Source organism: Nomascus leucogenys, unplaced genomic scaffold, assembly GCF_006542625.1.
Source record: "Nomascus leucogenys isolate Asia unplaced genomic scaffold, Asia_NLE_v1 Super-Scaffold_391, whole genome shotgun sequence".
NCBI classification, from domain to species: domain Eukaryota; kingdom Metazoa; phylum Chordata; class Mammalia; order Primates; family Hylobatidae; genus Nomascus; species Nomascus leucogenys.
Genome location: NW_022097988.1, coordinates 250,063 through 358,524, shown reverse-complemented (window position 1 = coordinate 358,524; position 108,462 = coordinate 250,063). Strand labels below are relative to the sequence as shown.

At 43.8% G+C, this 108,462-nt stretch overlaps 3 protein-coding genes and 1 pseudogene across 5 annotated transcripts; 1 reads left to right on the top strand and 3 right to left on the bottom strand.

The window, feature by feature from the left end:
- The first annotated feature begins 11,500 nt into the window (after positions 1–11,500).
- Positions 11,501–49,098, top strand: TAF15 (TATA-box binding protein associated factor 15). 2 transcript variants are annotated; one of them, XM_030809167.1, is made up of 16 exons: positions 11,501–11,605; positions 19,730–19,769; positions 22,036–22,084; positions 22,173–22,248; positions 22,341–22,446; positions 24,649–24,842; positions 25,992–26,112; positions 35,738–35,772; positions 36,407–36,439; positions 37,966–38,075; positions 40,120–40,249; positions 44,161–44,253; positions 45,867–45,948; positions 46,068–46,153; positions 46,262–46,823; positions 48,762–49,098. In XM_030809167.1, the coding sequence occupies exons 1-16, from the start codon at positions 11,599–11,601 to the stop codon at positions 48,799–48,801; spliced, it is 1,764 nt and encodes a 587-aa protein (XP_030665027.1). In that variant the 5' UTR covers positions 11,501–11,598; the 3' UTR covers positions 48,802–49,098. The 2 variants fall into 2 exon arrangements, with proteins under 2 accessions (XP_030665027.1, XP_003281421.2); XM_003281373.3 differs by having other exon boundaries at positions 22,173–22,257.
- Positions 49,099–56,764: 7,666 nt separating this feature from the next.
- On the bottom strand, positions 56,765–70,980 carry HEATR9 (HEAT repeat containing 9). 2 transcript variants are annotated; one of them, XM_003281372.3, is made up of 15 exons: positions 70,750–70,980; positions 68,508–68,557; positions 67,010–67,191; positions 66,588–66,720; positions 66,327–66,383; positions 66,076–66,132; positions 65,332–65,389; positions 64,825–64,955; positions 60,684–60,866; positions 60,233–60,325; positions 60,000–60,119; positions 58,547–58,620; positions 57,981–58,032; positions 57,476–57,562; positions 56,765–57,218 (listed from the first exon to the last, which is right to left on the bottom strand). In XM_003281372.3, exons 1-15 carry the CDS (start codon positions 70,835–70,837, stop codon positions 56,871–56,873), a joined length of 1,713 nt encoding a protein of 570 aa, XP_003281420.2. In that variant the 5' UTR covers positions 70,838–70,980; the 3' UTR covers positions 56,765–56,870. The 2 variants fall into 2 exon arrangements, with proteins under 2 accessions (XP_003281420.2, XP_030665028.1); XM_030809168.1 differs by having other exon boundaries at positions 66,708–66,720.
- LOC105739129 lies at positions 62,883–63,373 on the bottom strand (annotated as a pseudogene).
- Positions 70,981–74,190: 3,210 nt separating the features above from the next.
- On the bottom strand, positions 74,191–82,892 carry CCL5 (C-C motif chemokine ligand 5). Its single transcript, XM_003281374.4, has 3 exons — positions 82,768–82,892; positions 81,103–81,214; positions 74,191–74,712 (listed from the first exon to the last, which is right to left on the bottom strand). Exons 1-3 carry the CDS (start codon positions 82,841–82,843, stop codon positions 74,625–74,627), a joined length of 276 nt encoding a protein of 91 aa, XP_003281422.1. The 5' UTR covers positions 82,844–82,892; the 3' UTR covers positions 74,191–74,624.
- Between the last annotated feature and the right edge of the window lie 25,570 nt (positions 82,893–108,462).

The following is a 108,462-nucleotide window of genomic DNA, read 5'->3' as shown; positions in this document are numbered from 1 at the left end:
AGTCCTTTGAGTCCTGCCTCAGCCCCCTGCTGGCTGTGTGGTCTTGCACCAGTCACTCACCCTCTCTGAACCCACTTTTCTCATCAGTAAATGGGATAATAAGAATATCGCTATTCTGTGACTGTTGGGGAGATTTAATGAGATAACAACGCCTGTAAATTACTGAACAGGGTGCATGGCATCACGAAGTGTGCACTTAATAAGGGGTAGACTGCAGCTGTGTGATCTTTGGCAAAGGATTTAACTACTTCGAGCGTGAGTTTCCTCATCAATAAAATGACAGCATACGATATTTAGTGCCCAGCGTTGCATGAGGATGAAAAGAGAAAATGAGTGTAAAGTGCCTGATTTTATATACCCCATAAGGATGAAGTGAAACGGTTTACGTGAAAGCCTTTGCTAAACTCATATTGAGCAAAAAGTAAACTGTTTTCATTATCTATCTGTGTAACTGAGAGCTGGTTGCTGTCTCACTTCTACTCAGTTCACTACTTCGTAAAATGCAAATGGAAAATGATACTGAGCTCTGGGGGTCATTGTGGGATTAGATGAGTTAATGTGTGTAAAAATAATCTGGAATCCCTAAAGTGCTGAACAAAAATAATGCTGTGTTCCAACCCTAAGGCTCAGGTCCTCGGTATCACACAACGTTTTTGTACTATTTAGAAAAATACACCACTTGTGTGGAGGAATTGGAAAAAGCCCTTTTAATAGACATTTTATGTGTGTATATATGTACATACGTATTTTTAAGACAGGGTCTTGCTCTGTTGCCCAAGCCGGAGTGCAGTAGCACGATCACAGCTCACTGTAGCCTTGACTTTCAAGGCTCAAGCAATCCTCCCATCTCAGCCTCCTGAGTAGCTGGGATTTCAGGCACGTGTCGCCGTGCCCAGCTAATCTTTTAATGTTTTATAGAAGAAGGGATGGAAAGATTCTGCCTGGAGAAAGAATTGGCAAACCTAGGTCTGACTCCAGCTTGGTCCACAGTGTCCTTATCAACTGATGATCATCAGAGCTCCCTGCCCAAAGCAGGGCTATCTGGCCTGGCCTGTCAAAATCCATCTACGGTAAAATCCATCTATGGTAAAAGCCACCATACATCATGCCATACCTGTAACCACAAACACACACCATACATCATGCCATACCTGTAACCACAAACACACACATACACACACACACACACACACACACTCTCTCTCTCTCTCTTTCTTGCTTTCTCTCTCTCTAAGGTTGCCAGATGAAACAGAGGATACCCAATTAATCCTGAATTTCAGATTAATGATGAATAATTTTTTAGTATAAGTGCCCCAAATATTGCATAGCACCCAGTTACTTTTTAAAATATTCATTAATCTGAAATTCAAGTTTAACTGGAGTCCTATATTTTTATTTGCTAAATCTAGTAATCCTATCTCACTCTCCTTCAGAAGCTCCCTCCCCAAGGTCCACTGCAGAGTTTTGTTTGAATCAGCAGCCATGTTACAGTCTGTTCTTTTTGGGGGGATATGGGTTGAGTACAGGGTCTTGCTGTGTTGCCCATGCTGGCCTCAAACTCCTGGGCTCAAACGATCCTCCAGAGCAGCTGGGACTACAGGCATGCACCGCCACGCCCACATCGCAGAAGGGAGGACCTTCCTACTAGTTGCCTGGCAAGGCTGGAAGCTCTCTAAGAGCAAGGGGCAGGCCAGCTTCATGTCCACTATCTCTGGGGCACCAACCCAGGCAGGGATGCTTCTTATGAATGTGCAGAGGGCATCCTCAGAGAGGGGGCATAGATGGCAAAGAGATCCATCCTCAATTCCAGAAATCTTGCGGCTCCCTGACGGGGATGCATCTGCACATCCTTTTTCTCATTGGTCTGCCCAGAGAAGTGCCTTTTTAAAATTGGTATGCCCAGGATGGATGCCCCTTTTTCATTGGTTGGTTGGAAAGTGAACAGGACCTGTTTCCAGTTAGTCTCCCTCAAAGGAATGCCTGTTTCTTTTTATTTCGTTTCTTTTTATTTCGTTCTTTAGAGACAGGGTCTTGCTCTGACTCTCAGGCTGGAGTACAGTGGCATAATCAGGGCTCATTGCAGCCTTGACCTCTCAGGCTCAAGCCATCCTCCCACCTCAGCCTCCAGAGTAGCTGAGACTACAGGACACACCACCACGCCCGGCCAGGAATGCCTGTTTCTAAAATGTTTATTCTGGCTGGGAATGCCTGCTCTAAAATGTCTATTCTGACTGGGCATGGTGGCTTACACCTGTAATCCCAACATTTCAGGAGGCCGAGATGGGAGGATCACTTGAGCCCAGGAATTCAAGACCAGCCTGGCCAACATAGTGAGACACACTATGTCTGTGTCACATCCCAGAGGTTCTCCATTTCAGCTTCACTGGGAAGAGACGATAAGAGGAGAAGTCATGGTTCTCTGGAGGGCTGAATGTCTGGGAGGAGACAGGCTTGGCCGCTTGGAAAGCGGATCCTGCCTCTCTCTGCATCCCAACCTAGCTCTGGTCCCTGAACCCCTCAAACTAGCACCACTGTGCATTTGAAAGTTGACTTTCTCTATTTTCCTTTTGTGTTCTTGGTTGGATTATTTCATCCCATCCTTTCCTCTCCCTATGCCATCTCTGCTTGTGGTCACCTTGAAATGCCATCCAGACTTGAAACTGCCTGCAAGAATTTATGCAGAACAAAGCTTTCTCCACGCATATGCTTACTCTGGGCTTCAACCCTGCCTTTGTGTAGGATGTCTCTTTCCCGGGAAGATAACATACTTCCATGGTTTGAATTTGGGCAGCAGGAGGTTCCGGTTCTCTTCTTCCTCTGAAGATTACTCATAAATCCAAGAGCACCAAATTCTGTGATCTTCAAAATCCAGGGGCCTGTGAAGCCCCACAAGTGTGACTTGCTGTATGTTTTCATGTCTAGTACACATACTGAGCCAAAATCACTTTGGATGGGGTGGGGAGGGTGGGCAGCAGCTTGCTGTGTGCATGCTGGGAGGATGGGAGGGAGTCCAAGGAGAAAAGGAAGATGAAATCAGGGCAGTTTATTGAGAAGAGACTCAGTTCATAGCAAGGGTATCTGGAGAGTGACTGGAGAATGGCTTTGGATCAGGGATTCTCAAACCATGACCCAAAGATTACCCAGATCCAAAAGAATACTGTGGTGGCAAGTCCCTATGTTAATCCAATACCATTATTTCCTCCTCTGGTAGGAGTGGGTGTAGGGATGGGAATGAGGAGTTGGAACAAATGATAGTGATTAATACTTGTTGAGAAATTTAACATGGGCCACATATGTGCTATGTGCTTTACATAAATCATGTCATTGACTCTTTGCAACTTCCTTATGAGAAAGCTACTATTAGAAGCATCCTAATTTTAAACATGAGGAAACTGAGGCACAGAGAGATTGTATCACTTGTCCAGAGTCACAAATCTTATAATGGTTTCTTGTTTTTTGTTTTGAGACCGAGTCTCGCTCTGTCGCCTAGGCTGGAGTGCAATGGTGTGATCTCGGCTCACTGCAACCTCCGCCTCCCAGGTTCAAACAATTCTCCTGCCTCAGCATCCCAAGAAACTGGGATTACAGGTGCCTGCAACTACGCCTGGCTATTTTTTTTTTTTTTTTGTATTTTTAGTAGAGACGGGTTTTTGCCATGTTGGCCAGGCTGGTCTTAAACTCTGGGCTTCAGGTGCTCCACCTGCCTCAGCCTCCCAAAGTGCTGGGATTATAGGCGTGAGCCACTGCACCCGGCCACAAATCTTATAATGGAAACTGTAATTCAACCTGGATGCTGTAACTCCAGATCTAGGGCCCATAAATACTACACTATCCTACCTCAAGTCAAATTTATAAAATGTGATTCTTAGATCACCTGCATTGTATCACCTGAAAAATTCAGATTCCAGAGCCCTACCCCAGACCTACTGAATTACAAATTAGTAAATACCAGCTTCCAGCAGGAAGATAGGTTTTCCCACGGTCTGTTTCTCTCCTTCCTTTTCTCCCTGTTTTGGCTGAGCAGATTCCTGACCCAGCTTGGATGGTAGTTCTCTTCACACCTCCTCTTCAAAGAGAGCTGTTTCTCCTCCCTCCCTCTCTCTGCACTGGGGCTTGGCTTAGATCCACAGTGCCTCCCAGCACTCCCAGAGTGGACAGGATTCTGTGGAACTCATGCCAGGGCCTGGGCATGTTGCCTGCCCAGGGGAGTGTTTGGCAGTGGCTGCTTCCCAGCCATTCCTCCTGCTCTGACAGAAGACAACAGCAGGACCCCTTGAATCAGGCAGGATGTGTGAACCTGGACAAGGTTCCTCTGGGCCTCAGTTTCTCTCTTTGTAATAAGAGGAACAATCAGCTTTGTCTCTGCCCCTTCCTCCTCCCCAGGAAGTGTGTGGAACACAATGTAGATTTTCTCAGGAAGAATTCTGGGCTCCGGAGACAGGCACTCAAGAGACCAACCTCAAACACATAAGCAGAGGAATAATTCGCAGAATAATGAGGACATGATGTTAGGTTGGGAGAGCTGAAAAGGAGGCCTTCCTGAGTTGTGAGGACTTTTGCTGTGATAATTTAAATTCATTTTTGAGCATAGCCTCTGCATTTTTAGCTGTGATTCAATTCCCGAAGCCCTGACTCTAGCAACCGTCTCTGCCTCTGGAAGGGAAATGTCCTCTCTCTGGCACATGGGGATACGGTCTCAGCAGCCTGGGTCACATTCACAGGCATACCTCAGTGTCTGCTCCCCCTGTATGTGTACATATATGCTCATACGGGGCTAGAAAAAGTAAGAAATTTGGAGCAAGATAAACCTGGGGTTGAATCTCAACTTTTTCACATTCTGTGTGACTTTTGCAAGTCAACTAACCTCTCTTTCTGCCATTATAAAATGGGAGGGAAATAATTCCTGCCTTTTCTGCTATCCCGTGTGCAATGCAGAACAAGCTAGACAATTAGAAAGTGTTAAATCCAGCCGGGCAAGGTGGCTCAAGCCTGTAATCCCAGCACTTTGGGAAGCCAAGGAGGGCAGATTACTTGAGATCAGGAGTTCGAGACCAGCCTGAAAAACATGGTGAAACCCCGTCTGTACTAAAAATACAAAAATCTGGCCAGGTGTGGTGGCTCACACCTATAATCCTAGCACTTTGGGAGGCCAAGGCGGGAGGATCACCTGAGGTCAGGAGTTCGAGACCAGCCTGACCAACATGGAGAAACCCCGTCTCTACTAAAAAAATACAAAATTAGCCAGGCACGGAAGTGCATGCCTATAATCCCAGCTACTTGGGAGGCTGAGAGCAGGAGAATCGCTTGAAGCCGGGAGGCGGAGGTTTCGGTGAGCCACGGTCACGCCATTGCACTCCAACCTGGGCAACAGGAGCAAAACTCCATCTCAAAGAAAGAAAGAAAGTGTTAAATCCTGCAAAATGCTGGATATTGGGTGCACAGACCTGAAAGCACAGTCATGCATTCTGTGCACAGGTTCACACTGGAGCACGCTTACATCCAAATGACATACACAAACCTGCCCCAGGACAGTCACATGAGCACCTCTGCTCCTGGCAATGATCTGTGTCTCAGAGCAGCCCCATCTTCCCTAACTCTCATCATGGTCTAGCAGGGCGTCATCCTCTTCTTGTTTTTTACTCACACCAGGACCCAGCAGACTTGCAAGGAGCATAATAAAAGCCTGGCCAATCTGGCGCTGTGCCCCACTTCCCTTCCACATAAAGGCTGTCTAACCACCAGGCATCTGGCCTGAAAGCCTGGGCCAGGACCTGCTCAGCATCTGCTGCTTTGCTTAAAAGACCTGCTAACAGGAAAGTGTCTGGTTCCTTTCTACCCCAAACAGGAAGCGCCTGCCACTGTTGGGAGGACGGGATAGCCTGGTCATTTACAAGGAGCCTCCCTCTCCTGCACTGGAGCCTCAGAGTAATCATCCTGGCAGGGCCACTCTCTAGGAAGGCCAGGGGAGAAGGGCTTCAGGGACGCCTCCACTGGGGTGGGGGTGGGGTGGTGACAACAGCTACACACTGCCTGCGGCAATTGGCACCAGATGGTTGTCGTTCTTTCAACAAACACTCACTGAACACTTACTCTGTGCCCCATGGGAGACATCGGGAAGTCCTAGATAAGGCCTTTGAGCTTGAGGAGTTTAAAGACGAGACGGAAAGACAAGTCATGCTCTTTTTTCCCCCCATTTATTTATTCATTTATTACATGCCATTGTTTTTTCCTTTTTAAAAATGCTAGTATTGGGCCAGGCGCGGTGGCTCACGCCTGTAATCCCAGCACTTTGGGAGGCCGAGGTGGATGGATCACGAGGTCAGGAGTTCAAGACCAGCTTGGCCAAAATGGTGAAATCCCGTTTCTACTAAAAATACAAAAATTAGCCGAGCATAGTGGCAGGAGCCTGTAATCCCAGCTACTCGGGAGGCTGAGGCTGAACCTGGGCGGCAGAGGTTGCAGTGAGTGGAGGTTGAGCCATTGCACTCCAGTCTGGGTGACAAGAGTGAGACTCTGTCTCAAAAAAAAAAAAAAAATTAGCCAGGTGTGGTGGCACATGCCTGTAATCTCAGCTACTTGGGAGGCTGAGGCAGGAGAATCCCTTGTGCCTGGGAGGCGGAGGCTGCAGTGGGCTGAGATCGCGCCACTGCACTGTCTGGGTGACAGAGTGAGACTCTGTCTAAAAAAAAAAAAAAAAAAGCCTACGGTTTCAGGCATTGTGCTGGGCACTGGACATTCAGAAAGGAATTATGCAACCCAACTAGAGAGCAAACAGGCAAGGCATGCAAGCCTTGAATTATGCAGTACAACTGTGAGTTCCAGAGGATTTCAAAAAAGGCAAAAAATCATCATGGTCTGGTTTTTACTTTGGTCAGAGCAATAACCTTTCCCTGCCCTCTAGAATCTATGCTTTAAACAGCAGGCAGAGTAATCCTGGTAAAGCAGGTCAGATCTTGCTGGGCCTCTCTGCTCAAATGGCGCCCTCTAATGGTTTCCCCTCTCACTCTAAGTGAATCCTTACAATGTTCTTACAAGGTCCTATACCATTGGTAGAAGGGTTGGGGAAGCCAAGCAGGGGATGGAGGCAACTCAGAAATGATCAATAGCAAGATGACTATAAGCTGTAGGTGGGGGGACAAAGGAAGGAGGCAGGTTACTAGGGCCAAGGAGCCAGGGTCACCAATGGAAACTGGAGCTCTGAGACCTCCCTGAGGCAGAGTGGGAGGGGGAAAAATAATCCTCTTCTTTCCTTTCTTCCTCTCTTCTTCCACCTAATTTCCCACCAGGTCTCCCCTTGATCAATTCAGGCTGAAAGATACTGCCAGACGGACTTTCTGAAACTGAAACAAGGCAACCCTGTAGGGGTCTGCTCCCCTGGGAGGACAGGAAGAATGGATCCAGGGCCAACAGGCCCAGTACCAAGACTTCCTTTTTTTTTTGAGGCGGAGTTTTGCTCTTGTTGCCCAGGCTGGAGTGCAATGGTGTCATCTCGGCTCACTGCAACCTCCACCTCACAGTTTCAAGCAATTTTCCTGCCTCAGCCTCCCAAGTAGCTGGGATTACAGGCATGTGCCACCACGCCTGGCTAATTTTGTATTTTTAGTAGAGGCAGGGTTTCACCATGTTGGTCAGGCTAGTCTCGAACTCCCGACCTCAGGTGATCCGCCCACCTCAGCCTCCCAAAGTGCTGGGATTACAGGTGTGAGCCACTGCGCCTGGCCTGGAGACTTTCTCAGATACATTCTGCTAAAGCTGATGTATAAAATGTACCTGCTGTCTTCCCTAAATATGCAGCCTGAGGGCAGGATGGAGCATGTAGAGGGAGCAGGATCTTGCAGCATGAAGAATGCCTGGGTGATTGCCAGGTGCAGTGGCTCAAGCCTGTAATCCCAGCACTTTGAGAGATCCAGATGGGCGGATCACCTGAGGTCGGGAGTTTGAGAGCAGCCTAACCAACATGATGAAACCCTGTCTCTACTAAAAATACAAAAATTAGCTGATTGTGGTGGCCCACACCTGTAATCTCAGCTCCTTGGGGGGTTGAAGCATGAGAATTGCTTGAACGCAGGAGGCAGAGAGGCAAGATCATGCCACTGCACTCCAACCTGGGAACAGAGTGAGACTCCATCTCAAAAAAAAAAAAAAAAAAAATGCCTGGGTGATGGCGAAAGTTTGTTGCAGATAACCATTTGCAGTGGAATCATTTCCAGGCAAAGACCTGGAAGGCAGGAGGGCACAGGAGTCAGTCTGTGGTAGAGAAAGAACCTTGGAAAGAGGCCCCAGAGCAATGCAGACCTGGGAGGAGTTCTTTGTATCAAGTGTGGGAGAACAGCGACACTGCGAAAAGAACACTGAGCATTGTCCAAAGGCCTGGGCATGAGTTCTCATCAGCTGTGTGAACTTGCTCAAGAGTTTCACCTCCCTGAGCTGCAGTGTCCTAATTGAGCAAATGTGGATAGCAGCACTACCTGTTTCACAGGCCCGTTTTAGAAATAATGGATATAGAAAATGTTAGTCCTTTGATTACATTCCTCAGAAGTTCCCCATTGTTTTAAATTTAATGTTCAAACTCCTCTGTAAGGCACACATGGCTCTTTAGAATGTGGCTTCTGCCAACTTTTTTCACTCCATTTATTACAACTCCTCACTCCTGCAACTCCATAGACCAGCCAGACTGAACCACTTGCAATTCCCAGAACTTTGCTCTCTCCCAGTCTTTGCAAATACAGCCCTTTCTGCCTGGAGCATGATGTTCCTGGTATATCCTCACTGCCTAATTCCTGTACTTTCTTCAAGTTCAGTTTAGGGGGCACCTCCCAAAGGAAGCCCTCCTTGATATCCCCCACCCTTCATGTGGGCAAGGTGCCCTTCTTTTGTGTTTTCAGAGCACACTCTGCATCCTCCAATCCCAGCACAACTCCAATCCCAGCAGTTGATTGAAATCACAGGTTTGGCAGGACAAGATGGAGTTAGTGCAGGTCCTGATGCACGGGTGGCAGCAGGTCAGCAGACACGCAGCCTCTGAGACTATTTACAGACTTTTATCAGGGCAAATGATGTGAGGGTTGATACATTAGTAGGGGAAGACAAATACGGAAACAAATACTATGAAGACAACAAGAAGCTTTTTGGAACATGGATGGAGCTGGAGGCTATTCTCATTAGCAAACTAACAGGAACGGAAAACCAAATACTGCACATTCTCACTTACAGGTGGGAGCCAAATGATGAGAATTTATGAACACAAAGAAGGAAACGACAGACACTGGGTTCTACTTGAGTGTGGAGGGTGGGAGGAGGGAGAGGAGCAGAAAAGATAGCTATTGGGTACTGGGCTTAATACGTGGGTAATGAAATAACATGTACAATAAATCCCTGTGACGTGTTTATCTGTGTAACAAACCTTCACATGTACCCCCAAACCTAACACAAACGTTTAAAAAAAAAAAAAAGAAATCACAGGTTCACTCTGTTCCTGTTACGAGACTGTAGTTCCTGGAAGGCAGAGGCTCTCCTTCCTATTTCTGTCTCTCCAAGGCCTTCCAGAGCCCGTCACATAGTAAACCTCCAGAGATGGCAATTGAAGGAGGAGTGAATGAACAAATGGTGGTACAAACTTAAGGAGTCGATGAGTAACACTTTTGGTATTTCCTTCTTTGAAAAAAATTCTCAAAAAAAGAAAATAAATAAAAAAGAACAACCCTCTAGGTCCCTCTAGGGATCTTCTAGAATTACCTCTTCCCCTCCCCTCCATAACCCAATTCTCTTCTGTTGGACATGTCCATCTTCTCTGCTGGGCTGCCTTCCTCAATATATATGCTAAATAGTTTAATGGTTTTTAGTTATGAAATAATTTTCATTCCTTTAGTCTTGCTTGTTTGAACTTATCTAGAGTGTTCTGTGACCCTCTTTATCTAGAGTTGAGGGCACAATCACTGCTGGTATAATGGGGAGAGATGACCTCACATCTTTTTTCTGACCTGAAGGCATTAACTCTGAACTTCCCTTTTCACCTCCATTGCAACCTGCTCCTCCTTTTGTTCCCTATAACAGTCAATGACACTACCACCCGGCCCCCGTGTCTACGCAGGAAACCCAGAATTCACCCCAGACTCTTCTCTCTCCACTACCCTCTCCAACCCAGGTGATCACTAGCTCTTGTCTAGTCTACCGGGGGGTATCTCTGGGATCGCTTCACTTACCTCTGTCTCCAGAGCTACTACCTAAGTCCAGGGCACTATCATCTCTCACCAAAATTACTGCATTGGCCACCTAATTGGTCTCTGCTTTTAAGCGCCTCTCATCCCCGTGCATTTTTCATTTGGCAGCCAGAAAATACAAATCTGATATTACTCCTCTCCTATAAAATCCTCTGGTGAGTGGTTCTCATTTCCTTCAAGACAAAGTGCGAACTCTAATGCATTTGACAAGGCCCTAGCTATTTAGCCCCCTCCTTTTCGGGCATCATCTCCTTCTACTCTCCCCTTGAAGAACTACTTGTTACACAACTAGTCTGCAAAGTACTTTGCTCACGTCTTTACTCAGTCAACTTCTGCACATTACCTAGGGTTTGGCTCAGATACCATGCCCTCCCGGAAAACGTCTTTGCTGGCTCTCTGAGCTTTTCCAGCCCGTTTCCTGCTACAGAGCCCAAGCGGCCTTGGGCCCACCCCGCTGGGCCGTGCAGCATTTTGGTTAAACTCACATGCAATGTCGTCGGGTTACAAGGCTTCAAATTCCACCTTGGCCGTTTACTAGCTGTACGACCTAGGTCAAATGAATTCTGTCTTCTCATCTGCAACATCGGGAAAATATTTCATCAATCTGTTGTGAGAATTAAATGAGGTGATATAAGGTGCCTGACAAGAGTCAGCTATAATTATAGTGCTGAAAATTAAAGCTCGATCCCTCCGCCCCGCCACATTCTCAGGGTCTGATTTGTGTACGATTTCGTTTTAATGCACCCTTTTGTTCCAGCATCCTTGTTTGCTACTCGGCGAGACGGTTACAACAAACCGGGAGGCGATCAGGTACGCGAGCTGATCACGACTCGCAGTCCCCGAACTCGCCGACTCCGAACGCCCCCAGGTGGTCCAAGCACTCTGCAGCAAAAGCACGCCAGCTAGGACGTACCATTCAAAATTGTAGGGAAAGAAAGGCTTTGCATAACCAAATAATCTGTGTTTATAAGGTCCCTCGTCTTTCGTTTCCTAACCGCAAATTCCATCAGACCCAATAAAGTGAGAAATAGGATTGTAAATAAGACGGAGCAAGTAGGTTCCACTTCCTCCCCGACAGTGATCGTGGCATTGGTACTTTCTCTTCTCAATTCCCTCTCAATAATGGTACGGCTAGCGGAGGGGGGAATAGAGGGCCCTGGGAAGGCCTCAGGGCTTGGCGGATAGAACCAGTGCAGAAACACCCCTCCTGACGCGGCTTTGTGGTACCACCCGCTGCCCGCTGATTGGCTGCCAGGGTCCCGCAGTCCGCCTCATCCCGCCGCGCCGCTCTCAGTACAGCTCCGGCCGCCGCGCCGCCTGGCTTTCGTATTCCTTGTTCTCGGCGGGCTGTGGGGCCTCCGCGCCGCGGCCGTTAGTCATGTCGGGTAGGTGACTCCTTCAGCGAGCAGCGGCAGCGACGAGAAGGTCCTGGCGGGGTTGGGCTGTCTTCCCGCCCACCGGAGGGCCCTGAGGAGAAGCCTCCGGCCCTGAGGGAGGCTTGGGGTGGGGGGGCGGCCGCTGCCGCCGCCATGTTGAACTGGAGGCACGCACGCTCCCAACGGCTCTCCGGCTGCAAATTACGGCGGGAGCGCCTCGGGCCTCTTGTCTTATGACCCTGTCCTTGGAACCCGAGGAGACTTGCCGTTCCTGGGGGAGGGTGTGTGTGAGTCGGGGGGCGGAGGCCGTCTACGCCATCGTAGGGGCGGGGGGAGCCGAGATTAGAGCGTCAGCCTGAGAGAAGCGGTGCTTCTGGTTCTCCGCTCCGCCTCGGATCTTTCAGCGAGGCCTCGGGCCAGTCATCTCGCCGCCTCGTACCTCAGTTTTCCCATCCTCGAAGTGGAGCTGGGCCTGCCTGACTCACCCATTCATCAGGTGGGGGCCTTGACGCTCTGGGAGCCCTTTCAAAGGACATTGCCTTACACAAAATCGTACTTGTCGTTATTCACTCTGCAGTAACCACCTGGATTTGAGTTGGGGGTGTTTGCATAGTAATTCAGCTTCCTCTTCACCCTCCTGCCATTGGTCTTCCCCTCCAGTTTATCTCCTGAAAGAGTTTGAAAGTGAGCCTTGTCTATCTATTATTGATAAGCTCCTGTAGGTGTATGTGGCATTTACCTTAAAACATGCAGACCGAAGGAAAGGCAATCTTTTCCCCCCCCACGAAGCAGTTAACTTGGCAGAGGCCACCTATTGTGTGGAAGAGAAAGAGAGGCATTAGTCTCTTCAGGACAACCAGTTTGGATCCTGCTAAACCAGAATAAAAAGTCTAGAACATGGATGTCCTCTTGATTTAGCAGACCTACCTGTTCACACAAGGTCCTCTATTGTTAGGCTGCATCACGGGACCGCAGAGACCCAGGTGTCTATCCACTTGCTAGAAACCATCATGAGAGTTAGATACCACTTTTCTGCTGGAAATATAGAACATTTCCTGAAACCGTATGGTTGAGGTGAAACAGGCATTTTGCAGTCTTATATGTTGAGTAAGGCCAAACCTGCCTAGTGTTGTAAAACCAGACAGAAAACCCAGGTACCCGGTCTTGCAGGATAGAAATGTGTGACTAAAATGAAGCATTGATCTGAGAAGACTACAGATTAGCGGGAACGTTTGGACAGGAGCATGCTACACATTACTTAGATTAATGTTGATATTTAAGGAGCCAGGATATTGATTTGTTTTTGAGGGGTGCCCATCTACTTCATGTAAGAGGCTATAAACTGCACTTCTTTCAGTTTCTACTTAATCCTTGCTCAAACAAGGAATTATTTCTTATTCCAAAGTAGGCATTGGTACATCTTTTTCTAGGTACATAATTTGGGATGAAGTCTGGTAAAGCTCCTTAGAAGTACTTTATAGTACACCCTCACAAGAGTGTATCATCTACCCATGGTTTAAACAGAAATTAAAATTCTACCCTCGTGGAGAAATTTACCAAGTTTTAATGGTTTCGGTCCTCATTAAAAACTTTTAGCCTGTCTTGATCTTTAACATAATTATTGATATAAAACAATGGCTTCTGTGGAAAGTTATAGTGGTTTGCTATTTGTAAAATACAGGCTTTTTCATGTATCATAAGCATATAAGCTGGCTTAATCATTAGTATTGATCTTCAAGTTACTAAGACACCAGATACTTGTTATTTTGTAGTTCGAGTTTTTTTTTAAATACGAAATTGGCTTTTCGGTGTGTGAAAAGGACTACTTATTAGATGTTTGTTTTTAAATTAACATTCAATTAATTAAAGCTAGACTATATTCTTAGGCTTGGTATACTATTTGTATGTTTTGTAATAAGTGTATAAAAATAATACCTTTGACTTTGTATAAAAATAATGCCTTTGACTTGTTCTTTGATGAATGTTTATTAAAATCCCCCAAAACAACTAATGCCATTAATAATTTTACTTAAGTCCTTTAAACATTCCAGACTACACATGTAAATTTAATATATCAAATTGACTCAACCACTCCAAAAAACCTAATAAAATATAAGCACTTAAGTAATCAATAAATCAAAATTGTAGAAATTATAAGTCAGAGTCTAACATTCAGTTACTGTTTACAAATGTCAATTAGCTAACACCTTACGAATTCAGATCAGTTACACACATAAAAATTACAAAGTCAAGATAACTTCTTATTCTGGCAGTGTAGCAGACCACGATTAACTTGAAAATCTATTTACAAAGATTTAAAAAAATGCAAAAACTAAGAAAGGACAAACCCCCAGTGCCAAAAATGAAGTAGGAGCCAGCATGGTAGGCAAAGAGCTAACTTGCCAGCTACCCTGGAGAGGAAGGCATACACCTTTTTTAGAGACCTGGGTTTTATTGCTCAAGTAACTGTGTAGGGACCAGAGATAAAATGTACGGACCATTAACGCCAAATAATGAGAACTGAGACTCTTAACATAAATTCTAGACTTATGTGTTACGGAGTTAAAGGACTGTACGTTCTGTGAAGGAATGAATTGGAAAAAACCATAGTACCAACATAAGAGATGACAAGGTAGCATGGACATTTAGGCTTCAGGAAACTTTAAGACAAATTAACGTAAAAATGGTTACTGGGCTGGTAATACCCTTGGTGTTTCTGTTAAAAACATGAAAAACGGCTGGGCGTGGTGGCTTACGCCTGTAATCCCAGCACTTTGGGAGGCTGAGGCGGGTGGATCACCTAAGGTCGGGAGTTCAAGACGAGCCTGACCAACCTGGAGAAACCCCATCTCTACTAAAAATACAAAATTGGTCGGGTTGGGGTGGCGCATGCCTGTAATCCCAGCTACTCAGATGGCTGAGGCAGGAGAATCGCTTGAACCTGGGAGGTGGAGGTTGTGGTGAGCCGAGATTGCGCCATTGCCCTCCAGCCTGGGCAACGAGAAACTCCATCTCAAAAACAAAAAACCTGAAAAACATTTTTGGAGGAAATTTCACGGTTTAGATCACAAGGAATTTTAGATAAAGCAAGTCTTGCAAAAGATGTGTTCATAGTAAATTGCAGAGCTTTAGGAAACATTTCACCGAAATGAGAGTCAATGACAAATAGGATTAGAGCCTCTAACAGATTATCTGAGAGAATATTTTTATGTTTAAAATTGTTAAAATAAACCTAAAGGAAGGAATCAACCCTAAGATCAAGGTTGGCTGGGCGCGGTGGCTCATGCCTGTAATCCCAGTCTTTTGGGATCCTGAAGCAGGTGGATCACCTGAGGTCAGGAGTTCGAGACCAGCCTGGCCAACAGTAGAGATGGCCAACCCCATCTCTACTAAAAATATAAAAATTGCCAGGCGAGGTGGCAGGAACCTGTAATCCCAGATCCTTGTGAGGCTGAGGCACCAGAATTGGTTGAAGCTGGGATGCAGAGGTTGCAGTGAGCCGAGATTGAGCCACTGTACTCCAGCCTGGGCGACAGAGCAAGACTGTCTCAAAAAAAAAAAAAAAAGATCCAGATGTTAATAGAACAAGCCACATAGATTTGAAAAAGAATCAAGTAAAACGTTTATAATTAATTGGGAAAAGTGAATTAGTTGGAATGGCAGACCTAGCAGAAGAAAGAATTACAGATATGATGGATGTGATTTATCTTTCAGATGTGGAAGGTAGATGTGATCTTCCAGCATTCAATTCAGGGGGTTAAGATGTGAAAATGAAAGATTTCAGGCATGGTGGCTCACGCCTATAATCCCAGCACTTTGAGAGGCTGAGGTGGGTAGAGAGTTTGAAAACAGCCTGAGCAACATGATGAAACTCCCATCTCTACAAAAAATACAAAAAAGATCAGCTGAATGTGGCGGTATGGATGTGTAATCCCAGCTACTCGGGAGGTTGAAGTGGGAGGATTGCTTGAGCCCAGGAAGTCGAGGCTACAGTGAGCTGTGATTGTGCTACAGCACTCCAGCTTTGGCAACAGAGCGAGACCCTGTCCCCCCCCCCCCCCAAAAAAAAGATTAAGAAACATGGGAAATAGATTAAGAACTCCTGTCATACATCTAATAAGAGGTTGAGAAGGAGAAAATGGAGGAAGAATCAATAGTTGATTTCCAAAGTAAATGAACATTTTGAATTGAACACGATTTAAACATGAAACAAATTCATACCTAGATACATTGATGTAAAAATGCAGGTTATAAAATACCAATAACCTACTAGAGAAAATAGGAAGCAGTGGTATGATTGATAACAGACTAATTAAATATTTTAAGAAGCTGGAAAATAATGAAATGATCCTTAAGAGTTTAGAGAGAAAGTAACCATTGACCTTGAATTTTCTTTTTTCTGTTTTTTTTTTTTTTTTTTTTTTTTTTTTAAGAGTAGCTGGGACTGACAACAGGTGCACACTGCCTTACCCGGCTAATTTTTTAAATTTTTTCTAGAGATAGGGGCTTTCTGTGTTGCTCAGGCTGGTCTTGAACTCCTCAGCTCAAGCAATTTGCAAACACCAACCAAAAGGTGATTTTTTCTTTGAGATGGAGTCTCGCTCTGTCGCCCAGGCTGGAGTGCAGTGGTGCAGTCTCAGCTCACTGCAAGCTCCGCCTCCTGGGCTCACGCCATTCTCCTGCTTCAGCCTCCCGAGTAGCTGGAACTACAGGTGCCCACCACCACGTCCGGCTAATTTTTTGTATTTTTAGTAGAGATGGGATTTCACCATGTTAGCCAGGATGGTCTCGATCTCCTGACCTCGTGATACTCCCAAAGTGCTGGGATTACAAGCGTGAGCTACCGCACCCAGCTGATTTTTTTTTTTTCAAGTTATGTTGCTAGCCAAAATAAAGTTCAGACGTAATGTTAAAAGGAAATTCACCAGGAACATAGGCCTATACTTTTATGTGCCTAATAATAAATATAGAAAACAGGCCAGGCTTGGTGGCTTACCGCCTGTAATCCCAGCACTTTGGGAGGCCGAGGCGGGCGGTTCACCTGAGGTCATGAGTTTGAGACTAGCCTGGTCAACATGGTGAAACTCCATCTCTATTAAAAATACAAAAACTAGCCGGGCGAGGTGGCGGGCACCTGTAATCCCAGCCACTCAGGAGGCTGAGGCGAGAGAGTTGTTTGAACCTGGGAAACAGAGATTGCAGTAAGTCAAAATCGTGTCACTGCACTCCATCCTGGATGATAGAGCGAGACTCTGTCTCAAAAAAAAAAAAAAAAGTGTGTGTGTATATATATATAACCTAAATGACAATTACAAGAACTTGACAAGTCTATAGTTATATGGGAAGTTAAAAAAAATACCTCTTTGTGTAATCAATAGATCAGGCAAACAGTAAGAATATGACCAAACATTAGTAAGACTAAACCAAACATTAGTAAAACATGAGTGATACAACTAATGAGCATAATGTTATAGACTGATAGAATTCACTTGAAACCTAGAAAATACATAATTATTTTCAGGCACACAGGGGACATGTGCCAAGGGGGAAAAGCAAAATAGGAAATCCGAGCAAATACCAAGAATAATAAAATAACTTTTCTGGCTGCAGTGGAATATTAGGAAAAAACACAAAGAGAATCTAAACTATATACACTTGGAAATTCAAAAGCACTTTAAATTTAAATCTGTAGGTCCAGACACAAAGCACAAGTGTCAAATAATCACAATGAACAGTTGTTTAGGATGCCTTAATCTATAAACTGATTTTCTCTGATGAATATAAAACATCTGCGCTTTATCACTCAAGGATTTATACCAAGGGCCAGATTTACTAGTCAGTATGCTTATTTCTATATCATCTTGGAGTTTTTAAGCTAGCCAGCTAAAGAAGTTAGATTTATAATTTCAGAGGGCTGAAATGACTGGGTTAAGATTAAGGGCCTTACTGTTAGATTTGAGATAGGGTTACAAGACCTATGTGCTGTACCCTACTAAAATTTTGCCTGAATCTAAAGAAAATACACTGCGATTATATACTTTGTCACTGGGAGAACCTACATCCATGCTTCAGGATATAGTTTAACCTAAAGCTTCATGCATCCATAAATATCTTGTTTTACTCATTGTTTCCCCCCTCATAACCCTTTTCATCCTTTGATTTGGGAAAATCTGATTTCCTGTCATTTCATAGAGGCATCTAATCTCTTAATGAATGGTCTAATTAGATTGTGTGTTCTTTTCCGATTTTTCTTATTTGGTTGTTAGCTACAACTCTAGCTATCTTCTCATGGGCCTGGCAGTGATGTGTAATTTTTTCTTTTTCAGCTAGTTTTATGCCCTCCATATTCATAGAAGTAGTAGTTTGTGTCAAGATTTCATTTAATATTCTTTTTTTTCTCTTGAGACAGGGTCTCGTTCTGTCACTAAAGCTGGAGTGCAGTGGTGCAATCATGACTCACTGCAGCCTCGACCTCCTGGGCTCAAGCAGTACTCCTGTCTTGGCCACCCAAAATGCTGGGATTACAGGGATGAGCCACTACACCTGGCCTTTATTTACTATTCTTAAAATTAAGCATTAAACAAAATCTTGTTCGGTCTAATTGGAGAGCTTTACTGCAGAAAAGTGGCAAATTTGGTATCACCCACTTATATTCGGTGGCAGTATTTTCATATTGTAGCGTTATATAAATTGGATGAAAAAGTTTGTTACAGGGACATATTGTATAATTAAATTTTTAAAAGAGAAAGTTACTGAGACCCTATCTCTAAAAATTAAAAATAGCTGGGCGTGCTGCTGCACACCAGTAGTCCCAGCTACGCGGGAGGCTGAGGCAGGAGAATGACCCAAGTCTAGGAGTGAGCTGTGATGGCGCCACTGCACTCCAGCATGGGTGACAGGAAGAGTTCATCTCTTAAAAAGAAGAAAGAAAAAATTCATTAGGTTTTGGTAGGTTTTAGAACGATTTGACAACAGTGATTTTTGTTTCAAATTGAGTGAGGTTGGGCCTGATGGTCAACAGTTTGCGACTTAGAGCCATTTTTTGCAATTGCAAAAGTGTTTCGTAAAAACTGCTCTTATGCATCACATACTTAGGTCATTCATTTGACTCTGAGTAAAGCCTAAAGGATAGATAAATAGAACCTCTTCAGTAATTTTTGATATGATTGACATTTTAAAGTATTGAGAAAAGCTCATAGTTCAAATTCTTTATTTATTTTTTATATGTTACCACCCCCACTTTTTTTTTTTTTTGAGAAGTGTCATTCAGTCATCCAGGCTTGAGTGCAGTGGCACAATCACAGTTCACTGCAGCCTTGACCGCCCCTGGATCAGGTGATCCACCTCAGCCTCTCGAGTAGCTGGGACTACAGGCACATGCCACCATGCCCAGCTAATTTTTGTATTTTTTGTAGAGATGGGGTTTCGCCATGTTGGCCGGGCTGATCTCAAGCCATCCTTCTGCCTCAGCCTCCCAAAGTGCTGGGATTGTGTGAGCCACCATGCCCGGTCCCTTGGTAGTTTTTTTAATTGCTAAATTGAAGCTACAAGCAGGTATTGCTGACTTGCTGTGCCAATTGGCTGAATCCCTGAAAGCTTGGTAAAATCAGAATAGAGCAACTAACTTAGCTGCTTTTTTTTTTTTTTTTTTTTAGCAAGTCTTTGGAAATATTTTTGTTGGTGCTGACAGCCAAAGCAGTCCAATACAGAGGAATGATTTATATCTTGGGGTGGTAAGGATGTACAAGTAGATGTAATTCTGGGGATGTCGTAGTGCATGTCTTTCCCCTTTTTGGACCTGATTAGTTTTAACAGATGTCTTTTTGTATATAATAATATTGCTTAAGCTCTTGAGTCTGTTTAAAGAATGGATTTTCACTGATTTACATTTGTTCACTGGGTTCTTGTGACCCTCAGCACACATGTAGAATAGTAGTTTGCAAATATGTGGTTATTGTAAAAAGTAAATACTATTTGTACAAATTTCTTGTTTCATAGTATTTAACTTGAGTGAGTTTTTCTTTCTGCAGTTCTTTACATTTTCTTACCACATTTCTTCTACATGAGCTAAAGTCAGCCTTTGAAGAAAGCATAATTTTAAATAAGATTTAAAATTCTTTTTATGTGTTCTAGATTCTGGAAGTTACGGTCAGTCTGGGAGTGAGCAGCAAAGGTAAAGTATACATACATTTTGATAATATGAAAGGGTAGAACTGAGGTGAATTTTGTCAAGTTCTTCTCTTGAGACTTGATGCTGGATGTCATAAGTTAAATATTAGCTTGTCACAGAGTGACGTGAGTCAGTGTAAATAGGTGCTGTAAGACATTTATTCCCTATTTTTCTTTATGTTTTGAGACAGAGTCTTGCTGTGTTGCTCAGGCTGGAGTGCAGTGGCTGTTCATAGGCAAATCATAGTGTACTACAGCCTTAAATTCCTGGGCTTAAGCAATCCTCCTGCTTCAGTCTCCCGAGTAACTGTAATCTCCACTACAGGCATGTGCCACTGTACTGGACTTCTTCCTTTTCTTTTTTTTTTTTTTTTGAGACTGAGTCTCACTCTTGCTGGAGTGCAGTGGCGCGATCTCGGGTCACTGCAAGCTCTGCCTACCGGGTTCACGCCATTCTCTGGCCTCAGTCTCCCGAGTAGCTGGGACTACAGGCACCCGCCAACACGCCCGGCTAATTTTTTGTATTTTTAGTAGGGATGGGGTTTCACCATGTTAGCCAGGATGGTCTCGATCTCCTGACCTTGTGATCCGCCCGCCTCGGCCTCCCAAAGTGCTGGGATTACAGGCGTGAGCCACCGCACCCGACCTCTTTTCTTAAATCTGTTTGCATCAATGAATATACCTCCTAGAGATTAAAACAAATCTCCTTGGTATTGTAAAGTTTATGTTTTATTTAGGAAATCTCTTAGAAGAAACAATTATTAAAGAAATTTAATGCCAGACACTGTGGCTCATGCCTCTAGTCCCAGTACTTTGGGAGGCCAAGATGGAAGGATTGCTTGAGGCCAGGAGTTAGAAACCAGCTTCGGTAATATAGCGAGACCTTATCTCTAAAAAAAATTTTTTTTTAATTATCCAGACATGGTGGTGTGTATCTGTAGTCCTAGCTACTTGGGAGGCTGAGGTGGGAGGATCACTTGAGCCCAAGAGTTCAAGGTTGTTATAGTGACTTATGACCATGCCACTGCACTCCAGCCTGGGTGACAGAGCGAGACCCTGTCTCAAAACAAAACAAAACATTTTTTTAAGCAATTGAACTCAACAGTTTTTTTAGAAAAAGCATTTTATGATGGTATATAATATGCTAATGTGTTTTTTCAGAGCACATTTTTTTAAATACCATAAAAAAATTAAAGCGTTTTTTTAGTGTGCTTACCGTGCTCACAATAAAAAGAAAGTTCTATTTTTCTGTGAATGTATATATGCAGTGGACTTCTCTTACCAAAAATACAGCCTTCAACTTATAAATGTTTTGCAGCTCAGTGTAAGATATTCAGAATAGCACCTCAGATATCTTATCAAATTTTAAGCTTCCTGAAAAACAAAACTGATTTGACTTTTTTGATCTTGTAAGATAGTGCTAACTTCCTAGTATAGGTATCTAGCAAAATGTTTATTTGATGAAATATATTTTCAAAAGTTAAGGAATCTTGTTAGTACTTGATACCTTTAAAATGATAAAAAAAAAATTTTTGCAAATGTTTTAGTTTTCTTTGGATATTAGAAAGTCATAGTATAGATTCAGAAAGTTTGTTTCTGACTCGTTAGAGCTTATATACTATAAAATTAAAATTCAAATCCCAGGAGGGTTCATTCATTTAGTCAACAAATATTTATTGAGCTATGTGCCAGGCCCTGCTACAACACTGAGGATACTGTATAATTTCATTCAATGACTGTACTCTGTGGATAAACATGCCTCTAATTATTGAGGCTTTTAAACTGGACTTCTAGTGCCTCCCTGTGCATCTTTTAGGAAGTTAAAGCCATTTAACTAAGGCAAATGGTAGGAAAAAATTAATCTTCAAGATGTGATTAAATTGAGTAAGGTGTTCATTTTTTGTGTAGTCATCATTTTTGTGCTTCAGATATTTATTATAAGTCTTGCTATGTAGTTTTTATTCCCTCCACACCCAAGCATAATTCTCTTGGAATTTTCTAGCTCTTACCAAGTTTTGTTTATTTCTGCGAGATTGTCAAAACAAAACTTTGGGTATTTGACATTCAGGAGATCTGGGAGTGACTTCATGTATTTCTTTAACGGTCTTTGGTCATCACCTTTCAATTTAGGCTCTAGAGACAGGGAGATTGATGATTTCTCAGCAAAGAAGCTTGTATTTGAGTTGAAAGTTGAAAATGAAGGCAAGGTCTTCATTTAAACTTTTAAATTTTTACACATTTCTTTCAAGTATTAAATTTTTCTTTTGCAGTTATTCCTATGGAAATCAAGGCAGCCAAGGCTATGGACAAGCATCACAAGTAGGTTGAAATATAAATTATATTCTTCATAAGTAGTTATTTTTATCTTAAGTAGGTGATGAAACTTGAGTATTTACCTAAATTTCAGAGCTATTCTGGCTATGGGCAAACGACTGATTCCTCTTATGGACAGAACTACAGCGGTTACTCCAGTTATGGACAAAGTCAGTCAGGTTGGACTAGTTTGTTAAATTTGTTGTTTCAGAGATTGAAAAATCAGAGCCTTCACTAAATGATATACTCATCCAATCTTTAGGTTATTCACAGCCCTATGGTGGTTATGAGAATCAAAAGCAGAGCTCATATGGCCAGCAACCATATAATAACCAGGGACAGCAGCAAAACGTGGAATCATCAGGAAGGTAAGGAAATAGTAAAGTACTGAGATTGTTTTGGGCGGTGGAAATAACACTGATATTAAACAGATTTAACCAACAAAACCCTAGCTTTAAACTTTTTTTTTTTTTTAAGGAAATTTTAATGGAGCGTGGATTTTACAACTGTATATTATGGAGAATGTGGAAATAGCATTGTTATTTGATTCCTATGATGTATTTGTGAAATCATTGTTTAGCTATAAATTGATGTCCTTAAAAATGTTAGAAAATTTTGGACCTCTGCTGTATCCCTGAGATTAAATAAAAACCTGCCTTTAGAATGAGACTTCCCAATATCTATTTTTAAATTTCCATTTTAGTTTTGAACCATTTGAATATATTACCTTTTCAGGGACAAAAATATTTTTTAAAATGGTCAAAACTTACACATATATCGGATACCCTAAAATGTGTTTTATTTGTTGATAAATGTAGGTGAATATTTACTGATAAATTTCAGGTTTTATAAAGTTTTTTTACCTTTTAGATTTAAAGAGCTGATAATTAATTTTATGCTATTTACTTAATAATAGCAAGTTACTTTTTAAAAATTATGCTTTACATTCTGTGAAATGCTTTTGCATTCTCTAATGTAATTGATCTTCAGATACGACTATGAAATAGTGTCAGTAATTCCCATTTTACAGAGGTAAAGAAATTATTTGGCCTATCAAGTGACATGGCTAAAAACTGAGGTCTCTAGTGTTTTCTCTCTACAGTGAAGACATTTATTCTAAGTGAAAATTAAATAAAAGCATTGAGGAAAGATTTGTGAGGTCAAATTATCACCCTAAAAGATGTGAGAGTGTTTTGAAAAGTAGAAAGTACAGTACAAATGTAGAGAATAATACCCAGAAGGCATACTACATTAAGAGAAATAACTCTTCAAGCCTTGTTGGTGAGTTTTACGTTTAAGGAGAATCCTTTTATAAATGATGTATTTTTGGAAGCATGACCTATAAATATAGTCTGAAAAGAAATGTTAAGTTTGATTTGGCAACCATTTTAAAGTGCTAGGGTTTGGACTGTGGTTGTGTTGTGCTTTCGATAGGGAGTTAGGGAACATACTGATCTTTTATTAGATTGTTCTGATCCTCTGGTGAAGAATAAAATGTAACTATTAAGTTATGAGATCTTTTCTGCCCCCACCAGCCCATTTTTATAATAACTAAACCTACTGGAACTCAAATCCAATTAAATGTTGCCTTTTAACATTCCCACCCTGAGAGCATGTAATTAATACAGTAATATTGTTCTGAAGATACTTAGAATTTTCCTTTCGAATTGCTAGAATAAGCAGTCTCATTACCCGATAGAGTTTTTTTCAGATAAAAAAAATTGCGTTACAAAGCAAATTCCTTTACTGTTTTTTAAAATGTACTATCACTGAAGATGTTTAGAAAACTGTACTGTAGGTTCTAAAGATAATTCTAAGAGAAAAGATCTAAAAATATTTTAAGAGATGACACTTGTTAAAATTAAGTGATATAGAGCCTTTCATTGTAACTATTAAAAGGACTCAGCTCTTGTGGCATGTTTATTAAAGAGTCAGACATATTACTGTACTTTGTAGCATCTTTTACTTTTTTTTTTAAATTCAAGGAGATAGGTCAGGCTTGGTGGCTCACGCCTGTAATCCCAGCACTTTGGGAGGCCGAGACGGGTGGATCACGTGAGGTCAGGAGTTAGAGACCAGCCTGACCAACATGGAGAAACCCCGTCTCTACTAAAAATACAAAATTAGCCGGGCGTGGTGGCACATGCCTGTAATCCCAGCTAGTCGGGAGGCTGAGGCAGGAGAATTGCTTGAACCCGGGAGGTGGAGGTTGCGGTGAGCCACTATCGTGCCATTGCACTGCAGCAGCCTGGGCAACAAGAGTGAAACTCTGTCTCAAAAAAAAAAAAAAAAAGTTCAAGGAGATAGTAAAAAACCATAGTAATTTTTTGCTTTACTGCAGTTTTCAAAGATACATTTTTTTTTTCATAATGTGGCACCTCTTCAGCGTTGGCAGAATTGTCTTTCACAGGGAATTCCAGGAGGCTGCAGATAACTAATTACCATGAGAAGGTAGTCATAAATATGGTTAATGTCTAACTGGTCAGGACTCTTAACATCAGTTTCAGTCAACTTGATACAGCAAATGTAATCTTCCTATGAAGTCTCTTAAGTTCTCCATTTCTATTTAGCCAAGGTGGAAGAGCACCTTCCTATGACCAGCCAGACTATGGTCAACAAGATTCGTATGACCAGCAGTCAGGCTATGATCAACATCAAGGCTCATATGATGAGCAGTCAAATTATGATCAGCAGCATGATTCCTATAATCAAAACCAGCAGTCCTATCATTCACAAAGGGATAATTACAGCCACCACACACAAGGTAAGATTTACTGACCTCTATTATTATTTTTCCCCCTCACAGAATTATTTGTATGAATTTCTGATTAAAAGAACCACAGAGGATTTCACTTGTTTGTAAAAATTTAGGGTAACCTTGAAGATATGTTCCCTCTCATGATAATCAAAACTAGTTTATCAGATTTCTACTTCTGAACTTGGAGACCCTCAAATGGTCATGACTTTTGATGGCTGATGACGTGAATTTCCTTTTTGTCCCAGTGAACTCTGATCCTTTGACAATACTGCTGGTACCAGTTCTTTTGGTGTTGGTGTTGTACTTGATTTGGGGTACTTATTTATGTACCTTTAAGGCCTAGTACATGGTTTGGTTCATAGTAAGTGCTGAGTCGAATAATTGTAAGTAAGTGCTTGTTGAATAATTGAATGAATAAGTAAATGGGTAAAAGTGGAAGCACATTCACTAAATATCTTCTCTCAGTTTGAAGATTCAGTTATTCCTTGTCCATGCTCAATTTACATTTAAATGTTTCTGAAGTGAAGAAAGTAGTAACTTTCAGGATTGGGGGGCTGGGCACGGTGGCTCACGCCTGTAATCCCAGCACTTTGGGAGGCCGAGGTGGGCAGATCACGAGGTCAGGAGATTGAGACCATCCTGGCTAACATGGTGAAACCCTGTCTCTACTAAAAATACAAAAAAAAAAAAAAAATCAGCCGGGCATGGTGGTGGGCGCCTGTAGTCCCAGCTACTCGGGAGGCTGAGGCAGGAGAATGGCGTGAACCCAGGAGGCAGAGCTTGCAGTGAGCCGAGATCGCGTCACTGCACTCCAGCCTGGGCTACAGAGCGAGACTCTGTCTCAAAAAAAAAAAAAGATTGGGGTCGTGCTTTTCATCTAAGTTACTAAGGTTCTTGTAGCTAAGATTGTATTTTAACTCATACTGTTCCACATTACTGTTTTGCCATGTCACTTTAGCAGAATGGGATTTGACACAGATAGAATTCTCAAAAACATGTAATTCCAGATGATTTTATGATGACTTGCATTTGAGTTGTGTGCACCTGTGCCATTTTCTGTAAGGATATGTGTGGCCTAAAGAGCCATTTAACATTGTTATTTGAAGCTTTAGAAATGAGAGTGGTTATTTGTGTGTAATATTTTCTTTTTTGTAGATGACCGTCGTGATGTGAGTAGGTATGGAGAAGATAATAGAGGATATGGCGGGTCACAGGGAGGAGGTAGAGGGCGTGGGGGATATGACAAGGATGGAAGAGGTCCTATGACAGGATCAAGGTAAGTATGTAGATAAAGATGCCTACATTTCTTCTTCTTCTTCTTTTTTTTTTTTTTTAGGTGTTACTTGGCTGGATCAATTCCAGCATCTAATTTAGTTAAGAGACTTAAAAAAGGGATTAAATATTGGAGAAAAAGGCAGAAAGTAAAAGTGTATTTTCAGTCTTAAGATCTCACATAAATGACCTTAGAATTGGCTATGTTAGTAGTTAGTTTATGTGGTACATGTTAAACACCAGTAGAGAAACAACTATGGTTGTGATTAAATCACTTGACTTTCCTGCCAGAGCTAGAATCTTAACTCCTTTAAAAGACGTCTCTGGGAAATCCAGTGTTTGTATGTAAAAATAAAAGGTAAGTTAATTCTAGATTGAAGGGCAGAGGCTATTTCTTAATCTCGAATCTCCTTGGGAAGGGAAAGTATTAGGCAGTAATGGAGTAGAAAGGTGGGGATGGCAAATAAGAGAAATATTTAATGTAACAAAACTGTTTTGTCCCTCTTAAGTAAATAATTATTGGAATAATTAGTGTATCATCACATAGTAATGTGTATTTTGTCTTGACTAAGTTGTGTAAAGGAATGTCTTTTTAATTCAGCTTTTCTTCATGCTAGTGTTATCAGGTTTTGGTATTTATTTACTTACAGCATATGTTATGAAGCTGGTTTTAAAATTGGTTTTAGATATATCTGCAAGTTTACTACTTTGACTGTAAAAAAAAAAAAAAATGAAAAAGTAGTTGACATCTGTCCTCAGAAGAATTTTGCAGGTTGCATATTTGTGTGTAAATACACAGGCTAAAAGGTATTTATGTTCCTTGGGAATTGAAATGGTCAGTGGCCCGTTACTGAAACTTACAAGTCATATATCAGCACCATTTCATTCTTTTGCACCTTAGGGACCATCTATCCCGAGGTGACCTGAGAAACAACCAGTTGCCCACAGACTTATTTCTTCAAGTGAGCCAAGATTTGATTTCACTGCCTTGTATTTCTCTATTTTTAGTGTACGGTGCTTTGATTTTTTGGAAAAACTAAATTTTAAACATATTTGAAAAATGTTATAAGACTTAGACATTAAGTCTGTTGATTGATAGCCAAAGTCAGTTTACCAAAGTAAAACAAATAAATTCTATGCCTCTTCATTGTCAAAGAGCAGTCTGCCATCATGTGGATATAAATGGACAATGTAAAGTGACATGGTGCTTACTCTCTACCTAATAATAGCCTCCCTCCTATCCCAAACAAGATCACCAACAGGTATATTTAATTTACCAGTTAATATGTTTTGGATAATTGGCTGCCTTGAAATGCTATGTTTTATAGTACATCATAGCTTTAGTTTTCTTCATAAGGAAATTAAAGTTACATCCTAATCGATTATTAAACTATCACTGTGTCTAAGAATGGAGGAAGAAGATAGGGAATAGGTAGGGAAGTCATTATAAATATATTTTCACTGGCCGGGCATGGTGACCCATGCCTGTAATCCCAGCACTTTGGGAGGCCGAGGCGGGCGGATCACGAGGTCAGGAGATCAAGACCATCCTGGCTAACACAGTGAAACCCCGTCTCTACTAAAAATACAAAAAATTAGCCGGACGTGGTGGCAGGCGCCTGTAGTCGTAGTCCCAGCTACTCAGGAGGCTGAGGCAGGAGAATGGCGTGAACCCGGGAGGCAGAGCTTGCAGTGAGCCGAGATCGTGCTGCTGCACTCCAGCCTGGGCGACAAAGCAAGACTCCATCTCAAAAAAAAAAATTTTTTTTTTAAAATGTATTTTCATTTGTGACTCATCTTGTAACTAGAGGGTTGAAAGGACTTTGAATGATGCTCCTGACAAAGGAGGGAAGGAGTACCTTAACCAACCCTGGGGTCCAATTAAGTACCCTTGCAACATACTTCATATATTTTGTGGCCTAGATACTGACTTATAAACTAAGTTTTTTATTTTCCTTTAATACCCCTTAATACGAAATCATATGCAGAAGTCCAGTACATAGTTGGTCAAAATGATGCTGATCTGGTTTCAGTGGGGGAAAGATCAGGTGAGGAAGGGATCTGCAGTCTTGCCTTATACTCTTATTTGTTGAGATGTTCATGAAAGGCCTTTTTTAGAAATCCATATGGATGCCGATTACTCTCTATTGAGTTGGCAAACTGTGTGAAAGGCCAGATAGTAAATGTTTTGGGTTTTGTAAACCGTATGGTTTCTGTTATAACTATTCATCTCTGCCCTTGGAGCACCAGAGCAGCCATAAATAATACGTAAATGAATAAACAGGGTTGTGTTCCTGTAAAGCTTCATTTATGGATACTGAAATTTGAAGTTCATTTAATTTTTTTTTTTTTTTTTTTTTTGAGATGGAGTCTCGCTCTGTTGCCCATGCTGTAGTGCAGTGGCACCATCTCAGCTTTATGCAACCTCCACCTCCCAGGTTCAAACAATTCTCCTGCCTCAGCCCCCTGAGTAGCTGGGACTACAGGCATGTGCCACCACACCCAGCTAATTTTTTTTTTTTTTTTTTAAGTAGAGATGGGTTTTCACCATGTTAGCCAGGATGGTCTCGATCTCCTGACCTCGTAATCTGCCCGCCTCGGCCTCCCAAGATTACAGATGTGAGCCACCACGCCTGGCTGAAGTTCATATAATTTTTATGTGTCATAACATCTTTTTAAAGATGTGCTTTTTAGCTTATTTATTGGGATAAAATGTTTTGAATTTGAATATAAATGCCCTGTTTTAAGATTTTTTCTTCCCACACAGTTTTGTATTTAAGTACCAAAATACCCAAATATTTTTCATTAGTCTTCATCAACACTGCCATTTGTGTTCTCAGTCATCTTAAAAATAGCAATTCTTGGCTGGGTGCGGTGGCTCACACCTGTAATCCCAGCACTTTGGGAGGCCGAGGCGTCTCTACTAAAAATACAAAAAAATTAGCCGGGTGTGGTGGTGGGCGCCTGTAGTCCCAGCTACTGTGGAGGCTGAGGCAGGAGAATGGCATGAACCCAGGAGGCGGAGCTTGCAGTGAGCTGAGATCATGCCACTGCACTCCAACCTGGGCAACAGAGCAAGACTCCATCTCAAAAAAAAAAAAAAAATAGCAGTTCTTTTGGGGGCTGTTTGAAGAATATCTGGCATTAGTTGGGTTTATATTAAAAGAAGGGGCATAGGCCGGGTATGGTGGCTCACGCCTGTAATCCCAGCACTTTGGAGGGCAAAGCGGGTGGATCACCTGAGATCAGGAGTTTGAGATCAGCCTGACCAATAGGGTGAAACCCCATCTCTACTAAAAATAGAAAAAATTAGCTGGACATGATGGTGGGTGCCTATAGTAATCCCAGCTACTTGGGAGGCTGAGGCAGGAGAATCACTTGACCTGGTAGTTGGTGGTTGCAGTGAGCTGAGATCACACCATTGCATTCCAGCCTGGGCAACAAGAGCGAAACTCCATCACCAAAAAAAAAAAAAAAAAAAAAAAAGCATAATTTGTGGATGAGGATTGGGATATAAGGTAAAGAAAGGATGGGACATTCTTAGACTTACAGATGGTGTGATTGCCTGGCTAGAAGAATAATTCCGGTCAAAAAGAAGCCATCAGCTTTCCAAATGTGAAAGAGAGATAAGTGAAGATTATAGGGACTACAGGAAACTTAATCTTTTTCTTTGAAAAAGCAATTGTGGCAAAAAAAAGACAATTTCTTGCTGTCATCTAAAATTGACATGGACACCTTAGTGGACTAGAAGCTAAGAGCATAAATTCCCCCAGTGATTTTTAATTTTAGCATTGTGATTAACACCTTGTAAAATTGCCAGAACTTAATAAATAATCGCTTTTCATTATTAATATGCCATCAAATTTAGTAGCTGTTTCAGGCTTTAATGTGCCAAGCCTAAAATCCAGATTTTTGAGCATCTTCTCCCTCTTAAAAGAGTATTCAGTTAACTGCCGTAGAAATACACCTGTATACGGGGCACTGTATACATGGGTCTAAAAAATAAAAATACGCATACGTTCTGGTGAGTCTAGCACAGCATTGCCCAATAGAAATACAATGGAGGTCACAAATGTGACCCATATAATTGTAAATTTTCTAATAGCCACATTAAAAAGAAAACAACACAAATAAATGAGAAAATATATTCTATTTAACTCAATATATTTAAAATATTTCATCATGCAATCAATATAAAAAGTTTCTTTTTGTTGGTCATGATGGCCTGTGCCTGTAATCCTAGCTACTTGTGAGGCTGAGGCAAGAGGATTGCTTGAGGCTAGGAGTTTGTGACTAGATGGGCAGTCTAGTAAGATGTCATCTCTTAAAAATGAAAAAATTAGCTGGGCACTGTGGCACACGCCTGTAGTCCCAGCTACTTGGGAAGCTGAGGCAGGAGGCTTGCTTGAGCCCAGGAGTTCAAGGCTGCAGTGAGCTATGATTGTGCCTGTGAATAGCCACTACACTCCAGTCTGGGCAATAGTGAGACTGTCAAATTCCATTTCCCCCTCCGCCCCATACCTCTTCAAATGTTTAAAACAAAACAAAAAAAGTAGCGTACATTCCTTTTTTCATATTAAAATTTAGAAATCCATTTTGTATTTTGCATTTAGAGCACATCTTAATTTAGACTAGCTACATTTCCAGTGCTCAACAGGCCATATGTGGGTAGTGGATACTGTATTGGACAGTGCAGCTCTAGAATGATAGCTTCTTGGCCTCCTGAGATGTTAATAAGTGCTGAATCCAGAAGGCCTTTTTACCATGCATGTAACACATAGGAGGAAATAAAATGTAAATACAGCTGTTATTGAGAATAATACTTAAATCCATTGAGTCACTTAAATGTGGAATTAATGTTGGTCTTTTCCTCACACTCAGAAAATTGTATTCTGGATTTAGTAGTCTGAAAACTCAAGCACAGCATGGGTTTTTAAGTTAATCTTTCTCCATTTTTAGCCAAGTCCTTTCTCTCTAGTTAGTGAAATTTTCTAAGAATAGAGATTCCTGCATTGTCCTTTTGCTTCTTGGCAGTTTTAGTCCGTAAATACATATAGTTAGGTTTTTATTTTATTTTTTTTATTATTTTTTAATTAAAAGATTTGGAGGCTGGGCGTGGTGGTCACGCCTATAATCCCAGCACTTTGGGAGGCCGAGATGGATAGATCATGAGGTCAGGAGATCGAGACCATCCTGGCTAACATGGTGAAACTCCATCTCTACTAAAAATACAAAAAATTAGCCAGGCGTGGTGGCGGGCGCTTGTAGTCCCAGCTACTCGGGAGGCTGAGGCAGGAGAATGGCGTGAACCCAGGAGGCGGAGGTTGCAGTGAGCCAAGATCATGCCACTGTACTCCAGCCTGTGAGACTCCGTCTCAAAGAAAAAAAAGATTTGGAGTAGAGATTCTGTCAAAGAACTTTCTTTCTTGAGAAGCATCTGAAATGGAATCTGTTGTCTCTTCTAAATATGTACTGCTGTAACATTGAAAGAACCCTCAGAGTATGCCTTCGTGTGGGCTGCTCGTTGTGGTTTTGAACTTGGGGGAACTGTCTCTATGTTTGGGTCAAGAATATGCAGCTGGCCGGGCGCATTGGCTCACACCTGTAATCCCAGCACTTTGGGAGGCTGAGGTGGGAGGATCACCTGAGGTCAGGGCTTCAAAACCAGCCTGGCCAACATGGTGAAACCCTGTCTCTACTGAAAATACAAAAATTAGCTGGGCATGGTGGCAGGTGCCTGTAATCCCAGCTACTTGGGAGGCTGAGGCGAGGGAATTGCTTGAACCCGGGAGTTGGAGGTTGCAGTGAGCCAAGATCACACCATTGCACTCCAGCTTGGGCAACAAGAGCGAAACTCTTGTCTCAAAAAAAAAAAAAAAAAAAAAAAAAGATGCAACTAGCTGGGGGCTGTGGCGCGTACCTGTACTTAGGAGGCTGAGGTAGGAGGATCACTGATGCTCAGGAGTTCGTGACCAGACTAGGCAAAATAGCAAGACACCATCTCAAAAAACAAAACAAAATAAAACCAGCTAGTTTTCTTATGCAAGGGGTACTCTGCCAATAAAGTTGAGTATGTTTATATTATGTCTCTGTTAAATATCTCTGCTACTTCAGGAATTCTTTATATGTAAATGTTTTCTGCCTTTTCTGGGAATTAAATCAAATTTGTTGTGTCAACATCTTGACTCACAGATGTTCAAGTACCTTTGTGTCTTGATTTGCCTTAGCACGTAGAAAAGGGACTTGTAACATTAATGCAGATTTGAAAGAAAGATTGTTAACTTAGGCACATCTTCTGTTAATATCTAATAGTACTACTTGAAGGTTATTTTCTGTATTTAATAAATTCCTAAAAAAGGATAATTTTCTAATAGGGAGAGAGAAAATGATTGAAACGTTTGAACTTGAAAGAAAGCTTTGCATAAAATTACACATCATCTAGATCAATGCCTAAACCAAATGTCTAGACATTTTAGACTTAAATGTGCATATGAATTACTTGGGGGATCTTATTAAATGCAGATTCTTATTCAGTAGGTCTAGGGTGGGGCCTGAGATCCTGCTTTTCTCAGAACCTTCCAGGCTATGCTTACGCTTCTATTCCATCACGTTTTGAATAGTAAGGATACAGACCCTTATTTTGTTAAGGAGATTGAAGCTTATGGAGAACCACTGACATGTCCAAATTTTCAAGAGCAATTAGTGATAATTAAGACTGTACCCTGAGTCTCTTGGTTTGAAGACTAGTTCTTTTTCCAGTGTACTATGGTATTTCCAAATTTATGGCCATGTATTGAAATCTTCAGCTGCTTTATTTTCAAAGGAAATGCTCAGTAAAGATGACGTTCAAGGCCGGGCGCAGTGACTCATGCCTGTAATCCCAGTGCTTTGGGAGGCCGAGACGGGCGGATCACGAGGTCAGGAGATCGAGACCATCCTGACTAACACGGTGAAACCCCATCTCTACTAAAAATACAAAAACAAAAATTAGCTGGGCATGGTGGCAGGCGCCTATAGTCCCAGCCACTCGGGAGGCTGAGGCAGGAGAATGGCGTGAACCCAGGAGGCGGAGCTTGCAGTGAGCCAAGATCGCGCCACTGCACTCCAGCTTGGGCGACACAGCGAGACTGTCTCAAAAAAAAAAAATTAAAAAAAAAAAGAAAGATGATGTTCAAATGTATTATATGGAGGAATAGGAAATCATAAACCTATTTAAATGTCATTTGTTTTGTATCCCTTTATTTTTGCCAGGGGTATGTCCTTTTTCTGTTGTTAAAAGTTATATTACTGGCCAGAATGGAAATTATAGGAACTAGCTATGTATGAAATTGCATGTTTTCCATCCATTGTGGCCAGATTTGGTATTCCCTTAAGATGACAACAAAGTAAGAGGCATTTCTTCTAGCACTTATTTGTGAACCCAGTGACCTCCAATTTTCCATTTTAAAAGTCATCTTTATCCTCGGAACTTTAACCTACTGGCATAAGAACATGGGCTTAAGTTCTTTTCTCTCAGTTTTTGGAGTTAAAAAACCTCTGAGAGGTTGGGCGCGGTTGTTCATGCCTGTAATCCCAGCACTTTGGGAGGCTGAGGCGGGCGGATCACGAGGTCAGGAGATCGAGACCATCCTGGCTAACACAGTGAAACCCCGTCTCTACTAAAAATACAAAAAATCAGCCGGGCATGGTGGCACCTGTAGTCCCAGCGACTCGGGAGGCTGAGGCAGGAGAATGGCATGAACCCGGGAGGCAGAGCTTGCAGTGAGCTGAGATAGCGCCACTGCACTCCAGCCTGGGCAACAGAATAAGACTCCGTCTAAAAAAAAAAAAAAAAAACCTCTGAGATACCATGGTTTCTATTAATAATATTTTCAGCAGTTTAATCTCAACTCTGTTGGCTTCCCTTTCTTAAAGAGTTAAGCAGTTATATACATGTCATTTAGAAGTATAGGGAGGGCTTTAGTACTGCCTATTCTGAAGTAGGCGTCTTAGAAATTCAGTGGCAAACTGTATAGGAAGGGCCTGAGTTTCATATTGTCTATATTGCCTTGAAATAGCCTTAGTCTCCTGCTTAAAAAGGCATCCTGGAAATCATATAAAAAGTTACAAATTAAAATGCATGTGTCTGTACCTAAGGCAGTTGTAAGTGGAAACATTTTTACCTCACAGTGAAATAGAATGGATTTATTAAGAAGGGAGAATTTTTTCTCAGAGTGTTTTATCTCAGTGTGGCTCAGAAAAGCCATTTATAGGGTAGGGTAATCACTAGAGTTGAGGGTTCCTCCCCCCCACCCCCCTATAAGATAGGTATCCATAAAGCAGAGATTTCTAAGCAGTGAGAGACTTCAGTATTTTAGATTAGCTTCTTGGGTTATAGTAGAATAAGATCATTAGTAGTAGAAGATCTGATATCAGAAAACTTTTGAGTGTTTTTATTGCCATGTTAGCATATGAATGTTAAAGGATTACAGAATTCAGTTAAGAGAAACAAGCTTTTATTGGATGGGTATTTAAAGAGTTTCTTGATAAGAGAGACCTTAGATTTGTGAGCCATGCTCACAAGGACCACTGTCCTTGTGATTGTAATTTGCCAGATGAAAGTCTGTGTCCTGGCGCGGTGGCTCATGCCTGTAATCCGAGCACTTTGGGAGGCTGAGGTGGGTGGATTATTTGAGGCCAGGAGCTGGAGATCAACTTAGCCAACATGGTGAAATCTCCACTAAAAACACAGAAATTACCTGGGTGTGGCGACACGTACCCGTAATCCCAGCTACTAGGGAGGCTAAGGCAGGAAAATCACTTGAACCTGGGAGGTGGAGGTTGCAGTGAGCCGAGATCCCACCACTGCACTTCAGCCTGGGTGACAGAGCGAGACTCTGTCTCAAAAAAAAAAGTTGTCCTGTTTGGAATATGTTGCTTTCTGTCTGTAATGTGCACTACTGATAGTGTACAGAGCATGTGGCAGCATGAACCTCCGTAGCTCTGATGTGAAGAGATGTAGTATAGTGGGTATGGAGTAGGAGGGCGGTTTTTAAGTGATGCTCTTTTTAGTCTTTTATAAGGGTTTCGAATGATTTGAAATTTTAAGACTGCATTTATTCAGTCTCACTTTTGTGTATATTTGTATTTCACTTTTAAAATTCATCTCATAAAATCCACTATTTGGTATCACAGCAGATCCTAATACTCAAATTTTTATCCTTTCCCGTTCTACCATCAAAATCTTAACCTTGCTTTGTATTCTTCTAGTCTTTTTTCTTTTTCCCATATTTAGAAAATACCCTTTTGGAAAAAATACTTGCTCTAGTTTAGTATTCTTCATGCTGTGCCTCCAGCTTTATGTTATGGTTTAATAGTATCCCTTTGGCTTGGGGTTGGGAAGATTTAAAAATAAGAGTATGTTAGATATGTAATAAGCTTGAAAAGACATCTTGTGGAAATAGATCCTTGGGAAAACACTTAGATGGAAACAACATTTAGAACTCTATGAAATGGAATTTACTGAAAACTTAGAGGTGCTACTGTTTTCCTAAGCACTCTACTTGTGACAGTTAAGTGTAGATTGAGCCCAGGGCTCAGCACGTTAGAGACTTAAGGAAGAAATCATTTCTTCAATTTTTCCTCTGCAGTGGTGGTGACCGCGGTGGCTTCAAAAATTTTGGTGGTAAGTGCTGAGTATCCCAAAATGTTTCAGTGGAAATGCTATATAAATCTAAAAGCCACCAATATCCCGCAGATGTAGTCAAAAGTCCTTTCTTACTCTGTTGAGGCTGGTGTGTGTTGTGTGCTTTAAAAAAAATTTTATATATATATATATATATATATATACACATATATATATCAAAGTAAACATTAAAAAGCCAAAGTTGATCTCAGAACAGTCCAATGGGTTTTCTACACAGTGAATTTGCATGAAACAGTCTGTGGTGACCAATGAATGACACCTTCACTGGATTTTGACAATTTGTTTTTATAAAGGTAGCTGACATGGTGTTTTTAAATTATGAGGATTGTCCAATCAGCCTTTACAACCAGAGCTTAACAAAAGTGATACTAGCATAATGCTAAAGTGGCAGGTGCTGTCTAGGACAAGTTAAAGGAAATGTTGACATTCATCTTGATTTCCTAAACTTTAAATAAAACATAATTTATATATTTACTTTGTAAATCTGTGATGGTTGACTTTCAAGGATTTTGGAAGTATTGACTTTTCATGCCTTGGTTTATTGCTATTTTTTTTGTTAACGATTTTAAATGAATTGCCTTAAATAGCTCTTTTTTCTTTTCTTTTCCCTTAGGTCACAGGGATTATGGACCCAGAACAGATGCTGGTAAGGTTTATGGTGGTTTGTCACTTTGCCATTAAGAAAATGTTAGTTTTCCATTTTTTTGATGGGAAAAGTGTGTGTTTGGAGGGCTTAGTACAGGAGGAAGATTTAATTTGATAGTGCTACCAGAACTGGGGAGCTTTATGTCTTTTTTTTTTTTTTTTTTTTGAGATGGAGTTTCGCTCTTGTTGCCCAGGCTGGAGTGCAGTGGCGCAGTCTTGGCTCAGTGCAACCTCCAGCTGCCGAGTTCAAGCAGTTCTGCGTCAGCCTCCCGAGTAGGTGGGACTACAGGTGCGCGCCACCATGCCCTGCTAATTTTTTGTATTTTTAGTAGAAGCAGGGTTTCACCATGCTGGCCAGGCTGGTCTTGAACTCCTGACCTTGAGATCCGCCTGTCTTGGCCTCCCACAGTGCTGGGAATACAGGTGTGAGCCACCACACCCGGCTGGGGAGCTTTATTTCTAAAGAAGTGTCAGAAAAATTCATGAGTATTGATGGGACAGTTTGCTGGGCAAAATTGCTGTTTGTGCTTTCCCATATTCTTCCATGAAGAAATATTTGAATTTTTACTGCTAGTTAGCATTAATTATTTAAAATGATTGCAAATCAGATTAATGAAAGAATTTATATCATTGAGGAATTAGAAGTAGAAAAACTGTTTAGGAAAGAAAATCCTATGTTGGATTGGTAGTCTGCTTAAGTGTGCTGACTTAGTGAATTCAAGAAACCTGAATTCATACATGAGAGAATTGTCTTATTTTGGGTAGAAGTCACTAATTTTCTGTGGCTTTTTATTTAAATGAAATTCAAGGCTACAGATTCACCTGTGGGGCCTGTTGAAAGTTATAATTTAGAGGTTAAAAATCTATTTGAGCTAAAAATTTGAAATCAGAACTTTTGTTTTTATTAAGATGCCCAAGTATTCTATATGGATGGCAATTTCTGAATTATCCCTTCATGGACTGAATTTTTATACATCTTTCTTACTTTGTTGTACTAATCCAAAAGTGTGCATGTAAGGTAACATGTACAAGGTGCCTCTGCACTCTGGTATATACAAAGCTTATTGCAATGAATGGGAAACCAGCAGTTCTGGTTTGTGGCTTGCTTAGAAGTTCAAAGTATCAGATTTGGAGAATTTTCTACTAGAGAATCTTAAAAATGTTTAACCATAAAGAATTAGAGTTCTCCAGAGAAAGAAATGCTAAACTAACTCCATCTCTTCGTGACATTTAGCCCTATGTCTGAATCTGAAGAGTGAGGTTTGTAAGATCATCCTTAATTGGTATATAGGTATTTCACATAGTGTGGACTTGATCCACTTTACCTGAAATTTAGTTGTAAGAATTGATCAACCAAATAATTATTGTGAATACTTTGCATGTTTATATAAGATTGTTCTTATATTGGTCCTTTCCTTTTGGTCATAGAAACAATTGAATATTGGACAATAAATTATTGTCTTTGATTACTGAACAGAATGTCATAACCAAGGAATATAAAATTAACCATCACTTTTTTTCTCTTAGATTCAGAGTCTGATAATTCAGATAACAACACAATCTTTGTGCAAGGACTTGGGGAGGGTGTGTCTACAGATCAAGTTGGGGAGTTCTTCAAACAAATAGGAATTATCAAGGTGAGTAAAAATAGTATATGTTGAAAATCTCATAATTAATGTTCTGATTGCAATACATAGACTGTGTAGTAAGCCTGCATACTTCAATAAGCCTTGTCTCTTAAAATTTTGTGATGCACGTGCTCATTTATGTCTGTAGACCTTTGCTAAATTTGTTGAATATATGAAAATTTTATTCCTTGCTTGTGTTTACCTTTCCACAGTCTACCTGTGCTTTAGCTTCCATCCTAGGACTCTAAAATTAGTCTCTGCTTAGTTCTTATAACTGTGAGAAATAAAGGAGTTGCTGAGAACATTTTATAGACTGAAATATATGCAAATTCAAGTTGTTATAGCTCTTGGGAGGGGTTATTTAATGTTTATGCTAGAGATAATACGTTATCTTGTAACTGTTCATTGTTCACTAAAGCGTCTTGTGCACTATTAACTTCATGCATATGTTTTTCATCTCTTCAACTAGAAAGCAGCCTTAGTAGTGTTTAGATAGTAGCAGTTTCTTGAAATCAGTTTACATCTGCCCTTGTTTTGGTGTCTGTGGAATTACTCTTTTTTTTTTTTTTTTTTTTTTTTTTTGAGACAGAATCTGTTTCACCAAGCTGGAGTGCAGTGGTGTAATCTCGGCTCACTGCAACCTCCGTCTCCTGGGTTCAAGTGATTGTCCTGCCTCAGCCTCTCGAGTAGCTGGGACTACAGGCGGGTGCCACCACGCCCAGCTAATTTTTGTATTTTTAATAGAGACGGGGTTTCACTCTGTTGGCCAGGATGGTCTTGATCTCTTGACCTCAAGTGATCCGCCCACCTCGGCCTCCCAAAGTCCTGGGATTACAGTAGGCATGAGCCACCGTGCCGGCCTACTCACTTTTTTCTTTCTTTGGGAATTATAATTTGTTAAGGAATTAATTACACACAAAATATGTTGTTGTTGTCGTTGTCTTGAGACAGGGTCTTGCTCCATTGCATCCAGGCTGGAGTACAGTGGCATAATCATGGATCACTGCAGCCTCAATCTCCTGGGCTCAGCCTCCCACCAAGTGCTAGGATTACAGGCGTGATCCACCATGCCTGGCCTAAATTCACAGAGTTTTGAAAAAGTAAAAATTCTCCCTTGTCTTATCCCAGCCAAATCCCAGTGTAATGTTTTAGAAGTTACATATTTACGGCCGGGCGTGGTGGCTCACATCTGTAATCCCAGCACTTTGGGAGGCTGAGGCAGGTGGATCACGAGGTCAGGAGATCAAGACCATCCTGTCTAACACGATGAAACCCTGTCTCTACTGAAAATACAAGAAATTAGCCGGGCGTGGTGGCATGCACCTGTAGTCCCAGCTACTTGGGTGGCTGAGGCAGGAGAATGATGTGAACCCGGGAGGCGGAGGTTGTAGTGAGCCAAGATTGTGCCACTGCACTCTAGCCTGGGCGACAGAGCGAGACTCCATCTCAAAAAAAAGTTACATATTTACATGAAGCATTATCTACATTTAATTTCTGTGGATTTAAAGAAATTATAAACTGGGTGTGGTGGCTGATTCCTGTAACCAGCACTTAATCACAGCACTTTGGGAGGCTGAGGTGGGAGGATCGCTTGAGGCCAAGGGTTTGAGACTAGCCTGAGGAATATAGCAAGACCCCATCTCTACAATAACAAAAAAGGTGGGCGTGGTGTCACTTGCTTGTAGCCCCAGCTACTCGGGGGGCTGAGATGGGAGGATCACTTAAGTCCAGGAATTTGAGGCTACATTGAGTATGATGGTGCCACTGCATTCCAACCTGGGTGACAGAGTGAAACCCTGTCTCAATTAAAAAAAAAAAAAATTATACATAGATAAAACAGTATACTATATCATTTTTATAGCTCGATTTTCACTTAGTGTAGCTTGGAGGGTTATGCTTGTCCAAACCTACAGGTAACTTTATATTAGGTGCATAGTATTTTATAGTATGAATGTGTGAATTCCTTGTAAAAAAATAAATCTTTGATTATCTAAATGATACATGATTACTTATTTTAAAAATGCTAACACCAAGTGTTTTTGTTTTTCCTCAGACAAATAAGAAGACCGGAAAACCAATGATAAATCTTTATACAGACAAGGACACAGGAAAGCCAAAGGGGGAGGCAACAGTGTCCTTTGATGACCCTCCTTCAGCTAAAGCAGCCATTGACTGGTTTGATGGTATGCCTCATTCATATAGTTTTCAGCATGAAATTTGGATAAATGTTTTCTAGTCTGGAAGTGAGAATATGCTCTGGGTAACAGTGGTTATATTCATGTTTACTTTTGCAGATATTAAGAATACAGGCCAGAATTTTTATGTGCCTTTAGAAATGAGATGAGCTCTATCCTTGTTGGTCTAGCATATTTCCTTATATCATGCCTTGTGCATGAGGCTACCCTGATACAGATGTAGCGAGTTGGCCTGGTTGACAGTATGTTATTTTTTCTTTTAAAAAAAATAAATTTAAGAGGTACAGATGGCATTTTGTTACATGGATATATTGCATAGTGGTAAAGTCTGGGGTTTTCCTGTATCTATCACTTGAATAGTGTACATTTTACCCATTAAGTGATTTCTCATCCCCTGACTTCATAGTTTGAAATTTAGGCCAGGTGGCTTATGCCTATAATCCCAGCGCTTTGGGAGGCTGAGGCAGGAGGATCGGTTGAGCTCAGGAGTTGGAGACCAGCCTGGGCAACGTAGAGCTTGCCTCTACAAAAACAAAAAAAAAAAAATTTTTTTTTTTTTTTTTTTTTTTTTAATAACCTGGACATGGTGGTGTGCACCTATGGTCCCAGTTACTTAGGAGGCTGAGGTGGGAGGATCACTTGAGCCCAGGAAGTCGAGGCTGCAGTGAGCTGTGATTGAGCCACTGTGTTCCAGCCTGGGCAATAGAGTGAGAACCTGTCTCAAAAAAAAAAAAACCCTATAAATAAATAAAGTAAAATTTAGGCTAATTTCCCTTCAAATGTAAAATTAATACATACTTAGAAGAAATAGACTTTTTTTGTTTTTTTTTTTTTTTTTGTTTTTTTTTTTTTTTTTTTGAGATGGAGTCTCGCTCTGTCTCCCAGTCTGGAATGCAGTGGCACGATCTTGGCTCACTGCAGGCTCCGCCTCCCAGGTTCACGCCATTCTCCTGTCTCAGCCTCCCCAGTAGCTGGGACTACGGGCGCCCGCCACCACGCCCTGCCAATTTTTTTGTATTTTTAGTAGAGACAGGGTTTCACCATGTTAGCCAGGATGGTCTCGATCTCCTGACCTTGTGATCCGCCCGCCTCAGCCTCCCAAAGTGCTGGGATTATAGGCGTGAGCCACCACACCCAGCTGAAATAGACTTTTTTTTAACAGAAAGTAGAAGAAATGAGTAAAACATCTATAGCCTTCTACTCAAAGGTAGCCACTGATAATATTTCTTAATTTTCCTTTTAGTGTTTTAAGATGTATCTTATAATACTCCAAATAGAGTTTCGTCTTACGGTATTTTTCATTTAACATTTAAAGATAGTCATTTCCCCATGTTACAAATTCATCGTTTTTGTTGCACCATAATTTAATAGTAACTAACACTTAACTGCATGTTTACTGAGGTTTATGAGCTAAGCACAACTTTAAGAGCCTTACACACATGAACTCAATTTAATCTTCATAATAATCTTATGAGACATACGCCCTGTTACTCCCATTTTACAGAGAGTGAAACTGATGCATAGAGAAGCTAAGTAATTTCCAGGATCACAGAATAAGTGGCAGAGTCAGGATTCAAACTCAGCCATGCTGGATCTACTCTCTCCAAAGTACTGAACTATGCTGGATTGACAGACACTTGCAGTTCCTTTCAGTTTCAAGATTATTGTACCTCCGTCTTCCAAAAACATAATTGTGTTACTTTACTTTTTTTTTTTTTTTTGAGACTGAGTCTTGCTCTGTTGCCCAGGCTGGAGTGCAGTGGCGCAATCTCGGCTCACTTGAACCTCCGCCTCCTGGGTTCACGCCATTCTCCTGCCTCAGCCTCCCGAGTAGCTGGGACTACAGGTACATGCCACCATGCCCGGCTAATTTTTTGTACTTTTAGCAGAGACAGGGGTTTCACTGTGTTAGCCAGGATGGTCTGCATCTCCTGACCTTGTGATCTGCCCACCTCAGCCTCCCAAAGTGCTGGGATTACAGGCGTGAGCCACCGTGCCGGGCCAGCTCTTTTACTTCTTTAAAGATGAGATTGTAGGCCGGGCGCAGTGGCTCATGCCTGTAATTCCAGCACTTTGGGAGGCTGAGGCGGGTGGATCACAAGGTCAGGAGTTTGAGATCAGCCTGGCCAACGCGGTGAAATCCTGTCTCTACTAAAAATACAAAAATTAGCCAGGCGCGGTGGTGAGCGCCTGTAATCCCAGCTACTCAGGAGGCTGAGGCAGGAGACTTGCTTGAACCCGGGAGGTGGAGGTTGCAGTGAGCCGAGATCATGCCACTGTACTCCAGCCTGGGTGACACACAGCAAGACTCCGTCAAAAAAAAAAAAAAAAAAAAAATGAAATTGTAGTACCCTATCTGTCCCCATCTCTGTATTCTTTACTTTTTTAGACTAATTTGTCAGACTTGTCAGACTTCATCACCTTGCTCTTGAAGGCTAAGTCCATTGTTTCTTACTTTTCTGCTTTCATAAGAATGAGAAATGAATCGTGAAGCTATTTCTTTTGCGTATGGTATATTCAGAAATTATAGTGATTTTTGCCCATAGGACATATGAGCCTTTTAAACCTAACTCCATAGTTCAAATCTTGCCAATTCTTATTTACTACTATTTTTTAAAAAGTTACCAATTACTATACTACTTTGGAAATGATAAAAAAATTTCTGATGGTACCAAGGGCATATGATAAAATATGAGTTTCTTTTTCACCTTTGAATCCCAGTGATCTTGTTTCCCCTAGTCAGCACAGTAGGCAATGCATATAAGCATATGTGTAGATAAATACGTACATGTTCCTGCACTTGCACACGTATTCATTCCCTTAAATAAACAAATGGTACCATACTTCACATATTCTACAGCTGGCTTTTTTTCCCATGTAAAAATATTAGATACAGGTTTTAGTTTTTTTTCCCCCATGGGAACAGGTAGAGATGTGCACCTGACTCTTGTTTTTTTTTGTTTTTTTGAGCCTGTTGCCGAGGCTAGAGTGCAGTGCCGTGATTATGGCTCACTGTAGCCATGACTTCCCGGGCTTAGGTGATCCTCCTACCTCAGCCTCCCAAGTAGCTAGGACCACAGGTGCTACCACACCCAGTTAATTTTTTTGTATTTTTTGTAGAGACAGGGTTTCACCATGTTGCCCAGGCTGGTCCCAAACTCCTGAGCCCAAGCTTTCCTTGGCCTCCCAAAGTGATGTGATTGCAAGCTTGAGTCATCACGCCCAGCATTTTTTTTTTTTTTCTTTTTTTTTTTTGAGAAAGAGTATCACACTGTCTTCCAGGCTAGTACACAGTGGCATGATGATAGCTCACTGCAGCCTTGAATTCCCAGGCTCAAGTAATCCTCCTGCCTCAGCCTTCTGAGTAGCTAGGACTACAGGCGCATGCCACCATGCCTAGCTAATTAAAAAAATTTTTTCAGAGAAAGGGTCTCGCTATGTTCCTCAGGCTTGTCTCAAACTCTTGGCCTCAAGCGAGGCTTCTAAGCCTCCAAAAGTGCTGAGATTACAGATATAAGCCACTGCACCTGGCCTTTTTCTCCACCCCTGACACTATCTCATTCCCCAGGCTGGTCTCGTGCTCCTGGACTCAAGTGATCTCCCACCTCAGCCTCCTGAGTAGCTGGGAGCTGGTACTACAGACACACACCACTCCACATTGTTTTTTGTTTTTGTTTTTTTTTAAGCTTAGTAAGAAGTGACTATCTCCCAGTGACAGATATGCTCTTTTCAGTAGATAATGTCATTTTTAGCACTGTTATCTTGACTCTGCATTTGAATTTCTGTGAGGACATGTCAGTTACTCCTCTGAAACTAAAAATTTCCAAGACTTTTTCATTTTTGTTGACAGGTGGAGGTATAGAGTAGCATTGCTTCAAAGCTGATTTCTTTTTTCTTAGGAAAAGAATTCCATGGCAACATCATTAAAGTGTCCTTTGCCACTAGAAGACCTGAATTCATGAGAGGAGGTGGAAGTGGAGGTGGGCGGCGAGGTAAGATCCTTGCTGCGCACAGTCCTGGATACTATCCAAGGGTTTAAGTTTGAGTTCATATTCTGTTTCTATTTGTGTGAACTTGCTACTACTTTTTCTCTCGCTAGGTCTTTTTCCCTCTATCTTAAAATGAGTTCAGGTACTGAATAGATTAGGTAAATGAGATATTGTAATAGCTAAGAAAGTAGTGGGAAATGGTTGTAGAAATCCCTTTGGAAAGCTGTATCGTGATTTGCTGTTCACTTGGAAATCAGGAGGCAATTTGTTTCTGGTTTTTGTGTTTTTTTTTGAAATGGTATCTCGCTCTGTTGCTCAGGCTGGAGTGGAGTGGTGGCATGATCTCGGCTCACCACAACTGGACCTCCCAGGTTCAAGCGATTCTCCTGCCTCAGCCTCCCAACTAGCTGGGACTACAGGCGTGCGCCACCATGTCCAGCTAATTTTTGTATTTTTAATAGAGACGGGGTTTCACTGTGTTGGCCAGGCTGGTCTCAAACTCCTGACCTCATGATCCACCCACCTTGGCCTTCCAAAGTGCTGGGATTACAGGCATGAGCCACCGTGCCTGGCGAGGCACTTGTTTTAATGATACCTAATTAGGTAATTAATCTGACCAGTTTTTAAGCTGCCTGATACAGTTACTGCCAGCTTTTTTTTTTTTTTTTTTTTTTTTTTTTTTAATTTTTGAGACAGAGTTTCGCTCTTGTTGCCCAGGCTGGAGTACAATGGCGTGTTCTTGGCTCACCGCAACCTCTCCCTCCTGGATTCAAGTGATTCTCCTGCCTCAGCGTCCCGAGTAGCTGGGATTACAGGCATGCGTCACCACGCCCAGCTAATTTTGTATTTTTAGTAGAGATGGGGTTTCTCCATGTTGGTCAGGCTGGTCTCGAACTCCTGACAAGATGATCTGCTTGCCTTGGCCTCCCAAAGTGCTTGGATTACAGGCGTGAGCCACTGCACCCGGCCCAGCTTCTTTATTTCTATTGGATTCATATTCTTGTCTTTTTTCTTTTTTTGTTTTGTGGGTGGATGTTACTGTGGCCTTTGCATTCATATTCTCACATTTGGAGTTTTTGTCTTCTCACCTAATCTTCATCATGGAGATTCTCAAACTAAGTAGGGTATAGGTGAGGCATCCTAAGTTTGAAAATCTGAAATTGGAAATGCTCTGGAATCCAAAACTTTGAGCACCAACATAATGCTCAAAGGAAATGGTCATTGAAGCATTTCAGGTTTTGGGTTTTTGGATTTGGGCTGCTCAACTCGCAAGTATAAGGCAAATATTTCAAAATCTGAAAAATCCAAAATCAGAGACACTTTTGGTCCCAAGTATTTGGGGGAAGGGATACTCAACTTGTATTATAGAAAATGGACTTTGAAGTTTTCTAGTGCATTATTTGCACTTTGTTGTGTGCGTAGGGTCTGTTTTCAAGGTCCTCTGTTTACTAAGTACAAGACCCAAATCAAAGAATTATAAAGTCCTGCTATAAGGGGTTAATTTGCAGAGTGCTGCCTAAGTATTGATGGGTACCTACTCTTATGTTATCTGATGCTTTTCTTCTGTTTTGTTAATGTCTCCTGCTGATTTTTCTCCCCTGGCCCCATCCCCCTAGGCCGTGGAGGATATAGAGGTCGTGGAGGCTTTCAAGGGAGAGGTGGAGACCCCAAAAGTGGGGATTGGGTTTGCCCTAATCCGTAAGTGTCTTGTTTACTTTGGTGAGAGTAGGGGTTGGGATTGGGGCTGGAGGGTACAGAAAGGGGTTCTGAGTCCATTAGAAACTATCTGGGAGCATTATATTTTCCTCCTTTCTTAGGTCATGCGGAAATATGAACTTTGCTCGAAGGAATTCCTGCAATCAGTGCAATGAGCCTAGACCAGAGGATTCTCGTCCCTCAGGAGGTGGGTCAGCCTTTTAATAGCATCTGCATTGTGCTTATCTTCTGACTAGCATGAAGGGGGCTTTACGTTGTTTCTGCTGGCCTCATTGTTTGCATTCCTACCTTGCAGATTTCCGGGGGAGAGGCTACGGTGGAGACAGGGGCTACAGAGGTCGTGGGGGCAGAGGTGGAGACCGAGGCGGCTATGGCGGAGACAGAAGTGGGGGTGGCTATGGTGGAGACAGAAGCAGCGGTGGTGGCTACAGCGGAGATAGAAGTGGGGGTGGCTATGGTGGAGACAGAAGTGGGGGTGGCTATGGTGGGGACAGAGGCGGCGGCTATGGTGGGGACAGAGGAGGCGGCTATGGAGGAGACCGAGGAGGTGGCTATGGAGGAGACCGAGGTGGCTATGGAGGAGACCGAGGTGGAGGTTATGGCGGAGACCGAGGCGGTTATGGAGGAGATCGAGGAGGTTACGGAGGAGATCGAGGAGGTTATGGAGGAGATCGAGGAGGCTATGGAGGAGACAGAAGCCGGGGGGGCTATGGAGGAGACCGTGGTGGTGGCAGTGGCTATGGTGGAGACCGAAGTGGAGGCTATGGAGGAGACAGGAGTGGTGGCGGCTATGGAGGAGACCGAGGTGGGGGCTACGGAGGAGACCGAGGTGGCTATGGAGGCAAAATGGGAGGAAGGTGAGTATTAGAATGTGTTTATTAACGTTTTTACCTCAGTGCACCTAGATTGGGGGGTTTGAACCACATTTTCTTTTTAACAATTTTTTGGAACTTGAATTTCCCATTGCCAGTTCTCTCAGGATGGAGATGATTTAGTTTCCTGCTTAGCAATTTCTAAAATTTTATTTTGGAACTTTTTACTTTTTAACTGTAATTTTTATTTTTTAGAGACAATAAAAATTAAATTTAGTGACAGAGACAGGGTCTTGTTCTGTCATCCAGGCTAGAGTGCAGTGGTATGATCATAATTCATTGTTACCTCAAACTCTTAGACTCAGGCAGTACTCCTGCCTCAGTCTCCCAAGTAGCTGAGACTACAGGTGTGTGCCACCACACCTCTCCAATTTTTTTTATTTTCTGTAGAGACAGAGTCTCACTATGCTGCCCAGGCTGGTCTCAAACTCCTGGCCTCAAGTATTCCTCCTGTCTTGGCCTCCCAAAGTGTTTGGATTACAGATGTGAGCCACAGCACCTGCTGGAAATTTTTTTTTTTTTTTTTTTTTTTGAGACCGAGTCTTGCTCTGTTGCCCAGGTTGGAGTGCAGTGGCACAATCTCGGCTCACTGCAAGCCCCGCCTCCTGGGTTCACACCATTCTCCTGCCTCAGCCTCCCAAGTAGCTGGGACTACAGGCGCCCGTCAGCACGCCCAGCTAATTTTTTGTATTTTTAGTAGAGACGGGGTTTCACCATGTCAGCCAGGATGGTCTCATCTGCTGACCTCGTGATCCACCCGCCTCGGCCTCCCAAAGTGGGGGATTACAGGCCTGAGCCACCGCGCCCATCCACCTGCTGGAAATTCTTATAAATCTTTGTTTCAGTGTATCTGTGTGTGTATTAGTTTTTCTCATTAAGATAATTGAGATTGAGAGATAATAACTTGAAACTGTGTAAATCAGGAGTTCCTAATCTAAGTGAAGGAACATACCTTTCATAGGGTGGTTCTTTTTCAAATCATATATACTACCCTGCAGTTGTTTTTCTGGAGATTCTGATAACTTTTCCAGATGAAAACCACTGATGGGAATGCCATGAATGGTGTAGAGGCAGAAGAAGTTGAAGACCAGTGATAGAAAGTAACTTTAATTATTATACTAAGGACCTGTATGCCAGCGGCAGTATAAGGCAGTGAGAATTAGTATAGAATATGGTTAAGAGCATGAAGTTGGGAAACAGACTAGGTTTCAGTCCTGACTCTACCACTTATTAGCTGTGTGATCTTAGGAAAGTTACTTAATCCTTTGGAGTGTCAGTACTCTTATCTGTAAAGTGGGACTAATAAGATACCCTTTTTAGACTTGTATTAGATTACGTTGTACTAGTTGCTGGCCCATAGTAAGCACTATATAATTTTTAGCTATTAGTAATTATGAGTAACCTAATTACCATCTATTGAACATTTCTTACTGTGTGGCCAATACTGTAAAGTGTTCTTATATTCTTTAGTTCTAGTCCTTCTGTCATCCCTATGAAGTAGGTATACTTCCCATTTTACAGAGTCAGAGTCATGTAATGTAACTTTTCCAAGGTCACATAGTAAGTGGCAGATCAAGAATTCATACATGTAAGTGCTTGCTCATTCCACTGTGCCACTCTCCTATTTAGAGTGCTGGAACTGGGACAGTTTCTGATCTCCTGAAATATTTGTGGTTTGGAGTCTTTAGGTGGAAAATTTTTAAGAGAGTGAAGCAAAGCTTCTTCTAGGAACTTTGTGAATCGTAAAGCTGGTCAAATTAGACATTTAAGTATCTTCTAGGAGTATAGAAATAAATGAGGCATGGTGTCATTCTTTAGAAATTGTCTAGCTGATGCCAATCACTAGTACCCTGAAGAAGTGTCTAATGCTCCCCCTTGGTAGAAAATTAGAATTTAGTCTGGCTCTTTATTTTTCATTCCTAGAAACGACTACAGAAATGATCAGCGCAACCGACCATACTGATGACTGTTTTGAATGTTCCTTTGTCTCTGACATGATCCATAGTGAAATTGCCAGAGTTTTGCCTGCTGCTTTCCTCGTGGCCTCTTCTTGGGTAGTGAAATTAAGTGACATTTGGATTTTTATTTGGGTGGGAGGGCTGGGACAGTTTTTCTTTTAGAAATGTCTGTTGAGATTTCCCCCTTTAGTTTCCAACCTTCTCCCCAACCCTTGGAGCTAAATGCGTTGTAAAATATTGCCAAAATGAAAAGTGTTTTGTAATACTGCAATAAAGGCTGCTTGTTTTTGTGGACTTTTGTACATATTAGTGCATTGTTCTGTCACACTCAGGACTCAGTTACATTAGACTCTAATCCTAAAGAATTAGGAAATGAATTATATACTTCAGTAAATGAAAATGTTACTTTAAACAATATTTATTGAGCTCCTACTGTGTTTAGTGATTCCCAGGAATGACTACAAGTCAGAATCACCTGAAGAGTTTGTTAAAATTAGATTCCTAGGTTGTTAAATTTAGATTCCTAGATTCCCAGCCCCCTAGGTCTGCTGGATCAGAGCTCAGTGAGGTATGGGGAGTTAGGGCTGGAAATACTTATTTATATCAAGCTTACCAGGTGATTTTGATATAGTTACAGTTGACAACGATTTATTTAGGGGAGTGTTCTAGATGCTGGGAATATGAAGTTCCAAGGAAAAGAAAGGATTTACAAGCCAGGGTTAAGATGGCAACATATGTATGTTATTTGCTGTTTATTAGAGAACTATTTATTCTACTCTTAACTATGGGTAAGGCAGTGGATCAGATTCTAGATACGTTGCTGACCAAGTAAACAGAAAGCATAGTCGATAAGTGCACCAGTAACAAGTACAAGGTGCTTGGAGGGCTGATTTGAAGGACACTAAATTTAGTCACATGGGAGTAGGGAAAGGCGAATGTGGAGGGAAGACTAGGAGTTCACTAAGTACAGAGGCTGAGAAAATAGTGTTCACTAAGTACAGAGGCAAGAAAATAGTGTTCCCAGAAGGAAACGACATGAACAAATCAGGAGCTAAGACAAAGAGTGGGGAGCAGGATCTGCACTTGAGGAGAATTGTATGTAGTTCTTTGTGACTGAAGGGAAGAGTTCAAGGGTGGTCATGAAAAGAAAAGACTGGAGAGATAAACAAGCTCTGTGACAAGGTCCTTGCATTTCACTTTTTACCTGCCTCCAAATAGGGAGTCATTAAAAGATGGTAAATGGGTGTGGCATGATCTGATTTGAGTGGCATCAGATGGATGATGATTATGACTGCCTTGTGGGAAGGCTGGACTGGAGACAGCCAGGTAAGGGATTATACTGGCCTGAGGCTCAGATAGTGACTAGAGGAAAGGAGATAACTAGATTTGAAAAATCAAGAGGGAAATTTGACAGGATTTAGTTGGATGTCAGAAATAGCGGAGAAAGAAGAGTCTGGTTTCTGCCCTGCGTGATTGGGTAGATATGTTCATCAGGAAAGGAACAGCTTTGCAGGCAAGATGGGAATTAATTCCGTTTTGAATGTGTTGAGTTCGGAGTACTCGTGAAACTTCTAGGTAGAGACATCCTATAATTCTGCAACTCAGAAAGTAGCATTTAATGCCATGTTCCCCTGATTATCTGCCTTACTGAATTACATGTCTGCCTTCTCAGCTTGACCTCTACATGTTAGAAGTTTCTCGGGGCTTTTTCTAAGCCCCTTTCTCTTAATCACTTTTATCCTGGGCAAGCTTATCCAGGATATGGCTTTAAATACCATCTAATATGGTGATGACTACCAAATTTACATCTCCAGTCCTGACTTCTCCCCTCCCAGTTGCCTACTTGACCTTTGCACTTGGATGTAAAATAATTGTGTTAAAAAAATGTGGACTGAATAGAACTTTTGAGCTTCCCTTCCAAATGTTTCTTCCTAGTGTTCCTAACCTACTTCAAAACAAATCTGTGAATGAGGCCTGGGCTTTTTTTTTTTTTTTTTTTTGAAACACAGTCTTGCACTGTCACCTGGGCTGGAGTGCAGTGGCACGATCTTGGCTCACTGCAACCTCCGCCTCCTGGGTTAAAGCGGATTCTCTTGCCTCAGCCTCCCGAGTAACTGGGATTACAGGCACCCAACACCACGCCCAGCTAATTTTTTTGTATTTTTAGTAGCGACAGGGTTTTGCTATGTTGGCCAAGCTGGTCTCGAACTCCTGACCTTGTGTTCCGCCTGCATCGGCCTCCCAAAGTGCTGGGATTACAGGCGTGAGCCACCGTGCCTGGAGGCCTGGGCATATTTTAAAAGAGCCCCAGGTGATTCTACTTTTCGGAGACAATATATGGAAAGAGAAGAGCCTAGGAGGAAACTTGGAGAAATACTGACATTTAATAGATGAGCAGAACAGGATCCTAAAACAGAATGGGAATGGCCAGTGAGGCGTGGTCAGTGGAACCCAAAGGAAGAATGAATTTTAGGAAAGGAGAAGCGAATAGTATCAAGTACTTAAGCCAGGCTACGTCATGTAAAGGATAGAAGGCATTCATTACGTTGAGCAACATAGTTACACATTATTTTAGTGCAGGGTTTCTCAACCTTGATACTGTTGATATTTTGGGTTGGAAAATGCCCTGTGGGATGCTGCCTTGTGCATTGTAGGATGTTTAATAGCATCCCTGGCCTCTACCTACTGGATGCCAGTAGCAGCCCTTACCTCTCCATGTTGTGACCACTAAAAAATGGCTTCAGATGGCCACTAGGGGGCAAAATTGCTCCCTGTTGAGAACCACTGCCTTAGCAAAAGCAGTTTGGGTAGAGAATTGAATTCTGAACTCAAACTGCAGTGGGATAATAGAAACACATTATAGAAAGTTAATAGAAATTGGGGAAATGGATACAGGGAATGTGGACAAAGAATTTTGATTATGAAGGGTAGAGGAGGCATGATGTGAGAGGAGGAGGTAGCTAGATGGGGATACTGGCTTGTGGAAGGTTATTTTTAAGATGGGTGAGAATTGAGCATGTTTATACACTGCATGGAAGGAAATTGAATAATTGATGTTCAAGTCCCTTGAAGGGATGGCATCTAGAACGTCGGTGAAGGATTTGCCTTAGAAGAAGAGAATGCCTCTTGCATTGCAGTTGGAGGTAAGAATAGGTGCGAATGCTGATAGTAGTAAAAACGACTAACATTAATTGGGAGCTTACTGTGTGCCAGGCACTGTTACAAGCAGTCTATGTGTGTTATCTCATTTAACTCACAACAATCCTTTGAAGCTAGGAGATACCGGAAATACTTCACAGAAGAGGTAGATGGTGTAAATGATTTTGAATGCCATTGGGAAGGGGCTTTTTAGGGGGTACAGTAAGGAACAGAGGCACTGAGAAATTGAGCAACTTGCCCAGATCAAATCTTTAGCAAGTGGCAGAGCCAGGATTCTAACCTAGGCATCCGCCTTAGAGCCTGTACTCTTATCTACTCTCGTGCTATAAACAAGGATGGGTATAGCCGAGGTGGCAGGAGGAAGTTGAGGTAATTCCATCTGATGTCTTTTTGTTTTCCTGATGAGAAAGCATAATAGTCTGCAGAGTTTGGGGAAGTAATATATTAGAAGGTTTTTTTTGTTTGTTTTATTTTTTTTGAGACAGAGTCTCGCTCTGTCGCCCAGGCTGGAGTGCAGTGGCACGAACTTGGCTCACTGCAAGCTCCGCCTCCCGGGTTCACGCCATTCTCCTGCCTCAACCCCTGAGAAGCTGAGACTCTAGGTGCCTGCCACCATGCCCGGCTAATTTTTTGTATTTTTAGTAGAGACAGGGTTTCACTGTGTTAGCCAGGATGGTCTCAATCTCCTGACCTTGTGATCTGCCCGCCTTGGCCTCCTAAAATGCTGGGATTACAGGCATGAGCCACCACACCCGGCCGAAAGTTTTAAGAGATTGTAGGATATGTGAGGTTAGAAGGCATGACATATAACCACTGTGGGGATCAGGGAAGTGTGTGCCTAGGAACCCGTAAATCTGCCAGGTGACAATAAAGGCTTAGTTAAAGTAGGAGGCAAGCAGTCCAGGCACAGTGGCTCACGCCTGTAATCCCAGCACTTTGGGAGGCTGAGGTGGGCTGATCACGAGGTCAGGAGATTGAGACCATCCTGGCTAATACGGTGAAACCCCGTCTCTACTAAAAATACAAAAAATTAGCCGGGCGTGGTGGTGGGCGCCTGTGGTCCCAGCTATTCGTGAGGCTGAGGCAAGAGAATGGCACGAACCCAGGAGGTGGAGCTTGCAGTGAGCCGAGATCATGCCACTGCACTCCAGCCTGGGCGACAGAGCCAGGCTCCTTCTCAAAAAAAAAAAAAGTAGGAGGCAAGTATTTGGGGGTACCAGTCTGTATGGATATGTGATTTTCAACAGCTTTGATAGCAACGTGGTTATAGGAGCAGAAGCAGTTTGATTTAGAGTAGAGGTTTTACTGATCAGAGATGATCAGAGATGACAAAAGTGAGGGTAGTGATTAATGGGTGGGATCCAGGTTGAGTAAGAAAAAAAGAGGGAGGATGGAAGGAAGTCAGGAGCTTAGTGTTGGTGATGAGATTCAAAGAACTTGTGTGGATAATAAGAGCTGCACAGATTGAAGGTTGGGTCAGAAAGTGAGATGTGAACATTTTGGAGATAGAGCAATTCCTAGGGATGAGAAAGGTTAGGTGTAACGTTGGAAGTGGGTAGCTGAAGTGAATGGAAGGGAAATGTCTTTGTAATTGAGATGAAGGACTGAGGGGCTGGAGTATTGAGTGTTTGTCCAAAGGGATGCCATCAGCAAGGTGACAAGACTAAGATTCAGGCAATGAATGAGAGGAAATGGAGAAATGGACCAGTGGGTAATTGCTGGTTGGAGAGCAGGATCCTCTAGAGAAACATTGATTTTCTTTTTCTTTTTTTTTTTAAGATGGAGTCTCTATTTTCCAGGCTGGAGTGCAGTGGCACATTCTGGGCTCACTGCAACTTCCGCCTCCTGGGTTCAAGCGATTCTGCTGCTTCAGCCTCCCAAGTAGCTGGGATTACAGGTGCCTGCCACTGCGCCCAGCTAGGCTGGTCTCAAACTCCTGACCTCAGGTGATCTGCCCACCTCGGCCTTCCAAAGTGCTGGGATTACAGGCGTGCGCCACCATGCCCAGCAGATTTTTCTTTTTATTTATTTTTTATTTTTGAGACAGAGTCTCACTCTGTCGTCCAGGCTGAAGTGCAGTGGCATGATCTTGCCTCACTGCAACCTCCCCTTCCCAGGTTCAAATGATCCTCCTGCCTCAGCCTCCCAAGTAGCTGGGATTACAAATGTGTTCCACCACAACCAGCTAATTTTTGTATTTTTAGTAGATACGGGGTTTCACATGTTGGCCAGGCTGGTTTTGAACTCCTCACCTCAAGTGATCCTTCTGCCTCGGCCTCTTAAAGTGCTGGGATTACAGGCATGAGCCACGGCGCCTGGCTGAAATACTGATTTTTATATAAATGTGCAAAATAGTGGTGATATTGGGAGGGATTTAGGAGAATCAGCAACACCTGAGCGATTTCAGAAAGGGGCCCAGTCAATAGCCAGATTTCAGTTACAGCCTGAAAGATAGATGAGAAGGTTTGAGGGAGAGTGGAGGGTGTCAGTGCTTTTTGTTTGCCATCAGAAGAAGCATCCAGAGATCCCATTAGAAAGGTTTGGGTTAGAGGAGAGAAAAGAGAGGGACTTACATTTTGAATAGTGTCTAAGGATCAGTCCCAGTAACTGAGACCAGTGGGTGTCTTTGGACTATGAGAGAAGCCAGCTACTGCTTGGATAAAATAGACTTCTAAGAGTGTTTGATCTAGGTAGCTTTGGTACTGGGAGGACTCTGGTACATTGGTGGTGTACCAGATGGTGACTGCTCTGTGAAAACCTTTATGCCCCTCACTGCCATCTTGTCTTCTCGTGGGTACTGGCGAAATTAGGATTGAGGTGCTACTAGGCAGATATTTGTATCTGGTTGAATAATAAGACATCCTCTGGAGATTCCTAAAAATATGGAGGTGGAGTGGTTGGGGATCTGTGGGCAGGATTTTGCAGAAGTTGAGTTTGAATTATGTAGTTAGTAAGGCCATGTTTTGTACTCACAGGCTTTTGAGGCACGGGGAAATTTGGGTTATGTTGCTCATGGACCCAAAGCAGCGGAGTGGGCAAAAGAGGAACATCTTTCCTATCATTGGACTTTGGTGTCACAATATTAGAGCGGTCCCCAGGCAGTGCTGCATACACTCAAAATAGTGAAACCACCCTTGGTTTTTACTTACAGCTTGCTCACAGGCAAAACATGAATCTAGAAGTGATGGGGTAGGTTGGGAGATAATTCTGAGTGACACACTATACGGGTTTAGTATCCCTTATCCAAAATGCTTGGAACCAAAAATGTTTCGGATTTCAGATTTTTTTTTTTTCAGAGTTTGGAGTATTTACATTATACTTATAGGTTGAATATCTCTAATCCCCAAGTCCAAAATGCTGCAATGAGCATTTTCTTTGAGTGTCATGTTGGTATTCAGAAAGTTTCTAGTTGGAGCATTTTGGATTTTGGGATTAGGAACACTCAGCCTGCACTGAATTCAGAATAACTGTTGGGACTACTGTAGAACCTGGGGTGCGGAGAAGTAGAAGGGAGCATCTGTTTTATTTTGACTTTTCTATGCTTGAAGGGAAGAACTTGACCTCCCAGTAAATCACTAGGATTGGGGGAAGAAGAGGAGGTTGCAGGAGACAGCTGTTTTTAACCTCTGATGGTCACAGGCTCACATGACAACATTAAAGAGGAGAGAAAAGTTCATATTTGATTGTTTACTATGTAATGACAGGCACTGTTAACCTTTATGGTAATCCTCATAGGAGCTTTCTGAGGTAATAGGCATTATTCTTTTCATTTTATAGGTGAGGAAACAAAATCACAAAGGTTAAGTATTAACCTTTAATAATAACTTGTTTAAAGTTAAAAGTGATTAACTGGCCAGGCGCAGTGGCTCACGCCTGTAATCCCAGCACTTTGGGAGGCCGAGGCAGGCTGATCACGAGGTCAGGAGATCGAAACCATCCTGGCTAACACAGTGAAACCCCATCTCTACTAAAAATACAAAATAATTAGCCGGGCGTGGTGGTGGGCGCCTGTAGTCCCAGCTATTCTGGAGGCTGAGGCAGGAAAATGGTGTGAACCCGGGAGGCGGAGCTTGCAGTGAGCCGAGATCGCGCCACTGCACTCCAGCCTGGGCGACAGAGCGAGACTCCGTCTCAAAAAAAAAAAAGTGATGAACCTTAGGATTAGATACCAGATTTGTCTGACTCCAAAGTCTGGGCCTTTCCTTCTTGATAGGGGTTGTAGCTTGTTGGGATTGGTGTGGTAGGTCCTGTTGGCAAAGGGAAACTAAAGCTTCAGTAGAAATAGGGGAGAAATTAAGGCAGTTTTAGAGAATAAAAAGGGTCTTTCAAAGGGAATGACCTAGAGAGTAAATAGTGTCTTTCAAAGGGAATGACCTAGAGGGTAAATAGGGTCTTTCAAAGGAAAGGGTAGAAAGCAGGTACCTAGGTTAAAGAGGCAGCAGACAGGATGGTTGGTTCTGATTAAAGCTTAATTATCTCCTGACCACTGGTAGGGAGGTGGGGGGTGAGGGCAAGTTAGTAAGAGGACATGATCCAAGCTTTCCAGCATTTTCTCCTAGTTTTCTCTCTCTAGGCAGAGACTCCTCTCTAGCTTTGCCATCAAATTCTGGACACAGATAAGCACTCGATTTAGGGAGGCAGGCTGGCCGTCCAGAGAAGCTTTGGCTCGCTCCTTCCCTCTTTCCTCTGGTAGAAGGGCATGTGGCTGAGTGGAAAGTATACCCAGGCAGGAATGAGGAGACCTGTGTTCCAGTGGAGCTTCTGATGAACAGAAGTGGCAGTAGTGATTCAAGAGAAATGTGGTAGGTTGAGTGACACTTGTTTATTTACAGAAGATAAGTACAGATTGTTTTCTCAGGGGAGCCTGAGAAGCATCTTCAGGGAGGGAGTCGGGGAGTAGGCCGAAAGAACTGACTTATTTGGCAATTTCAGCAAGGACCCGGAGCTGTTTCTTGATCCTTGGCTGCCAGGGCCCTATGGCCTGTGGCCTATGTTTTCGTGGTTTCGAGCAGCATGGTGGGAAAGCAGGCGTTTTCTTTTGGCCTACTTTGGTGATGGACTTTGCAATAAACAAGGGGTTCAGTTTTGCAAGTCGAAAGTCTTGAATAGTTAACTCTTCTGGGTTCTCAGGCTCTTTCTGGAACCTTGTGGGCTCTGCCTTCACATTGGTCTTAGGTGCCTCATATACAAAGAGAACCTTGTTTTTCAGCTTGTTTTGGATCCAGGGATCAATTGAGGCGCAAAGGATTAATGTTTCTTGTAGCTGCATTGAAACAAAGGTCCTAGTGCTGGCTCACTTTGGGTTCAGGCTAGGAGGCTCCAGAGAGGGGGCACCCAAAGTAGGGGGGAATTCTAGCCACAGGGCACTGTGGCCCCAAGGAACAAGGTCAAGGGACAGTGTCTAAGGGCTCATGACCCACTCCTCCTGACAAGGAGCAAATGGTGGTGAGATAGGTGGGAGAAGCTTGGAGGAGGGATAGAGAAGAGGAAGAGGGAGGTGGGCAGGAATGCCTTACTTACACTCTTCTTCACAGCCTGGTGGTTTTCTGCATCTAGTAAGTCCAGGAGCAAGTGGAACACTTGTGGGCTGCGGATCCCCAGGACACCCTGGCAGAGGCAGAGTGAGAGTGCCTACGTAGCCAGCCCCAGGAAGACGCCTTATACTGTTTCCCATTCTAGCCCCTTTGTGAGACTCTGCAGCATAGAGACGGGGGAGATAGGGTTTCCCAGCTGAGATACTCCTTTCCTTGCCATTTGGGACCACTGCATGGGACTTTAATGCCCATTATTTGCTAGGAAGAGTCAAGACAATTTCTGCAGCATCTAAGCAACACCCCTCACATCAATCTTCTCTCCCTTAGCCCACCCACCCCCAACCCTGAAGAAAAGGTTCGGTAGGGCTGGAATTCTAAAATAACTTCCCCATAGTTTACAGGCCTTTACTCCCCTCAGTGACTCTGCTCAATCGCCTACTCCCCCTGCCATCAACACAGGAATTGGGTCAGAGAAGCACAGCCTGCCTTACCAAAGAGATGACTGCTTCCTGGCGTGCAGTGGCATCTGGGTTCATCAGTTGTCTGTGTAGAAGGGAGTGAGTATGTTATAGTTGAATTAAGGAGTAGGGGAAGTGGAAGGGAGGCTGGTTGCTTTTTAGGTCCAGAGTGAATTAGGCAAAGTGATGCTAATTTCATTCATTTCCTTCTCTTGTTTCTTGGATCAGAAAAGGGGCTGGGAGAGGGAGAGGAAAAACAGGCACCACAGTTTGCCAGGAGGCACTGAATGATGATCAGGACTGTCCAGAACTTTTTATCTTTTTTAAAAAAGTTCTTTTCATGTCATAATTTGAGCTTTATAGCAACCTATACCTAACCTTGGTAGGTATTATTACTCTTTCTTTACAGATGAACAAAAGCTCAGTGGTCAAAGAGTTACTTGGTTAGGGGCACGGGCAAGGGAGAGCTGAGGACCTGCTGCACTGTAGGTTCTCAGCTCTCACTGACCCTCTGCCCCCTTCCCACTGACCCTCTCACTGACCCTCTGCCCCCTTCCCACAGCCTAGGATTTGGTCCTGGCAGCTCCCAGGCCACTCACGCCTCCACCAAGTTCATCATCGTAGGCTTCAACTTGAGCTCTTCCACAGTTTGAGCCACAGCCTGCCTCACAGCCTGCAGAGGGATCAAAATGAGTCAACAGAGAGAGGGAGTGCAAGGGTGTACACTTAAGAGCCTCTCTCTAATCTTTACTGAACATTTCCTTTGTGCTACGTAGAGTCCCTGCCTTAAGGAGCTCATAGTCTGGTGGAGGAAGCAGACAAGTAAATAGGCAATTAAAATACTGTGTTGGGTACACATAGGAGGGTCTCCTAACTCAATCTTGGGTGCCAGGAAGACTTCCTGGAAGAGGTGATGCCCGAGCTGAATGAAACTTGGAAGGTGAGTGGGAGTTAACCAGGCAGCGGGTTGGGGTTGGTCAGATTTTAGGAGCAGAGGGGAGAGCATATTCAAAAATCTGGAGGCAGGAGAAGGTGCAGAGAGGATGGGGAGCTGAAAATAGTTCAGCTCAGAGAGGTGACCAAATGGACTCTTCCAAGCACTCCGAGTGCTCTAATTACCCTGGGACAACAGGTATAAATCAGGACATGGTTGTCCTAAGCATAAATGGTGCGTGGTTCTGGCGGGGAGAATGGTGAGAGATGAAGCTAGAAAGGCAAGCAGGCTTGAGCTGTGGAAGCAACATAAGCCATCCACAGGGCATTGGAAGCCAATAGAAAGTTTTATGCAGAGAAGGCACAATCTGATTTATATTTTTTAAAATGTCTTTAGAAATACAACACCCAGTGCCGGGCGCAGTGGCTCACGCCTGTAAAACCAGGTGGACAGATCACGAGGTCAGGAGATCAAGACCATCCTGGCTAACACGATGAAACCCCGTCTTTACTAAAAATGCAAAAACTTAGCCGAGCGTGGTTGCGGGCACCTATAGTCCCAGCTACTCGGGAGGCTGAGGCAGGAGAATGGCGTGAACCCGGGAGGCAGAGCTTGCAGTGAGCCGAGATCGTGCCACTGCACTCCAGCCTTGGCAACAGAGCAAGACTCCGTCTCAAAAAAAAAAAAAAAAGGAATATAACACCTAGTTTTATAACAAGCTATAGTAAATATAAAAGCAAGGGAACATAGAGGAAGGTAGGGTTAATGCTGATTGGTGATTTAGGAAAGCTTCCCATGGGAGGTATCGTTGGGATCGGTCTTGAAGGAGCAATACAGTATTTTTAGTAGGCAGAAGGGGAGAGGGATTACTTACTGGCACGAGTGAATAGTATGAGACAGTTTTTTACCTTATAGAAGGAAGGATGACTCAGATCATTTTAACCTGAGAGAACTGCCTGAGCAAAGGCAAGGTGATATAAAAACCTAGGCTGCATTAGTTGAACAGGAGTAGGTCAGGATGAATGTGATACTTCGGGGGAGGCCAGGGGAGGTCTCCAGAATAGGGAAAAGAGAAAGGTTTGGGTGTCTCTGGGCTTGGGAGCTTTGGTCTCACTTACAAGGAAGGGTTCATTATGCGTCTTCCTCCTCAGCAGGTTAAATGTGAGTTCCTCTAGCCCCTGTGCCTGGATCTGTTCCAGCCCAATGGTCTTAAGCATTTGGGTGGCTTCAAAGCGGTCCTGAGGTCGGGGGTGAGGGTTAGTGGGGAGGTGTGAAAGATGGATTCCCTTCTTCATCCCCTAACCCTATCCTAGTGCCGGGAAAGGAAGGGTGCAGGCAGTCCAGAGCTTACCTCAAGGACACTGGAAGAACACAGCTGGTCTAGGATGGCCCTGATGACTGGGGCTGAGTGCACGTGCATCACCTTGACCAGCATCCTAAGGGCCTGTGAGGGGCAGGGTAGGGCAGGGTATACAGGGCCTAGAGGCATCTGCGTGGCCAGGTGGACTTGAAGTCTGAGCCTAGAACTGGTGAGGAACAGCTAAGGTCCTTTTTTCTGCCTCTTGGCCTCTTGAGAACAGTTCATGTGTGCATATACATAATCGAACACCCATACCTATCAAATATACACAGACACATGTACACTTATATGTCCATATGACCCCATACTCATACATGGACACAGTCATAAGCACACAGAGGATCCTGCAGTGCTCCACCACCAGAATGGCAGGATCCAGACCACACACAATTCAGCAGTGGCTTCTGTTTCCCCAGGGATCCCAGCCTTCTGCCCCTCACACCTTCATCCGCTGGGTCTTGAGTCCTTGGCACAGGCACTGCAACAAGAACTCTTGGACCATGTTGCTGCAAGGCCTCAGGAAACCCAGGCACAGGGCTGCCTCCAGAGATGCTTCACTGGACGACTTCCTGATCAGTGTCTGTAGTACAGGCACCAGCTTGCCCTCATCCCCGACTTGAGTCCTCTGTGAGGGAGACAAAATGGGTAGGGGGAGGGGCTATGTATTTAGCCAGGCTTTGTGCTTTATGCTTCCAGACTATATTCACCTTCCTCCCTAAAATGAATCTTGTGCATCAGATTATTTCACCCGATTAACTTATTCTTGCTGTCACCTACTTGCTTCTAGGTCAGATCTCATTTCTCTATAACTATCTCATGGATGGATCACTGCTACTGTCTTCAACACTTCTACTGTGTTAATTCCTGTCATTTAAAAAAAAATACATGTGAGTGATCCCATACCTCTCCTTCAACATCCTTGTCCTCTTCTCTGCCTCAGCCACTAATCCCACTGAGAGACCTGATCATTACCCACAAATGCAGCTTCTCCATAATCTCCATTTCATGGATCCCACTCTCTGACCATCACCTCTTTTTCCAGCTCCTGAGGCCAACAATTGTTTGACTCCACAAGGGACTAAATAATCCATTGAGCCTGCCACCTTTGCACTCCTCCACACCTCTGTCCCTCTTGACCCAGCTTAAATTCCATGATCCTGCTGTAATCATTCTCCTTCCTCACCCTCAGCTCCCTTACCCACTCTTGCTTCATTCTACTCCCTGGACAGAACTACAGTCCAACTCTCCACTTTGTGCCAGCACTTCCTGGAGAAAAACACTGTCGCAGTGAATGATATTGTTAAAATGTGTGAACACAGACCTCACAGACCCTTAATGCTGTCTGGTAATCATACTGTTTTTACCTGGGCAGCTCTCTTTCTCACTCTTCCAATTCACACCCTTTCTGGAACACTTCTTCCTCTATTCTTACTCTTGGCTAGTGACCTTGCTTTCTACTTCACTGAGAAAATAAAAGCAACTAGAAAGGAAGTTCCATAGACTCCTACGACTACTTCTGTCCAACTTCCAACACTTGCACCCATACGCCCTTCCTTTCTACTTGTTAACTATAGACTGTAACCATCTATCTAAGGCCAGTCTCCACTTGTGTCTTAGACCTTATCTCTTCTCACCTATTTATGGACATCATTTAAGAACATTGCTATTTTTCACCCGGGCGCGGTGGCTCACGCCTGTAATCCCAGCACTTTGGGAGGCCGAGGCAGGCGGATCACGAGGTCCGGAGATCGAGACCACAGTGAAACCCCATCTCTACTAAAAATACAAAAAAAAAAATTAGCTGGGCGTGGTGGCAGGCGCCTGTAGTCCCAGCTACTGGGGAGGCTGAAGCAGGAGAATGGCATGAACCCAGGAGGCGGAGCGTGCAGTGAGCCAAGATTGCGCCACTGCACTCCAGCCTGGGTGACAGAGTGAGACTCCGTCTCAAAAAAAAAAAAAAAAAAAAAAAAAGAACCAAGAACATTGGTATTTTTCACACTCTCTTCAAAGTCCTTATTTATTTTATTTATTTATTTATTTATTTATTTATTTATTTATTTATTTATTTATTTTGAGATGGAGTCTCACTCTGTCGCCCAGGCTGGAGTGCAGTGGCACGATCTCGGCTCACTGCAAGCTCCGTCTCCCGGTTTCACACCATTCTCCTGCCTCAACCTGCCAAGTAGCTGGGACTACAGGCGCCCGCCAGCACGTCTAGCTAATTTTTTGTATTTTTAGTAGAGACGGGGTTTCACCGTGTTAGCCAAGATGGTCTTGATCTCCTGACCTCGTGATCCACTTGCCTCAGCCTCCCAAAGTGCTGGGATTACAGGCGTGAGCCACCATGCCAGGCCTATTTATTTATTTTTGGGAGGTCGAGGTGGGTGGATCACAAGATCAGGAGTTTGAGACCAGCCTGGCCAATATGGTGAAACCTCATCTCTATTAAAAATACAAAAAAATTAGCCGGGCGTGGTGGCACATAACTGTAATCCCAGCTACTTGGGAGGCTGAGGCAGGAGAATTGCTTGAATCCGGGAGGCAGAGGTTGCAGTGAGCCGAGATCATGCCACTGCACTCCAGCCTGGGTGACAGAGCGAGATTCGGTCTCAAAAAAAAAAAAGAAATGGTTACAGAGATTTTAAAGAAGCATCCTCTTGTCCACATCCTCTTGTAACTGCTGTACCATTTTCTCTTCCAACCGCTTCCCTTTGCCTGCAAGAGGGGCTCAGATAAGATGGATGTTTTGCCTGACTTCTTTGATATCCTGAACTTTCTGTAGCTCTTTATTTTTCTACAATCTGTTCATTATAAATTTAGCTTGGCGTTTCTGTTTGATCTCTTCAACTCTCTTCATTGCGTCAATAGTTTTATTCCATAGCTCTTGCTAGTATTTGATAGGTTCATTTCTATGTTTTTAAAATTCAAATGAATTATCCACTGTAAGCTCTTTACCAGCTGCTTTCCGGAATGCTTTGGTCCACCTAACTTTGCGAGGATTGCGCTTCTTTTTAAAGTTTTATGACATTTAGATTTACAAAATCTGAACAGCTTGCAATCGTTGCGGACAAACATCATGTCGTGGCTGGGGTAGATAGGCCTCGAAGAGAAAGAACACTTCTTGATACGCATGTTGAACCTGTGTCGGTTCCCACCGACCAAACGCTATGCTTGAGAGCCCTCTTGCTTTCTTAACCATGCCAAACATACTCCTCCCTTTGCATTGGTCCTTCTGCCTGGAATGTCTTCTCTCAGATATCTGTAAGGCTAACCCACTCACTTTCTTTATGTCTTTGCTCAAATGTACCTTCTAAATTAGGCCTTCCCTGTCTACTGCATTTAACATTGCAATCCATCCCTACTCCTACTTGTCACTCCTGATCACTCTTACCCTGCTACGTAATTGTTTCTATTGTACCTGTCACCTCTAACATACTACATAATTTTCTTTTTCTTGTTTCTTTTCTTTTGAAATGGAGTTTTGCTCTCGTTGCCCAGGCTGGAGTGCAATGGCGCGATCTCGGCTCACTGCAACCTCTGCCTCCTGGGTTCAAGCAATTCTGCCTCAGCCTCCCAAGTAGCTGGGATTACAGGTGTGTGTCACCATGGCTGGCTAAGTTTTTTTTTTTTTTTTTTTTTTTTATTTTTAGTAGAGACAGGGTTTCACCATGTTGGTCAGGCTGGTCGTGAACTCCTGACCTCAAGTGATCATCTGCCTCAGCCTCTCAACGTGCTGGGATTTGTGAGCCACCACGCCCGGCCTAATTTTCTAAAAGTAAATTTATTGGTTATTATGTGTCTCCCCCACTAGAATGTAACCTCCTCCATAAGGGCAGAGATCTTTGCCTGTCTGGTTCACTGCTATATCCCAAGGGCCTAGGACAGTGCCTGGCACATGATAGCTGTTTATTATATATTTGCTGAATAAATGGATGAATGATGGATTTTCTTTTACATAGAGCAATGATGGGGTCAAAGTAAGAGAACACTAAAGGAGAAAAAAACAGTAGGGTCTGAGGACTCTGTTGGGCCCCATCCCTTCTTGACAGCTTTTACCTTAATAAGTTATTTTAGAGATGATAATAATAATGATGGTTACCATTTAAAGAGCATAGGCATTGTACTAGGTGTTTTACATACATTATCTCATTTAGTCCTCTCAACAGTACTATCAGACAATTACAGATGCTCCTCTATTTACAATGACGTCCCATGGATGGGTTTATCAGGTTGTAATGCCATGCCCATAGTAAGTTAAGGAGTGTACTGACTGTGTGTTGTTTTTGCACCATTGTAAAGGCGAAAAATCGTAAGTCAAACCATCTAAATCAGGAACCATCTGTACTGTCTCCATTCTCCATTTTAAATACAAACTGCAGCTCTGAAATTTGGCTTTTCAGAAATGGACTAGTAAGTGGCCAAGCCATATGCTTCTATTCAACTCCTGAGGGAACTCCTCAAGGACAGTGTCTTCCTCTATCAAAGCTGCGCTAGGTTACCTTCTTCCTCACCCAACCCCCAGCTAAACCTATCAGTTACCTTGTCCAGCTTTGCCCCCAGTAACAGACTGTCCTCCCAATCACCTTGTCTTTAGAGACAGCAGCCCAGGAGTTAAGAGCCATTCGTAGCCCCGTCAAAGTCTCCATCCTTTTACCCTCATTTTTCTCCTTCAGCTGTTTGATGAGAGCCTGGATCACGTGCTTATTCAGGCAACCTGGACAGGTAGGGGCCTCAAGTCAGGGCAGAGCTTCTGGTACTGCCCCTCTCTGCAAGGACCCATTGAACTCCACTGTGCCATCGAGACCTAAGTTCCAAGTCCTAGGTACCACGGTGTTGCCCATCTTCCCAGGATACCAGGGCAGCTGGCTGAACACAAACACTATTCCAAGAGCCCTCCCTCTCCATCTCTCTAATCTCTTTTCCCTTTTCGCCCCACCTTCCTCTCTTGGTTCAACATAACTGGGACAGTTCTCAGGCCTTGCCAAATGCTAGGTTGGAGTAAATGTATGCTCCTCACCCATTTGTCCTTACCCAAAGGAGAAAGTGGTTGCACTTTCTCAACTCCCCACCAAGGGAGAGGACATACTTACCCAGGATGGCCAGGGTTCGGTAGGCCTCGTACTTCACTTTCTCTGGACCAGTTTGGGCCTAATTTAAGAGGCGGGTGGTAGGAACATATAATAAGGTGATGGAGTGTCAGAGCTTTAGGGATTGTCTCAGCTTAACTTCTCATTTTACAAAAGAGGAAACTGAAGCCTAGAAAGTGACCCATCTATTCTCAAATACAGAATACAGGCAAAATGGTTCAATGGAAGGAACAATACAGTTGGGAGTTAGATGTTTGTTCAAATCTCTATCTGGTATCTAGTAGCCACTTGGCCTTGGGCAAGTCCCTTCGTCTCTCAGAGCTTTCATTTTCTCATTTAGAAAAGTACAGATACTAATTCCTGGTGTTGTTGTAAGAGTTAAATGAGATTATGGATATAAAGAATGCATGTTCCCAGTGGTAAGCTGATGTATACGTATGCGGTGTTTCCAGTAAAGGCAGAGAATGTACTCTGTTCTGGCTTTCAGACTTTCCTGGCTTTTCAGCCCAATGTCTTTTCGGTTAGACCAGGGGGATCTTCAGATTCTTCCTTCCCCATCTTTTAGATCCAGCTGCTCTTCGAAGAGACCAAGGACATGAGATGGGGCATGCTGCACAGTGGTGGCTGTGTCCTTACTGGATCTGACCCGCCATCCTAGCACCCTGGGGAGCCTTGTCTGTGCCCACATGCCACACATCTCAGACCCTGTTTCCTTCTTTCCTGAACTCCAGCAGTTCTCAGACTTACCACCTGCTGTAGTGCCTCCATGACAAACTTGTCACTGATGCGTAAGCATCCCAGAGCCTGCAGGAAGAGGGATGGAGGAAAGAGAAGGAATCTTGGACATCGTCCCCAGGAGTTACCGTTCTCTGGACACAGCTGGAGTTTGTGCTTGGCATACCACCCCCACAACCACCATCACGTCAAGCAGCTGTTTACTTTCCAGCTCGGCCAGCTCCTGGCTGTAACCACCCTCCTCTATCCTTGCCTCTTCTCACCTGTGCTGCATAGAACTGCTCATCCTCTCTGGGAGATTCCAGGCTTTTTGTGAGTTCCTGCCCATCCAAGGCAGCCAGTGGAAAGGAAGACAGAGAAAAATAAAGAATTTCAAACTAAAGGGAGCTCATCCAATCCAATCCCTTTTCCTACCCTACCTCTGTTTTTCAGGCAAGGACTGAGGGCTGAAGGATGGTGTGAGCCCAAGGGAAGGGAACCCACAGGGAGGGAGTCCCCCACGTCCTCTCCCACATGGTCCTGACCCTTAATCTTTGCCACTTCAGGGGGTCCTGGGTAGACTCTAAGGGCCTGGATCGCATCTCAGATTTCATAGTGAGCTTGCTCATTGGGAGATGGAACATTTTGATGTGGGTTTGATGTACTTCTTTGATGTACCTGTGTGAGAAATTGCATAGGCAGCTTTGGTCCCTTTGTACCTTCCCTCCGCAGGTTGCAACCTCACTTCTGCCACAGGGCTGCAGCCCAGCTCAGACATGGGACCAGAGGAAGACAGATGAGGACTCAGTGATATCCACCAGAGCTGAGCCGAGCTGAGCCGCCCTAAGCTCCTCTCTGGCAAGTCTGGCTGACTTGCCTTACTCCCTGGCCCACCCCTTCGTTGCCCTTCTTCACTTTCCTAGAAGATGTGGAGGGTGAGGAGAACATGGAGGCCAGCAAAACACACCTACAGTCATCTCTCATTTTCCTCAACATCTTCTCAGCCTCCCGTTCCTCTCGCTGATCATACAGGTCGTGCCAGTGCGTAGAGATCTCAGGTTTCTTGAAGTAGCAGTACGGGACTGAGTTTGGCTTGCTTGGATGCTGCCTCCAGCACTCTGGACTTGGGGGAAACTCTTCCTTTGGCATCTGGGGGTTGCAAGTGGCAGAACAGTCAGAGGGGTCCCCTAGGCCCTTACTTGTGGGGGTATGGGGAGGAGGGGGTAAAGGGAGAGAAGGGCAGGGTGAGACAGATGCCCTCTAGCCTCTCATCTGAGCTGGAGTCACAGCTACCACCTAACCCCTTGCATAACTTGGGCAAGTTACTTCATCCTAGCAAGGTCTCAGTCTCCTTATCTGTAAAACAAAGCTAATAATCCTTGTTCTGTGTCCCTACCAAGGTTGTTGTAAAGATCAAAAGAGAGATCCAGATTGTGAAGCCACTGGTGATCTGTAAATCGATTTGAATACATGGTTTGGTTAGTTGAGGATCTCAAGCACTTTGAAAATGACACTTGGGAAATGAAAAGGCAGGGTGTGGGGGGATGTGGAATAAAGGTGGGGAAAAGACGGACTATTGCTCCTTCAGATATTTGAGTACCAACTATGTGCCAGGTACTGTGCTGGGTGATAGGGTTGCAGTTATCCCTGCCCTCATGGAACTTAACAGTTTAGCAGGGAAACAGACTTTCTTAAAATAATCTATCACTTTAACAATTGTGAAACTACCGCTGTCACTGTAATGGAGGATTTTGAGTGGGTCAGGGGCTTTCTCTGAAGATTTGGCTAGGATTCATCCCTGTCTCTTCTTAAGCCTTTCTTTCACTCTTTGCAACAGATCTGGGCAACAGGGAAGAGGGGCTTCAGCTGTGGTTCCCAACTTTGTACTGAGGAGATCATAATAAGGGTTCTCAAGTGATTGGCATAAGTTCAAAAAGTGGAGCATGACTCACAGTGAGTAGGGTTGCAGATTTAGGAAGAAAAAAAAAAAGCTCCCCACTCCCAAACAAAAAAATACTAGGAGGTCAAGTTAAATTTGGATTTTAGGTAATGAATGAAATATTCAAGACACATTTGTACTAAAACACCATTTGTTGTTTATCCAAAATTCAAATTTAATTGGGCATTCTGTATTTCATCTGGCAATCCAAACTGTGAGGGTTGCTAACTGTCCCTGTGTTAACTAATAAAAATGACTTCCATTAGTAAGCACTTTCTGCATAGCCAAGGCCTCATAGACTTTGTTTCATAACAACTCTACAAAGAGAGGTGGACAGGGGTTAGCCTGTGGCACAGGAAGCTCCTGAGGCTCTGAGGGGGAAAGTGACTTGTTCAAGATCACAGTTAATGGCAGCCCCAGGGGTAAATGTCAGGGTTCTGTGAGCTGGCTTTAACGGGAAGGGATAGTTTGCTGCCCCTCCTAACTTTGATACAGCTCCCAGGGTAGCAAAAGTAAGGGGTCTTACCTGGTAGCAGGACAAGGGCAGATGAACAGGAGCCATGGCTTTTCTGAGTTCTGGCAAGAGGGATAAGTGTATGTGTGTGGTTCAAATGAGATAGCAGTTGCAGGCCAGGTGTGGTGGCTCCTGCCTGTAATCCCAGCACTTTGGGAAGGCAAGGCAGGCAGATCACCTGAGGTCAGGAGTTTGAGACCAGCCTCGCCAACATGGTGAAACCCCATCTCTACTAAAAATACAAAAAAAATTAGCCGGTCGGGCACGGTGGCTCACGCCTGTAATCCCAGCACTTTGGGAGGCCGAGACGGGCGGATCTCGAGGTCAGGAGATTGGGACCATCCTGGCTAACATGGTGAAACCCCGTCTCCACTAAAAACACATAAAAAAATTAGCCAGGTGTGGTGACGGGCGCCTGTAGTCCCAGCTACTCGGGAGGCTGAGGCAGGAGAATGGTGTGAACCCGGGAGGTGGAGCTTGCTAAGATCGCGTCACTGCACTCCAGCCTGGGCGACAGAGCAACAGAGTGAGACTCCGTCTCAAAAAAAAAAAGAAAAAGTTTGCCAGGGGTGGTGGTGCACGCCTATAGTCCCAGCTACTTGAGAGGCTGAGGCAGGAGAATCTCTTGAACCTGGGAGGTGAAGGTTGCAGGGAGCTGAGATCATGCCACTGTACTCCAGCCTGGGCAACAGAGCAAGACTCAAAAAAAAAAAAAGAGATAGCAGTTGCAAAGGTAGGTTAAAGAATTAATACATTCAGGCATTAATTTATTCAGCATTTAGTGACTACTAGTACCAGATATTTCACCAGGCACCAGGGAGATAAGTAAGGCATAATTCCTACCTTTAAGTGGCACATAGCCTTCTACTGCCTTCCTAACTCAATATGTGATTTGCAGAGCAACAGCATTGCTGTGCATTTTAGAATATTTGTGGGAATTTTGAATATGTCTAGGTCCTTCATCAAACTAATCAAATCAAATTCTGTGGGGATGGGGCCTAGGCATTTTGGAAAGCTCCCCAGAAGATTCTAATATGCAGCTGAAGGTGAAAATCACTGGGGTCATTCAGTGTCTCAAACTTGAGTGTGCATTAGCATCACCAGGAGAGGCGGGGCATGGTGGGTCACATCTGTAATCCTAGCCCTTTGGGAGGCCGAAGCAGGCAGATTGCTTGAGCCAAGGAGTTTGAGACCAATCTGGGCAACAAAGTGAGACTGCCCCCTAACCCTCAATTAGAAAAAAAAAAAAAATCACCTTGAGAGTTTGTTAAAACACAGATTTCTGGGACTCATACCCACAGTATCTGATTCACTAGATTAAGGGTGGGGTCTTAGAATTTGCATTTCCTGTTTTTTGTTTTGTTTTGTTTTGTTTTTATTGAGACAGAGTCTTGCTCTCTTGCCTGGGCTGCTGGAGTGTAGTGTCACGATCTTGGCTCAGGTCAACCTCTGCCTCCCAGGTTCAAGTGGTTTTTGTACCTCAGCCTCCCGCGTAGCTGGGATTATAGGCGCCCGCCACCACGCTCCGCTAATTTTTTGTATTTTTAGTAGAGATGGGGTTTCACCATCTTGGCCAGGCTGGTCTCTAATTCCTGGTCTCAAGTGATCTGCCTGCTTTGGCCTCCCAAAGTGCTGGGATTACAGGCATGAGCCACCGTGCACAGTCGAGAATTTGTATTTCTAACAAGATGCTGATGCTGCTGGTCATGGGATCATGCTTTGAGGACCACTGTTCTAGCTGGAGAGACAGAAGTGTTTCTTAGTGATTAACAGAGGGAAACAAATGTGAAGATAGATGTAGACACAGGTGATACACGTGAGGGGTACCTAACCTGGCTGGGAGGATAAGGGAAGGTTTTCTAGAGTAAACTCCACAAACTGAGTCTTCAACACAAACAGGAGCTAGCCAGGTAGATAAGGGAGAAGAGCATTAGACACAGGGAACACCCTATGCAAAGATTTGGAGGTGCAAAAATTGAGGGTAAAGAACAGGGTGCAGGTGTGGGAGCAGAAGCTGGGGAAACACACACGTGTCCCATCTTAGAGGGCCCTGTAGGCCCTGCTGAGAAGCCTGAGACTTACCTTGAAGACTGTGCAGAGCCATCAAAGTGTCCAAGGGCCTGCCCTGATGTGCCCTGATGTTTCCCAAGGGTTTGCCGAACTCACCTAGATCCTTGCCTGGGAGTGAGAGCCAGGTAGCATTTCTTTTTCAGTCCCCTGCTCTTGGCTCCATTTCTGTCCATCCCAGCCTCACCTTTGGTCCTGTCTGGATATTCCAGCCATGGATACAGGAACATTGACCTGGAGACATCAAAGATATCAGTTGATTTTTCACAGGCCATCTTCTTCTCCTGGTGGGGCCAGAGGGAACCTGCAGGGGGGAATACAAGGCTTTTAGGGGACTGGGGGCATAGCTGGAGGAGACCTGCCCTCTGTGGTACAAGAAATACAGGTGAGGTGTCTGCATTTCTGGAGGTAGAAGCTTCCAAGTGCTAAGCAACCAGGTTACTTTAGTAAATAGAACACTCAGGTTTCATTTCTGAGCCCCAGCTGTGGCATCTACTGGCCTGGACTTGAGCTAGTCACTTTATTTTCTGAGCTTCAGTTTCCTCACTGTACGAGTAGGAAAGTCATGCCTGGGCCGGGCGCGGTGGCTCACGCTTGTAATCCCAGCACTTTGGGAGGCCGAGGCGGGTGGATCACGAGGTCAGGAGATCAAGACCACGGTGAAACCCCGTCTCTACTAAAAATACAAAAAAAATTAGCCGGGCGTGGTGGCGGGCGCCTGTAGTCCCAGCTACTCGGAGAGGCTGAGGCAGGAGAATGGCATGAACCCGGGAGGCGGAGCTTGCAGTGAGCCGAGATCGCGCCGCTGCACTCCAGCCTGGGTGACAGAGCGAGACTCCGTCTCAAAAAAAAAAAAAAGGAAAGTCATGTCTGTCTGGCTTAACTAGAGGGCCTATGGTGAGGCATAAACTGGAGAAGAAAGTCAAACCATTTGGTGAACTGTCAAGCTCAAGTAAGCCCATGTTAGGATCAAGGATTGTTCTTAGGATTAGTCATTGGGAAAATGGCAGGGATGGGAACGTCCCTTTATTTATTTATTTATTTGTTTGTTTGTTTGTTTGTTTTTTTGAGAGGGAGTCTCATTCTGTCGCCCAGGCTGGAGTGCAGTGGCATGATCTTGGCTCACTGCAGTCTCCGCCTCCCAGGTTCAAGTGATTCTCCTGCCTCAGTCTCCCAAGTAGCTGGGACAACAGGTGCATGCCACCATGCCGGGCTAATTTTTGTATTTTTAGAAGAGACGGGGTTTCACCATGTTGGCCAGGCTGTTCTCAAACTTCTGACCTCAGGTAATCTGCCCGCCTTTGTCTCCCAAAATGCTGGGATTACAGGTGTGAGCCACTGCACTTGGCCCTGGAAAGTCCCTTTTATACACACCCTCTCCCCGTCTTTGGCAGCAAAAGACTGAACTCTTATCTGTGTGGTAAGGAGCTGCCTTTTTCTTTTCTTTTCTTTCAACTTTTTATTTTATTTTATTTTACTTTATGTTCCAGGATACATGTGCAGAACGTGCAGGTTTGTTACATAGATAAATGGTAAATGTGTGTCATGGTGGTTTGCTGCACCTTTCAACCCTTCACCTAGGTATTAAGCCCAGCATGCATTCGCTATTTGACCTGATGAAGGAGCTGCCTTTTTACCTCTTACTTTTGCATATGCTGTTCCCTCTACCTGTCAGTCTTTTCCTTTTAAACCTGTTAAACTGTCACTCAGATCTTTCAAAAAGTCCACTCAAATGTTTTCTCATCTCTGAAGTCTTTATTCTCCCTCAGGGTTCCTGCCCCCTGCCCACCCACCCACTCAGTGATAGAATTCCCTCCCTCCACAATGTGACCACAGTTTTTTGTACACTTGGCTTTACTTTAGGTCTTTTTCATATGTATAATCTGCTCACAGGTCTGTCTTCCTTACTGGACTATGAGGAATTTGATTATGGACTGTATATTGTGTCATTGTTAAGTTTCCTGAGTATGGTACGCATGTTGTGATTATATGTAATGTCCTTGTTATTAGTAGATACATCCTGACACTTTTAAGGGTGACATGATATCACATTTGCAACTTTCAAGTGGTTCAGAAAAAAAATGTGTATACTGACCACACCCTGCCCCTACACACAGATAAAGCAAATGTGGTAAAATGTCAATATTTGACTCTAGATGAAGGGTATGTAGTGTATTCTTGCAAATTTCCATAAGTTTGGAATTTTGCAAATTAAGGGTGGAAAAAAAAAGCATGGATTTCGGCATTAGACCTGATGGGTTTAAACTTAATTGTAAAGCTTTATCACCTGCTTTATTTTTCTTTCTTCTTTTTTTTTTTTTTTTTTTTTTTGAGACTTGAGTCTCACTCTGTCGCCCAGGCTGGAGTGCAATGGCGTGATCTCGGCTCACTGCAAGCTCTGCCTCCCAGGTTCACGCCATTCTCCTGCTTCAGCCTCCTGAGTAGCTGGGACTACAGGCGCCTGCCACCATGCCTGGCTAATTTTTTTTTTTTTTATTTTTAGTAGAGACGGGGTTTCACCGTGTTAGCCAGGATGGTCTCGATCTCCTGACCTCGTGATCCGCCTGCCTCGGCCTCCCAAAATGCTGGGATTACAGGCGTGAGCCACTGCGCCCAGCCCACCTGCTTTATTTTTCTTTGAGCTGTGGGGCTTTTGGCAAATCATTTCCCTCTCTTGCTAAGGGTTTTCCTGACTATAAGCAGGGCTAATAACTGTACCTAACCCTATAGGGTTATAAAGATGAAAAAGAATGATGAATGTAAGGGGCTAAGCCAATGCCTGCCACATAGTGAGTGCTCAGTTAATGTTAACTATTGTTATGGCCGTATATATTGTCAATATCTGTTTACATAAAGGGACAAGCTTGGGAAAGTTGAAATACCCCACCTTAAAAGAGCTGGTGTACTAGTGGAAAAACACAAAATACCTCATTGTCCTTATTTGAAAGACCTGAGGCATTTGGAATTGCCGTTGAATCTCATTCCAGGGGCAAGGGTGGTGTTAAAGAAATCCACTGGGGATAAGGTAGAGGGTAGGCCAGGGAGGAAGGGTCAACCAAGGTCTGAGGAAACAGAGAGACGCTGTGGCAGGCACTAAGATAAACTTGGGGACTCAAGGGTGGGGACGTAGTGACTATTGTCTCCCCCCCCTCCAGAGTGGGTAAGTCACTGATTAGTTTAATTGCTCTGCCTACCCATGCCCCCTTCTCGGAGAGCTTTTGCTTTCAGCCCTGTCATCCAAATCTAGGATGGACATCAGGTGTTTGCAAGCCCTGGACCCCTGTGTGCTTAATGCTCATGGGGAAGGACAGTTCCCCAGGAGGAAATCAAACCAAGAGTCAGCTTTATAGTTGCATTGAGAACTTTAATGGAAAGCCAATTTTTCATGTTTGCCAGTAAGCTCCTGTGAGGGGTTGAGATGGAAGCTTAGGAGTGCAGTGTTCCTCCCCTCTTTGCCTCTAGAGGCACGCTGACTTCCTTCCTCATCACAGAGCCCTGGCAAAGCCAAGAGGCTTCAGAGCTCAGAACCTACAGACTTCCTTTTGACAAAGCAGCGCCTCAGAGGCTCTTCTAGGCTTTAGTTGGGGAGGCTTTTTGGTGTTGTTGTTGTTGTTGTTGTTGTTGTTGTGACAGAGTCTCACTCTGTCACCCAGGCTGGAGTGAAGTGGCACAATCTCAGCTCACTGCAGCCTCCACCTCCTGGGTTCAAACAATTTTCCTGCCTTAGCCTCCCGAGTAGCTGGGATTACAGGCATGGGCCACCACACCCGGCTAATTTTTGTATTTTTAGTAGAGATGGGGTTTCATCATGTTGGCCAGGCTGGTCTCGAACTCCTGACCTCAAGTGATCCACCCACCTTGGCCTCCCAAAGTGCTGGGATTACAGGCATGAGCCACCACATCCAGCCTAGGGAAGGTTTTTATAACTGCTGCTGTGTGGTAGAATCTGGGCCCTTCAAGGAGCGGGTGGGGTAGGATAGTGAGGGGAAGCCTCCCAAGCTAGGACAAGAGCAAGCAGAAACAGGCAAATTTGTGTAAGTTCAGGTTCAAGGACTCTCCATCCTAGCTCATCTCCAAAGAGTTAATGTACTCCCGAACCCATTTCTTCTCTGGGTTGGCACACACTTGGCGGTTCTTTCGGGTGACAAAGCTGTGGGAGAGGAGAAGAAGAGGGAGGATGAGACCTTGTCAGTACCGGGACAGCCAGTTTGGGGGATGAAGTGGATTAAGGTATAAAGGGAAATGATAATGGTATTGGGGTAGGGCATATTTGGAGCTCCATAAGATTTTATTTGTGGCTTTTAAGGAGAGAACATTTCCTCTTCTGTTGGATCAAAGGGCTCCAAGCCAGAAACAAATTTGTGTGCATTTTAATCACCTTCACACAAATACATGTAGCCTGAAAAGCTAAGAGGATATGGAGCCTTGAAGCCCAGGGCTGAGCCTGCCAATCACTAGACTTTTCTCAGCACTTCCTCTGTTCCAGGCCTTGTGCTGGGTGCTTAAGATGCAGAGAGAATAAGGTGTCCCTCAAGAACTGAGTCATGGCTGAATAAGTGGGAGACGAGAAGTTCTTTTTTTTTTTTTTTTTTTGAGATGGAGTCTTGCTCTGTCACCCAGGCTGGAGTGCAGTGGCACGATCTCAGCTCACTGCAACCTTCGCCTCCCGGGCTCAAGCGATTCTCCTGCCTCAGTCTCCCAAGTAGTTGAGACTACTGGCGCCCACCACCATGCCCAGCTAATTTTTGTATTTTTAGTAGAGATGGGGTTTTACCATGTTGGCCAGAATGGTCTCAAACTCCTAACCTCAGGTGATCCACCCACCTCGGCCTCCCAAAGTGTTGGGATTACAGGCGTGAGCCACGGCGCCTGGCCTTTTTTTTTTTTCTTTTCTTTGAGACAGAGTCTCACTGTCACCCAGGCTGGAGTGCAGTGGCACGATCTCGGCTCATTGCAAGTTCCGCCTCCTGGGTTCACGCCATTCTCCTGCCTCAGCCTCCTGAGTAGTTGGGACTATAGGCGCCCCCCACCACACCTGGCTAATTTTTTGTATTTTTAGTAGAGACAGAGTTTCACCGTGTTAGCCAGGATGGTCTCGATCTCCTGACCTCGTGATTCACCCGCCTTGGCCTCCCAAAGTGCTGGGATTACAGGCATGAGCCACCGCACCTGGCCGAGAAGTTCTTAAAAGAACATCTGATTTGGTTTTAGACAACGCAATGCCTGGCACACTCAACAAATGAATACATCTGTGCATGGGTGGGTGAACGAAAGACGGGCATGACCTTGAGTCTTCATTTCACCATTTATTAGTTTGATCATTTTGTGCAAATCACTTAAAGCCTCTGAGTCTATTTGCTAAGCTCATGTAGATAGAAATAATAGAAATGTAGATAGAAATAATGCTTTGCACAATTACTGTGAAGCTCAAAGGATAATATGTATGAATAAGTTTGGAAAAATACCATTCATGTGTTGTTACTAGAATGCTCTGAAACTTCTGCTTTAGGGTGGATGAGAGCAACATGAGACTAAAAGTCCTGGTACTAGACACTGTGGCTCAGGGGAGTTGAGGGCCGTGAGATAATGGCAATGTCAAAGCACTTCCACCAAGTAACCAGCCAGAATGTGGAGGCCTATGAGAATCAGAGGCCTTATCTCTATAGTCATTGATGATAAAGCTGGAAATGTAAAAGTTGGGGGTCATGAGGGTCAGTCCAGCTGCCTGCCTCACCTGTCTGCTGGGAAACTGATTCTACCTGTGGGAGACCTTGGGCCTTGCTAGCAGTGCTGCCAATTAACACATTACTTCAGGGTCAGTCCTGCCTACTTACCCTTTCCCATTTTGGCTTTTCCTTTAGGATTTTTTCCTGCACATTATTATTATTATTATTTGAAATTTGAACACTGATTTTACTTAAGTTCAAATACTGGATATGTTTTTTTGTTTTTTGTTTGTTTGTTTGTTTGTTTTTGAGACGGAGTCTCTCTCTGTCGCCCAGGCTGGAGTGCAGTGGCGCAATCTCAGCTCACTGCAAGCTCCGCCTCCCGGGTTCACGCCATTCTCCTGCCTCAGCCTCTCCGAGTAGCTGGGACTACAGGCGCCCGCCACCGCGCCCGGCTAATTTTTTGTATTTTTAGTAGAGATGGGGTTTCACTGTGGTCTCCATCTCCTGACCTTGTGATCCGCCCGCCTCGGCCTACCAAAGTGCTGGGATTACAAGCGTGAGCCACCGCGCCCGGCCCTGGATATGTTATTTTAGAGATTCTCATAGGAAGAAAATCAACTATTTATTGTGCAGCCATCCAGAAGTTTATTTATTTATTTTTATTTTTGAGACAGGGTCTCACTGTCACCCAGGCTGGAGTGTAGTGACATGAACACAACTCACTGCAGCCTCAACCTCCTGGGCTCGAGTGATCCTCCCACCTTAGCCTCCTGAGTAGCTGGGACCACAGGTGTACACCACTACACTTGGCTAATCTTTTAAAATTTATTTTTGTAGAGACAAGGTCTTACCATGTTGCCCAGGCTAGTCTCAAATTCCTGGGCTCAAGCCATCCTCCTACCTCAATCTCCCTAAAATGCTGGTATTACAGGGGTAGGCCACCATGCCTGGCCAGAAGTTTATTTTATTTTTTATTTTTGAGATGAAGTTTTGCTCTTATTGCCCAGGCTGGAGTGCAGTGGCACAATCTCGGCTCACTGCAACCTTCGCCTCCCGGGTTCAAGCGATTCTCCTGCCTCAGCCTCCTGAGTAGCTGGGATTACAGGTGTGCACCACCACACCCAGCTAATGTTTTTGTATTTTTAGTAGAGACAGGGTTTCATCATGTTGGCCAGGCTGTTCTTGAACTCCTGACCTCAGATGACCACCCGCCTCAGCCTCCCAAAGTACAGGGATCACAGACATGAGCCACTGCGCCCAGCTAGAAGTTTATTTTTTAAATCTTATTGACCCATGCAGTATGCCACATGATTACATAACAAAGGAATTATGTGTTTCAAACAACACAGAAATTCCGCCTTTGCTTTTGTGATTACTATCACATTAAAAAAAATAGAAATGTATTCCCTAGATGGAAGTATTATTCCCAAATATGTTCTGATGTGCTATGTACCCACCTCATTTAAATATTTCATCACTCATTCATTCTTTGGTTTAATATTTTCATTCTTTCTCTATGCATGTATTGGTGTGTCTGTCAAAGTCATTAAGCTCTTGTGGTTCTCCTGATTCTGTGCCTAACAGCATTAAAAATTTTTTTTAAATTGTGGTAAAATATTCATAACATAAAATTTACCATCTTAACCATTTTTGGATGTATCCTGCACATTCTTGAGCCTAAATGTTTTCCGACAAAGTGAAGCCTTAGATTGTCTGGTGAGAATGATGATTTCTTGGTTTCTCTTTGGGTTTCCCTTTCCCAGCCTCACTCAGAGCCACTTGACCATCTCTTTTTCTCCCACTCCGGTGTGCAGAGATGAAAAGGGAATGGAAGCAGTATTCTGGCCTCTCATACTTTCTAGAGTTTGTGTTCTTGTTTAGGGTGGTGTGAGAGTTTCAGACACAGACCTTGCCCTTGTTAAGCCAGGAGTCATACAGGAAATCCTGCCAGACTTGCTATCCCTCTCTCTTTGGCATCCTTGACCTGTGGCTAGGAAGTCAAGAGGCCAGGAAAACAATACCTGAGGTGAGGGTAGCTCAGGCCTCCATTTCCTGCCCCCAACGTCCCCGCAGACTGTGATACCAAAGAACAGCCTCTCCTTGCCAAGTCTTCCCTCCTTACCTCCATTTTTGGCACCCTCTGCTTGCCTGACTTCCTCCTTCTGCCTACCCCTTAAGAGCGGATGTTCTCAAAGCTGCTGCCCTTTTCTCTTCTTTGTGTTTTTTCCTAAGTCTCTGGCCCTGGGCCTGGCACACAGTTGATGCTTAATGGATGTTTATTGAATGAGTAAGTGAATGAATGAATTGCATTCATTCCTTAAGTTTCACCTGCTACTTTTGTGTATGCAATAATGCATTTAGATGATGATGATAATAATAAGCTAACATTTATGCACCTACTGTGTACCAGAGCATATTCTAAGCATTTTCATCTTACTGTGACCCAGTGGGGGAAGTACTTCTATTACCCTATTTTGTAGAGGAGGTAATTGGGGTTACGAGAGGTTAATTGAAGGGCCTACACTCACCAAGTGTCATAGCTGGAGTCCTAACAAAGCAAACTAGCTCTAGAGCCAGTACTCACCAAGGCAGGCTGCGTTGCCTTTTTAAAATTGGGATACCCCTTTTTCCTCCAAAAGAATGTCATATTTTCAGCCCTAACACCCTTTCCTCACTACCAACCCTTCATTTCACCGCCACCACCAGACATATCCGCAGGGTTATCTTGCTGGCACCTTGGCTCTTTCCTCTTTAAACAGCTCTTCCACAAGGCTTAAGATGGTTCTGTACTTCGCCAGCCAGAGGTGGAAACCTCAGTGTCATCCTGAACCCCCATCTTTCTCCCTTGCTCTTGACTTCAAATCACCTGCTAGGGCTTGCAAATTCCACCTTTGAAGGTTTCAAAAGCGTCTGTCTTTGAAACCTCATGTCTCTCCTTTCCTTCAGGCACTGTTCAGCCTCCAATACTACTCACACGGATAACAACAGTAGCCACTAAACTGGACTCCTGTTTTCTCAGCTTTCCCTGTTCTAGCTCATTTTACACTTGACAGCTGCATTTAGCACTTTTGCTGCATTTTCCTGACACTCTGTGCTTTCCTACATGGAGACTGTACATAAACCAAAGTAGAATCCTGGGGGACAGACCCTTTTCCTGATATATCCCATTCCCTAGGCTTTTCTCTGCCAGGCCAAATCTCTCCTCAGACAGCACCATTTGCAGCAAACCTGTAAATCCCTGAAGCTGAATATGTTTCCTCTCTCTTTCCCTTGTCATGTTTTTTTGTTTTTTTTTGCTGGGTACTCTAGTCATTGCTGTGTCTGTCTTGCCCCTCTTATTAGACTATGAGCCCCATAAGGTTGGGCTGGGACAGTGGCTTTAGTAATCTGTGTCTGCCAATAGTATGTGCTCAGGGAAGGACTTTCTTCTTTTGAAAAATATTTGTTTTCAGAAATAAAATTAGTAGTTGTTAAATATTACTGCTATACTTAAAAGCATTCATCAGACCCAAAGTCTGTCTTTGAATACCTCTAATTTTGCCAGTGTCATAAATTTTTGGATTAAAAAACTTCACCCTGGCTGGGTGCAGTAGCTCACACCTGTAATCCCAGCACTTTGGGAGGCTGAGGCAAGAGAATTGCTTGAACCCAGGAGGCAGAGGATGCAGTGAGCTGAGATCGTGCCATTGTACTCCAGCCTGGGCAACAGAATGAGTGAGACTCTGTCTTAAAACAAAAACAAAAAACAAAAACTTCACTTTTATATAGGAAACTTCAGAATTGCACCATTTTCATTTTTTAAGTCTCTATCATAAATTTCTTAAGCAATTGTCACTAATGACTTTTCTATAGTAGAAGGAGGAGGCTCTAGACATGGGCTTCATCCCACATTTACTGTGCAGCCTTGGCTAAATCAATAAACCTCTCTGAATCTTAGTTTCAATACCTGAAACATGGAGAGAATTATGCATACTTGTCAGAGCTAAGTGTAATTAAAAGATCATGCACATAAGACATTTGACACATAGTAGGCATTTCCTATATAGTAGGGTTTATTATATTTTTCCAAATATACCAGCTTGCATATTTAAGGGTGAATCTCATTTCCTTATTTCTTCTCTGATTGATGGCTTTTTGTTTTTTTATTTGACTACAATTATAGATCCCTGACCTCTGACCTCTTCTCCCTAGTTCCTCTGAGGTTTAGGTGGATTTGATTGGGTGTGAAATATGGGGGAGTGTGTGAAATATGGGGTTCTTCACTGAAGGGGATGACTGACTTGATCTTCCCCACACAGGAGTATTCCAGACCATGTTTCAAGTAAAGGCCACACTAGTAAAGATTGGAGTCCTAGGCCAGGCGCGGTGGCTCACGCCTGTAATCCCAGCACTTTGGGAGGCTGAAGCAGGTAGATCACGAGGGCAGGAGATCGAGACCATCCTGGCTAACACGGTGAAACCCCGTCTCTACTAAAAATACAAAAAATTAGCCAGGCTTGGTGGTGCGTGCCTGTAATCCCAGCTACTCGGGAGGCTGAGGCAGGAGAATGGCGTGAACCCAGGAGGCGGAGGTTGCAGTGAGCCGAGATCGCGCCGCTGCACTCCAGCCTGGGCGACAGAGTGAGACTCTGTCTCAAAAAAAAAAAAAAAAAAAAGATTGGAGTCCCAGGAACATAGTCCATCGGAATGGGCATGATTCTCTAAGGACAGCTTGTCTAGTCTTTTTACATGATAGCAGGGAACTCTGAGGCTAGAGATGGAGGAGCTGTGGCTGCTTGCAGCTGGAGGATGGGTGGGAGTGGGTAGGGCATCCTCTCAGAGGACTCCTGGGGGAACAGGCTCTGGGAGGGCTCCGTGGGGCTGAGACTCACACGACTGCTGGGTTGGAGCACTTGCCACTGGTGTAGAAATACTCCTTGATGTGGGCACGGGGCAGTGGGCGGGCAATATAGGCAAAGCAGCAGGGTGTGGTGTCCGAGGCATCTGGAAGAGGAAAGGAAGGAGGGAGACCCTTTTATTCATTGCTACTGCACACTTGACATTGTCCTGGACACTTTGTATGATTTATTTAGAAAGAACTGTTATCTTCCTTGACAGAAACTGAGGCTCAGAGAGGTAAAGTCACTTGGCCATGGATAAACAGTGGCAGAGCGGGGATTCCAACCCCTCATCTAATCCTTGAGCCAAGCTTGTATCCATCCCTTTACACCATAACCCTCTGCCCTGGGCTCTCAGGGCCTCCTCCTGGCTTGTCCTGGGTCCTCTGGCCTCATTCTTGTCCTTCCAGGATCCTCAATGGATTCACAACTTGGTTTCTTTGAGACCTAGGGCAGGTTGTGGGGAGGCTTCCAAAGCTCAGGCTCCATGACTCAGCCAGGATCCTAAGAGGGGTCTGGAGATGCATGTTGTATCTTGGGAGCTCTGGTTGAGCTGCAGTGAGAAGGGCTCTCAACAGAGAGATGACGCTGGGAAGCATCAGTTGCCACTTCCCAGCAGAGGAGGAGTTTTTATTTTCCCAGCAAGATGGAACCAGGTTTGAATACCAGTCTCCCCATTTCCTAGCTGTGTGCCTCCATGGACAAGTTACTTAACCTCTCTGTTTTCCCATCTGTACGCCAAGGACAGCTACTTAAAGAAGAATTGTGGGTATTAAATAAGATGTACAAAAATCGGCCGGGCGCGGTGGCTTACGCCTATAATCCCAGCACTTTGGGAGGCCGAGGCGGGCGGATCACGAGGTCAAGAGGTCGAGACCATCCTGGCTACCATGGTGAAACCCCGTCTCTACTAAAAAATACAAAACATTAGCAGGGCGTGGTGGCGGGCGCCTGTAGTTCCCGCTACTCCAGAGGCTGAGGCAGGAGAATGGCGTGAACCCGGGAGGCGGAGCTTGCAGTGAGCCAAGATCATGCCATTGCACTCCAGCCTGGGCGACAGAGCGAAGGCTCCATCTCAAAAAAAAAAAAAAAAAGATGTACAAAAATCAGCACAATGCCTGATCCATAGTAACCATTTAATTAGCTTTTATTATCCTCTCCTTGTTTTTATTTGTTTTTTAAATGTATTCACTCTAATAAAGCCACGAACCCTCTCATAAGCCAATTTTTTTACATTTATGAAATGAGAGAGAATATGGCTTAGAGTCTCAGGAAGTTTTAGTTTAGTTAAATTTCTTAGAAACCCTGCTGCTGACAGGCATGAGTCAGACGTGTTTCAAAGTCAGTGTGAGCTACTCATGACTACTAATCTCCCCAACATGAGTCCACACTCAGTGAACACCTGTAGGCCTTGGGGGTGTAGACCTTGAAGACAGGAAAACTGATCAGGAGATCCCTGCTATGAAGCAGCATAGAGATCTCTCAAGGACAACAGGACATCTGGGTAAGACAATCCATAAGAATGTAAATAATGGGGTTCAGACAGTATTCATGCTACAGTTGAAAAGAGGGCAAGGTGTGGGACAGTCATTGGGATGGGGTAGGCATTCTAGGCAGAGTCCGACTCCAGGGGCTGTGGTGGTCAAGACCAGGACTTACATGGGGAGGCAGATGCAGGAGCGCAGAGGGCGGTAGCAATGAGGATGACAGCGAGGGCCGCCGCGGAGACCTTCATGGTACCTGTGGGAGAGGCTGTGCAAGGTCTACGTGCTGTCTTGATCCTCTGCAGGGATCCTCTGCAGAAATCCTCTGCAGCTCAGGCTGGCCCTTTATAGGGCTAGTTGAGGGGCACCCCCTAAGGGGAGTTTCCAAAATAGCAACCAAGCATTGGCCTGTATCATAAGTGAAATTGCACAAAACGGAAAAGAAAACTGAAATAGCCTCCGGAAATCCAAGTCTCTGTCTCCGCCTCACTGCTCTCTCATCTAGAGTGAGCTCATCAGTTTCCCCTTTGACCAAGCACCAGTGGTGGAAAAATTTCTCTGCTGACATCCTTAGTTTTACCTTCCAGGGAAGGGGTCCTCCTCAGAGAGCAGGAAGCTGCTTTCTTGGGGACAACAGGGAGGGGCAGTTAGGACAGGATCAGAAGTCACTGAGTCTTTATTACTCACTGAGTCACTGAGTCTTCAAAGTTCCTGCTTATTCATTATAGATCTTATCTCCTTTCCCTCATTCATAGAAGGATGTTATTTATAAGGTGTTTTATTGAGGAGGGTCCTCTGGATATACAGTCGCCAAAGGAGGTGAGCACACTCACACTGTAAATTGAGGCAGTTGATCTGAGCTGGGCATTGGGAACCTTTTCACCAGATATGAGTTGGAATGAGTCCTCTTGTGGGAATTTCTTGCTTTCATCCTGGTCATAGGGTCTCTTCCATTTACTTGCTAAGCGACCTTTGGGAAAAGTGCTTAATGTCTTTGAGTTCTATTTCCTTGTTTATAAAGTGGAATAATTGATTAGAGCCTTGTTGAGAAGCAGAGAGAGAGAAAGATCTCTTACAGCATACTCTACCATTATTGGCTACCATTTACTGAGGGCTTATCTGTGCCAGCCACTATTCCACCGTCTTAGCGCGTGTCATCTCATGTACTATTATTATCCCCATTTTATGAATGAGGAAACTCAATAAATACTGGGATCCCATCTCACTGTAAGGCCTTGTTGGGCACAAAAGTTACAGAATATGAAAGCTTCAAAGGACTTTAGGGATCATTTTTTCCATGTTTTTCAGTTGCACAAGAGGAAACCAAGGCCCAGTGAGCAGGAGTGACTTGCTAAGAACACACAGCAAATAAATGACAGAGTTGGGATCAGAACCCAGTTGCCCTCGCTTCCACTTCAGTGCTCTGTCCATTAAGTGCTGCCCAACATTAAAGCGTTCGTGGTGAGGAGTATCCTCAAAACTGAACCCATGTGGAACTTGGGGATTAGAGCTAGGGTCCTTACTGCATTCCAAAGAACTGGATACAGTAAGTCTTCATCAATTCCTATTTTAGTAGTTCAGAATTAGCAACAATTTGGTATGGGCTAGGCTGAAATGGCATCTGAACAATAATAATAATATTATAATAATAATAATTATAATTATTATAATTATATAATAATAATTATTATTATAATTATATAATAATAATTATAATAATATATAATATATCTATAATCTATAATATATAATATAATAATAAAATATATAATTATATAATAATTATTGTTATATAATTATTAGTAATAATTATTAATTAATATTATATAATTATTAGTAATGAAAATTATTAATTAATAATAATATTATTATTTTTGAGACAGTCTTGCTGTGTCACCCAGGCCAGAGTGCAGTGGCACGATCTCGGCTCACTGCAAGCTCTGCCTTCTGGGTTCACGCCATTCTCCTGCCTCAGCCTCCCGAGTAGCTGGGACTACAGGTGCCTGCCACCATGCCCAGCTAATTTTTTTGTATTTTTGGTAGAAACGGAGTTTCACCATGTTAGCCAGGATGGTCTCTATCTCCTGCCCTTGTGATCTGCCCGCCTCGGCCTCCTAAAGTGCTGGGATTACAGGCCACACCTGGCCAGCATCTGAATTATTTAAGAGAAAAGCGTTTATTGAGAGTGACAAAAGCAAAATAAACAAAATGTAACCCTCTACTGAGATCATTTTCTGTTAGCTACTCTCACACTTGTAACATGGTGGTTGAGGGTGACTAAATCACCCAGAATGGGAAGACTTTGTCACATTTCTTCCTCACGATGACTTTGAGGCAGAGTGATTGTTCTTCTCATTTGACCAAAGAGGAAAGTAAGCCTCAGAACAAATAATTAACATCTTCAAGATCACGCAGCTGATAAGTGGGATTTGAAGGCAGGTGTTTCTGATGGCCATGCTCAAGCTCTGTCCAACGAATCACATCAGTAAGGCAGTTAACAGTTATCAAGACCTTTCTAGGTTACAGGTGCCATTCCAAGCTTTTTTTTTTTTTTTTTTTTTTTTTTTTTTTTTTTTTTTTTGAGACAGAGTCTCAGTTTTTTGATCAGGCTGAAGTGCAGTGATGTGATCTCAGCTCACTGCATCCTCCACCTCCCAGGTTCAAGCAATTCTCCTGCCTCCTGAGTAGCTGGGATTACAGGCGTCCGCCACCATGCCTGGCTAATTTTTGTATTTTTAGTAGAGACAGGGTTTTGCCATGTTGGCCAGGCTGGTCTCGAACTCCTGACCTCAGGTGATCAGCCCACCTTGGCCTCCCAAAGTGCTGGGATTACAGATGCGAGCCACTACACCTGGCCTTGTTCGAAGCTCTTTACAACAATCCTCTCATACCCTCCTTACAGCTCAATCAATTAACAATGGAAATGTAATTTTGGAAAGTATGGCTATCTCATTTAAAGAAGCAAATTGCAAGCACTTTAGAAACATTCATCCAGCCACATAAAAATGTTCTACCAATTGTTACCAAACATGTGAGAGGTTCTGGAAAAGGCGGTGGGTTAAGAGCAGGGACTTGGCAGTTTCTCCTGTTTATTGGCCAGGTGGCCTCAGGTAAATTATTAATCTCTCTGGTCTCAGTTTCCTTACCTATAAATCAGTGATAATAATAATAGTCCCTCACACAACTATCGAGACAATTAAGTCCCTATAAATGTTCTCATGCTTGCAATGCTCTTAGTGCAACGTCTGACGCATGTTAAGTACTTAATAACATTGCATGTTATTATCATGTTATCATTAAGAGTAAGATATCAGTGCCTTTAAGGATATTCTGTAATTTATGCTTTTCAGCAGTCTAAACCCCCAGTCAATATGTATTCGTGAAATTTGTTACAAAAAAATATTTATTTATTACAAAAAGTCTTTCTTTTTTTTTTTTTTTTTTTTAAAGATGGAGTCTCTCACTTTCGCCCAGGCTGGAGTGCAGTGGCACAATCTCAGCTCACTGCAAGCTCTGCCTCCTGGGTTCACGCCATTCTCCTGCCTCAGCCTCCCGCGTAGCTGGACCTACAGGCGCTCAACACCACGGCCAGCTAAATTTTTCTATTTTTAGTAGAGACGGGGTTTCACTGTGTTAGCCAGTATGGTCTCGATCTCCTGCCCTCGTAATCTGCCCGCCTCGGCCTCCCAAAGTGCTGGGATTACAGGCGTGAGCCACCGCGCCCAGCCACAAAAAGTCTTTTTTAAAACAGATGGGTAGTTGAGGCTTAGAGAGGTTAAGTGACTAGCTTATAGTCACAGCCTACAATAGGAGAGTTCAACATTAAACCCATATCTGGGTTCATGGGCTTTCTACCACACTTCATTGTTTCTAGAGAAAATCATAAAATGATTGCCAAGGCTCAGTTTTCTCCTGTGAGCTCAATTTCTGTTTTCTTTCCTTGATTTCAGTTTCCCTCTTTAAGGAAGAAAGGAAAGTGTTTTCCTGGATACCAGATATGCTAAGTTGGGACAGGAGCTAAGGACAGAGGTGAGGAAACCCGCAGACAACAGTGACATGCTCCTCATCTTTGAATCCCAGTGAACCTTTCCACTGTGTGTGTGTATGTGTATCTGTGTATAAGTGGTGGTGGGACAGGGAGTGGGTGGGTAGGATGGTGGGATGTTGGGATTGCTGAGTAGGAATAGGCAGTGGGAATGTCAAGAGTATTTTTGTTGCTGTTGTTGTTTGAAACAGGATCTCACTCTGTTCTCCAGACTGGAATGTAGTTGCTGATCACCTGCAGGCTTGAACTCCAGGGTTCAAGCGATCCTCCTACTTCAGCCTCCTGAGCAGCTAGGACTACAGGTGTGCACCACCATGCTGGGCTAATTTTTTTTTTTTTTGAGACGGAGTCTGGCTCTGTCGCCCAGGCTGGAGTGCAGTGGCGTGATCTCGGCTCACTGCAAGCTCTGCCTCCCAGGTTCATGCCATTCTCCTGTCTCAGCTTCCCAAGTAGCTGGGACTACAGGCTCCCACCACCATGCCCGGCTAATTTTTTGTATTTGTAGTAGAGATGGGGTTTCACTGTGTTAGCCAGGATGGTCTCGATCTCCTGACCTCGTGATCTGCCTGCCTCGGCCTCCCAAAGTGCTGGGATTACAGGCGTGAGCCACTGCACCATGCTGGGCTAATTTTTAAATTTTTTGTATAGATGGGATCTTGCTATGTTGCCCAGGCTGGTCTCGAACTCCTGGCTTCAAGCGATCCTCCCACCTTGGCCTCCCAAAGTGCTGGGGTTGTAGGCATGAACCACCACACCCAGCCATGGGAGTATTTTTCTTCCCTTTCAGTGATTCCGGTGGATTGTGAGGAGCACAGGAGGGAGGAGAATCTAATTTTTATTTCATTTCTACCATTCATTTTCTCCTGTGCAAAATCAAGGTTTGGGCTTGATGAGCTATCTTCAATTTTTTCTCTGGTGCTAATGTACTGATTCCATAAGCAAATTAGAGAGCCCATGTAAACAGTATAGTGCCTGGTACAGGGCGGGTGTTCAATGAATGGCAACTATCATTATTATTCACCCAGCACATTATATTCCTGAAAACCAGGAACTGCTTCCTGTCTGACCCACTGCAGTGGTGGAGAGGATCAAGGGAAATAATGATCATGGATGTGCTTAGGAGACGTAAGGCGAGGTACACCATCATGGAGCTGCTCTGCTCTCCCTGTCCCCTCAGTGTGCATGGTCCATATCACTCAGTCATTCCTTACCCACTCTACAGATTTTACTGAGAATTGCTGTGAGCTGGGCAATCCTTCTACACTCTGCAGACACCATGGCTAGTAAGACAGGCAAAGACCTGCCATCTGGAGCTTGTTTGGATATAGGGTAGGGGGATGGGGAGAAGGGAGATAAACAATAAACAAGTAAATTTACACTCTTTTATTGTGAATCATCTTTTCACTGGTCTTGTCTTAACTCCATGAACACAGTGACAGTGTCCTATGTGTTTTCTATTTATTTGTATTCTCCACCTGCTTTCCAATAAATGTCTTAGATATGCTGCTAAATCAATGCTGATTAAGTCATACTAACTTCTTGTAGCATCCTGATTAAATGGGCTCTCTGGAGTCAGACTTCTAGGTTCAAAAGCCAGCTTCATGACTTATTATTTATTTATTTTTAATAAAAACTATTTTTAATAAACATCATATTTACAACATGACGTTTTGATATACATATACATAGTGAGATGATTATTGCAGTTAAACAAATTAATATATTCGTCTCCTCATACAGTTACTGCTATTTGTGTGTGGTGAGAGCACTTGAAATCTCTTCTTTTAGAAAATTTCCAGTATTCGGCTGGGCGTGGTGGCTCACACCTGTAATCCCAGCACTTTGGGAGGCCGAGGCGGGTGGATCACCTGAGGTCAGGAGTTCAAGACCAGCCTGGCCAACATGGTGAAACCCGGTCTCTACAAAAAATACAAAAATTAGCCGGGCATGGTGGCACACGCCTGTAATCCCAGCTACTCGGGAGGCTGAGGCAGAATTGCTTGAGCCAGGGAGACGGAGGTTGCAGTGAGCCGAGATTGTGCCACTGTACTCCAGCCTGGCCGACAGAGAAAGACTCTGTCTCCAAAAAAAAAAAAAAGAAAATTTCCAGTATCCAATACAATATTAATAACTCTACAGTAGTCCTCCCTTATCTGTATTTTGGTTATTCTGGGTTTGCTTACTGAGGTTTCAGTTACGCTTGGTCAACTATGGTCGGAAAATATTAAATGGAAAATTCCAGACATAAACATTTACATAACTGTTATTACAGTATATTGTTATAATTGGTCTGTTTTGTTATTGTTGTTAATCTCTTACTGTGCCTAATTTATAAACTAAAGTTTATCATAGGTAGTATAGGAAAAAACACATAATAAAATAGTATATAACAGGTACTATCCATGGTTTCAGGCATCCACTGGGGGTCTTGGAACATCCACCACAGATAAATGGGAACTGCTGTAGTCCTCATGCTACACATTTCGATTCTACATAACTGCAACTTTGTGCCCTTTGACCAGAATCTCCCAATTTCTCTTACAGCCCCGCCACTGGTAGCCAAAGTTCTACTCTTTGCTTCCATGTATTTGACTTTTTTAGATTCCACATGTAAGTGAGATCATGTAGTATTTTCCTTTCTATGTCTGCCTTGCTGTTATTAATGATGACTTTCAACAAGTTGCTTACTTTCTCTGGGCCTAAATTTCTTCATCTGTAAAGTAAGATATTGGACCTAACCTGTTTGGGGGGCAATTGAGCCATTAAAGAATCCGATGAGGGCTGGGCACTGTGGCTTATGCCTGTAATCCCAGCACTTTGGGAGGTGGAGGCGGGTGGATTGCTTGAGCCCAAGAGTTCAAGCCCAGCCTGGGCAACATGGTGAACCCCATCTTTACTAAAAATACAAAAATTAGCTGGGCATGGTGGCATGCCTGTAGTCCCAGCTACTCGGTGGGGAGGCAGGAGGATCGCTTGAGCCCAGGAGGCAAAGGTTGCAGTGAGCCAAGATCGAGCCACTGCACTCCAGCCTGGGTGACAGAGTGAGACCCTGTCTCAAAAAAAAAAAAAAAAAAAAAAAGAAAAGAAAGAAAGGGCCAGGTGCGGTGGCTCATGCCTGTAATCCCAGCACTTTGGGAAGCTGAGGAGGGCGGATCAGGAGTTGGAGACCAGTCTGGCCAATGTGGTGAAAGCCTGTCTCTCCTAAAAATGCAAAAATTAGCTGGGCTTGATGGCGGGCGCCTGTAATCCCAGCTACTCAGGAGGCTGAGGTAGGATAATTGCTTGAACCCAGGAGACGGAGGTTGCAGTGAGCCAAGATAACGCCACTGCACTCCAGCCTGAGCGACAGAGCAAGACTCTGTCTCAAAAAAAAAAAAAAAAGGCCAGTGCCTTGGCTCACACCTGTAATCCCAGCACTTTGGGAGGCCGAGGCAGGAGGATCACTTGAGGTTAGGAGTTTGAGACTAGCCTGGCCAACATGGTGAAACCCCGTCTCTACTGAACGTACAAAAATTTAGCCAGGCGTGGTGGCACATGCCTGTAGTCCCAGCTACTTGGGAGGCTGAGGCAGGTGAATGGCTTGAACCTGGGAGGTGGAGGTTGTGGTGAGCAGAGGTCACGCCATTGCACTCCAGCCTGGGCCACAGAGTGACACTCTGTCTCAAAAAAAAAAAAAAAAAAAAAAAAACCTGATGAGGATGTGAGGGTGATCTGGCTGCAACATCTGTCACCCTATTGATCACCAGGGTTGGTTCTGTTACCAACCATAGTTTCTTGGGTTCTCAATGCAATAGAAATTGACATGAGGCCGAAAGACTTTTCCCAGACAACACTTCATTGGAGCTTTTGCCTGGACATAAGGGAGGCAGCACAAGAGAGAATTCCCTGACTGACTCTGCACAAAGAGCCGGTAGGGCTTTTTAATTAGGCAGAGCATGAGAATTGACATCAGGGGTAGGGTATGCAGGCTGGGCTGGGCAAAGCATGTGAGGGGTAGGGTATGCAGGTTAGCATTATCTGGTTGTAATGGTTACCTTGAGTAATGGGCTACCTGGTGGTCTGGCTGGGACAACAAGTCTGTAAATCAGTTGTTCAGCATTCCTTCCTGAGATGGAATACTCCACAACCTTGGTTTGATACTTGGATTTCCTAAGGCCAGTTCCTGGAATTTGTTAAGTAAAAGACATGGTTGAACATGGTGTCAGTGAGGTGGTGGTGTAGGGTTTGTGATCAGTGGGAATGCATGAAAGAAAGCTCAGTGCTGGTGAGCTGCAGCCAAGCCCCACTCCCAGTCTGTCTCAATTTTGCTATCTAGCTGGCTATGCCTGTGTCCCCTTTTCTCTTTACCGTTCCATATGCATCCCACCTAAAGCTGCGCACTTGGTTTAACCACCCAGCAGGTTCTTCTTGCCCGTGCCCAGATAGAGCAAGTTTATCAAGACACAGGAATTGCAATAGAGAAAGAGTTTGATACAAATAGAGCCAGCTAAACAGGAGACGGGTTTTATTATTACTCAAATCAGCCTCCCTGAAAATTTGGAGGCTAGGGTTTTTTAAAGGTAGTTTGGCGGGCAGGGGGCTAAGGAAGCGCGAATGCTGATTGGTTGGGTTGGGGATGAAATCACAAGGAGTTGAAGCTATCCTCTTGCAGTGAGTCGGTTCCTGGTTGGGGGCCAGAAGACCAGATGAGCCAGTTTACTGGTCTGGGTGGTGCCAGCTGATCCATCAGAAGGCAGGGTCTGAAAAATACCTCAAACACCAATCTTAGACAACAATAATATTATCTCCAGGAGCAATTGGGGAGGTTCGTGATCTCAAGGCCTCTGGCTGCATGACTCCTGAGCCGTCATTTCTAATCTTGTGGCCAATGTGTTAGTTTTACAAAGGCTTTCTGGTCCTCAGGCAAGGAGTGGGTTGGTCTCAGGGAGGGGCTGTTATCATCTTTGTTTCAAAGTTAAACTATAAACTAAATCCCTCCCAAAGTTAGTGCTCCCTATGCCCAGGAATGAACAAGGGCAGCTGGGAGGTTAGAAGCAAGATGGAGTCAATTAGGTCAGATTTCTTTCACTGTCATAATTTTCTCACTGCTATAATTTTTGCAAAGGCAGTTTCAGAAGAGGACAACCTTCCCCAATAGAGGAGGACTGTTCTTTGGTTAAGGGTATACGAGTAGCTGCGCTCCCCTGCTAGAACCTCCAAACAAGCTCTCAAGGTCCATTTGTAGGAGAACGTAGGGTAGTCAAACTTCCAAGACTCCAGACACATCCAAATGAGGTGTCGCACGTGGCAATGTGCCTTTCTTAAAAATAATAATAATAATAATGATAATCTCATGAAAGCTGTGAACACTTCCACCAATCTGTAGAGACCTACACAGACAGACACATGTAATTTTGCATGTAAGGAGTTCATAGACACTGCAGGCTCACTGATGGGCCTCTTGATCCACAGGGCTTGTTCCTATCAGCTTTCATGCCTCTGGCACCCCTTTTCCTAGCATACTCCTCTAAAGCCAGGCCCATATCCCCTTAGCCTAGTGTAGCCCCTCTCCTCCCCTCCCTTCCTGGCACAGTCTTTTTTTTTTCCCCCCGTCATTCACTCTTTTCCAAAGCTAAGCTGGCTGCTAGCCAAGGCTCACACTGTGATGTTAGGAAACCAAATGCAGGCAGAGAAAATGAAACTTTACTCCATCTGGATTCCAAAGCTTTTATCTGACATGGAGTTCCCCTCCTGACTTCAGACTGTGGGCAGCAGCTCTGGCTGTTCCACTGCTCTTAAAAACATGCCCAAAGCAGGGAAATTCCCCCCATCCTCTAGAAATCTGGGACCCCGAGAGAAGCCTGAGGCAAAGTCATTTCCTCCTGATGGACCTTAATTTTCCCCATCTGCAAATTGGAGGTTACTTCCTGGTTGTTTCTCTCCTTCTTTGCCCCTGTTCACAAGTCTAAATATTCCCCACCTGAGACTGGAAGCTATCTCACTCTTTGTTTCTGAAGGACCCTGCATGGGGTAGGTGCTCCATTGGTGCTGGTTGGAGGATCTGCCAGAGGCAATAGGGTGCAAGCCAAGACCTCGTAGCAGGCTCCCAGGACTTCCCAGGAGGAGGCAGAATTTGAACCTGAGACTCTACAACATCCTGGCCTTGATTTTTCGTCCAGCTCTGGTTTGTTCTTTCTGTGTTATTCTGTTCTGCTCCTCAATTCCTCTCCCTTCCCCCTCCCCTCCCCTCCCCCTCCCCTCCCCACCCTTCCCCCACCCCCTCCCCGTCCCCTCTTCTGTCACCTTACACTGTGCACTTTAATGTACATTGCACTATGTCAGGGTATTAACTTTGACAACTGCTCTCATAATTCCAACCACATTCAGGCTGAGGGTTGCAGCTTGGCTCCCCCTCACTCTTCTCACCTTCACCACACAAGACATTGGCTGTGCACAGCCACTTGTTTATTGCAGCTGGAGACCACATTCGGAGTGTTTGTTGATCACAGCAGCGCTCACCTGCCTCTGGTTACTGGAGGAGCCTGTCACAAGATATCTTGGGGGTGGGGTGACCATGGGAACAAGGCCCACGGAGAAGCATCAGTTCTTCCAAAATGGCTGGGTGCCAGATGACTTCAGACTGTCCTCCTCTTGATACCTTGGGGTCTGTTTTTGTTGTTGTTGTTTTCCTCTGCATGTTGGTGGCTGGTGGCTTCCCCTCATGAAGTACTCTTCAAGAATTCTTATTGCTGGAGCACTGCTGTCCCCTGCACACCCCACCCCTGCCCTCGGCCCCACTGCCTCCAGGCCCCGAGAGAAAGCCTGGTAAAGCAGGACAAACTTGGGGTTGAAATCAGACAGCGCATGCTTTCTGTATGTCGTTTTTTGTTTGATTTTTCTTTAGAGATGTTGCCCAGGTGGGAATGCAGTAGCTGATCATTGCTTACTGTAACCTCAAACTCTTGTGCTCAAGCAATCCTCCTGCCTCGGCCTCCTGTGTAGCTGGGACTACAGGTGCATGCCACCATGCCTAGCTATTTTTTTTAAAAAATGTTTTCTATTGAATGTGGCTTTTGTGGCATAATTTTTTTTTTCCCCTAAAGAGGGGATCTCACTATGTTGCCTAGGCTGGTCTCAAACTCCTAGCCTCAAGTGGTCCTCTCACCTTGGCCTCCCAAAGTGCCGGGATTACAGGTGTGAGCCACTGCATCCAACCCTTTCTGTATGTCTTTTTTTTGTTTTTGAGATGGAGTCTCACTCTGTTGCCCAGGCTGGAGTGCAGTGGCACGATCTTGGGTCACTGCAACCTCTGCCATCCAGGTTCAAGTAATTTCCGGCTAATTTTTGTATTTTTAGTCGAGATGGCATTTCACCTTGTTGGCCAGGCTGGTCTTGAATTCCTGACCTCAAGTGATCCACCGGCTTTGGCCTCCCAAAGTGCTAGGATTACAGGCTTGAGCCACCACGCCTGGCACTTTTCCGTATGTCTTTGAACAAATTATTATCTATTTTTCACCTTGGTTTCCTTTCTGGAAATGGGGCTGAGAATACCTAACTCCTAGGATACTTCAAAGGATTAAATGAGGCAATCAGTAAATTGCCCAACACCATTTCTGGCACAAAGTAGATACTTGGAAAACAATTCCTTCCCTTTCTTTCCCCAAATGTCAAGGTGCCAGCATTTCTTCCCTCAATGGCTTCCACTCCCAGTAGAGATGTTCATCTCACCGAGAGTTAGGAGGCATGGCAGTGGGGGAGGGGAAGTTGGGGATTTTCTGTGAGCTGTCAGGCACCATGCTAGACACTACACATTATTTCACTTATTAGGAAGAAACACACAGAAAATGGTGATGACTCAGACCTGCCCTGAGCTCTCCTGCCCTCAGTGCAGTGGGCTATAGACACTCAGCCCCATGCTCTGTCCTTCACTGGATTTCTGTCTCTCAGAGCCTGGCCACAGAGGGGGACGTGATCCTTCTCCCTTCCTGGCTGTCTTTGCAGGCTAGCCTACATACCCCTTTTCAAAGAGTTTCACAGAGAGGCTTAGGAAGGAAGCCTTAGAAAAGAAGTGACAAAGTTTCAGAATCTTACAGGATTCTGTGGTTGTAGTCTGGATGCTGCTCTTTTTTAGCTTGTCCTGGGAAGCCCCTTGGCTTCTTGCCTATTACTTCCATTCTCAGGGATGGGGGTCCCAGTCCCCTGCTTCCCCACTATGCTGCTTCCCCTGCTTTCTAGTGTTCAGGTTAGAATATTAGGGCCCTTAGAACCTTCCTAGGCATTCATTGCATTTTTGAGGCTCTCCAGCTTGCATGAAAAAGTCCCCTTGGGGAATTTCCTCAAATTAGGGTTTGGAAATTCTGCACCATAGTCATTCCTTCTAGTGTTAGCTTTGGGTGGTGAAAAGAGCAAGGAATGGGAATTAAGAAACCTAAGCTCTAGTCCCATTGCAGCTCCAAACCCACTTGTTACCTTTTGGCAAACCACTTGCCCTTTGTAGGCCTAAGTTTCCTCATCTGTGAAATGAGGGTCTGACAATGTTATTTATTTCCTTCTTAGTTAAAAGATACAAAAGTAAAGGATTTCTAGTATACTAGAGTGAGATTTGGGGGTAAGTGTCCTGTTTGCTCCCAAAATCAGTTCACATTACTTCTCCTATGGGTAAGTCTGAGGGAGTAACATACCTTCTTTCCCTCTTATCCATCAAAGGCCTAGGACTCACTTTACCATTTAGCTCATGAACTTCTGTGAGCAGCACTGTCCTCCTCCACTTACCCACTCATTCCTACCTTTCCACTCATCCCTTCACTCCATCCTGTCCAGCACACGTCTATTCATTCATCTATTCCTTCACATCTGCATCTTGTGTCTGTTAAAATTCTTTGTATTCATGGCCAGGCACAGTGGCTCATGCCTGTTATCCCAGGACTTTTGGAGGTTGAGGTGAGAGGATCGCTTCAGCCCGGAAGTTCAAGACCAGCCTGGGCAACATAGGGAGACCCTGTCCTGTCTCTACAAAAAATTTAAAAACTAACTGGGCATGGTGGCATACACCTGTGGTCCCAGCTACTCGGGAGGCTGAGGTAGAAGGATCACTTGGACCTGGGAGGTTGAAGCTGCAGTGAGCCATGATCACACCACTGCACTCCAGCCTGGATGACAGAGTGAGACCCTGTCTCAGGAAAAAAACAAAACAAAACAAAACAAAACAAAAAACCACATTATTTGTTCTTAACTGGAGAAAACTTTTGTGGACTGGGAGTGTGGAAAAAACAGTCAACATGCATTTTTCCTCTTCTCTTACACCATAATAATACAGAAGACTTCTGTGACAAAATATGTAGGGGTTTCTTCCCACACACCAAGTAAGCAATTAGTTCTGCAGTGGACACAGCCGGGTGTCCGCCAGTTAATTCAACTGTGACACCATCTACCTGGAAATAGCCTCAGAAACCACAGGTTGAGGAATCAGTTCCACAGAACTGCTCCCTCCTTCCCACCAGTCACGAGTCCGGGCTTCCAGAATGTCTGACCAGCTGGCTTCAAGTTGGGATTACCATGACCCACCCTCTTCGGGGTTGATTAATTTGCTGGAGGAGCTCACGGAACTCATGGAAGCACTTACTTACATTTAAAAAGGATGCAAATATGGCCGGGCGCAGTGGCTCACGCTTGTAATCCCAGCACTTTGGGAGGCCGAGGCGGGCGGATCACGAGGTAAGGAGATCGAGACCACGGTGAAACCCCGTCTCTACTAAAAATACAAAAAAAATTAGCCGGGCGTGGTGGCGGGCGCCTGTAGTCCCAGCTACTCGGAGAGGCTGAGGCAGGAGAATGGCGTGAACCCAGTTGGCGGAGCTTGCAGTGAGCCGAGATCGCACCACTGTACTCCAGCCTGGGTGACAGAGCGAGACTCCGGCTCAAAAAAAAAAAAAAAAAAAGGATGCAAATAAATAGCCAGATGGAAAGATACACAAGGCAAGATCTGGAGGAGCTTCTGTTCCTGTGGAGTTGGGGTGCACCACTTGCCCAGCATGTGGATGAGTTCTCCTTCACTGTCCCGTCAACCTCCATGCGTTCGGCTATCCGGAAGCTCTCTGAACCTTGTCTTCTTGGGCCTTTTATACACTCATTGGATAAGCATGACTAAAGCATGGACAACCATGTCGAAATTTGAGTGGGCCAAAAGGGTATGATTTAATACTAACAGACCGAGGGTGGGATCCAGCAGGGCCTGTCTACTCAGATTTTTTTTTGGCCTTTCTGTGCAGCATTCCTTCCTCCAGGGTATGGGGCAGGGCCCTCTCTGGAATGAGGGTCTTATGACCCACAATTAGATTAGAACCCTGCCTTGGGCAGACGAAAGGAGGGCAGGAGAGGTCAGAGAGAGAGAAATTCTGCTTCCTGAGGCCTGCTTCTAAGGCCTAAAGTGTCCCAACATTATAACAGATGACTGTAAAAGGGCTATGGGAGTTATAAGCCAGGAACTGTGGATGAAAACTTATATACATGTAATTTTGTATGTGTATACACACACACACATAATTGTATCACACTAACTTAATCAGGAAAGTAATGTATTGGGGCTAATGTTGAGTAGCTCATAGAATGGGTAGGATATTGGAGAACTTGGCTTGGAAAAATGACAAGTGAGAAACCAGAAACACTCTGGGTGTGTGGGCAGCAGGAACTACTTGGCAGTGCCATCAGGGTGCCACTGTTGATATAGATGTATTCCAGCTAATTTTCCTATCCTCGTCTCACTCTACTAAGGATTCACAGTCCTAGGAGAGGGAGTATGACCAGCTAATCTTGTGTCATGTGCTTGCTTCTTGGTTGGGAGAAGTTAGTGTCCCTGATATGTCGTACCGCTGAGACTGTATACCCTGGAAGGAAGAAGTAATTGCATAAAAAGATGTCAAGGTGGTTTTGAAGGGGGAATGGATGCTAGTAGAAAAATAAAAACAAAACAAGTAAACAAGTGAACCAATACTCAACTCACCAGTCACCCACCCACCCACTCATCCATCCATTCATCTGTTCACCTATTCATTCATCCTCTCATCCATATATCATCCATTCTCTCAGCCAATCAAGCAACACACCTTTATTGAGTACCCATCATGTTCCAGAGGCCATGCCAGGCACTTAGATACAGTAAAAGGACACTACTCAGAAACATCCCAAGAGTATCCTCACAAAGGACGCAGCTATGAAGCTGAAAGATACAGAGAAAGGAATGCATATATGTCCATGTACTGGAGGGTTCAAAACAACATTGCTAGGGACATGGTGACTAATTCTGGATGTGGGCAGATAAGAGCTGGTTTTTATGAACATCTCATACTGCTAGGATATTGCTTAACATGGGGCAGAACATGGGACCAGGATTAAGCACCAGAAAACCTGGGTCGGCCTCTGGTCTCTGCTTCTCTAGAAAAGGCATATTTCCTTTTCCTTATCTGCTCAACAAGAAGAATGAATATAAGAATCCGTGTTTTGTCTAATTCAGAGAACTGTGGAGGTGAAATGAGTTAATGGATGTGAAGGCATTTTCTGATACAAAGAAAGATAATTATTTCACCACGGTGACTTCTGTTTCCTGAGTGGCTGGTAGCTCTGTGGCTAATGTGCTTTGACTTCTTTCACACCCTCGCTGCCCACTCTCCGGTGGTAACTGTGCAGGGGACTGTTGTGTTTCAGTTCCTTAGGCTGGTCGATGAATGTCCAGGGTCATCACTGCTACCCGCCTCAGAGAAGTGGACGCTTAAGGTCCTGTGGGCCCCAAGGAGGCTGGAAATAGTAGTTATGTTGAGTGTGTATGTGTGGGACTGGGGCTGGTTTCTGGTATGAGGGAATGAAATAACCAGGGGAAGTTCTGAACCATGTGGTAGGCTCAACTACTTCCAGCTCACAATAGGAAGGAGCTCCAACTTGTAGCCAAGTCAACACAGGAGACCACAGCTTGAGGTCAGAGGGTGAAGCATATACTGTCTACAGGAATTAGCCCTGAACCTACAGCGTTCCAGGCCACAACCCTGAGTGAGGCAAGTCGGCTCTCTGAGCCCCAGTTTTCTCATCTGTGAAACGGGTGGCTTGCCTGTAGGGAACAGGCTGTTGGTGGTGCTGGCTCATCTTCTTCACTTGTCCTAGGATGAATTTCTCCCTGTAATCCCAGCACTTTGGGAGGCCAAGGAGGGTGGATCACTTGAGGCCAGCAGTTCCAGACCAGCCTGGCCAGCATGGTGAAACCCCGTCTCTACTAAAAATACAAAAAATTAGCTGTGCATCGTGGTGCGTGCCTGTAATGCCAGCTACTTGGGAGGCTGAGGCAGGAGAATCACTTGAACCCAGGAAGTGGAGGTTGCAGTGAGCCAAGATGGTGCCACTGCACTCCAGCTTGGGCGACAGAGCAAGACTCCATCTCAAAAAAAAAGCACTCCATTGACTGCCTTTTATTATTATCACTATTATTTTATATTATTATTATTATTATTATTTTGAGACAGAGTTTCACTCTTGTTTCCCAGTCTGGAGTGCAATGGCTCGATCTCGGCTCACTGCAACCTCCACATCCTGGGTTCAAGCGATTCTCCTGCCTCAGCCTCCCAACTAGCTGGGATTACAGGCATGTGCCACCACACCCAGCTGATTTTTTCTATTTTTAGTAGAGACGGGGTTTCGCCATGTTGGCCAGGCTAGTCTTGAACTCTTGACCTCAGGTGATTCGCCCACCTCCGCCTCCCAAAGTGCTGAGAGTACAGGCATGAGCTACTGCGCCCAGCTGTGCCTTTTATTATTGATGGGCTATACATTGCTACATCCTCTATAAAATTTGAAAAAATTTAAAAGTACATACTGTATTTAATAAGCACTAGTATTCCTACTTCTAGGAATTTATCTTACAGATGTAGTCACCTATGTACAACTTGATCAGTACAAAATATTCATGGTTTGTAATAGTGAAGATTGAAGTTCATCAATAAAGGACTAATGAAATAATTCTGGCACTTCCATATAACAGAATGCCAGGCTGCCACTAAAAAGAATGAGGAGGCCGGGCGCGGTGGCTCATGCCTGTAATCCCAGCACTTTGGGAGGCCAAGGTGGGCAGATCACGAGGTCAAGAGATCCATTCTGGCCAACATGGTGAAACCCTGTCTCTACTGAAAATACAAAAATTAGTTGGGCGTGGTGGCGCGTGCCTGTAATCCCAGCTACTTGGGAGGCTGAGGCAGGAGAATCGCTTGAACCCAGGAGGTGGAGGTTACAGTGAGGTGATATCGTGCCACTGCACTCCAACCTGGGTGACAGAGTGAGACTCAGTCTCAAAAAAAAGAAAAAAAAAAAGGGCAGTCTTCATACTTGCAGAAATGAATAATCCCTAAGACACACTAGGTGAAAGAAACAAGGAGGATAGGATGGCTTGCATAGGATGCTACAATGTATGTGTGTTTAAGAAGAAGAGAGAGACTTATCTATGTTTGTAAATGCTTTTGGAGGCTGCATAAGAAATTGGCAACAATTCCCTTCTTGTTTGGAAGGTTAATGGGAGCCAGGCCTGGAGGACAGCAGTAGGAGGGAGACCTCCTTTTCCTTGTATACCACTTTGTATCTTTAGAATTTTGTATCATGTGCATATTTGATCTATTTCTAATAAGTCATGTGGTAGGGGTTACCCAGGTATTGGAGGGAGAATTCCCATGGAGCTTCAGCCCATCTTAGAGCTTCTTTTACCCCCTCAGGCCAGTAAGAGATTCAGGCTCTCTCAGCAGAGGTTGAGGTGCATGACTCACCCAGTGGCTCATTCCTGCCCCAGCCCCCTCACCCAACCCCTCACCCCACCCTTTACCGCATCAGGGAAGTGGGCTTTTAGAATCATATTTTGACACCAAAAACAACCATACGTGCCCTCCCCCAAAAGAAGAAGAGTGTTATTTCATCATCTCCGGGGAAGGAGTGGTAAACATTATCTCCTCTGATGGAGGGTATTTAGTAGTGGAAACAGCAGTCTTTGGAGTTGTACAAACTTTGTTTCAAATTCCAGCCTCTGCTGCTTATGCTGTAAAAGCTCAAGAAACTGCTGTGTTCTTGCTGGGCTGTTTGCTCATCTATCAAATAGGCTGACTTTCTACTGAGCCCACGTGACTGGTAAAGACCAGATAAGGTCATTGCATATGATGCCTGGCACATACTAGGTGCTCAGTAAATGGAAGTAGTTGTGCCCACAGTCACTGAGATCAGCTCAGCCTGCTGGAGCCCTTTATCACAAAGGAAGGAGGAAACAGTAGTGGTTGGAATTGGACTCAGTTCAGCAAACACTGATGCCCTCTCTGGGCTTGGCCCCTTGCCCAGTAGAGGTAGAAAGGCACAGTGCCTCCTTGCCAGTGATGCACGTTGATCAGAACAGTCCGGCACAGCCTCAAGTTTGCAGCTGCCTCTCTGTAGCTCTGAGGTCTAGAGACAGTGTGGTCAGCCCAAAGGGGGCTGTTGCCAGGGCAGACTCAGCATTGGTGTTTGCAGTGGGGACTCTTGTCAGGGAACAGGCTGAGTTGGGAGTGAGAATCCTGGAGGTTGCGTCATGAAGATGGTGTGTTGGACCAGTAGGGACCTTGGGAACAAGCTTCCCCAGCATCGAGGGCTCCTGTCTCCTGGCTTGTCCCTTCCACAGAGGCCCCTGCAGTACACTGGCCTTTCCTGCCACGTGGGAATTGGTTCTGAAGATGGGGTTTGCCTGTCAGCTGCAGACACATATCTCTTTCTCACCTGATGGGCAGTGGCGGAGAGCATGGGCATTTAGAGTAAGCAGACCTGGGCCTGGGTTCTTGCTTGGCTGTTGATTCACTCAGTGGCCATGCTCCCTAACTTTGCTAAGACTCAGTTTCTTTGTGAAATGGGTATAATAATATTACCTACTGCTTCATGTGAGGATTCAAAAGAATACCCCATTACAAAAATGTTTGGAGGCATTCCACAACTGTTTTAGTAAAGCTGCCTAACATTGAGTTGGCTGATCTAAAATGAGGGCAAAATTTTTCTTAGGGAGGGAATTACTCTTAGGATTGGGGGAAAAATACCTTAATGGGCATGTGTGATTATAAAAAGGGAAATCCCTCCATTCCATCCCACCCCTACCTCATATTGCCTAGAGAGGGCTAACTCTTTCTGTGTAAGAAACAGGATTGGAAGTCATTCATGGTCAGTGTGAGAGATGGGGTAAGGATATGGGGTGGCGAGGGAGAAGAGGGGGTTGTGCAGGGCTCTAGAACACAGTGGGCCAGATCCTGGGAATAAAATCAGGCCAGGGAGAGATTAATTTATTCTGTCAGGGAATGGCCAGTGGTTTTTTAAGGCAGGGATTTTTATGGCTGGTATCCAAATTCAAGTACTCACCTGAATTATTCTGTTCTACATTCAATACCTATCTTGCGTGCAAATCTCCAGTAAACATGTTACATCCAATAGCCTTACATCATGGTTATTTTGGGGGAATGAAGAAATGAGGGCCCTGACCCTCATGGAGTGAAGCAGTATGTGAAGAAATGGAGAATTCCGTGGAAGCTGGGAATCAGAGGAAGAGGTGCCATGATATAACAGGAGCCTTCAGTTCTTGGGGATGTAGATGGGGTGAGTCTTGACTACTTGCAGTATCTGAGATGGAGAATGGAAATGACTTTTTGGATATTCTGGTGAGGTTCTGATATTTAGCAGAGGTTGCCAAATGGGCAGTTTAAAAAGGATAGAGGACATGCTGAGCAGCTCAGATCAGTGAGAACCGGGTGGGGCCCAGGCAGCAAGTGGCTGTGGGTTCTGGCCTCAGCAAGAGAACAGACCACAGGGTCTGCCAGCTGTAGCACTGGGGCATCAAGAGGGTCCCAGGGCAAGGTGAGATGAGCCATATGTCAACAAGTCAGCTGCAGTCAGCAGAATGAGAACCATGCCCCACCCCCAACAAGGACCATGAGGTCCTGCATCCTGAAGCCACCTTGGGAGGTAAGAAACAGTCCTGACAAGGAGTTTGAACTTCACACTGGCCATGAATATTTACCTGAAGTGAAACTGCTTCATTTCAGAGGAGTCCATTTTCATTAATTACCCTTGTTTAAATGTTTCTTCCACCACTGGTGAGAGTGGTGCTCCAGTGTGAGCTCAGTTACTGAAAAATAGACAGCAACTCTTTTCTGCATGTCCAAGTTGTAACATGTACATTTTTGACACTGCTACATGATTAATGATGAAGAACTACTCCCAGGGTCACATAAACACACAGTCCTCCAGCCATAAAACTTCCCTCTCATGTTGCAGACACATAGGCTGCTTTCTAGCCCCATCGCTGCAGGCGCTCTAACCACCCGTTTGTCTCGTCAAAATCCTGTCAGTGCTTCTGAAAACAGGAGAGAACCACTGACAGCTCACACCCTCACTTTTCTGTCCTGCAGCTGCTTTTTGATTGCTCCAACCCCTTAAGAAGGCTTAATTTCCCTTCAGGGACCAGCCAGGATATGCTCAGAAAGTAGGACATGGAATTGTTTTGTTAAAAAAAAAAAAGAAAAAGTAGAAAAAAAGAAAAGAAATGGAAAACATAGAGACAGTCTGAGTCACAGTGAGGCAGGGCGTGACCTAAACAGACTGCGTATCAGGGTGGCTGGATTTTCTCTTTACTGTTCCGTAGAACGCGGCCTTTCCCATTCTGAAAGGTAAAAGATAATATTAGCTAATGAGTCCCTCGAGCCTTGTTGGGAAGATTAAAGAATTGAATGGTATTTGGCATATTGTAAACTTTCTCTCTCATGCTCTATACTTTTGCTCTTTCTTTGTCTTTCTCCATCTCTTCCACTTTCTCCATCAGTGATAAGTTGAATGATAGTACCATTAAAAATCCCCGCTGTGGCCAGGCGCGGTGGCTCACGCCTGTAATCCCAGCACTTTGGAAGGCCGAGGTGGGTGGATCACCTGAGGTCAGGAGTTCGAGACCAGCCTGGCCAAGATGGTGAAACCCCATCTCTACTAAAAATACAAAAATTAGCCAGGCATGGTGGTGGGCGCCTGTAATCCCGGCTGATTTTTGTATTTTTAGTAGAGATGGGGTTTCACCATATGGGCCAGGCTGGTCTTGAACTCCTGACCTTGTGATCCACCCACCTTGGCCTCCCAAAGTGCTGTGATTACAGGTGTGAGCCACTGTGCCCGGTCAGATCTAGCTATGTTAATAGAGATTCCTTACAAATACAAAATTTTCCCCATAAAGAACAGCTTTGCAGGGCCATTTCAAAATATGCCAAAGAAACATGTTTTGGGGTAAAATATTTTGATTTTCTTCTTTGTCTCGTAATGTTATGCCAGATTCAGGTTGGAAAGTAAATAGCAATATATAGGGCTAAATAAAACCCATCTGATGAGAATTTATGATTTGTAGGGCATGACTCCCCAGGCCCCTTAGATAGGAATTTGGGCAAGATAAAAAAAAATCAGAGTTTAGTCCTCAGTACCCCCTCTTGGCCAAAAAGCATTCCATAGAATGCATATACAAGCCAACAGGCAGCAATAGGTCCCACGGTGCTAGGAAGGGTCATTCTTAGAGTACTCTGGTTGGTGGTAATAATTTTAAATATTAGCGATTTGGATCATGGGGGAGAGGACATGGTCTGACTTGATGTAATAGCCAATTGTTTAAGGAGTGAGATGGAGTCAGGCCTAGGGTTTAGTCTAAAAAAAAAAATCCCAGATCAGATCCATTTTGCGAGTTATCATGATCTGGGTCTTTAATTGTTTCTTTTTCCTTTTGCTGTATGTGGCATAACATTTACAAGAGCTATATATGCTAATATAGTGACAAATATCATAAAGATGGTGAAGATTAGGCATCCAAAAAGATTATAGGTAGAGTCAGAGGGCAGTAAATAACCTAACCAGCAAAAAAAAAAAAAAATTACTGCATCGATCATCTTATTATTTGATCAGACTCGCAATGTGTTTACCCTCCTTATCAAGAGTCATTTGAACCTTATGATAAACGATAAATCTTATTTGAAGATTGTAGGACCAACATTAAATCAGAATCCAATAAATTAAATCTCTCTTCTGGCCAATTTATTGCTGTAAGTATAACATCCTGAGAAGGGTATAATCAAATGCAAGGGATGCCTGGTCCTCGGTGTCTACATTGTTACAGACTTGTTAACAGTACACAAATCTATGTTTCCTACCACTTCTGTATTGCACTATATACTGGTATTTGGGAGAGAAAAGATGCTTTTGTCACAGAAGTCATATAATTTTTTTTTTTTTTTTGAGATGGAGTTTTGCTCTTATTGCTCAGGCTAGAGCAAAATCTTGGCTCACTGCGACCTCTACCTTCCGGTTTCAAGCGATTCTCCTGCCTCAGCCTCCCAAGTTGCTGGGATTACAGGCGCCCGCCACCACGCCCAGCTAATTTTTTTGTATTTTTAGTAGAGACGGGGTTTCACCATGTTGGTCAGGCTGGTCTTGAACTGCCGACCTCATGATCCACCCACCTCAGCCTCCCAAAGTGCTGGGATTACAGGCGTGAGCCACTGCGCCTGGCCCCGAGAAGTCATATAATTCTACAGTGTCATTTTTTGGTTTGTTTGTTTGTCCCTCAGTGGGACTCCCTGTGGTTGAGGGCCTTAAGAGTTAAAAGACTTATATAGCCAATTAATTGTTCTAGGCCAGAGAGGAATGGATGTGGACAGGCATTTGTTACTTTTTAAAATTATTGTTTTTAGTAAAAAAGCCAACAACAAAACCAAAAGGAAAAGTTGCAAGTTGGACTTATTTTTAACTTCTATGTGTTGAGCTACTGTGAGCTTGATTTTTATTAAAGACTTATAGCAATTAGCTATACAAAACATAAGCATTGTTCTTAAAAAAAACCAGATACATAGATAGATACATAGATTTATTTTCACAGCTCATAATTGGGAATATTATACCCAGGAGGCTTTGTTACAAGACATTTTTTTCCTGTTAGTGAAGAATTTCCTTTAATTCCATGGTAAGCAGGGAATCTTTATGGCTGAGGTGGATGCAAAAGTGACACATAATAGTTTAGAAGGCAACTAAACTTGTTTACCAGCTGTTAAAGGCATTTTTGTACCCCCTTTTTGATTTGGAAGGTTTGACCTTGACCTAATTTTTTTCTCTCAAAATTGGCCCTTACAATCTTATCTGTCCATCTCTTCCCCGATAGTCCCTGGGCCAGAGGGAGGCAGCTTGTATAGTTTTGGCAGCAGAGCATTAGCAGTGAAACAGATCCAGGCCCAGTGGGATGCCAAACGAGGGAGATTCTTATCTCTGGTCTTCAAAATACCATGATTTTGGTTTCCTTGAAAGTAAAACAAGGAGAGATAAATAACATTTATAGTTTGACAATTATAAGAGTAATTCATATGTCAGAATAGAAAAAGGAACCTATTCCATTAGGGCACCAACTAAAATTATGAAGAAAAATTATAATCTGCTGCTTTCTAGAGGATTACTGTAGCCAAGAAATAATGATTTACTCTGCATGCAAAAAATTAGGGCTGAAATCTAGCATTAAGTGTTACGCTTTAGCTTTGAAACAATTTTTTTTAGCTACCTTTTTTATTAAAGAGAAAATTAGAGCGCAAGGCCAATTTGTGTGCAAGGTAAGTGTTAGGCTTACACTTGCCTGATTATCTGAATTACATGCAGCAAGAATTGATTGACCATATAGACTCCTTTTAAGATGGTTTTGCTGAAACTTTACCCAAAAATAGGCTATTTTATTTCAGTCTTGGTAAAATAACTGGTGTCTCCAATTTTTTTAAAACTATTTTTGAACTTATGCAAACAACTATACTGTTATAAAATTACAATCTGAATTTTGAAGGACTCAGAAAGATAAATTTGCTGACAAAAACATACTTTACCCAAATAACTTAAAAGATTTTCTTGACCCTTCTTTAACCATAGCAGCAGCTTTTAAAACAAGATGTTTGGGCTGGGTGCGGTGGCTCACGCCTGTAATCCCAGCACTTTGGGAGGCCGAGGCGGGCAGATCATGAGGTCAGATCAAGACCGTCCTGGCTAACACGGTGAAACCCCCTCTCTACTAAAAAATACAAAAAATTAGCTGGGCATGGTGATGGGTGCCTGTAGTCCCAGCTACCTGGGAAGCTGAGGCAGGAGAATGGCGTGAACCCAGGAGGCAGAGCTTGCAGTAAGCCGAGACTGCGCCACTGCACTCCAGCCTGGCTGACAGAGCGAGATTCCATCTCAAAAAAAAAAAACAAAAAAAAAAAAAAGAAAAAAACAAGATGTTTGTTTACCTTGGAAATGCCATTTACAAACCAAACAGCTCATGAGAGCTATTAGGCACGGTAGAATGTAGAAGCTCCCCACAATAAGTCCTAGAAAAGAGGCTCTCTGCTTATTAGGTAGCAAGATTTTGTATAAACCATTTTTATTTTACTATGGAACTCTTTTGGGAAACATTATTTCCATTAGTATAGGGGTAGTGTCAGTTAATATTTCATAGCAAGGCAGTAAATGTCCCGTCAAGTAGAAATTCTCTAGTTCAGTCATTGCCATTGAAAGATACTGAAAGTTTTTTCCGTCAGCTCCCATAAAAGCTCCACATGAAGGGCTATGCAGCAGAGGAACTGTCCCTACTAGCACTCCAGCTTTACCCTAGATTTTGTGGACTTAGACGATTTTACTAGTCCCTATTTAGTGTGTTCAAGTAACATTTCCTAAAATAGCAGATTTACATGTCTTCAGTTTTTATAGTACTAGAAAGGGGAAAAACATCCCCCAGTTAGATGTAGTACCCATTTGCATAAGACTTTTAGGTAAAAGCAGTTGCAACTACCTTACATAAAGCTTGTTTAAACACCTTAAATTTTATAATTCTATTAAACTGTATGTTTTTATGTTCTGGTCTAAGGAACCCTTTCTTACCCCCAGACCATTTTACCTTCTCTGGTGAAAAGAATTTGAGTTCCCAGCAGGGAGTTACATCTGTAAGACCCATGAGGGACAGCAGATTTGATAAGCCTTCTTTTTAAGTTTTTTTTTTTTTTTTGAGACAGAGTTTCGCTCTCATTGCCCAGGCTGGAGTGCAATGGTGTGATCTCAGCTCACTGCAACCTCTGCCTCCCAGTTTCAAGTGAATTCTCCTGTCTCAGCCTCCCAAGTAGCTGGGATTACAGGCGCCAACCACCAGGCCAGCTAATGTTTATATTTTTAGTAGAGACAGGGTTTCACCATGTTGGCCAAGCTGGTCTCAAACTCCTGACCTCAGGTGATCCACCTGCCTCGGCCTTTCACGGTGCTGGGATTATAGGTGTCAGCCACCGCGTCTGGCTAAGGCTTCTTAAACAGTCCTATGATTCTGTGGGAGGGGCACCCATGTAAAAGGGTTCCCCATAACCCCCAAATTTTACATGACCTGGGTAATAGGAATATTTGGTAGGAGGATATTCTAGTTATCATAAAGCTAGTCCAACATGGCTTGCATATGAAGCATACTAACTGCTTTATCTGGGGTACTTCACTTGGTATTTATAGGGAGAGTTGGGCAGTCCCCTTCTCAGGGCAAACAGACATTACAATGGCATTGTCTGGCCCACTAGGCTGATTGCTTTCTTAGGAATAACCCCCTGTGCATTTGGAACACATATTCTCAGTGATTGCTCAGTAATGAGCTGTGGGTCCTTCATTAATCCAAACAAGCTCTTAAATTCTGTATTCTTTAAAATTAAAAATTTTGTTCTTAAAGTGGTTATTATTACAATCTACTATAGTAAAAAATTTTTTAAAGAAGACGAATGATACTAATCTACAAAATGGAACAATTGCTTTACA

Bases quoted from the DNA above. Each gene is read 5' to 3' on its own strand.
- TAF15 (XM_003281373.3), top strand. The intron at 36,440-37,965 runs GTAAGGTTTATG...TTTTTCTCTTAG, and splicing joins TGGACCCAGAACAGATGCTG to ATTCAGAGTCTGATAATTCA. The intron at 44,254-45,866 runs GTAAGATCCTTG...CCATCCCCCTAG, and splicing joins AAGTGGAGGTGGGCGGCGAG to GCCGTGGAGGATATAGAGGT.
- HEATR9 (XM_003281372.3), bottom strand. From the start codon at position 70,837: ATGGCCTGTGAAAAATCAACTGATATCTTTGATGTCTCCAGGTCAATG. The intron at 66,133-66,326 runs GTGAGAAGAGGC...CTCTTCCTGCAG, and splicing joins AGCAGTTCTATGCAGCACAG to GCTCTGGGATGCTTACGCAT. The intron at 65,390-66,075 runs GTAAGTCTGAGA...CTCTTAAATTAG, and splicing joins TGGAGGCACTACAGCAGGTG to GCCCAAACTGGTCCAGAGAA.
- CCL5 (XM_003281374.4), bottom strand. From the start codon at position 82,843: ATGAAGGTCTCCGCGGCGGCCCTCGCTGTCATCCTCATTGCTACCGCC. The intron at 81,215-82,767 runs GTAAGTCCTGGT...TTCCTCTTCCAG, and splicing joins TCCTGCATCTGCCTCCCCAT to ATGCCTCGGACACCACACCC. The intron at 74,713-81,102 runs GTGAGTCTCAGC...CCTCTCCCACAG, and splicing joins TGCTCCAACCCAGCAGTCGT to CTTTGTCACCCGAAAGAACC.